The 122,648-nt window shown below is 41.0% G+C and overlaps 2 protein-coding genes and 1 long non-coding RNA gene across 9 annotated transcripts in view; 2 read left to right on the top strand and 1 right to left on the bottom strand.

The window, feature by feature from the left end:
* msc (musculin (activated B-cell factor-1)) overlaps positions 1-1,190 on the top strand; it is a 1,850-nt gene extending 660 nt beyond the window's left edge. Inside the window, exons 1-2 of the mRNA XM_005471797.4 lie at positions 1-260; positions 557-1,190. The exon at positions 1-260 is cut by the window's left edge and continues 660 nt beyond it. Coding sequence (XP_005471854.1) covers positions 1-260; positions 557-634 — 338 coding nt within the window. The 3' untranslated portion in view covers positions 635-1,190. The remainder of the gene's footprint in view (positions 261-556) is intronic.
* A 25,168-nt stretch (positions 1,191-26,358) lies between these two features.
* eya1 (EYA transcriptional coactivator and phosphatase 1) lies at positions 26,359-89,685 on the top strand. Of its 6 annotated transcripts, none has more exons than XM_005471799.4 (18): positions 26,359-26,629; positions 57,132-57,259; positions 57,903-57,968; positions 59,297-59,374; positions 61,871-61,937; positions 62,319-62,464; positions 63,331-63,468; positions 67,707-67,789; positions 69,186-69,372; positions 69,997-70,139; positions 70,869-70,952; positions 74,230-74,319; positions 83,037-83,095; positions 83,205-83,365; positions 83,592-83,706; positions 84,052-84,173; positions 84,985-85,085; positions 87,390-89,685. In XM_005471799.4, the coding sequence occupies exons 2-18, from the start codon at positions 57,136-57,138 to the stop codon at positions 87,468-87,470; spliced, it is 1,845 nt and encodes a 614-aa protein (XP_005471856.1). In that variant the 5' UTR covers positions 26,359-26,629; positions 57,132-57,135; the 3' UTR covers positions 87,471-89,685. The 6 variants fall into 6 exon arrangements, with proteins under 6 accessions (XP_005471856.1, XP_005471855.1, XP_019218785.1 ...); XM_005471798.3 differs by lacking the exon at positions 26,359-26,629 and adding an exon at positions 49,454-49,744; XM_019363240.2 differs by lacking the exon at positions 26,359-26,629 and adding an exon at positions 55,175-55,261 and having other exon boundaries at positions 63,346-63,468.
* On the bottom strand, positions 89,017-99,090 carry LOC102078726 (uncharacterized). Of its 2 annotated transcripts, XR_001223887.2 has the most exons (6): positions 98,598-99,090; positions 98,400-98,469; positions 96,852-97,029; positions 92,738-92,873; positions 91,655-91,725; positions 89,017-89,186 (listed from the first exon to the last, which is right to left on the bottom strand). It is a non-coding gene; the product is annotated as an uncharacterized LOC102078726 (long non-coding RNA). The 2 variants fall into 2 exon arrangements; XR_001223888.2 differs by lacking the exon at positions 98,400-98,469 and having other exon boundaries at positions 98,598-99,088.
* Positions 99,091-122,648: the final 23,558 nt, after the last annotated feature.

Raw genomic sequence — 122,648 nt, 5'->3', positions numbered from 1 at the left:
AGGAGCGCAGACTTTCCAAAGCGCACCAGAGGGAAACGCGACAGTCTCAGAGGAACGCGGCTAACGCCAGGGAGAGGGCGAGGATGAGAGTGCTGAGCAAAGCTTTCTCCAGACTGAAAACCAGCCTGCCCTGGGTCCCAGCGGACACCAAACTTTCCAAACTGGACACCCTTCGTCTCGCTTCTAGCTACATTTCCCACCTTAGGCAGCTTCTGCAGGATGACCGATTCGAGAGCAGATTTGCACACCCAGTCAGTCTGGTATGAATGCCAAACTTTTACAGCCACGACAGAAATCAACTTTTTCTTTTATACTTTTACACATTGCTTCAGCAAATATAAAACTAACTGTCCTCTGCTTTTGACTTTCAGTATGAAACCTAATGACATCTTTGCTGACATGACAGAATGCATGATTTTTCCAAAATGAAAGCAATTCTGAATTAACCATTGTCATTCTGAGCAAATATGTTGGATGTTCTTTTTAAAATGTAATTAATCAATTTATTCAATTTACTAATGAATTTGTATTCTTCTCTATTATTCTTCTCCAACAGACCTGGCCATTTATGATGACAGGAAGGTCAGAGGAAGACATCTCATCCTCTATGAGACTTTGTGGAGCAACAGCTTAGGCGACACGTCTTCACCCACCAAACTCAAGCTCTTCAGCTAAAACCTGAAGACAACAACAACAATAAAAACAAAAAGGAGGGGCATCAGTTTGACCCAATTTTAACCACGTGCCCTAAACAATGACTGTGGATTCAAAACTATTATGTTTTACTGTGTGCATGTTTGCTGAAATCAGTATTATGTCACATTTACACTGAGTGTAACATCTAATCTTCATTTATGCTTGATTTTTTTGTGTAAAATTTGGATTTAGCAAACTTCTTTAATATCTTTCACCCCATCAGTCTGTGCACAGAATCATTAAACTGTTATATGGCTGAACACACTTTTGATACATTAAACAGTTTCTGCAGCTCGGCCTGTGCATGATGTCCAGTTGCAGTTTGATTCTTTCATTCTGCTCTATGAGGGAATTAAAAAAAACAAAAAAACGCCTCACAACTTAAAATCCTTTCTGCTTTTTGCTAGTTTGGCTTGACACTATGACAGTGACCATAATATTTCACCTGTATTGTAGATCTATTTATTGTGTTCGTGTTTTAAAGTCTTTGCATTTGAGACAATGTGAGAGTCTGTCTGCATTTATTGTTTCCATAGAAGTTCACCATTTAGCCATGCGCATGCATTCATGCATTGAGAACTGTCGGATGAATTGGCACATCTGCAGAAGATGAACATCAGAAAGCGCTCACACGATAAAAAGCAAATTATAAATGTCGAATATCTGTGCCACTTGTGCAAACAATACGTGTTTTAGAAAGACATGAAAACTGTGTAATTATCAGTGTGTACACATTCTTGACAGATGCACTGAAACTATAAAGCCAGGGCAAATATTGGACCCGTCACACACATACAGGCTCCGTAATGAACTCTAAATGTGACAAAATCTCCAGCGTTGTCACAAAAGGTCCAAATAAGTGGCTCAACCAAATCAAAATGCTAAATTTGTGGTAGTCACAAGGTTAAAGAAATTCTTCTAAGCCCTCATATCAGCTGCTTGGAGCCGCCACACATGACTTCTCATTTTTGGCAGCAGGAGGTTGGAAATCTTGAACACCACACCACACAGTGATAATATTCACATTCATAAAAGAGTGGTGAAAAGTTCAGTGAAAAAATCAAAGATCACTGGTAGAATTCCTCAGTAACCTTCTGCACCCCTCCATACATTGCATATCCCTCTTGCAGCAGCACACACACTCATCCAACTCCATGCTCAGCTGGCAGAGAGAGAATGGATAACGGTGATCTCTTGATCTGGGAGTCATTTTATCCAGTTAAACCCCCCAAAATGATGTGAGTACAGATGGGCTGAGATCCAAGCCCGGGCAGTCTGGTGGGACAGACTGACAAAACGGTTTAAATGAAAGAGAAAGAGAGAGGGGAGAGGATGAGTTTTCATCAGGTTCATGTAGAGCTGCAGCTGTTGCTGCGTTGGTGAGTTTCCCAGAACTCTGAACTGCTCTCCTGGGAGAAACTGGCCACTCTCTTGGACCCGGACAGCTAATGAGCTGCCTTCTCACACTCACTCCGCCTGTTCTCGTACCATCTACTTAAAAATGTGGCACCGAGGGAGAGCATCTTGTAAATGTCTGATGTGCAACTTGACTGCACTGCAAATGAGGTGCCATTAATCAAAGCGTGGCACGTCAACAGAATGATGATGTTTGGGACAGGTCCACATGCAGTGAGCTGATTCCTTTCCTGAAGTTCCAGAAGGACTGAAGGTTTTTTTTTGTTTGTTTGTTTTTTCACAAACCGAACAATTTGTCTCAGTTTATGGCAACACTGGCCAGAGCAAATGAAGACGCCTAATGAGACATAAGCTGTGTTTTAGAGCTCATGCATTTTGTAAATGTTGCATGAGTGGCATCTAGTGGTGGGGACTGTGAACAAAACACGCGGAGGTTTAAAATAATCGCATTTATGAGAGGAAAAAATATTTAAATGTATATTTTAGATATAGTCAATGTCCATAACTTTGTAGACTGGGTATGACAGACTTTTAGAAAAGAAAATCCACAGTTTCCAGGTAAAAATGCTTCTTTTATGGTTGATTAAAATTTACAACAGTACACGCTCACAGTGACAGTCATTTCTAAGTAAATGGAAAATGTCAGTTTGCTTCTTCTGGTTTGATATTGTTAAAAGAAGTGAAACGATTTCATCTCAGCATACAGGATTTGTACGTATTTTCAGAAAAGCAACTCTTTATTAAAGCCATGTCATCTAGTATTGGATAATAGAATAGAATAGAATAGAACAGAATAATCCTTTAATTGTCCCACAAGGGGAAATTTGGTTGTAACAGCTGCAAGAAAAACACATATACAAACAAACAGGACACAGGACACAGAACAGAAACATACACAATATTTTTACATATTTACATATTTACAGGACAATGGTTACTATAAACAGAGTGCTGTACAGTTATTAAAATTAAATAAAATTAAATACAGATAAGAGGCAAACCCAGGTTGTAGTGTGAATCGGTTGATAAAATAGTGCAAGTTACAGCGCCGATGTAAACATCTATGTTTGTTGGGAGCAGTTTTGATTGTACAGTCTGACAGCTGCAGGAAGGAAGCACCTGCGGAAACGCTCCTTCATGCATCTAGGATGCAGCAGTCTGTCACTGAAGGAGCTCTGCAGTTCAGCAACGTTTACATGCATGGGGTGGGAGACTGTCTATCAGAGATGTTATTTTGGCCAGAGTCCTTCTGTCTCCCACCACCTGCACTGGGTCCAGGTAATAAAAGCAGAGACATCAGGGAACATTTTTTGTATGTCACAGTGTAAAACTAGAACTGTCATTTATAACAATACTGACTGGCTTTAGCTGCCTCTGCGTTCTGTTCATGCTGGCACTTGGGCTTTAAAAAGCCACAGTTAATACTGTACCATTTCTATTCTATTGGAGTCAGAATATATGAAAAAATAGAAGAGGTAGTTTGTATTTGTTAAACTAAATCCAAGTGTGTAGAAGTCAATTAAAAAAAACAACAACAAAAAAAGACCTCAATTTCAATTTAAACCGTAATTTAATAAAACATCCTAGAAACAGTTAAAGTGACAATAATTTCAATCCTAGAGTGTTCTCGGAAGTCATCGCAAGACCTTTGCTTTTATAGTTTTTTCAGTCTTTTGTATTTTTTTCTTGTTGCAAAGCAGGAAAGCCTAAACAGTTCCTCATCTGATAAAGGGTTAAAAATCCAGCTGGAGAGCTGTAAGGTCAGCTGAATCAGAAATGAAATGAGTCTACTGTCAATCAGAGACTTTTAAATGCATTTATTTTAAACAAAGCAATGTTGAATATTTATCACCAGCAGAGGTCAGCACATCTTCACGTAAGTCATCAGGGTAAGGCCAGACTGAAACTCTGACTACCCTTCTAAAATTGTACAGCGTATTTAGTATGATGTTAAATTGACATTACATTGATTTTCAGTGATTTTTCCTTTATTGGTTATTTATTTATTTATTTTTAACAATCATTTGAATGAGAATACACCAGCAGCACATTTCCTCTCTTGGTTCTTGTTTCCATTCCACACTGAAATATGTATTTCTTCTTTGTCTTATACATGTTTTTTATTTAATTTATAATTCTTTTTTAAAAATATCATTAGAATGAACACACTGTTTTGATATAGAATTACCTAATCCGCCATCAAGGCTCAGCACCATCAAGTTTTTTCTTCTTTTTTTTCCTTTTTTTTGTACATCTGAATCTTTTTTTTATTACTTGTAGAAGAATTTCCATGAACAGGAAGGAAGTGTAGCTCCAAAGCCAACATCGGGCGGTTCAGTAAGGCTGCCGTTGTAACTACCCCAAAAACACTGACTTTAGGCCTTGCAGACTGCAGGAATCCAGCCTACATGCTTTGACCTTTTCACAACCATAGTCAGCATGTTTGTTGTTCAGAATCAAGTAAGCCAATACTGCTAATGAGAAAAGGCATATGCTAATCCCCAACTGTTTAAATCATGCTAATGTACATGCTTCTCCATGGGGAGATTAGTTCCTCTCCTGTGTCCAAGCTTAATTTAAAAAACAAAGCTACGATTGATATCCTAACAAAATGAAGTTGAGGGGATTTCTTTAATAAAAAAAATAAAATGCAGTATTTTGTATTATCGGTCATTAGTTCTTAAGATAACTTGCTGTATTCTCATTAGCTTTGATAGTATGTGCCTACATCTCCATGAATACGCGTGTGATCTCAGGAAGCAACTTCCTTTTTTAAGGTAAAAAAAATTATAAAATATCACTGGTGTTTTGTTTGTGAGGACATAACCATGAAAATGTAAGTCTCTAAAGTGAGGGAGAAAAAAAGTGTATCTGTTTTCTCTGGTGCGTGAGTGTGAACTGGAGATAGGGGCAGACGCAGACGAGGCGATCTGTCTGGTTCACAAGACTTCCTGTTACTCTGTGGAGATGACACACTCTTCTGTCAGATGATTGGGTTACAGCGCAGGGCTGGTAGACTCCTCTCAGGAGAGGATTCAGGCTCTTTGTGGCAAGACGAGGTGGACGCGCTGAAAGGGAAGGCAGACGCAAGTGAATAATAAAAGAGCAGAAGAAAACGGCAGAGAAGATGCACAAACAAGGAGGGGTGAAGAAAGCTGAAGGTGAGGCGGATTGACAAAAAATAAAAACGGCATCTACGCAAGCCTCCAGGCCCTTGCTTGGCCTCATTCACCATTGTCTCCCTAACTGGGTGACAGGTAGCAGTATCAGCCTTGCACGGCTGCCTGTTGACTAGGTGAGCTGCTGAGCTTCTTGGGTGGCGTCCTGGTTCCAGTGTTCCTGCAAACAGGAGCCCAGAAGAAACAGATATTTGCGTTTGCTCTCAGGGCATGTGAAGCAGTCCAGGCCATGTTTACAAGGATTGGGCGGTGCCCCTCGGGCTTATTATCTTGTCCTCACCTTTCTTTCTCTCTCACAAAGAGATTCACACCAACAGGTTTGTTCGCCCCCACTATGCTTGCTTTATATTCACACTGGCTGCACATTTTCATCCATTGTCTCTGATTTCCTGCTGGTTTTGGTTCTGCAGATATGTACATTACTGTGTTGCAATAAATAAGCTATGAATCATGTCATTTGTGCCCAGTAGTGGGTGCACATTAAAAAAAAAGAATAAAAGAAATCCCACATGCAAAGTTTTACCTAAATACTCTTTTTAGGTTGAAAAAAACCCCATAAATTCATTATTAAATGGAATATAAATGACACAAAAACATCTTTTAAAAAGATGACTCCTTTGGCATTAACACATAACCCTATTGAGGTCAGAAAATTTTTTATTTAAAACAAGGATTCGCACTAAAATCCTCTCCACTAGACCGAATAGCTTTCACACTTTCTAAGCTGGTTCCATCGTCATTCCAGTTCGCCCTCCGGTGGCATATTCTCCCCGAGTTCATCTTCTGATGTTACAAAGGTGGCCACAACTTGACAATGGAGATAATATTTTCCTTTACAATGGCTCCCACTATCTGCTCAGGGCGAGGGCTCAGTAAGTAGCCTGGGTTTTCCCATCCCTGTCAGACAGCAGCCCAGCCCAGTGGAGAAATGAGTCCCCAGGTTGCTTAAAGGGCTAACCTGTCAGCGGTCCAGAGGGATTAGCCATTCACAGCCTCCATATTGTTCTCGAGGCCACAATAGGCTGCATGGGGCCCGACCCTTTGTCATCAACTCTGTTGTGAACCTTTGCTGGGGCAACAAAAATGTAACACACCTGCAACTGTGGATTAGAACTTTTTCCACATTCTTCTCCTCTTGTTTTCTCTTGTCTTTTCTTTCCTTTTTCTTCTTTCCGGGCACTTTGCCCGTGGCTGTGCTGTCCACATCAAAAGGCATCTTTAAGATGCCAAAAAACAACCTAAAAAATCCTTAATTCACAAAGGAATAGTGGCGAATACAGGCAGAGGTTTTAAATTGCAATTCCAAAATGAAAAAATAAATATTTTGGAAGATATGTATCTATAAAAGTTTTGAAATAATTTATATTGTTTCACAAAATTGCTCTAATGAAACCATTTACGTGCCCTGAGTGTTTTCACAAGATCAAATAAATGTCAGGAAGGCTATCTTTTTCAGGCATCAGTCTTATTTTGACATCCCTGCATCACCTTTAACCTTAAGGAGAAAATATTCTGTCAAGGGTCTCTGACTGCCACATCCCAGCAACTAAATCCCAAATCCAACCTTTTTTCCTAAGAGCCTTGAACTTTCCATGACCACATCAGAAATCAAAACGATTGCACGGTTATCATGTGGAACGTGATGTCTTAAAAAAAAAGTGGAAGAGAGACATTTATTGCAATATTTTCTTCTTTAATGCCTCTGAGGAGGGCTTAGTCTGCACAGGTGCAACACAAAAGTTTTAGTTTTTTTACAGAAAGAGAGATTAATATCTGAATTTTGTGTTACAGTAGAAGTACATTAACACAGAGCAGTAATAAAGTAGTCTCGCTTTGTATTTTAAATGTTGGTCAGATTTTTCCCTTAGTTTATACATCATAAGATAAGATAAGATAAGATGGCCTTTATTAGTCCCACAGGTGGGAAATTTGTTTTGTTACAGCAAAAGTGCAAAGTTATGTAGCAGAAATTAGAAAACACTGGAATGCAATAAAATACAATAAAATAAAATAAAATACTATATACAATAGAATAAAATAGAATAGAATAATATATACAATAGAATAAAATAGAAATACAAATACTATATACAACTGAGTAGGAAAATACAAAAACAACTTCGTCAGAAGAAGAATTGCACGTATAGCAGTCTTATTGCACATGTGTATAGCAGTCTTATTGCACATCATCATCGAGTGTTACTCAGTTTTGAGGGATTTTTTTTTTACTCTCATTTTAATTTTGCTGAAGCTTTTTTTTTTTAAAGCATTTTTTCAAAATAAAAGCGTCTTTTCATTTTTTAACTTGAAAATTGGTTAAAATTGGAAAGTTTTACAAAGGAAACTATGTTTGACTCTGAACTGGAACGTCAAATAGTTCCCTATAACCAAATTATTCACATTGCATAAGTGCCAGAGATCTTCATCATCACCATGCATTTGGGATCATTTTTTATGATACATCCAGAGCCAAATTGCTGGAGTGGGGATTATCATTACTGCACAAAATGATCTCTTTGGGCGAACCCTGGGGTCACCGTCATACATAAGACACAGCTGACAGTGACACTTGGCCAGTTAACACTGTGTGATTGATTACCTGTAGGCTTGCAAGTGCGCATGCAGGGTTGTCTGTGTGTGTATGAGATGTACGTGTGTCTATGTGAATGCGTGCGTGTCTGCAAACCCCCTCCCTCCCCAAGAGAGCCTCTATGGCCGGATGGTGTATCAGATGGCACGTTAATTACTCAGCCTTCAAAAGGGGGCTGTCCTGGGTAGAAGTGAGTAGAGGACTGATGGCTGTGCGGTGGTCAGGAGAGGCTGCCTGTAGGGAAAAGGTGTAGAGATGAGGGGCACATGTGGAGATCTACATGTGTATCCCCCCCCCATCACACAGATGGGTGAGTGCTTGCACAGGTGAGCAGTGAGGTTATCATAATGAGAAGACAGATGTGAAAAACTGCCACTCTTTCTCTCCCCGCTACATTGTGTCTTTTGGAAATTGAATTGAGTGGTGGCAGTTTCAGAAACTGTACTTCCTCTACTACCTGACTAATTTTTGACCAAAAGTGAATTATTCTGCTTCTAAATGTGTTTTGGTCGCCACACTTACCAATAAAGGATACATGCAATGTGTAAATGTTAAACACTCTGCTATATTCACCAGCTAGACTCTGAGTTTGTTTGAGAGTGCTTTAGAGATGGGCTTCTGTGGGTAAATATGATGATAACGGTATAAATTAACACAATTAAAGGCTGGAAAACCAAAGTAGCAATCTGAAAGATGCTGTGGAGAGCTCCTGGAAATAGGTGATCGTTCTTTCTATGGTTTTCAGCATGAATCTAAAAAATTATAAAATTTATTGATCAAAAACACTTGTTTGTCTTTACATATTTGTAAGCATGTGTTTGTCTGTGCGCTTGAGTGTGTGCGAGAGCAGTCCACAGCCAACAAACAGGAGGACAGTGGAGATGGGCACCGGTCTTTGACCCCACCTGACCCTAACCATCCCCCTGGCTTTCAGTCTACTACCCCATCACACACATAGACAGAGCTTATAGTTCCCAAAGCCCTCTCAGACCCCCTTCTTCTGTCGGTCAGATCAAAGACGACGGGAGTTGAGAGGGACCTGACCCGTGGGAGAGGTGGAGGATCCTGCTGTTTGGCTAGTTGGTGGTGTGGAAAGAGGCAAACAGGCAGCTTCAAGGACAGCCACAGAGAGCCCCCCCCCCAACCCGGGCTGATGGAGTCCTAAATCCATAGAGGTTTTTCAAGGCCATGCATGACAGAGGAGCCCGTTTGTTCTGTCGTCATATAGAGACATACTCACAGACTTGAAAAGACACATGATTAGTGTTTCTCTCACTATCTCTTCCTCCCTCGCAACAACGGAAAGGCACCCACTCAGACGCTCACGCACACTCTGTATCTCGGCTTTCTCTTTGCACATGTAGGCGTCTTTCTTTATATTCTGGGCCTGTGACTCTGATTAATTGGTGCTAAATAATGGAGGCACAGCTTATATTAGGGAACCTGTTTTTATCACTTTCTGTTGTGTCATGTTTTAATTCTCTCATCTATATCAAAGCTCAGAGTGTAGATGAGGCTCAGCAATATTAAAACACAGTTCCCCGAAAGTGATTATGCTGTATCTAAACTAATACATTATTATTTATGACTGAATGCTCATATTTTGGAAAGAAAGTCATGCAAAAGGCCTGCTGCCTCAGCCAGTGGCTTTGATTAATCTGTGCGATAATGACGACACGCCACAAACCCTGGTGGGTGTAATCATTTAATAATTATGTTGTATTCATAAGGACTGAATGTTTAATGATGTGTTTACTCACTTCATCCTCACTTGATTAGATCTAATAACACCTCAGTAATAGAGAGTCGTTTTTTGGTTTTTTTTTAATAATAATTACATGCGGCTCTAGTGGATTTGTAATTGGCCTTATTTTATGCATTGAAATGTACAAACAGTGATGGCTCATTTGCATCTATATTGCAAATGAGAAAACTTAATAATATCTAATGTCAACAATCATAGGCTTGAATTTCACAATCTCTCATAGCTGAGGACCATAAAATACAGTTTTGTAGCATGAAATTTCCTTTGAAATCCCAGAGACACCTGATGCTTGTTTGAGCTACTTCATTCGTCTCACACCAGCCTCCTCCACGTTTTTATTAAGCACCCTGCAATTTCAGATCCCCGTGTTCCCCTCCCGGTTTCCTCAGCCTCTGGTGTGCAACAAAAAGACACACCGCAACGCCGCTCGCCGACTCCCTCGCGCTTCTCTGTCTCTCCTCTTTCATTTACAAGGTGACAAAGCTCGCTGCAGTGTCTCTGTGCAGCTGGCATCTCCAGTTAACAGGGAGCTCCCATGCGATCTATCTGCACGGTGCTCATGTTATCTCCAGCGAGGGCATTTAAAGCTCTATGTCTTTTCCACATGGCCCAGACTAGTTTAATTACTCAGCTTTGCCTCAGCTGTAACTGTTGCACGCCCACCCCTCTGTCTGACTGTGTGGGAACTAGAACGGAGGTGGACAGGGTCTGTATATAATACAGTGATATAGTACGTTAACATAAAGGCATATAGTGTACACACTAAAACAGGTGACTAATAAAAGGAAATCCACAGGTTGATCACTGGAATGAAGGAATCCGGTGGCTGTGGCTATGGTGTTTGGGGGGCATTTTTTTCCAGCATTTTTTCCACTTGTCCTGTTTGATGGAACAATAACTGCACAACCAACACAAAAATGTTCAGAGTGATCACATAGGATGATTCCTATCCTCATGGTCACTTGTGGCATGCCAGTGTTGCAATCTGGAGATCACAATGGGGTTACTGGATAATTTGATGAGCTTAAAAATGACGTAGATAATTTACTACGGCCTTCACAGCAAGAGCAGTGAGCAGACTTCCAGAGACTCCAAGAATCAATGTGAAGGTGGCTCAACACTTTACTAAGACACTTTACAGGGTTTTCCCCTCTTTATATCTCTTCCATTGGAGCCTTGATGGACAAGTACTTAGATTTTTATCTTCTAATATAATTATAATTCTAGTATTATTATCACCATGATTTAAACAGTTCTTATACTGAGTTACATTAAATCAGTCTGTGTCTTAGCTATACTTCAAAAGAAGGTCTCGTGTGGCCACATAAATCCAGTTCCCACTCTCATCTTGATTCTTCCACAAAAAAAGAAAAAAGACAGCTATGCCAAACTGCACAATCCATTCATGAATTCTCCCAGCCCCCTAACAAAATCTGACACTCTACAGCCCACTATAATTAGGGGGGGTCACTATGATCTAAATATATAAGTTTTACTGTTGGTATAGATGCACACAGGGTACTTATTCTTTTTTAGATTTTTTCACCCCAACACGAAAACATTTTTTACTTTTTGTTTATCTCTTAATACTCATCTTCAGTGATGTGCAGTAATAAAAAGCTCTGCCTTGTGACCATGTGAAGCAACGAGATATGAAACCAAGCAAATAAATTCTGATTTGACCGAGTTTAAATTTAATCTATTCCAAGAGGTTATTCCAATAATTCAACATTGTATAAAATAATGTCATTTGCCCGTACAAAAACTAGCCAGTGTTGCGTTCATGTGATACTGCGGGCTGACTGGGTCAGGATTCTCTGGCTCTGAGCAGCGCGAGAAGTTGAGACACTCTGATAGGATCAGCTCGAATGACCTTTTCACTCCTCTCCTCTCCTCATCCCCCCCCCCTTCACTCCATTCCCTCTTGGCACCACTGGCGCTGGGTGGCACCCAAGAGCTGCTCGGCCCGAGGGGTAGGATTACAACAACCAGGGCCTTGACTCACATGTTTTAACAATTTCCTCCATTCTCAGAAAATTATGCAAATATTTTAGTCCAGTTTCCTTGAGTCTGGAACACCAATTAAGAGTGTCTGTTTGGTTTTCATGACAGCTGTTGAGGAGACTTGCAGACAGGCAGGCCTTTACGCTGGAGGTGAAGGGCTCCCAGCATGGAGGCCTGGACCCAGATGTAAGACATGCAGATACACAGGCTGCACACAGCGAAGCGCTACTGATGAAGTGAGAGTGGAGCATGAAAAGCAGGAGAGTATTGAGATAAAGAGGCTGAAAATGAAGTCTGAGAGGCGGAAGATTAAAGCTCACAAGGAGGAGAAAACATAGCAAAGACAGAAAGGAAGATATTAAGAAGATATTAAGATAATATAAGTGGGATTTCAAAGACATTAGTATACATGGTAGAGTTATTATTATTTTCCAAAGCCAATATAGATTTTAGAAGAATAGCAGACCTTTGCTTGGTATTTATTTAAAGAAAACATCCTTTCTAACTTCCTTTTGGCTTTCAATGCACCAACATAATTGAGGCTTATCAACCTGTTGTGATGAACTTCCAAAACTGCTCTTCCAAAACTTCCTCTGTGATAGATTTTTTATGCAGTCCCTTATTTTCCTTTTCTATCTCTGGCACATCCACCCTTAACATTCTTAAAAAAGGCTACAAATTCCACTCTAACGCTCTAGAAACCCAGCGTTGCTTTGAAGGAATGATGGCCCAACGAACTCTCCAGCACGGTGAAGGTTTTAATCGAGGGGATTGTGCTGTCTGGATAAAAGTTCCCCGTGCTCTCCAAGGGGGGGATGGATTGAGGTCATGGCATTAAAGTATCTCCCTCAGTTCAAAGGTGCGCATGAACGAGAGTCCAGGAGAGAGATTCATCTTGGTTAGGAGAAAACCTCTTGAAAGCAGGGCATGTAATTGCACTATGGGGCGTGACGGACCATATCGTTATTAAACGGTATTGTTAAAGGAAATAGGAGAAAGGGGTCAATTTTGATGTAAGTCACTTTATTGTGACATTTGATACGAGCCCGTCACAGATGCTGGTGATAGATTTAGGTTTAGCTTTGATGAGCCTATCAATCATTATAAAAAACAACATGAAGGTAGATGTCATTTGGGGGGGAAGGAGGTATTTTATATAATTTATGTGATATTGTTTTCTAAAAGGGTGAGATGAAAGGTCTAAAAACATTTTTTAGGTCAATATTGCTATTTTATTATAGCAGGATTTCCCTAAATACGTTATAAAAATTAAACATTTTGGCACACAACTTTTCTCTTTTTGTCTTTATCTATGATTGTGTGCAATTTACCTGAAAGGAGTTGCTGACAGTTGAATGAGAGAATTAACATCACTCGCACATTTTCTCACAGTCCACCAACTGGTTTATAGCTCAGCACAAAGACTGAAAAGGAGACAAAGAATGTTACTTAGCTCTGGCCAAAGCTGCTTGTTACAGTACTCACTCTGTTTTATTCCATATAAAATGATGTATACAGCTACTATGATTCAAAGAGGTTGTGATACCTCAACAAAACCTATCAGGTTCTAGTAAAACCACATTTTCGTGCATGCACTTGTTTTTGTAAAGATTTGACTAACAGGCTTTAAATAATGTGTTTTAGAGGTGCTTCTAGAAGAATTTGCTGCCTTCAAATAACGTTAGTGGTTTAGCTCTTTCTACTAAGCTTAGCCAACTGGTGGCTACCTGGTTTTATTTCTCTTATCAAGTCTTGAGAGGAAGCTCAAGCAAGTAAATGGTACAAAAATGTGCTGAGAAAAGGTGAAATCATTTAGTGTCACCTGCCAGTTGTGTCTAGTCCTTTTATCTCATTCAGAGTAATGGATTTCTTCATCTTTCACTCTGCAAAGTCTCCCTCTGTATTTTCTCTTCCCCCTGTTTCCACACTCCCCTCTCTGTGGTGTCTCCCAGAGTTCTTAGCGTGGCTGGGCCTTCCTGCTCCAGGTGGTCTGCAGCCAGCCACCTGTGTTGTCTTTGTGGCCCTGTCATCTGTCTCCGGGCAGGCTTTGTGGGCTTGCCAGTGTGAGGACAGGCCTGGTGAGTGCCGATGATGGAGATAGTTCTTTCTGCTGCTGCTTCTCCCAGATTCTCCCAGGACTCCAGTGTTGCTGGACACAAGGAGCTATGTGTACACTCCCAGTCAGGACCAAAGAGAAATCCTGGGAAAGTGTTTGAATTGTCTTCTTCCTTCTAATGTTGTAAGGGACAAGTCTAAATGCTGACGTTCATCCAAAGGATGGATTCACAAGTTTGCACATTTAGATTTTAAATAATGGATTAAAGTTGATTTTGGGTCACCTCAGGCTTTATACAGTAAGTATCATTAGATGGCATTCTATTTTTTTTTAAGATGGCCTAATCTGGTTTCTGTGAGTTTTTCTCCTTTAAGAAATTAAAAAAACAAAAACAAGCTCTGACTCACAAGCTTTCTAAGCCATTGCCTTTCCATAACACTTGTATACAGGTACTAAAATAACACAGCATCAGAAACACAAGCTGTAATGTGCTTTACCAGGATAATGCAATTTTCTTAATTTCCAACTGAGAGAAACATGATTCAGCCATGGCGCCTATTTTTTTCTCTCTCTCTACATAACACCACAGAATAAAAACCCAGGTGAAGAGAAAAGAGCTTTGTAAAGTTTTATATGAAGCAATTCTGGTTTGTCTGGCAATTATTTTGCTCAGTTAACAAATTCATTTATTTATTAATCATTTAATTGCTACTTGACAGGTGAACTAGTCACATTTCAACTACAAAAAATACAAAAAATGTTGTTTGTAAGAAATGTATTGAAATGGGCCCCGGAAAGCCATTAAAACCCAGTCAAATGATTGTTAGTTCACTCATGTACCTCTTTGATCAGGGCTGTCACACAGTATGGGCTCTATTGAAGTGGGAAAAAAATGAAGTTAATTTACCATACAGTCAAAAGTAACCAGGAAGCACGTGATTTAGGAGCAAACACTCAACAAATAAACACAATAAACTGATGACTGCTGTGAGGTCAAAGTTTAGCTACTTCTTTATTTACCATTACACCACTACGTATGCTCAACATCCCGGGTAACCCTCCCCACTTCTTCTTCCCTCCATTTCCCCTCCGTTACATATTCAGAGTTTTATTTACTCCTCATCCGGAGGGGAGAGTGTTGATAAATGACGGCGCTGCGCCCTGGGACTCTCCTGTTTAAGGAGCGCCGAGGCGATTTATGAGCGCGCTCTCGCAGGCTTCACCGTGATTAATCGACGCCGTCCTCCGCGGCCACAGGCGGGGCAGGGGCAGCCGGCCCTCCACTGTTTGGATAGGGAGATAACATCAAAGCAGCCTGCTGCTTGTGTTAAGAAAATACTGCATTCTGGGTCAGCGCAAATGAATCCAGGAGGAGCCTGAAACTGTTTTTAATGGCATTCCCATCGATATATTATCACTCTGCACAATTTGGGCGTATGGGTCCTTAAATGACATGTGCAAATGTCTTTGTACCTTCAACCCCAGATGGTGCTTGAGGCTAGGCTTGACTTTGATGATCTAACTGCTTATGGCATGCTACATTTATGAGTGATGTATGAGTGTGCTTGTCAGTGAGGGTAAACATTACCAATGTGATTTCCCTTAATTACTAAGTAATAATATATTAGTTTTTTCATAGCTAATTAGATTGTGGTCTAATAGTAATAATAATCTTAATAATGATAATAATAATAAGAAGAAGAAGAAAAATTGAAGTGGTAATAAAAACATCAGTTAAATTTGCACACCTGCATCGTTGCTCAAAGATCAGCGTGATGAGCTGGATGCTTCAGGGCTGCTCTTGCTGCAGCTCTTTTGATCTCTTCAAAGTGACCTGCTCACCACAAGGCTAGAAATCCCTCTTGACTCGCGTTGGCCTAAAAATAAGAGTTTGTCCTCGGGAAATGACACTCAGTGCTGAAATCTCTGTTCACTAATTTACCCACACAGAGACCACACATGAATCAAAAATGTTTTTTGTTTTTGAACGCAATGAATACATTAATTAGCCAGGTCTCTTCTACAGTATGCAACAAGGTAAAACAATCCCTGCTAAGTCCTCCTTTATTTCTTATCTCATTTACACATCAAAATAGTTTCTTTCCTTTCCCATTGTGAGAACACCGTACTCCTCAAGTCAGCTGGGAATCGCTGGGCGAATTTCCGCTCTTTATTTTCTACTTCCAACTGCTTCCCCGAGTTCCTAAAAGGATGCCAATTTAGCTGAAATCGGGCTGAATTGAAAGGCGCACTGTTACCTGTCCGCTGGGGTAGAACCTCTGCGGTGGCTGCCCTTTCCCATGCTTCCACCGCAGGACCTCAACCGCAGGCAGACAGAGGGGACACCTGTTTCCTCAGAGAGGTTGGCCGGCATCTGAAATCTTAGTGTCGGCCCTGCCTATTGAGAGTGGGCAGTGTGATAAGGCCCTCGCACTGTGATGGGGTGGAGGAAACCTGAGAAGAGAGCAGGAAAGGGGATGCCTATAGCCAGATGAATCTGGTGCAATTTGCCAAAACACTGTGCCTCCTTCCCCAAGACGATTACCCACACTTGCAATAGAAAAGCCTTTGTCTACTATGAGTCTCCACTTATCTATTCTTTATCGTAATGCAAAGGGAATAATGGCCTACCTGTGCTGCGGTAAAGGACAAAGTTTAGTGCAAAAGGGAGGAGGTGAAATTTAATGTGTCTGTAGCTGCTGGTGTAAATCAGTGCAGTTATAGTCTGGTAGGAAAAAACATTGGCCTCTTCTAGAAATACCTTTGACTCAAAATCATAAATTGTTGGCACAAAAAGCCCATCAAACTTTACGTTCTTTGAACTGTTTGTGTGTTTTTGGCTCCACTCTGCCACCATTCAGCTCCTATAGAAACAAAAGAAGCACAGAGGTTGATTTGAGACCCAAGAACTCGTGCAACGGCCCATTGAACATGATAACTTTTTAAACATGTGGTAAAAACAGTGAAAGACTTAAAGATGAATGTGATCTCTGTCTCTTTTTTCTTTTTTTAATCCCTCATGGTTACAGCATAAACTAAGCCCACTGCTATTTCCTGACTTTGTTCCGACTACAGCTTCTGAGCATCTTTTGTGAGGAAAAGCAACAACATCTTTCTTTCTTGACTGACTGAATGTTGCCGGGAACATATGGGTCACAAGGGCAAACACATTCCAGCGAGAGTTTGTCCAAGATGTTTCCGCATGAGCCCCTCAATGAGGCTCATACTGCCTCTCTTCTCACACCATATATCATCAACCTTTCCCACTGAGCTTGTGTCACCTTCCCCACACCCCTCCCCTTTGATGTCATGAGATACTGGAGTACAATTTGTAATCACTGTTGAACCAAGCTTCAGCGCAGCCTCGGGCAGGCCCCAGTTGATCGCGCTCTATGTTTTTATGTTTTCTTTTTTCCCCCTGCACTTCCGCAATATCTCAGGGTACCCCTGCTGATATGCTTCAATTCCATAAAAATGTCATGCGCCTCAGTCCTCAAATATGTTGAAGATGTACCCTAAAAGACTAGATGGGCAACAAGGGGCTTATAAGAGAGGCCTAGGTCAATGTCTTTCTGCTGCCTTTCGGGGAAGAAGAAAAAAAAAAAACAGCAGGCAGCTCTGCTAAAGGAAGTGAATAGTCTGAGGAGCAAAGATGCAGACTCCTGACATTTTTAAAGATTTATTTTCCCTTTGATTTTCACTTTGAAAAAAGGGTGCAGTGAGAATATTTTACCTTTAAACTACAGTAATGTTTAAATGATGGTTATGTTTGTGCATATATCTCATGGAAAGCACAAGAGGTGATTTTAAAGTAGGGCAGTTTTGTTGTATCTTATCACAATCTCCATAGAAGAAGCTGCTTTTCGTGTACTAATGTTTAAAGAGCTTGAAAAGAAGGTGACCAGACTTCTTCAAGTTTTGTTTTTGTATTTATTTATTTTGATTATGTTTTATCTCTCATTGAAAAAGCTTCTTCAGTTCTAAAACCAAAAAGTGGAGGGTCCCAGGTATTTAAACCCTAGTGGAGGTTGCCTCTTATGAGGTGGTACTGAAGGTCGTTGATCCTCTATTAATCATGTGTGTCATCACAAAATGTGTACTTATAAGCAGAGCTATATAGACAAAGTTCCATAGAGTAGTGGTTTCCATGTTCACCTAATAAATGAAAGAACTCTGCTTCATTTCTAGATGGAGCCACAAATCCCTTTGGGGTTGCGTCAGGAAGGGCAACTAGTGTAAAAACCCTGCCGTGCCATGTGGAGCTACCTGCTGTGGCAGCTTCTTGTGAGTAAGGAAACAGCTGCAAAAGTTATCGCCTCTGCCTGATTGCTTAGTTTTGTTTTGCTTTTTTCATATTTTTCACAATTACATTTTTGTAGATCATCAAATAAATGTTAATATTAGACAAAGTTAACCTGTTTTTTGCAGGTTTTATAAGATAATTTCATTTATTAAGTGAAAAAAGTTATCTAAACCTGCCTGGCTCTGTGGGAAAAAGTGATTGCCACTCTTGATAAATCATGAATTAAGGGTGATTTACCAGATTTTTTGGAGCGCTTTTACAAGCCACACAGGCCTGATTACTGCCAGGCCAGTTGAATCAAGAAATGGCTTAAATAGAACCTGTCTGACAAAGTGAAGTAGGCTAAAAGATCTCAAAAAGCAACACATCATGCTACAATCTAAAGAAACAGCAGAGAATCAAAGTATTTGACATGTTTTAGTCTGGAAAGGATCACAAAGCCATTTCTAAAGCTTTGGGACTCCAGTGAACCACACTGACAGCCATTATCCACAAATAGAGGATATTTAACAGCAGAGAACCTTCCCAGGAATGGCCAGCCTACCAAAAGTTCTCCAAGAGTGCATCAACATCTCATCCAGGAGGTCACAAAAGAACTCAGAGCATTACCTAAAGAACTGCAGACTTCACTTGTCTCAGTTTAGGGTCAGAGTTCATGATTCAACAATACGAAAGAGATTTTATTTGTCACAAAAAAGTCCTGATGATCCCCAGGACTTCTGGAAAAACATTCTGTGGAGCGTTTGAGTCCCATCTGGCATACAACTAACAGAACATTTCATAAAGAGAGCATCATACCAACAATCAAACATGGTGTTGGTAATATGATGGTCTGGGGCTGTTTTGCTGCTTCAGGATTTGGACAACTTGTTGTAATTGATGGTAAAGCTCAAGCACACCCGGGTAATGCAGCAGGACCACGATCTGAAATACACAAGCAAGTCCATCTCTGAATGGCCAATAAAAAACAAAACGAGAGTTTTTGGAGTGGCCTAGTCAAAGAATGGACTTAAACCCAACTGAGATGCTTTGGCATGACCTTAAATAGTCCGTCAATGCTCAAAAACCCTCCAATGTAGCTGAATTAAAACAATTCTGCAAAGAAGAGTGGGCCAAAATTCCTCCACAGTGATGTGAAGGACTCATTGCCATTTACTGGAAATGCTTGATTGCAGTTCTCGCTGCCAAGGGTGGCACAACCAATTATTATGCTTAGGGTGCAATTACTTTTTCCACACAGGACCAGGTAGATTTGGATAACTTGTTACACTTAATAAATAAAATCATCATTTAAAAACAGTTTTTTTTAAAAAAAAAAAATTACATTTTAATGAATTATTTTCTCAGGTCATTAAAGTATTTTTGTTTTTGTACAACAAAAAATCAACATACCTTATTAAAAAATAACCCACATCAGTTTTACTTCAGGCTGTTTATATCTGAGCATGCATTAAAGCTGCACAAATAGCTCACGTCTTTCTGAAAAGTCAGTATGTGTTCAAAGTCTTGGGTAACACCTTAGTATGTCTTCCTAATTTATTTCCCCACCCATCCTGTGACTCAGGAAGAAAGGAAAAGAAAACCTCTTTTGTGGAAACAATAGAAGACGGCATGTTATTGGGGACAGTCCGTTAAGCTGTCCTCACCTCTTCACCTGACCCGAGATTGCCTGAGATGCTTTCTAGCCGAGGCATCCTTCCTGCCGGAGAAGAGCGAGGGGTGATTTATGGACCAACATGTTGAGAGGGAAGTGTAAGGGCACCGGTCGAGAGTTATTGATCCTGGGAATCATGAGCGAGGAAGAAGAGATGAAGAAACAATGAGAGAGACAGAGACTGTTAGACAGGAGGCAGATAAAGAGAGGGAGGAGAGGGCAGCACTGTGTGCAGCTGAGGCCATTAGCCTCTTCCCCTGTGCAGGACAGACCAGGCAGTGATGGGTGCTCTCCTGCAGAAAAGGAGTGGAGCACAGGAGGGGCTCTAATAGGATAACTCCCCCATTAACGCAGGGGAGCTGCCTTTCAGAGATGCTATCACTCCAAGCCTATGTCTCCATCATGCCTGCCAGTGTCGCCATGCAACACAAGAAATGCTGCATATATCTATCTTTCAATCAGGGAACATATGGTGTATGTCACATCTGCCAAGGGGAACACATTATAATGGAGCAAAATTAGCTTCACTGTAAATCTTAGATATTACAAATAAAAAAGCAAAGTAGTGTAGGTGGTAAGTGGCTGCAGACCTTTCTTCATATCTGGGTTCATGCCATTCTAATACTCACTATGTTTACAGTACAAGCATCTGTGCAGAGCTGCTGAGCACTTAAGGAATTGTGCATTTAACAGGCAAAATGTTTTCTTAAAGTAAACATAATTGCCATGGTGACTGTTTTTTTTCTAAGGCAACTGACAGCATTCATAAAACTTCACGCGATGCCATTGTAGCCCCCATTTTAAAAATATGATGTAATGGGTGTCTAATTTGGTGTGTTTACTCTTCACTAGCATTCAGCGAGGATCTGTTTTTGCCAGACGAACCAAACTGCTAAAAAAGGGAGGTGAGGGGGGCTACTTTGATTGTGCAGCGAGAGAGCGAGAGAAAGTAGGAGAGACTGAAACTGTTAAATCCAATTTACCATATCAGCATAACAAATGAAAAATACACCTTTTCTTGCCAGATAATGTGAAGTTGTTTTTCTTAATGTTGCAACGTTGGACAGGTTCTTTGCTTTTTTGAATGTGGTACCCGCTTTGACTGAATAAGGCCGGCACTCAGTGTATGAAGAATGAGTGCCTCCGGACACCTTGAGTGGATAACCATATGCTGTCACAGTAGACCAGACGCGCCTCATATTGAGAGCTCTGTTGAACTGGGAATTGTGTGGGAGGTGGAGAGTGGGGGTGGAGGGGCACGGGGGACTTGTGAGAGTTTTGAGAGGTACAAATCAAGGATTTAACTGCTCCTGCTCTGTCCAACTCAGACTGGTATTGGCCAATGTTCGATTTGGGTTTTTTTTGTGTGTGTTGTTTTCTTTTATTGGGCTGTCAGTGTCTCGCAAATTACTGACATGAACAGTTAGGAGAAGAATCAAGAAATCATAAAGTACAGAGTCATGTTGTGGCTATGATGGTCTTTGAATAAAGAGAAAGAGTGAGAATAAGTCGGAGGGAGAATCTAGGAGGAGACGGAGAATCGGAGGAAGGCAGATTTTGCACCAGCACCACAGCTCTTTATTGGGCCCACTCATTAAATCAAAGGCAGATGTTCATTCCCTTCGACCTAACCACATCAGCTGTCGCTTTCCTTGTTTCCTCCAGCCTCCTCAATTTTTTCTCAAAAGGGACAAACCAAAACCAACTATCAGTAAACATGCAGACTCCTCAGATTCCATGAATGTCAAGCAGCACAGGCAACAAGTCAGTTGGCATCCGTTTGTATATAGCTGGGAAACCCCGCTCTGGTTCTGACGCAGGGGCTGAGTCTAGCACGCTAGTTTGCGGGGGGAGTGTTATTATGGTTTAACATGCCAGAAGTTCTCCCTCATCATGAAACAAACCCACCAGTCTGTCAAACAACTGTTGACTTCCTAGGAAAGCATGTTATCATTTGCTGCTGAAGTCCTGTTTGTGGTCGGTGGAAAAGAATCACTTTTTGTGAATAATCAATGCAACTGAGCAAAATACAAATGCGCCTTTGTAATTCAAAGCGTGCAGGCAGCAGTGTGCTGGAGTTAAGGGTTTGTAACTTGGAAATGTGTCATTCTAAAGTAAAGAAAATAGATCTCACAGGCATTTGACAGCAGAGTGAAGCTGCTCTATTAGAGGTGAACCGAAAAAACACGGCAAAAACTTTCACTGGTCCATTTCTGCTTTAAGTTTCATAGGAGATACAACGCTTTCCCTTCCATTACTTAGACTGTACATGAAAATGAAACATTTCAGAGTGATGCATATTCAGCCCTTGCTTGCCTTAATGGTGCCCAATCAGTTCCACCAGGTCCTTTCCAATGGGGTAGGCGGCCTCTACCCCTGATTACACTGAATTGTGGGTATTTCCTGCCTCTAAGCCTTGCATATGGATTGAGTAAGGCAGTGGCTGAGGGACTACTGTTTCTCTCCACTACATCTTCCTTTCTTTCTCTCTCACTTTTTTTTTCAACGGGAAAAGCAAAACACTTTTGTTTTTTCTGGCTCTGCTGTCAAAATACTGAGCTGGGCCTTGGCTCAGTGTCTGCTTGCATGTAGCCAAGGAAAATCCCATGAGACAAGTGTGGCTAAATGCAGTTTAATCCACATGATCACTATCCGTCTGCAGGACTCAGCCACACCTATTGCTGACCTATTGCTATGAGGCACATTTCTAGCCAGTATTTTTCCCAGTTTCGGATATAGATGTTTTCAGTACACCCAAAGTAAAAAGTAGATATGATTAAGTCAGTCCCACCATATGTCTGTGGTCTTTTTTCGTAAAAAAAGAGAATAGATGCATTTCCCACTCAAAAGAAAATTATAATATAATCATGAAATACAACCTTCTCGCGCAAATGCCATGGTAGGACCAATAAGCGACTATTCTTGGAATTTACCAGTTATTGTATTAGCAGCACACATATGTAAGGCAAACCTGGAGGAAAATGGTGTCTGCCTAAAGGAAAGGAGTGAGATTTAAGAATAGCACATCAGTGGAATCATATTATATCCAAGGAGAGTCAATAAGGTAACCCCTCTCTGGAATTCCTTATGACATTTTTAACCTTCAAGTACATTATTTCTTCCAAATGTGGTTTCTACTAGAAGCCAAAAAGACTCAAGGCAAGGTGATAATTCAAATAGGGTAACATATCTCCTCCCTGAACTGGTGAAGTTTCATCTCTATATGATGAAACTTTGCCAACTTTGGCAAAGTTTAAGAGATCCTTGTTTAATTTAAAAAGGATGTCTCATCAACAATCAAGGAGTAAATGGGGAGGGAGAAGATTTGGCATTTGTTGCTAGTTTACTTTATGACATATTAAAAAGAATCCGCACATACCAAATATTTGTACCGAGCAGTTTTGGAGGATTTCCCCTGACTGCAAGTTTCCCTTACTTTATGTTCTTCTACTGAACCGCTGCTTTGTAAGCTCTTTCTGTGGAAGATTCTGGCATTTGATGCCAGTGCTTGTATGTTTGCCTTGAATGTTTTTTTGGAACGGACAGCTCATTATTTGGCACTGTGCTTTCAAACCCCGGGCACGCGTCTTCTCAAATAACGCCTCTGATAGAAGGCAGATTGAACTGCGCTTTTTTTTTTTCAGCATTTTGCATACTAGCAGGGGTATTTGATTTGGCAAATGAACAGCTTTTACATCGAAGCCATATCAGACACCAGAGCCATGAATCAAAGTATTTGGGTTGTTTATATATTTTTTTTTTATATTTGGAGGCCGATCAAGTCCAACATATACAAATTCACCGATGGCAATTAATTACTCTTTCTGGAGTACTTTCGCATGGGTGGTTGAAAAGCCTCTCCTCTAAAGGCACAATTTATGATCTGAAGCTGGAGCATGCAGGCTCAAAAAGGGAGTTCAGTGATTGGATCTTTAATTTGAATAGTGACCACCATATATTAGCAGTACCCATAGAAACCATGTGCCACATTCCTTAGTTTTAAAGCATAAAAATGCATTGCTGTCCTAAACTGTGCATAAATTGTTACTCTGTTCAGTTATTCATACAAACTGCAGGGTTTGTTTCGTAATCTGATTTTGGGAGACTTCCAAAAAGGCATTTTGTTGTTTCTTCATTCTGTGAACTCACCCTGTCGTCCTGTGGCTAACAAAAGAGATAGTGTGACACCTACTGAATTACTGCTGCGCACGGTGTGATTGATTGACTTGTTGTCGGCCTGCCACGACCACTGGAATGCACCTTGTGTGAAAGGTAGGTGCCTCCAACAAACACACTGGTGCATACCTCCTCAGGTTACCTGGGTGGCACGCGGGGTATTATAAATTTCATTGTGTGCTTAAAGGAAGGATAATGAAGACAGAAAAACAAAAATCAAGAAAATGTGTGCTTTTCTTCAGGTGTAGGTTATTTCACTTTGCCTGTAATCTGATAGGAGAATAATACAAAACACCTGACCTCAAAATGAAATGCTGCATATAATGTAATAAAGTACATTGTCTGATTGGTTATGGTAATTCTTCATTTAGTCACAATAGACCTAACCTCAACTGCCTCGCGTCCAGTGAAATCACTTAAAACAGATGTGGCTGACGTGCAGTTCTAGATGGATCCATGAAAACTGTGTCTCACAAAAATGAGGTTGCACCAAAAAACCCCTCAAAAACGGGTCCTCAAATGCGCAGGAGAGTGTCCCCGTGAAGACAAAGCACGGGTGCGTTGTTATATTTTATAGTCTTCCGTAAATCAAAAATTATAGAGGTGCTGAGAATAAAAAGCATCTGACATTTTTAGCGTGACAGTTCCGCCATTCCTGCGTTTAAGTGGCGGTGGGAGCTTTGTGGCGCTAGGCCGAGATCTCCTCCTGTTAAGTACACATCCTGTAAGCTTTGTCCCATGGCAGTGACCTGATCCAGCAGGAGGAAGCAACCAATCAGGAAGATATTAGATCAGCTCCAGGAAAAATTAATAAAATTCTCTCAAGTCGGCCTCACCTACTGTACTGAGCCCTGAGATCCGTACGCAAGACTAAAGGCGTTCACTTTATATGCTTTCATCAGAGTGACTCCATTAAACTCCCCTCTCTCCAGGTTCTAATGATCTATGGGCATCATGATATGCCTCTGGAAGGTGTTGTGTTCCTTACAGCTGATGTCCAGACAAGGGTGGTCTGTGCAACCGGATCCTTTGACATCACAGAGAACATGAAAACATGAAACATAGTTATTGATCACAGAGTCCACGCTAATCAAATAGCACCCTGGTTTGTTTGAAGTTAAAAATGGTTACAGTGGGTGTTTACCATTGCACTTCAGGACCCTCCAGCCGCACCCCTCTTAAACATACACAGACAGAAGTGTTATTTGTATTGTTAAATTTACATTAAGTCCATTTTAATTGCATCAACCCACTAAACAGATCTTACAATAATGGGCCTGACAGAGAAAATTGCAATCATCTGTGAAGAGCCTGTGGCGGTATAATGGACAAACCTGATTAATTTAATCTTGTTGCACTCCATTATAGCTGCACTTTATCATTTCAACAGATGGAGCACCAAGAAATTAAAAAATGCTCTCAAGGATATGTGGCACTCTCTCATCCACTCGCATCCCTTTATCTGAAGGTGTGTTGGCTGCTGTGCTAAAATGAAGGCCTGGACTGGAACCTTTGGATGAGTGCATTTTCAGACCCAAATGAGATTATGTGAACAGTCAATTGATGCAACAAATCATCAGAATTGTCTTGTGATGTATTGCTGAAGGCTGTTAGAGGCTGTCCATCCAATCATCTAGCTCAATTACTTGATATTATCAAAGTAGCAGAATGACAATCGCTTTACTATATGGAGGCTTTTCACGCAAGAATGAATGCTGCATTCATTCAGCTACTGTTTCAAACTGAAACTGTTTTTATAGTGCAGGAAAAACATATTCCTGATATTGCCAGTGAACTGGAATTTTGTAACACTCAATTAAAAGTGAAAACTGCAGCAACACAAACAGAATAAAGAGCAAATTTATTATTATTAATTTATATTACAGATGTTTCTAGAATTTATCCTAGTAGTTTATACAATAAAGTTTTTGTTGTTTTTTTTACATGTGGCCCCCTTGATATGTATTATTGTTACAGTGTATACATCCTCTATAGATTACTCAGTTTGACTTGTTTTACGACTCTTGAAAGGAACAATGTCAGAAGAAAAGAGCATAAATCAGCTTGAAAAGAAATCCTCATAAACAGAATTTGTTGTTCTTATTTCCTCCTCGTCATCGTCTAACACTATGCTATGCTAAAATGCTAAAAAAGAAAAAAAAAACAGGAAGCATTCATACACAGATTAAATGCCAAAAACCGATGACTGAACAATGGTTCCCGTAGGTGGCGCTCTAATTCATATCCAAAAATTGCGAGACATGAGGATTACTGTAACTACAAATAATCATATTATGACTCACCAGAGCAAATGTCATTTTAAAAAGTGGATTTTTTTTCTAAACGCAATTGAATGATTTTGTTTTCTGACTAATTATAAAACTATGCTATCAAACCAAAATGGTGGGGTGGGCTAATCTTACTGATAATAACTGCGGTTAAAAATAATTTATATTAAATTATATGGCACCGACAAGTAACAGCCTCTTGTTGAAGCCAAAAGTGAAGTGAATTATACCCTGGGTAAGCTTTCCTCGTGCCTGCCACATTTGATACCAGCAGCAGCGCTCGCGCACAGCCACTGGAACCTTCCGACTTCGCTGCCATGAAAACGTTTAGCTTTAATGACGGACAATGATAACCATTTTTACGTGATTGAAACCCCCTCCCTATTTTCCAGCCAGCAAAAGAAAGAAAAAAGAAGTTGACGGGCCAGCCGACTCTGGCGTTAATCTTTATGGACATGGATACTTGTTGCATGTGGTGACAGCGGCGGTACATAACAGTAAGGTAGGCAGCAGTCAAACCACTCGTTTCGCCTTTTTTCTTTGTTCTGTTGGCTATTTCTGCGCAGTTGTTCTGTATTTGTTTGACTTGTGTGGCGAATTTGACAGCGTGATATTGAGCCATTTCCAGAATGGGCGGGGACAGCGGGGTTACTTTCAGCGGGGCAGCCTCACAGTCCTCTGAATCACAGCGCTAGTCTGCGGAAGGATCGGTGCTCAGTGAGAAATTAAAGCTCCCTAAACTGCGGCTTTTTCCTTTAGGGTGACTGTGAATCGGTTTGTTTATTTTAGTTACGTCATTGTAAACATTTTAATTGCAATTCAGTGTTTTGAAGTTTTCTTTTAATTTATTTTATTTCAAGCGGTTTATTCTTCTGTAAAATTGACAATGCTTCAAAGAGTATGAACACTTTTGAACTTTTTTTTTAATTGAATTTATAAAAAAGCAGCACCAAGCCACATTTTGCAATAAAGAAGACCTATGCCTGCCCCTGCACTACACTGTGATTCATTACATGTGTCGACTCACCTCAATAACATGTATAAAAACGTGTTTTTACCCCCAGAAATGTAGTGATCTACGTACCAGTTGCGTAAGAGACATTTGTCAAAATATCATTTGCTCAAGTTGACAGGAGCTGTACCTGAGTTTCGCTCTCATCCATTCTGCCCCAGACTGCAGTCATTTTTCTGCTTAATTATTTCCCCCTTTTTTTAACCGTGCACCGCATTTGACAGTGATGGATAACAGGTTAAAAATGGACATTTTCTCCTCACTTAGTGTATGTTGGATTGGCTCAAGCATGCATGGTGTTCTTCCCTCAGACCAAAAGTCCTTGGAAAGATTGTGTTCCCCCTCTGTTTTCCCCATTCCTGTATGATACAGTTTGTCTTCATTTTCTTCTGCTTCAGAGTTTTTGTGATGTATGGCTGAATCACATCAGCAAGACAGAAGTGTAGGTTATGTCAAAGTTATGCCATCACGATTCCAGTTTTGCACTGGTAGGCCCTCTGCTAGCCCTGCACTGCTAATTAAGCAGCTCTCTGGACCTACTGTGTAAAAGCGGTGGTTCCCTGATTCCCACCAATCAGTGTCATGCGTGCAGGCTCTTGATGTTCATAATCAAGCTGAAATTCTTCACCAGCATCCTGAATTTTAGTTGTTTTGTTGTATTTTAGCCTTCAGTGCACAGACATTCGAGCATCCATTTATTTCCAAACTTGGTTTTATCTTTTTTTTTTAATGGTTAAACATTAAACATTGTTAAACAGCATTAACATCATTTACAATGTGATAAAAATGTTTGAAATAACAGACAGTTAAACACTCAATATTTAGTTGAAGAAAAGCAGCAAATCCTCACCTATGAAATAGTAAACAAGTAGCAGCATTTGATATTTTTTGCTTCAAAATATCCTAAATAATTAAAACAATCAACCTGTTATCAAAGAAGCTGCCATTCATTTTGATTAATTGAGTCATTGTTATAACATTATTCTGTAACAGTCTTCTGATTCTGATTACATCATTTGACAAAGCCACAGTTTAATGTTCCTTTCCGTGGACTGCCCTTCAGAAATATCATCTATTATAAGAGGGGTCTGGAACATGGTCAAAATCCACAACATTGTAAATGACATATTTATTGTGACTTGTGGTCAATACTTTTTATAGCTTTTTATATTTCATAGGGTGATCTCACATCCTCTGAATACCGTATTTTATGGACACATTTATTGAAATTGTGGAATATCTTGTTTTGTTTTGACCCAATTTCTTTTCTTTTCTTCTTTGTGTGTGTGTGTGTGTGTGTGTGTGTGTGTGTGTGTGTGTGTATCCTCAGTGGCCTGAGGTGGAACAGCTGCAACCCAATGATCTGAGTTCAGAAATCCATCACTTTTTTAAAGTGTGGCTGTGCAGTAGAAATACTGCAATGTATCATGTCTGCAGCAATGAGGAGAACAATTTTCATTCACACATGTACTAGATTTCCTACTGTACTGTACATATGCTTCACGTTTTCTTTAAGACTTGACTTCAGAGGAAAGTTCTCCAGTCTGTTCTCCTTACTTTTGAAGTTACATGCTCCTCCTATTACTGGGGCCATGCAGTCTCCCCCATGGTGTCCTTGGACAGCTCTTTGAGTGCCTGAAAATGTTGCGGACCATTAATTCTGGATTGTCTTCATCTGTTTGCATAATTTTTCCTCCGTAACCGTTTTCCTCCCCCATTTTCACAGTCTGTGCTCTCAGGTTTATATTATTCTCTTTTACAAATGTTTGAGGCTTCGGCGGATTTCAGTTTTATATCATTTTCTTTCAATACCACTGACAGTTGTTAAAGTTTTACATGAGTCTGTTTTATGGTATACAGCCTGTCAGCTGTGTACTGTACACAGTATGCTTTACAGCCTCTGTGCTGATGCTGACTGTTGAAACTCTTCACCTGCCAGCAGATAGGTTTACAGATATCTTCAACAATATTTTTTGTTCTTTTATTAAAAATTTCCAGAAACATGTAAAAGCATGAGCGCAACAGAGCTGTCAGTAAACACACAAAAAAAGAAAAAAAAAGTGGGTGTTCTCTTTAACCTTATATATTTTCTAGTTTTTTCTGTTAGACTAATTTGCTGTCAGGCGGGAGGTTGTTTTTGCAACTCAGGCAGACTCCAGAAATTAATTTATCCAAATAACCAAGTCCTCCTGGGCCGTGGAGGTTGGGACACTGAAATGGCCCTGGTAGGCAAAGCCGTCTTTTGAAGTCTGGAATGTTTTGGCTGACTTAGAGCAGGCGACTGGAGTGGAGGGATCATTTTCACTGACCCATGGGATTTTTAACCATTTTCATATACCGAGAACAAAACAAAGTGAGGAAAAATGCCTGAGCTGATTTGCATTGACTTTGCTATCAAAAACCAAGGGGAAAAAATTAAGTGAGACTGATTTAGCAGGGCAGTAGATTTTCCGTTTTTGTTTTTTTTAAAAAGTCATTTCTGGAATATGCTGGCGATGGTGTATGTTACTTCATGGCTTAAAAAGTTTGACATATATTAAAAAAAAGAAAATGTAACTTAATGTGAGATGCCTGGTTGTCATGTTTCCATTCGTTCCATTCCTTTTCAAGACTACAGACTTTTTGCTGGTGGGATTGTTCTGTGATTTATTAAAAAAAACAAAAAACAGATCTAATAACAATCACCCTTATTAATGCATTGCATTAGTGCTAATTAGGTGGTCATTTGGACCGAGGGCAGAACAAATACAGGGCACATCCTAATAATCCAAACACTTTAATTGTAAATAAATGTTCTCATTAAGAGCATGCACTGGCAGTAATTTATTATATCCATTATATAAAATCAGCAAAATAGTCACATTAATAAAATTAATTTCTGTTTTTATACTCGATCCTATTAAAGACTTTAATAACAGCACCTAAATGGTATGCTTTTATTTAACAAGCCCAAGAAAAGGGAAGTGCAGTAAACCAGGCGGCGTGGAGTAAAGGGGCACTTGAGTTTCCAGAGTAATAAATAATTCACAGGTCCTGTGTGATGAGCTGCTGAGGACAGAAATCCCTAATGACAGCTTTTTATAACCTATGACTCAGCTCCCCATTATGCTTCTGACATCCCTACATAGACCACATCCCCTCTGCTTGCCCAGTGCTCACTCTTCTCTCGCCCTCCGCTGCTTCGTCTACTGCACTGACTAAAAGGAGTTATATTACACACTACTATGTGCAGTCACCTAATGAAAGAAACTGAAATGGGAAATAAAATTTTTAGAGGCTAAATGTATGTAATTCATATAGCACATCCTAATGAAATTGTAAGCATTTATTTTATTTTACTTTATGTTGAAAAAGTTTTTTGTTTGTGTGTTTTGGGGTTTTTTCTTTCCCCTATGCGCTGGTGTCACTTGCTAACTTCTTGAAGTGTAATGTAACCCGTATTAGTCAACCTGCCTAATTAAATCTGTATGTGTATATTTTAATGTTGTAACAGTTATTTGTTTGTGCTCACAGGATATCTGCCTGTCTTGCTAGCTTTTTACTGAAATAGTGTGTCAAAGGACTTTAGTAAAAAGAGCAGTTTTACTTAGAAATGTGTCCAAGTTCACGCATGGTTATTCATTTCTTTCTTGTACTTTGCTGCCTCAGGTGAATGCTGGAAGAACTAAGCTAAACTCAATACCCGTTGCTACTGCTTTGTATGTGTGAGGTAAGAACCTGAATAATTGAGTTTCTCCAGTCCAACTTAGGTCTGTGACTTAAAGTGCTGCAGTGTGTGATTGGCATAATGGCACCATACCCCCCCAGGTAAGGTCAGTGCGAGCAACATCTGGCTCTATTGTGCATAATGCAGCTCCCAGTATGAAAGGCAAGGCCTCATATGGTTTTGGTTGATATCATTATTGTTATCATTTCCAAACCCCAGTTCTCACTAAGAATAGGTGGTTAATTTTAGATGCAAAAAAATATATATATATCCAATTACTCAGACCTGCTTGCAGTTGTCCCCAGAGTTAGTGCATGGAAATAAATCTGGTGGCCTTGATTAAGTACCTGACAATAGAGTTAGCACAGTGCTAGTAGTTTATAGTAACACAGCGGACATGGGCAATTAGGCCCACCAAGTAATTTACAGTACTGCTTGCAGGTGGTGACCAGGTACGAGCTGGGGACCACCTCAGTAACAAATTAGATCATATAGGCAAGGAGAGTAGAGGCTCTGTAGGACTGCCAAATAAAGTAAAGCAATCAAAGATTTTAAAAAGCTTGGCACGTATTTCAAATTTGTTATGATTTTGGTTTCTTTTTTTAAAGGAACAACATAGGGCACTGGGGTTTTTTGTCTGTGATTTTCTGGAGAATGAATGATCACTTTTATACGTTGTTGATCTTTTTACGTCAACGTGGACTGTTCTCCTCTCACTGCTGCCTATTAATTATGAAATACTGTAGGCCTTTCCCATTTAATTTTACTGCTTCTTCCTGCTGAACTTGGTGTGAAAGGCTGCTGTTCTTAAATAGGTGTATAAAAGTAGGAGCGGAGCGTTTCCCGAGTACCAGCTCTCCCCACAGCATTATGTCATCAGAGTCAAAAAGGCACAGCTAAAGAAAAGTAGCTTGTTTCACACATACTAGACACCTTAACACGTGGAGCAAATGGAGCGCGTCACAGGGCTACTTTTCTTTATGGTCACAGGACAGACAGTGGCTGCCTTGATAAGAAAAGCATGTTTGAATGCATCAAATTTAACACTGCAGGCAGATGTGAATTTTTGAAAAAATTATATAAATTAAAAAACTTTTTATCCTCTAGGTGAATTTATTCAGTGATGCCTTTATCATTGTACTGTACTCTGTGTACTCCATGTAACAGTGTTGAAAACAGTGCCCTCTTCTGCCTGCTTGCCAGTGTCTGTACTGTTTGTCCACAAACTGAATGACTTGCTGTATTCCACAGTGCTGAGATGCACTCTGTGTGGCACCTTATCTGTCGCTTATCAACCTTTTGTAGAGGTAATGACTAGGCTGTCCAGCCTTGGAATAACTTCGACTACCTTGAGCTCTACTGCCAGCATGCTGGCCTTAGTGTGGGGGGATTTCATCAAGGCCAACACAGTATGATGGCCCTGCTCCCTGTAAGTGTCCACTGCTGGGCTGGTTTCCTCAGTAAGGCTATTTCACTTAACAGTCCTGTGTGGCTAATCCAGTTCCCCCATGGCACCTCTTATACTGTAGGTGTTTCATAAAACCCTCATAGTTGTATTTTTGTAGTATGTTGTGTTGTATTTTCGCAGCAGGAATAAAGTAGTAATAAAAAAAACGTAGCTTCTTTTAAAAAAACTGTAAGTGATTTGCCTCTATTTTTATTTATATCTTTTAAACCTTTATAAATAAATGTACATGTTTATTGCCGGTCATACCAAGCACAGTGGTTGGTGAGTAGCTTTGGAGGATGGACCATCTATTTTCATTTATGACCAACACCCTGCAAATAGTCTTAACAGCTAATTGGCATAAACTCCAATGATGTGAGCAGAACCCCAGCACCAGCAGCTGTGTGTGGTCCACAAATGCTTGCACAGCTATTTTAGAACCCCAGTCCAAAAGAAATATACAGTGTGTTTATGCTTCGCTTGCAGTGCAACTCAGAACATTTAGCCTTTTCTCCTAGCAGAGAAATTAGTCTTATTTCTGTAATCTTCTTTAATATTGAAATTTAAAGCATTCATCATGCAAGTAAGCATCAGATATATTTTTTAATGTGCATGTTCTCTTTGTAAATAAAAAAACAAATCCTGAATAGTCTTATAATAATAATTGATACTTTTAATGGAACGTTTCCAAAGGTATGGGTTTGTTGGATATGTTGCTGGGCTACTGAACAATAATTAGCATTTTGGCTGCTGATGTTTAATCTCTTATTAGCCTTCAGGTGACATGAAACAGCATCGGCCTCATTCTAGTGTTTGCCATTCAGACGCAGGTTGAGTGACAGCCACAGAACAGCACATCTCTTATGTAAACCTTCCCTCTGCTGCCACGAAATTAGAGTGCCTGTTGCTACACACTGCTGCCTCCTGCTTCTGCACAAATGAGAAGTAAGCACTGTGGTTCAGAAGTTCACATTTTGGATGCATGCCGGAACTACTTAAAACCAGTGACGTTTTCAGGGAACAGGTGGTCCGGGTGACATAATTCTGGCTTACTGTTATGATCCCTAGAAATTAGGCCCTGATACGCTGCCAGAAGGGTTATTACGCTGTCATTTTCTATAAGTTTTAGTGTATCTGTCTTGTTATTGATGGAAAAATATATGAATGCAAAGATATTGATACAAAATACTTCTTTGCAACTGCTTATATGCTTAAAGATATTAAATATCGCTACAGATAATTTGCGTACATGTCAGACATTAACACCCATCTTTGACATGTCTCAAGCCTTGGCTAAGAAAGCTATTTATTCTCATCCACTGTTAACTACTGGCACATATGCATTAGAGTGGAATGCCATTCAGAATGCAGAAAATATATTTAGTTCTTGCCAACAGACAGCAAAAGGCACCAGTGGGTCTAGCCCCTGTGTGAGAACAGTTATTTCTGTCACAGTATGGACTTTCAATTACTGTAATCCGCTCCTTAAAGAACATTGATATGATTGATAAGACATGAATTTCAGCACATATTGTAAGTCAAAAAAGTTAAGATCATAAAGTAATGATTTGCAAATCATTTAAACTCTAGTATATTTAATTAATAGAATAAAGGCTATGTGTCATATACTGAAACTGAGATTTTTTTTAAATACATGTGCTATTGTTGCAAAACAGCGCATTTAGGTGCAGCCCTCGCCACTTTTATGCAGACATCGTGGGTGCAAGAGAGAGAGAAAGAAAGAGGGAAATTGAGAAGTTTATTTCCCACTTTCATCATGAAGAGAGAGCGGGAGAGCAGCAAATGACATTAATGTAACTCATATAAAGCGATGAACTATTTAAGCTACTACAATTAGCCCCTGAACAGGTAAAAACAGTATTAAGCTAAAACAGTGACCTGGTCATTCATTTTTAAAATTATTTATATTCTTGAGCTATTATATGTGTAATTAACAGGAATCTCCCTGAGCTCGACAGGTGGGTTGCTGGGCCTGCATTTCAGAAAAACTTGGAAAAGAGGCATGTTTAACATTGTTTTGCATCGCTGCGTCTCTCAGCATTGTCTATTAACTACACCTACGCGTTCAGAAGCTGTAGTTGCTGTAGTTTTGAAAGCTATGGCCTTTCTTGCTTCGTTTTTTACAGGATTCCAGCTGCTTTACATTTCAAAGGATCATTTGTTGTAGTTTTTTATTTTTTCATCTGCCTGATGTTTTCTCTGGATTACACGTCTAATCTTCAGGCAGGTCAATTTTGACTTAACCCAGACAATTTTACAATGGAGCCATGCAAATTTAATATTGAATGGGTTTGGCAGTGTCTTGCTATAATGCGCAAGGTCTTGCAAAAAATATTGTCTGGTTAACACTAAACCACTCTTTATTGCTTTAATGGTGCCTTCACAGATATGTGGTTACCCATGTGCACTAATGCACTACCATATTATCACAGTTACTTTGCATTTATTACAAAACAGATGTTCCCTGTTTGTTTTGTCTCAGTCCATCTTAAAGAAGCTCAGACCCACAGAAGGCAGCAAGATTTCTTTATCTTATTTCTGTGTTGTTCTTTTTTAATTTGCCTCACACAGTTTTAACTTTGAATGAACTGTGTTCACTGGCAATGCTTTTTAGATGTCTTCCTGAGTTGTTTCTGTCATTTCCGTAATATACTGATGTCTTCTTTAAAGCAGTGCAGCATGAGAGCTTAAACATAATGCCCACTGAATACTGGCTTAAGGCCTTGATTTTTAAGCACAAAGATTTTTCTGGTTTCCACGCCATAGATACACTAGTAAGTGCTCAAATTCTTCCCAATTGTGCATTGCAGAATGTCATTCATAAATTTTTAATTATTTGCTGTTTATTTCATTTTATTTAATGAGCTGAAACTTTTTTTTGAAGTGTTTTGGCAATGTTTTTACTTATGACATTTATCACCGGTTGGAATTTTTATGTTCTGTTTTTCATTTTTATTTATATATTTATTTTTTATTAAATAGAGGATTTAATTTGGTAGTGTTTATTTATTTTTGGATGCAAGGTTGGCAAACTTTTATTTTTACATGATAGTTATCTGTTACACTGGCTTCTTGGGTGTTAGTCTAGGATATTGTGGAGTGAATATTTTGGGATATTAGAGTGTATTGTACCCTTTGGCTTTGTTGCTATCTGCACTTGCTAAGTGCCTGCTTTTGGTTTGATACAAAATGACTGCATTAGAGAGATTTTAACAGTCTGACAGATCTAAGTTATTATTTTGAGTTTCTGTAAGCCCATTAATAGGTAGGCACTTATGGACGGTGGAAATACCCCACAGCTGCAGTCTGGCTGTTGCTCCATATGTTTCCCCCAGAAGAGCCTCAAACTTCAGTGCTGCACAGACATGTGTCCAGCAAACAGTAATACAAAGAGAAACAGATGTCTTGTTTTTAGTCACAATCAAATTAATAGAAGACATAGTTAGAAATCAGCTAGTATTTTCCATGCAGATATGTAGTAATCCTTAATGTTTAATTTATTATTGATATGCATGTTCACATGTAACTCCATGGTGTTACATGTAAACATTTTATTTCAGGACACACTGTGAGGTCTGATAATTGGAGGTTTTATCTAAAACCAAGTCTACCAACAAAGTCAGGTGATTCAACAAGGGTTAAATGAGAACAATGCCCTGATGAGTGAATTACTTTCCTGGTATGAACACACGACAGTGATGTCCAAAAGCCCTCTGTTTATATTAGGAAACTATTGACCAGCTCAGGCAAACACTACCTATCCTGTTTAATTGGTAAGTAATTCCTGCAAAGTTGTCTTATACAAACAGTACAGAGCAGTGTGAATGGTCGCTGAGTGGTAAAGTGCTGCCTTCGTTAGAAAGGCAAATAACTGTTGGTTTGAGTTGTGTAAATATTTTAGAACCGAGCTGCACGACTGACTATGGCCCATCAGTACAGTTGTGTAAGCAACACCAAACCCTATGGCCACTCATGTATAAAAATACTGTTTTATGGATGATTAAGCATGTTAAAGACAACACTGCTGTGTAGTACTACAAAATACACTGTTTTTCCTTATGAAATTTTCCAGAGTTGCCGATTGTAAAGTCACACGAGTTTGTAAACCTTTTTGATCAGGGAAATAATAAAAACAATTTTGTTTTTCTCCAGGTTTTCACAGGCTCATCAATAAGTATTTTCAAGCATAACCTCATTAATGTACCTCATTAATGCCCAAATGACTGCAAAGTGATGATTCATTCATTTGGACATTGTTTGTTTAATTAATTCTCATGTTAGCTTTAAGCATGAGATAATTCTGATATTAAAAAGCAAATTTATGCCTTCCTTGTACAGACCTTTAAGACCACTTTGCAATCATCTGGATATTAATAGTAGTAGGAAACAACGTCCTTGCTGCAAGTCAGACTGAATATTGGATTAAGTTTATTATGATTAAGAAAACAATCTTGCATGATGGCAAATGAAAAAAGCTTAAAATAAACATGCAGCTAATAGCTGACATTGCCACCATGGAGCCATTTATTTAATAAACTGTAATGAATAACTTGAGCAGACACTTCATTGGTGTCCGTGGTTCTGCGTTATTGAAGTAATTCACTAACGATAATCCATGTGCAAATGAGGATTATATAGATGAAAACTTAGATATGCTGTATTTGTTTCTCATAGCAGATAACTGTGTCCTCATCTCTGAAAAATAATCCATGAGGTTTGACTAAAATAATCAAAAATAAGTTCTTTGGTCATTATTCTGATTTGCTACCATGAGTGAACAATACCTTTACCTTCTTTCAGTACTCAAACTTTTTAAATGTCCTAGAGGAGTTCTTGTTCGAGTCCCAAACCTACTGAGATCTCTAATGAAGGCTTTACCTTCCAGGCAAGCATATTTCTCCAAATGACAGTAATTTACATATGATGTATTTAGAGAAGAAGAGGGCAGGCTAATTCCATTTGGAGAGTTTCCTTTGTTTTAGGAGTCATTAGCAGCTAGCTCAAATCTAATTTTTACAATTTCATCAGGCCATCTTGGAAAGCCTCTGTGAGCTCATCAGAGAGGAGCATTTATTGCTAAGTGTTCTCTATTGCATTAGCACACAATAAAGCGGCCAGGGACTGCTACAGACGTTTATGGGGAATCCAGTTAACACTCTGGCAATTCGTTTTTTATTGGGACACAATCAATTTTTATTCATTTTAAAGCCAGAATGCTTTCTTTCATTGTGTGCCTACCCCAGCTTATTATCCCCTAAACTAATTACTCAGTTGTTTTCACAAAATGCTAATATTTATGTTAAAGATTTCCTCTTTTAAATTCAGACATGGCGTGCATATACATGCACTTCCCGCTAAGCTTTAAGCATAGTAATTGCATTCATTTAATTTGTGTAAGTCCTATTTTAAAGTATTACAGTATTAATCATTGAATCTGGCCCCTGGGTCAAATCTGGCACTCTGAATCATTTGGTACATCTTGAAATTTGAATTTTAGCATTGTTAAACTGCAACAAAACTTGTACTAGCAGAAACGTGTGCATGTAGTGGACATACCAGGGGGGTTCAAACAAGTTTTACCAGTATTACATATTCCATAATTATTATTAAACCAGAAGGAATTTCAGATTATTTGCTAGGAAGACACTCTGCCCTGGCATTGGCAAAAGCAAATCAAAATCATATTTTCACCACTCCTTACTAAAACTTCAGGTTTCAATATCCGGCGTTATTTAGCCAAACTCAGAGTGACTCTGTACGGTTTCTTTTAAAGGGACTCTTTAGCTTTAGCTGTACCTTTTAAGAGTTGCTATTTCTATCCTAGATTTATGTTGATTTTCCACCATGACTTCAAATGGTATCCTTAATCACAGACAAGTCCTGCCCTGTCAGATAGACATGAATGTGACTCTACCATACATATTTATGCAGTATATTGTATTTAAAATTAAAGGTACTATTTGCTTTACTGGTTGTGGGATTGCTGTTTGGGGTGTGAGCTAGATGAGTACGTCATCATTGATAATGTATTGTGATCAGTGTAGTGTAATAATTAGACTGCCTGAGTGTTCCAGAAGTCAAGACGAGCATGGATACCCTCTTCCTCTGCAGTAGTCTTTTCTCTTGTTTACCAAGATGGTTTTTAAAGGCTCCCATTTGATGCTGATATTGTTTGTATCAGGTGTATATCTTGCACCTTTCAACTTTTTGTACCGAAGCAATCTTACCTTGTCGTCCTTGATCCACCACTGCTTTCCCATCAGTAAAATGCACAGACACAACTAGAGAATATCCATAGCTGCTATGTGTATGTGTTTGCAACTGTGTTACTTTCTATGTGTGTGCACGGATATGCTTTTCTTCCAGTTTTGGGATTTGTTCCGCAGTGGCCTCTGGAATGCTTTCAACACATTGATGAGATGACAAGTTATCATTGATCTGTCCTTACTTAGTGGGATCTATTAAATAATGTATGGGCTCCCGTGCATTACCAGGACACTCTCCTGTCCTCGACCCATTAGAGGAGTAGGGCATGGGGCCCTAGTGGCTCAGGGCCCTCAGAGGTCCTTGGGCTTTCATTTAATTAAATTATCCTATAATGAAAACTCCCATAAGGAGATTAATTTTAATTATTTATCAGTGGCCGATTTGAGGCAGAGGCTGCATTAATAATGCATGAAAGGGCTAAACATTTTTCAATTCATCACCTTTTCCTTTTGTTAAAGGTGCAATTTATTAAGTGCTCTGCAGCTGCTAGAGATATTGGTGGTGGAGATGTGGACAGCCAGTCCCAGAGGTCAGTCAAAGGGGCTGCTCAAGTGCTCAAATGTCATTTGATAATGTTCATATTTATTGGTCAATTATTATCCCTAAAATTCTTCTGTAGTGTTAAGTATTGTACTAGTGTCTTTGCATGCATTTTTACGTGTTTTGAAAGATTTATCCACACTGCAAAAAAGAAAGTAACACTTTTCCTTTCCTCAAATATACAGTAATGTTTTCCTCTGTTTCTCAAAGCTTGATGGATTTTATATTAATACCTAAGGCAAGGAAGTAATCAAAATTATGCCGGTAGTTCTCTGTTGATGTTTGTATATCTCCATCAGATTGGCATGTTGATTCCCCTTGTGTGAGCACATTAGAACGCTTTGGTGTCTGGCCAACAGAATAGGGGAAGATTGTCGACTGTCGCACTGTGTGAAACTGTAATTAGCTGGCTTGGTAATGTACTTATTTGGGTCCCCCGGCTGCAGAGATAGCAGCACAGTTGAGAGCTGTAAGATGATACATTGCTGAAAACAGCTGCCTTTTTGTGTTATAAATGAACAAAATCCACATTTTGCTAAGTTTTGTATCACGGGAACATACAGGCAGACAAAGTGGCAGAAGTGGCTCAAGGCAGGAGACAAGAATGTCATTGGGATGGTGTGCGGGGTGCATTTATCAGCCTTCATCAATAGTTAATAAATAATTCAGGCAGAGTCTGGGGCTTCTTTAGGGCAGGGTTTCAGCTAGCTTGTAATTTTGTAAATTGCATAGTCATCATGCAATGGATGGGCCAGGCTCCTCTGAGAGCCACAGCTGTGAATCTAGAGCTGTATTTATACATGCACTGCAGCCCCAAACTTTTCTAGAATCACAGAGCTGTATGTCAAAATGCTAATGTCCAAATCTTGTAGAGTATGTGCTTCAGGTAATTGTCCATGTCTGCCCAGATACAACCTAAACCACATAGAGTGATTTCATTGGGGAGAATGCAAATGATGAGGGATATCTTCCATTGTTTGCTACATGTGAGAAAGTGCAAACTTGGATGATGTGCAGATTGGATTCTCCTGAAATGGTCAAGAGTTCATGCCTTTCAAAGATGTAAGAGAAAGATGGTGTTAACCAACTTTGTGTCAAAAATACCTACATTTTAAAGGTTTTGTTTCCCTTAATATATCTAAACTAGAATGAATTTCTAGATGTAACTATAGATAAAAGTTTGACACTCAGTACTTCGGGTTGAAATTTTCCCAAAGCAGATATACAGCTTGCCACATAAGCTTGGCTACAGCATGAACAATATAAATCAATATTCAGAAATTGGCTTTTTGTTAAACCATTCTCCCATCTTCAGACAAACTTCCACCAGATACTTGCACCAGCTCACACCAGAATAAACAGGCATTTCTTCCCATTGTGAGTTGTTCAAATTGTCTTAGCCCAGGTGCGGCCTTAACAGAACAGTCCATGGCCATTGAATGACCAAAGCCTTCAATTACTCAAAGTCAGCCTTCTGATACTCCTCTTTTAACAAAATAGGCCTTCTAATTGCCCCGACCAGTATTACCAGTTCTGCAACCAATAGCACACTGTTCTTCCACATTGTTTCCTAGGCAACTGGAAGTTTTGTGACCTATAAAAAGTTGCTACTCCTGTAACTGATCCGAGCCTTTGCGGTTGTTTGTTTCCATGGTAGGCTGCTGAGCTATTTATATGTCTGTTTAGTTGGTAGTAGTAGGCAGAGAAAGTATTGCTAACAGTTTTATTCATTTATTTATTTTAGGTAAAGTTTATGTTGGTGTTGATACTCTGAGAGTTGACATGTGTTTAAGAACAAAAAACCACCTGGGGATTCAGCAACTGAGTCACAAAGTTGAGAGGAAGAAGGCTTAACACTCTCATCCCAGTTTTCCCTCTGTCTGCTCCTTATAACAAACAGTGTTTATTTTGGAGTCAGAGGCAAAGTCCCGGTCGGCCAGAATTTCTTTGTTGTGGCTTTGTTAGCAAAGACATGCAGATCTGCTGGTATTGATGAATCATGTGTTCATCATCAGAGGTTACTAGCAGTTCATCACACTTTCCCCTTGTGATGTTTGACTATCAAAAGGTTTATCAGGGATTCCTCATTATTAAAGTGATAATTTATCTCTGATTCACAGGGTTGAAAAGGTATATTATTTTTCAAAGGTGCCATGTACAGAGTTCAAGGAGAGATCTCCCTGAAGGTATTTGGCAGCTGTAGCAAGCTGAACTCCAGTTTTACTCTTGTCTCTTTCACTGCCTTTACACACAGCATGCAACAAACACTATAATATCACTTGTGCAGTATTAGAGGAGTATACCACCATTTTTCTTAGTTTTGTTTCAACTCACAGAGACATGTACACCGATCAGCCACAAAATGTACTGTCCCAGAAATTTGCAGACCAGCACGCATCGCCAATGGCAGCAGGCTCCCTCTGTGCTACAGTACGCCCAGCATATCTCAAGGAGTACAAAGGAGAGCTCAAGCTTCAAACTGTACTGATCCCATTCTGTTCAAGCATTGTTTCAGAACAAGCACGATCCACCAAGGCCCCCCCACCTCCACTTTTCTCCCACTGCAGCTCACAGTACCCAAAAGATTTGGTGCCAGTGTCCTTGTGTCAGACACAACAATACAATTGCAGAGGTCCTTTGTTTATGTCCGGAACGGGTCAAGAACTTTTGATGGCACAAAGGAGACCTAAACAATAGTAGACAAGTCCTGTTAATGCTGTGGCTGTGAATATTGTACAGTTGTTTGCTTTATATGCATGTTGCTGCAAATGTTTTTTATGTCCGTGACAGCATTTCTTTTTTTAAAATCAGTTCATCATCTGTAGGATTGCCATTTAGATTACATATCGTTAGCTTCATAGCATAAGTGCCTAAGTCATTGTCTGGTCAAAGTGACTTAGGCAATTATGCTATGAAGCTAACGATATATGCAATGCAAAAATAAGACTGCTACTTGGTCACTTATTTTGAGATCCCAAAAGAGTGGGAGGATATTTGCTAGATGGACGTTTACACCAGGTGAAATATCAATAGGAATTTATGTAGGTTATAGTCTCAATACATTAATTCAACTAACAATCAACCACTGCCATCTTTAAAGCCTTTTACACTGTGTTAATCTCACCTGGCAATACATTTCCAAGTACTGCACACTTTTAATGCTATTCTTTTGGTTACATGTCTGCCATAGCTGGTTTGTTGCTTTCCCTTTTAAATCCAGCTTTTACTGCACAGTCTGAGTCATTTGCATAAGAGAAAACTTGGCACAGGCAAACAGGCAGACACCAAATCTATTCTGTTCTGCAAGAAGTATCTTTTTACCCTCACCTTCTGCCTGTTAGCAACAATGTATTTTTTTTTTAATTAAAGACTGGCAATAGGATTGCGGTGTTACTGTACAGTTGATACTAAAATACACTGCACACTAACACGAGCCATATAGACAGAGAAAAGTGTAAATTCTGAGATTGTTTTTCTTCGAATCAGTTATACCAAAAAAAAAGAGAGAGAGAGAACATATTTTCTCACAAGCACAAAGGGAGAGTGTTCTGCGTGGCGTGCATTGCAAATTCCATTTCCTCATAAGGGAAGTCACCTTTTAGAGGGGCCACTGCTGCTCTGAACACATCAAGAGGAAACAAACATGGCATATCATTGACTTTTAATGATTTCATTCACAGTGTCTGTAGAAAATGAACTGCATCTCAACTCTTTACTGACCTTTCAGTAAATTATGTATTCGTTGATTCCTCTTGGTTTAAACTGTTAGTGCTTCTCTTGGCGGTGCCATCTTTGTTTTTTCATATGTAAAGTAACTTAGACAGCTCTTCCTGTCTACTGGATATTGATAGTGCAGCAGTAGTGCTCTAAGAAAAACAATAAATGAAAGGCTGTCTCCCTTACTCGTGATGGCTGCAGCAACAAGTACCAGACACATGCACAGAAGTCACCTAAAAGTACTTTGAGGTGATATATTAGTAGACGAGTCAGTGCTCCTCTTGCATTGTCTGAAACTACAATTAATGCATTGCTTATTTTGAAAATCTGGAAATATTTAACTAGCTAGCTGCTGTCTGTTAACTTTATTCACAACTTTATTGTGGAGCTCAGTGTGTTTCTTGCTCTTGTATAAAATAAGTAAATAATCTACGCATCAGCCGACCGAAGTGCAGAGTATGCAGATAAACCCAGCTGTTAAATCTGTCGAGGAGTTAAAAATTACTGAAAGCTGGTGTCCAGTGGCGGTGCTCATTCATCACTGGAAATACCCGAGCTATGTTTGCGTGCACTTGTTTCTTTGAGAACAAATGTGGATGTAGGTTAAATATAAGTTATTTTCCGGTCTGTGCTATTTCTGTTTATTTATGTAGGACAAATAGCTGATTGATAATGCCCCTGGCTTAAATCCTCATCTGTGCTCTTGTATCATCCCTTGGCAAATATGGCACTGCAACTTGAATGTGGAAGCATTTTCTGTTAGTAAGACAAACCGCTGGCTTGCACAGCCGTGCCTCTTTTGTAACTGTATTTAGTCACTGAGGAGAATGGCACAGACCCAATCCAAGTGTCTTTCATCTGGCCAATTCAAACAGACGTTTGACCCCAGACATTTGCCTAATGTGTTTTTGTTATGTGGACTCCTGGCTTCACAAATGTCACAGTGGTTGGACTAGTGGGGGTTTGGTAAGTGAGTCAGAGAGGAGGACAGAGAGTTTGCCTGGAGGGGTGGGTTTGAGAGGCAGCAGTTATGTCTATAATGTCTGCATTTTGCACTCTAACCAATTGGGAGTTGGTTGGTGGTGAACATAAGTTCCACTGATGACCTGCCCCCCCGCCTCCTTGCGGGCCAGACCCACTGCAAGCCTGTTGATCAGTGGCCTGGCCTCTAGTGCTTTGCTGACCTGGGCAGCTGGGGAAGAGACGGGGAGTGCCACATTTCTGGCCGCCTGGGTTGCACAAGTCAGAAGTCTGTCTGAGACAATTGGGGAAACCCTGACAAATGCTGCCATTAAAGGGATGCTGAAAATTTATTACCAAACATATTGGTATTTTAGGGTGCAGTTAATTTAGATTTAGTAGTGTTGCTGTGAGGCTGTATAGTTAAACCAGAATGCTAGAGAAATTCTGAAGTCTTACTCATTCATTACCACAACAGTTATTAATATCTGCTAAACCTACTGAGGAAGAGACCTCTTTACACTCAGATTTGTTTCTGTGCTTGATTGCGAATTTTAAAATGATGTGACAGCTATAAGCAGATCCCACAATTTGTATATCGGGTGAAAATGTGCTTTTGTATGCATTGCCAAAAAATTGTTGCTGAATGACAAAAATGTGCCACTTCAAGATGTTTTGATTCCTTTTTCTGATTGTTATTGCATTTGTGGGGAAGGCATCTGAAAGCAGTTATCCACTGTGTAACTTTTTTACATTAAATTATGAAACTTTTTTAGGTTTTGGTAAAAGCTGATGGCAAACGAGGGCCTTCTATTTTAAGTCGATTTCAGACTACTGAGGCTTGGCAAAATAGTATCGATAAAAAAGAGAAGCGACTGTAGAGGGTGAAATTGTTTTTCCCTGCTTTCAGAATGGAGCCGTTTATGAGTAACATGAGCACAATAAATAAACAAATACAAAAATAGCTGTTTCATAATTTTTTAAAATTATATTTCAATGCTATTATCAAGGACAAGTCCATGGCATAAAGAATGCTGTTATATTAACTCTGGTATAACGTTTGCCTTATTAATGCAGTTCTGGTATAAACAGCTTAGATAAAATGTACCTGTTTGGTGGTTAATAATTTCTCCGTAAAGCCATGCAAGATCAGCTTTCACTGCATACTTTGTTTCTAATAGGGACAGCAACATATAGATCACATTCATGACTAGAATCAGCAGTTTAGATTATATCCATCTCTAAAATTTTATAGCCTTATATTTGAATGTTTTTAGCTTTAGAGATTGTGATAAGAGCAAACTATAGATCACATTGTCATAGCATACCATTGGGTTGCACGAGCGTTAAAGCTGGAGAACATGTTGATGTTCCTACTCATAGATTCGTAATTACATAAGTTCCCAGTATTCATAGGTTGGACTATACTCTTCTTTAATTTAGTTTTTGTTCTTGTACAGACATCTATAAAATGTTTCACTGAATTTTGCAAAATATGTCCACCGACAGATGAAAACAACATTAATTACACAATTAGGTATGGTAAAGCTTTTTCTTGCATGTTCAGATATGTTAATGTCAGCTGTAAAATGTGTGTCTATATTTGCAAGGAAAGTTAGGTCATTGTTAAGCCAAATTCCAAGAGAGATAAATCAAAAATCCACATTTCACTTACTTATTAGAACAAATGTTCTATTAAAAATTTCTTTATCTTTCAGCAGGACGTATATTATGTATGTAATGCCCACAGTGATAGCTTACTTCCAGCCCTAGCAATGTCTTATTCTGAGTAATAGGTCTCTGAAGTGTGCTTGTTTGGCTTTTTGGGGCCATTGGAGACCAATAAAGTATCTGTCTGAGGATTTTCAGGGTTCCTTATAGACTTTCCCCAGGTGTGCTTCACTGGTCATAAACTACTCTTGTCTCTTATGGCATATTCATGGACAAATGTGTCCATGGAGAGTTTTTAACTACATACTAGTTAGCAAGCACTGGGGCAACTACAAAATATAGTAATTGCTTTTGTAAATTCTTAAATCTCTATAAGATTGAGTTAAGTATATATATATTGTTTTTTTCTTAAATGGCATTTTCTCATAATTCAAAACATGTTTCTCGTGTTTTATTTGGAATCAAGATGGCTGCAACACTAAGGTCACTCTGTTCATTTAACTTTGTGACGTCCACTGAGGTTAACCATTTCCTTTGTTCCTTGCTTTCTGGAGAAAAGTGCTAGTGTATTTTCATGTCGAGGTATGCTGTGTTTACTTTTATCACTGCTCCTCAGCGAGCCAATCCAACCTGATGTTTGTTTATGAGGAATTCAGGCTTCACTAAGAACTTTCATTCACCACTTGAAAGCACTTGACTTGCTACTAATTTACCTTGAGGGATTTCAAAATTATCTGTCTGCACTGTCAAAATCTTTTTTGTGGTGGCAGCTTATCATCATCAAAGATTCTCTTTGGATTTAATGAAAGCCTGTTAGATAGGCAAATGTTATATTCTGTTTACTTGAATACTGGATGCAGAAAGACATTTTGAAATGTGTTAACATGTTTTTGGTCTTCAAAATGACATTGGTTGCTTTTTGTTTTTGCTTCGAGTGCTGGAGTTGTCATTGTTGCTAGGAAAGTTGCTTTTAAGTCTACTATTACAGAGTTCAGAAGAAAATGCATGCACTGGAAGAGAGGAGTGGAATAGTATTGAAAGTGATCTTGTATTTCCCTTGGTCATCAGAGTACTCTTGCTTTATCAAGAAAATGTCGCTCTGTGTTGCTTTGTTTTGAACAGGAAACTTTGCACATTGAACAACTCTGGAATATCCAGAAACTAGCACTTACCAAACTCCTTGACAAATTGCGATCCAGCAAACTTCACGTCACACTTGGGTCAGGGGCAAAGTTAGGAGTGGGAGGTTTGTATAGTTAAGGTTTTGTATTTTCTCCATAGTTAAAAGGTGAACACTTCACCCGGTAATGCCTGTATAAATATATAAAACTGTTATTTTATCCAAAGTTATCCCAAGTTCAGATTTCTCTTCTTGGGGGAACGTTTTGAATGTAATGCTTTGCTGAGACGTATGTCAAAAAAGGAACTTGATCCCCCAACGTGTGACATTGTGCAAACACTCTAGTAGTTCTACCCAAACAAGTTTGCAGCATATGCATATGAAAATATTGCAACTGTGTCACCGGGGTGTTAGCATTTTGTTTCATCTGAACCACTTGATCCCTTGTCACACCGTTCCTACTCCCTTCACACTGTTTATATATTCTTTGTCAAGTTAGGTAAACTCACTTTACTGAGATGTTCTCCTTTGTGGAACAACAGAGTAAAAAAATTGCCACAATTACTTGAGTTAGATCTATGTTAACTCTTAATTCTTTATCTCAAAAACTGCATCAGCCAGTTGGAATTGATGTCTCTTTCCATGTGTGCAAGAAGCTGAGTGGATAACCTATTGGCAGTGGAGGACAGTGCAGATCTCTCCTCACTCTAAATTGCAGTTAGGCATCCCTGCAGCCCCTCATGAAGACCAGTGAGTCCCATCAAGATAATCCTTAATAAAGAACGGCTTCGCATTTAATCTTAGCTCTCTTCTCAAATTTCTTACTTGATATAGTTTTTGGCAAGTGGTGTTTTAGCGCTGATGTCAGTCGAACAGTATCAGTGCATCTTTTGTTAAGCTTCCATCTGGCAGATGTAGAGGCACTCTTAGTTTTTACAGTTCCACAAACGATTATTTTATTGCTCTAATCTGCAAGTTGTTTTTTTACTTTGAATATGTTGAGTCCCCCTAACTGCGATAGTATATCGTTGCTCTTTTTGATTGTGTGCAAAACTTCAGTTTTCAAACTCTCAAGCTCATAATATTGACAATTCAATTCAAAGTTTAATCTGCCATTTTCCGTAAGATAATTTTCATTTATTGACCTTAAATTTAATACTCCGTGACATGAAAATAGTAGTTTAGCAGTAAAACTGCTAGATTGATTGGAACTTTGATTCACAACATTCAGATGCAGGATGCATGCAAGAGGAAAATCTGAGTTTACTCAATGAGACATAAACAACTCTGGATAATTATACTGTACAATTTGAAAATAACTCACTTGCAAAATTACATCTCAATCTAATTTTACACAGCCACTTAAAACGGAGAGTCACTGAATGAATGTAGTAACTTAATTGGCATGTGTACTCGTCTGCTATTAGAACTAGTTGCTTGAGAGCCCCCAAGCATCTATTAGTCAATTTAGCTATTAAGAATCTGTTCAATGTGCAATATATTTCATGATCTGATATTGCAATGTGATCCTGTGGATTTACCTGTGGGCTGAGGGTTTGGAAAGGCAGGCAGCGCTTGCATTTCAGGCACGTCCACATTATTACCGCTCTGTGTTTAAATCAGGAGTAGTGCAGCCCGGATCTATTTCTGTCAGCTCCTCGTTGACTACTGCTACACAGAGGCCGGTTGGTGTCAACCTGCTTTCAGTGTGGGCCTTGAACACTACAGCTGATCAAGTGCAAACTGATGAACTCATTTTCATTAATATTAAATAAATACTATCATAATCATAAAGATTTGAACGTGCTCTTTCGGTGACATGTGTGACTGACTGGGAGTTAACAAGATATTCAAGTAGCACACAAAAAGCCCAGCCACTAACACAGCACGCTATTCTTCTGGCCGTGGGTGTTCTTTTTCTCTCACCACCTCTTTACCATAGTAAATGTATGGTTTCCTCTTTCTTGGTAATCATTTGTCAGTATTACAGTTGGTATTTAACCCACAGCTTTATTTTGTGGAAATTAAACATATTTTAAACGGTTCATTGATATCTCAACCATTATTTACACAGAGTTGATATTCTTGAAAAAAAAAATGTCATGACATGTTGAAGCAAAATCTGTACACGCCTCATCACCAGCCTGAATAAATCACCAGTTCAAGCTCATCAGTAGCAGCGTGGCCTTGTGTTGCAGCTTTGCGCAGTTGAAATAATAACCTGGAGCAGACAGAAGGCAGTCATTACCTTGCACACAGATGCCGTGTGTATGTGTTGACGGAGGACTTCCACTAGAGCGCTGTGGAGATGAACAGAGCCGAGTTTCTCGGCCGCTTTTAAAACCTCTGGCTTCCCATCACCTTAGCTAATGACCTAGCCCCTTGTTTACTCTCTGAAGTCCTTCTGTGACAGAAAGAAATCCAGCAATGACCCAAGGCTCACAGGAGAAAGAAAAAAATGTGGTTTGTGGTGAAAAAAGAGCATAACAAAAACAACAGAGAAAGGGGGGAGAAGAAAAGTGTGAGCCCTGAGGGTGTGTGAGCAGAGCCTGGTGTTCCAGTGGACAGACAGGGCAGTGGAGAGATCAGCCTTTTCATTGTCTTAGTCTCCACTGATACAATCTGGAGAGGACTCTATTGCTTAAAGCTTTGAGTTAATGACATATGGGAAGCTGGTGTGAGGCACAACTCCCCCGTGCCTCCTCCAGACCCAAAGTCTTCCTGTGAGAGCACCGAGCAACTTTTCTGCTTTTTCAAACGGCAGCAGCCTCCCTCTCCCTCCCTCATTCACTGCCTTTTTTTCCTCCCTCCCTCCCTCTCCCTTGCTCTCGCTCACTCTCTCTCTTTTTTTCCCTCTTCCTCAGACACTCACTAGTCACTGCCTGAAGCAGTAATCGGACAACTCTCTTTCTCAATGGGACTGAGTCTCCTGAGATAGCGCGTGGGGCTCAATGGGTTCCAACACCTAAAATGAAAAAGAAAAAAGTAGTTTTGTAGTTTACATTTATCGTGCTACAGGTTCTACGGATAGCTGAGAAGTGTTTTAGAAAGTTTGCCACCCGCTCTGCTGGACTGAACGATCTTTCTCAAGAAGATTTTTTTTTTTAAGGAAGATATAAGAAGGGATAAACACACAGGGATTCAACCATAATTCTAGTGAGTATGACTTTAATTTCTGTGCGATATTTATTTGACATTCTGGTTTACTAACTGTCTTGACATGATCAGTATTTCTTGAGTCTTATAGTGTGTGTGAGAGTTTCTCTTATTTCATACATTTCTGTCAGTGTTTAAGCAAGCATATAATACTCAATTAAAGCATTAATGTCAGCAGAAAGTGTGACAATTATGACTGACATTATCTTTTAAAACAGCACCTATGACAACCCTTATTTTTACAATTTAAGAAATGTAATACTTGAGTGCATCTTACAAAAATAATGGTAACACAAACTCAAAAGGAAGGCTTTAAATTTCACGCGGTAGTTGCAGTTTATTAATGATAACAGATAAATAGCAAAAGTATTTAATTACATTTCACATTAGTAAATGCAGCTAATATAAAACAATTTAAAAAATTACACAAAATCATACACTAAGCTCTGTTTTTATACTACATGCAGTCAGACGGAGTTTTACAAGTTTCCAGTCAAATTTGTCTACAAAAATAATAATTTATAGATGTAAATTACCAGTGTAAAACAGATATAATTTTTTTATAGTCATTAAAAAATCTCTTTTTTTGGCCTAAGTTAATTTTTTGACCTTCGAGTCAAAATATATTTGATTTTTTGAAAAAGCCCAATGTCTTTAGTGGCATTCAAAATAATACAAAGACCATAAATACATCAAAATTCGCATTTGAAATATGGGAGCCTCTTTTTTTTTTCTTCTTTAACACACTACATTTTGTTGAAGTGTGGAAAAGATGCTGCACTGTCGTAGTTCCTTTTTTTGTTACTGGCAGAACAAACAAAATGAGCATAGTCAAAGCAGCTGACATCTAATGCCATCTGCTGAAGCGAGGAATGTTGCAAGACCTGAGAGGCTCACAGCCTCTAAACAAGACAACAGGCCTCGCTTCTCGGCCGTGCTGCCTCTCTGCTCGCCAGTGTTTCACGTGTAGCGAAGATGACTCACCCGCTGTAATCACTAGCCTCTCTAATTGAAGGATGTTCTGGTTTAATGTTCTGCGTATGATCACAGGCTTACATCTCAAGTCGAGGAATTATTGTATGGTGTGTGTGTGTGTGTGTGTGTGTGTGTGTGTGTGTGTCCGTGTGAAGCGCATTTCATCTTTCTGAAATTTTTTTCCTTTTTCATCCTCTAATTCCTGCCATTTTCAAACGCCTGCCCTTTTTTTGGAGTTTAGAAAAGGTGTGTGCTGATGAAAGAGAGGAAATAGAGAGGTTAGGATCGCCTAGTGAGCCTCCGCTCTATGTAGACAAACATGACAGTGTGTTTGACTGCCTGCTGCAGCCATTCATTCACACAATAACCGTATTTATCCAATTAACAGATAATGAGCAGGCTGATTTGGGGCTGTTTACACTGTGTATTTGCTTTACACAGAGAGAGATCAGGGTCTCTCTGCCTGGCTGCAGTGCTTCATGCATGTGTAGCAGCAGTGTTTATAAGCAGGAGTGGTCGGCGGTGATGGTGGCATTGTTTGCCCAAGGACTGATGCCTTCCGTATGGATGTGTCTAGCCGGCCAAGCTCTCATCCTCTTCTCTCAGAGAGGAGATTGAAAATGGTGAAAGACACAGACGGCTAATTGATCGAGCCTCACTCAACTGTTAGGGAGGAAGATGGAGGGGAAGAGAGCTCGAGAGAAGGAAGAAGGTAATAGGGAAGCACCTATTAAGTAGCCCATGCTGGGCATTTAGTGGAAAGGGGTTGTTTACTAAATACTGTGGGGTGTTGTTTTGTTAACACACCCCTGTTTAGATCTGAAATATGTGGTTGAAAGAGCAGGAAATGAGTGCTCCGAGCCTTTTCTAAGCTTTCCTGATGATTGCTATTGCAGGTCCTCAATCACTAATACCCACTATTGTGCCTTTTGTGTGTAAAGGGCAATATGTTTACGCCGAGTCAGAATAAAAAGCAAGGCGCTGAGAAAATGTATTTCATTGCAACTGCATTGCACAGAATTAATTTAATTTATTTATGTTTTATGTTTTTGTTTTTATAAAAACGATATTGCTAAAACTACTTTGCAACCTTTGGCGTTGTCAATTTGAAGTCTGCAATTTAAAATGTGTGTTCTGTGCAAGTACTGATTTTTCTCAATATAACAAATTGCTTTTTCAGGATTGAGAAAATTAAAACGACGAGTATTAAAGCTTCATAATCATTCCGATTTGTCTCTGGACTTTCTTTCACCTTTTTCTCGTAAAGCCTCTCTCATTCTGCAGCGGTCACGGTGGTAGGCAGGTTGTGATAAAATGTCCACCTTAAATCTTGTTTGATGGCCCCTCAAAGGCAAAGTGGCCTTCTGGAAATAATTTTGAGGGTTGAAGAGCACAGTATTAACAGATTTAATGTAGCCATTGAGCGAATTGCTGGAGCACAATGTCATATTGAACCAAATGAGAGAGACAAATTGCACATCAACAAACAGCACATCTGTTAATAATTGTGCTTTTAATTGTAGACAAGTACAAAATTTTAAATTGCATGTGAAGCACCATGCGCTTTCAATTGTCACTGCACGATGCACGTAGTGCTAAAATATATTGAATACTCCTCCATTATATGTATGCATTAAAAAAAAAAAGTCATACATTATATTTTAAGTAAAAATAATTATGTTTAGATTTGTTTTTTAATAAGATATACAGGCCATGATGAAGTCGTAATAAATAAAATAACAGAAATTGTTTTTCATGTAAACAAAAAAAAAGGATATTAAAAATACACCAGTATTGAACTTCACCTGTCACTTCATTTTATCAGAAATGTGCAGTGCTTGTGTAAAATTAATAACACTGACAGGGTGAAAAAGCACCAGTGTATTTAATGTTGCATTTGTTGGCAGCCGTCATTTTTTTTTGGCCACGTATGGAGACACAAGTGAAGTGTAGCATTTTGTAAACTGTGCCTAATTCCACTCACATCTGTGTCCAATTGTTGTCCGCATCTACATTCTTTGCGAGTGGATTTATTTTTCCTGGGCCACCATGTGGATTCAGCTGACCAGCTTAAGTGGGGATTAGTTGTTTTAAAGTTAGATTTTGATTAAAGCATTGTTTTGCAAAAGTTGTAACGCACAACACATGGCTTATATAGTCTGTAAAATACAAAAGACTGTGTGTAGATTATAAGATAAATATGTATTAGAAATGACAAAGGGGGTATTGACTGAAAAATGCCACTTTTACTTGTCTTGTGCATTTTTAAAATGTGCATTAAGATCTTAAAATACTAAACAAATCACAATTTTTACGACAGTGTGTACATGAAAATAAGCAACCCTTGCTTGTATAATAACAGGTATATGCAGCAAAGAAGAAGAAACAGTGTGTGCTTGGTCAGGCACCCTGCATGCTCAGATGATCTTGCTAAAAGCTTGGCTGTAGCTATATTTATCTTTGGAAATGCAGGTCTTGAAATAAGTAAAGCGTAGCAAAAAAAAAAAAGCCTGCTAACGGCTCTGAATGAAGCATGTTGTGGCACTTCTTTTTTTTTTCTTCTTTCTTTTGATGACACTTCCAACGCTTCATCTAGTCAGGCTTTGTTCTTGTTAGCTTCAAAGACCTGGCAGTTCAGGTTGAAGTAAAGAAGCACATCAAAGATGCTAAATGCAGACCTTTTTTAAAGAAAAAACTAAATATTTAGCGATGATGAAGAAAGGCATGTTTTTGCTTTTAAATCCAAGCCCCCTCCCTTCTCCTCTCCCATCTTCCCCGCTCTCCCTCACTCCCTTCACCTGGCTGGTTTCACCTGCTGGCAAAGGCTGACACACCACTATGGTAATGGCTTTATTGGCATGAACTGTTGAAGAGAGAAGCCAGCCACCACACACACCATACCACATCAGCCCACCACAACACTCTCGCTTCACAGCTTCCCCCAACTCTGTGATCTCTCTTAATGTGCTGTGGCAAAATGTGTTTCTCTTTCGTCTCCGTTGCTTTTGCCTCTTCTTTATATTCTATAAATATAGATTTTACTCATGTTGTAATTTTTTTTCATCCTTTTTGTGTATTTCAGTATTAAGAAATTAATGGAGGAAGAAATGCTGTTGTCTGTGGTTTGTGAAAGTAAAAGTGAGGTGTGAGCATAAAATATACCGGTTATTTTTGCTAAGATGGATGTATCGTAAGCGGTGGGAGAGAAGGCAAATTGTAAAGCTGGAATGGTGTTCATGAAGGCTTTGCCTTGGTGTGAAGAGCAAAGCCTGTTGGGAAAAAAAAGAAGAAAAAAAACCTTAGACCATGGAGCTCAGGTTACCCTGGCTCATGTAAACAGTCAGCCATTAAAAAATCATGGCAGGATTTTTGAAAAAAGACTTTATACATCTTTCGCTCCGTCTTGCTCTCTCTCTTTCTTTTTTTTTTTACCTGACCATATGAATACCTTTGACCTTTTTTGGACCCTGTATTCCCATGGTGGGCTGGAGTCAGGTCTAATATAGTGTTATAGCCATGCAAGTATATGGCTCTGCTTGATGTTTGCAGAGAGACAAGCAGAGTGGGAGTGGACAGCAAAATGTAACTGTCAGCTAAAGGAGAGTAATAGAGGCATTCGTAGCGTCATAGGAAACATATGTGGCTCCATATGCTCTCCATGTTCTCGTTTCCAGTCTTTTTCATTGTCTGAGATGCACCACTGATCTGAGGGCCTCTAAAGTGCCCTGTCTGTGTGTGTGTGTGTGTGTGTGTGTGTGTGTGTGTGTGTGTGTGTGTGTGTGTGTGTGTGTGTGTGTGTACGCCACTCATCTGGGGGCCTCTGTAGTGCCCTGTGCATGAGTGTGTGTGTGTGTACACATGCAGACATACAGGAATGAGTTATGTGTCTTTGTGTGCTAAAAAAAAAGCCATAAGCATGAACCTTTGTGTTACCGCAGAGAAAGTGTGTGTGTATTTCTCCCGTTCTTTATTTCATGGCCATTGTGAGTCGGCTGTGAAGTTGTGCATTTTTCTATTGTGCCCCAGGCACAGGCAGGCCTAGGGAAGGCAGCCCTGATGGTCATTAGGACCTGTCAGTATGCCTAGAGGAGGAGTGCTGATAAATTTCAGATAGTGTCAATTGCAGATGAAAGATCTGCTGAAGATGCTAGGGGTGTCACGCTTGACTTGCCACTGCTCAACAAGTCCCATCTTCCTTCCAGCAGCAGCAGGCTACCTCAAGCAGGAAAGTAGGCAGGCTCTCCCACCCTTTACTGGCCCTCAGCCCCCTTCTATCCACAACCCCTCACCCCTTTGCCTACCTTCACTCCCTCACCCCCTTCCCAACACCCCCTCACCCCCTCCACCCCACCCCTTCCTGCTTACCTTGGCTAAGCCGCTTTGCATGTTGATTGGGGGAGGGCTAATCCAGTTTGCAGCTGTCGTAGACCAATGATGAATCACCTTTCCGTCATTTGGCCATGCTCCCCTTGCTCAGGGAGGAGGGAGGACCTGGAGGAGGAAACAACAGTGGAGCGGGGCTGCGGCTCAGAGCGAGACAATGTGAGCCTCTGTTCCCCTGCTAGCCCTCTCTTCCCATTCTGCTCCAGAATAACAATAATGTTTTCTCAGACAAGCCTTTTTGTGTCATGGATGGCTCCGGACTGTGACATCGAGCTGCAATAACAAGGAGTGACATTGTTTCTGCTGGGGCAGGTGGAGGCAGAATAAAGAAAGGGAGTGTGGTTTGAGAGGACTCAAAGCCATCTAGGTCCAGGTAAGAGCACAGTTGTGCCAGTGCCAGGAGCATCAGAGACATGTAGCTCTCTGTGTTGCATCAGAGATTGCTTTAGAAAGTCTGCTAAAGAACTGTCGGCATTTCTCGGCTTGACTGATTAGCGAGATAGGAGGCTTTTTAGCCGTCAGTTAATGACAAAAAAGTTTGGCAAAAGGAAAAGAAAACAGGATTAAGCCGTGTGTGCAAGAAATAGGGTCAGTTTATTCTGGATCATCCTTAAGAGTATGCTTAGCGGGTGTGATATTTTTAGGGGAGGAGTAAATTAATATACCTTTGGGAAAAAGGCAATGCAGCTTCCATTACTGGAGCACGCGTGAAGAAGACTGACTTGGACTTTTGTGTTGCTGTTTTTTGTTAATTATAATTACCTTTTTGGTGTGTACTGTCTTGCTTAAATATATATATTTTTTCCCATAAATAATTGATTTGGATTTAAACCCCAAGAAATGACTGCATCTGCCAAAATCTACTGGAAAGTATTACAACATAATATCATTGCAATGTTATTTTAAACCCAGTGAATGCATATCATAATTTAATGTTTTTATCTCATAATTCTGTTTCTTGGTGGCATCTGATATCACTCAGACTACTCAGAGTTGCTTGAGCATTTATCTTTGTGGCCTTTTGTAAAGGCCGATGTTTATCGATAGCAGAGATACCCCGAACCCTGCAATATAATTAAAAATGACAGTATAATGTACAAAACATTTTATCCTAATTTCATTAACTCACTGTTGCAACGGGAGCAGCGGCAGAAACAAATGGGGTGTAGAGTTTGTGGCCATACTTTTTCAAATCACTCGTGCCTTCTTTCAGCTCCATTGTCTGTGCTCGATCAGATCCTTTGAGCGCACAAATGAGACGAGAGAATAATGTTTTCAGTGGCGTGGTCTTTTGTATAAACACAGAAACAATTAAGGAGCTTGCCAGAGCAAACACATGCCTCATGAGCTTCTCATCTGCCCATCACTGAGGCATAGACTCTTATAATCAAGCAGAGTGCTGCGTTTTTAACAGGCATGCTGAGCGTTGCTTCTAACCAGCAAACATCTGTTAACAGTCTCCATTATCACACAAAACGATATATACTTAAGGCCATTTTTGTTTCAAGAAGCATCAGACTAAATTAAGAGTAAACATTTTGCGTTCACATCACGTTAAATTGTGACTACCAGTCTCAAACTGTGCTGTCAAAATGCTTACCAGTCATTTTATCACTCTCAGTTCCACACAGTTTTTTTTATGTGTGTCTAACTTTTTTGTCTTGTGTACTTCTTTCATTTTAATCTGATATTTTTTTTTGCTGGTCATTTAGCACAGCATAAAAATTGCTTTATTTAAAGCAATTTGAAAAATATCACATGCAAGATAGAAAATAGTAAACTTGCATTAAATTGTGTATTTTTTCTACTGTAAGTGCAGTGGAATACATATTTTTTTTAGCTTATCTTCTGTACTTTTTACTCTCTCATGTTCACCGTTTTATACCGTGCACACTGTGTACACAGAATTCTGCATGAGAGCTCTGCGCCTTCCCTGAAACCAGACTATCTAATTTGATTTGATGTGTGCCTGCGTGTGTGTGTGTGTGTGTGTGTGTGTGTGTGCGTGTGTGCGTGTGTGTCTCGTCAGGTCTATGGAAATGCAGGATCTAGCCAGTCCGCACAGCCGAGTAAGTGGAAGCAGTGAATCTCCTAATGGTCCCAACCTTGACAACTCACACATCGGTAACAATTCCATGACACCCAATGGCACTGAAGGTATGTGTGCAGTGCTGTTGTGCGTACATTTAGCTTTCTCTCTTTTGATGCTTGCTAAAGTTCCTAAAATAACTGAAAATTGTGACAGTAAACCTAAAAGGATTTTATCACAGTATCGATGCTTTACAGCAATTAAGCCAGCGTGAGTGTTGAACTGATATTTAGATGTTTTTTAGGATATATTATCAAAACTTTTGCTGTAATATAGTATTAACCAGATCCTAAAATGGGGCGTGGATTCATTTGACATTTGCTGGTTCTCAGCCTTAACACAGTTCAGTACCTGTGTTGGTCGTTTTCTCGTGACTATTAGCTGTTTATTTAAGCACCCATGTAATTATTCAAAGCCCACAAATGGAAATGATGGCACTTTGCATGTGGTTTCTACTCTACATAGTTATAGTCACTCAGGCGATTCACCTGTGCTTCAAATCTGAGCCTTTGTTTAGTGAAGAAGTCATGCCCAAATCATAAAACATCAATTTATTAAAAGCACCACATTGTCAGATAAGCTTTAGAATGGACTTTGCTTCAAGTATATTTTTTTTATTTATTATTTTTGTTTGTTTCTTCATGACACACAGGACCCGTAGTCGTGATGTAGACTGTCATGTGTCCCTTTGCCATTCTGTCTTTCCCATAGGTGATAACATCACAATGCTTACCACTGCAGACTGGTTGTTAGGTTCAAACTCACAGTCCGCTGCAGGTTTGTCTACTGTTGGTGACAATGAAAGGACAATACTTGGTGTTTTGTTTTTTTTGTTTGTTTGTTTCAACTCAACCGAAAGCATTCATTGTAATTTTGAACCATCTGCTTGACTGGTGAAGAAATTTGTTTTCTTTAAAATCTCCCCTTAAAATTATATTACTATTTACCAGCTGCAAAGTTATAAAATCGCCTCAACTATTGTGCCTTTCATTCAGAAACTCTGGTATTTGTTGTTATTTTTTGTGGTATTCTGTTTCAAGCATGGTTTGACACAGACTTGAGTTCATTGTTAGTGATTGGTCGTACTGTGAACTTGCATATAAGCATTATAATTTTTAATTTTTTAATTTGGTTGTTCCATGCTGATTTCCTGAATACAGTGGTTATTGTGTGCTCTGTGACCTGAGTGCTAGTTTATGCATGCATTTACCACTATTTTTCATCAGTGTGCTGTTGAAAAGAACTACCCTTTGTCAGCATATGTTCCTGCACTGAGCAAGCATAGTGGAAACATGTAAAACATGACAGCAAATGGCTTCTTCAACCATGAGGGATTCCACTGAGCATGACTCCTTTGCCCACATTGTCAATTTGTTTTGCCAAAAAAGGAAGAAAAAAATCCTTCAGCCCGCCTGAAGTGAAATGGATAGATTTCAAAGATTCCTGAGCTGTCAGATAGCTGTGAAATTGTCTTTGCAAATCTATTGCTGAGCTGTATAATAGCGGCAAGGTCGAACAGCGTTCCCCACCCTCTTAAAAAGATTTTATACACCATATATTTCCTTGACATTTCAGTCGTACTTGCGTATCGCTTTTTATCAGCGAATTTAATGCACATCTACTGCACTTATTTCCATTCATCCCACATCTAAGTACTGATATGTCAGGTTATTTTCTTTAAATTAATAATAGAAAGCTTTAGTATTTTACATTTACTAGAATCCATTCTCATATGAAAGTTTAATTCATGGTTCTTTTTTAAGTAGATAAAAAACTTTCCTCTTTTAGTTTTGATCTTTTCTATTTTGTCACTCTGAAAGATAAATAACAAGAGATCAAAAGAAAATCTAGCTTAGGAGATTCGCTACCAAAAATATTTAGACAATTCAGTAATACATGTACATAAGACTACTGCAAATGTATTGTGCATTTAAATTAGCTGATCTTATTTTACATGCAATACACATATTACATGTTATTTTTTTTCCAAAAAGTTATTTTTTGTTTGTAAAAATGTGGAAGCCTAATGTAGTGAGACAAGATTTTCCTTTTTTCCTGACATTGATTTGGTGCTCTTGCTGAGAATGTGTCTTCTTTGTTTGCAGTTAAAACAGAACCAATGAGCAGCACCGAAATCGCCACCTCAGTAGCAGACACCTCTCTAGATAGCTTCTCAGGATCAGGTGAGACGTTTTGGTGTGTGTGTGTGAATGTGTGTCCGACTGCCTCTCTCTCATACACACAGCAGATGAGCATAGAGATGACTGACTGATAAGCCGGAACCCGGGAAGTGTCCCTTCAGCTAAAGCTGCATTACAATGTGTGTTTTTGTGTGGTAGTGTGTTTAAGAACAAGGGGATCTACCTCAACTGTCAGCATATATATATGCTGTGCTTGCTTTCACCTGTGTGTGTGTGTGTGTGTGTGTCCTGACTCCACTGGTTCCCATGTCAGTGAGGACTGAATTATGACCTGTAATGCACTGAGCTTGTCTGTCCGGTGGAGTGACACGCTGTCCCAGTGGCCCTCGATCTCCACGGGCTGTTACCCAATCGGCCTATCAGAGCCAGGCTTTTCACACCTTCCTTTCAGCAAGGAAGCATCTCACTCTCACACACACACTCTTTCTAACATAAACACATTGTTAAATAAAACAAAGGCCACAGAGTATGATAAGCATTGTTGGAATTATAATAGGAATTATAACTATTTAAAATTTGGGGGGTTTATTTTTCCACCATCTGCAGGAAATCTTTGCTGTAAACATTTGTTAATAGGACTATGTGCAGCTGTACATGGTATTAACCTGCTGCTAATTTGCCTTTATTTCCTAAGCTGTTTGACTAAATGCTTGATACTATACGCTCGGAGCACATAAATCACGGCATGACTTTTGTCTCTGACAGTATTAATGAAATTTAGTAATCTTATACCCCATATCCTCCGTGGGGGAAACCCAAAGCGCTCTTCAGAAGAGCAAGTTTTGTCCAGTGGCAGGTGCTACTGATGTGGGAAAAGTGTTCAATATTAATAACGTGTGTGAGGGGTTTGGGCATACAGTTACATACAGTTAGCGCCCCCCGCAACCAAATCCCTTATTTTACATGTCACGACCGATTAGACAGATGTTTTAAAACTGCGTCTCCGGTACAGTTAAATGCCGAGACTGAGATTGTTGCTTCCCTGAATTGTTGTGGTTTTAAACTAACTGTGAATTATTTTGTCAAGCTTAATAGATTTTAATTTATACAGCCATCTCTTGCATTTTATTAGCTTATTTTGATTTCATTCAATATGACTAATTTGGGTTTTTTTTAACATTTAAAGTTTAAATTTGCAAAACAGCATTCAAGGTAGCTCTTCCACTCTCAAATTTAATTTCTTTTTAAAGATTTTCTTTCTATTTAGAATTATTTACCAGAGTCCTGTAAGTAAATTTATATTTTCCTGTTAACGTACACGTGCTCTGTGGGTTGACATGTGTGCACATGCACACACGCATCAGCAACAGTAACCGGGAAGATTTTCTACAAATAATCAAATTATAGATATTAAACGTACTTTTGTGACTGTTGTCATTTGACAAGCTGGAAAAATGAACCCTGTGCTGTGAATGTGTCAGAATGCAAAGCAGCCAAGTACATTTTGAGTTGTTCGACTTAAAACCGCACTAGCTAGTTTAATTCTCAGTTTAATCTGAGCTTGCTAGCAGCTTTGTGTTAAAGTTGCCTGTCTTAGCTAAAGTAGGGCTTTGTGTTGATCAAAAGTCATATTTAAAAATCAGTATTTCTGTGATTTACCATGAATAGCAGGCGGATGCTTAAAAAAATGTTTCCGTCTCAGTTTATTTCCCAACTTTGCACCTATCTACCTATCACCTAGCCTCACCTGCACAGTTTGACTGAAGATAGGGTTGATCTGTGAGGCGGCTTTGGGAGAAACCCTCTAACACTATATAGGAAAATGGAGTGAGACAGCTGATATTGCGCAATTTTACATACCCCACAGCTATAATTAGTGTAGTAATTTTAGAACTAATTTTACAAGTGAAGGCATATTATAGTTATTCTGATGAAGGCAGGGAATTGTACAAATATATACATTGTTGAAGATGGATGGAGTGAGTTTGAGCGTCCCCTGATTATTGCACAGAGAGGCCAGAGCCTCATACAGTATGACTGACAAAGGCAATCTTGTGTTAAATAATTTTTTCTGCACTCAAAATAAAAAAACTTGTAGATTTGTTTGTATTTCAACCTTAAGAGCCCCGGTGAAGCATATACTCATCACTGATGAAACGAGTAGCACTCCTTAGCTCCAATCAGTGACGTCACTTCAGATATGGCTGTGGCTAGAAAGACCCAAAGCATCTAAAGCCACAAGCCGAGACTGATTCAGGCCATCGTGTGTGTGTTTATACCAGTGGTTGTCATAGCGGCTCAGAAGTAGCTCAGAGATACATGGGTCAGCAGGAGGACCTGATGTTTTTACCTGATTATTTTGCTTCATTCTTGCTCTCCGGTTTTCAACCTTAAATAAGGTTACCAAAATAAATAGAGTAATGCAATGTAATTACTGTTTCCTTGGAATCCAGAAGTTCTGTTGGCAAAAGATAATATTTACCTTATTTCTTAATGTTTAAATATGTGCTTGCCTCTTTTCTTTTTAACTCTCCTCAGCTATTGGAACCAGTGGCTTCAGCCCAAGACAAACGCACCAGTTCTCTCCACAGATTTACCCTTCCAAGTAAGGTTTCTTTTATTTTTCTGTAAAAAAAATAAGCAGCATCCAACTTCATTTCGTTCTTTAATTAGATCCTTCTGCTAGATGGGGGTTTTCTGACTGGCTTTGTTTGCATGGGTGTCTGTAGCCAGCGCACTCTGAAATCTGTTGTAATTATTATCTTGCAAAAATTTCCTTTGCCATTTATTGTTCTTTCACTATGTATATGAGCTTTGCTATGCTGTCTATCTTACAGCTTGGCTGGGTGTTTAGAACGAAGTAGCTCAATCACAAAGAATTTGTCAGTTAGCAAAGTTTGTGTTATGGTTTTGGGGGTAAAACACGGGCCTCACTTTTCCTGCCTTCCTTTTCTCACTCTAGTTTCTTGTTTCTTTTCCCAAATAGCAGAACATATCCGCATATTCTTCCTACCCCTTCATCCCAAAATATGGCTGCGTATGGACAGGCGCAGTACACCACAGGAATGCAGCAGGCCGCAGCTTATGCTAGCTACCCCCAGCCTGGCCAGCCCTATGGCATACCAGCTTATGGTAAGATTAACACAAATGATTGCCTCCTCTTGCTAGAAAGAGTCTGTTAATAATGTCAGAGTTCTTGAAACTGTATTAACCCAAAGACTTGGAAATGCACGACTAATTTTTTTTTCTTCATGAAGTTTAGGAAAAGTACCTTGCTCATGTTCCCAGAATTCCTCCTGTACACCAAAACCAAGAGAGATGCTGAGTTGTTGTTTAGTGCCTGCATATTCTCTTGCAGTGCAATAGAAGAGAATTTGCTTATGAAGCTGTTCAGATAGATCAGAAAGATTACTGATATAAATCTGAAAACAAGAACTGGTTTCCTCTGGCATTGCAAGAGAAGCATAGAGTACATCGCTTACTGTAGACTTTATTTGTCCTAAGTCTTTGGAGTGTTTTGACCCCAGAAGACTCTCCAATATGTGGAGGAATTTACACTGTTTATTTGAATGAAGTCCTGCAATCTGCCATCGCTTAGAGACTACATTGTGACTGACTCAGCCAAAACAGTGGTCAGGGTAGCTCGCAAACACGGGCATAATGTTTTGTTACTTGTGCATCTTTTCATGTGACCTATGCTAAATGATAATAACAGTTATTAATAATATCATAAAATAAAACAAGCCTAATCCAAACATGCGTTCTGGTTTTCGAGCAAAGTAGTGTGCTGTTGTGCGGAGTGATGGAACTCAGCGCAAGATAAAATTTCCAAACAACAAATGATGAAAATCAGTAACAGATAATCACCAGTCATCCACTGTGATTAGTGTGTTATGCTAACAGACAGAGGTGGTGTCCCTTTGCTGTCCAGTGTAATTTAAAACTGTGTTGACTGTTGTCTGTGCATCAAACCGATCTGGTGTCACTAACTGATTTAGGTCCATTGTGGGCAGGCATAAAGACGGAGGGGGGTCTGAGTCAGTCCCAATCCCCGGGACAGACAGGCTTCCTAAGCTACAGCTCTGGCTTCACAACACCACAGACAGGACAGGCCCCCTACAGCTACCAGATGCAGGGTGAGGACATCATTGTGAATTCTTTGCTTTTTCTCCCAATTTTTCAGAAGTTTGACTTTGTGCGTTAGAAAACACGCCACAAGATGAAATACATTTTACTTAAACCCAACGGCATATGAAATAGATGGCAAACAATTTTTTTTTTTGCTGTTTCTTTAGTGAGTCTCTTTTTGGATGTAATGCACAAAATCCTGTCTTTATTTTCAGCCCTTCCAAATAAGGAATAAATTAGAAAAATAGCTCTCTGATGATGATTTATCTACATGCAGAGGAAGACTTATTCACAGCACAGCCCTCGCCCTCACCCTTGATAGTGGTTGCAACCCAGCGGTGTTATGTGCAGCCACAACGGCCGCCTTCCTTTCCTCTCCTCTCTTAAAAGAATCAACACAGATGGAAAAATGGCAAGCACTTAGGAGGCACCAGCCATGTCGCTCCCCAGCCTTTGTTTTTTCTCTCCCTGTGATCATATTTTCATTTGTTTAAGAACTGAGAACACAGAGATTTATGCCCTTGAAACCGATTAAGATGAGTTGTGCACCCTACACTCCCCCTTTTTGTGCTCTTTCTCTCCAGTCATACAGTTTAAATGTAGATCAGGCCTAATGCCCAGTGGAGTGTATCTGTTACACTCTTTCTGCTTCTCTCTGGTTCAGAAAGCCTCTGCACTGGGCAAGCTAGCTGCTAGTGCAGTCTTTGTATTCTCTCCTGTAATATCTAAAGTGTGACAGTTGAAATATCTCCACATGTTGCTGAAAAGCCCCCAGAGCATCTCACAATAAATAACACCAGCTCAGCAGCAGATGTGGCAGGGGAAGCCTCTCTTCCACGCCTCTTAACCAAATACAGTTGGCCACATTCAGAGATTTTGGAGCACACTTCACACCTGAAAAAAGGAGAGGCAGAGAGAAAAAGACGGGAACAAAAGTCAGAGCATGTGCGGCAGAGTGCACAAGCTGCTATCCTGCCCTTAGTGGTTTAACTCATGATGACAGTATTATGTTCCCATTCATCTTCTAAGTATTATGCTCTTACTCTGTCTTTCTTTTAACCTCCGTCTATCTCAGCCTCTCCCTCACTCTCTTCAGCTATCTCTGCCTATCTTTTCCCCCCATGTTAGCGTTAAGTGCGTTAGTAATTGACAGCCATGTAAGATGACAGATTGACCACTATTCTGGCCCTGGGTTCTCTAACTGTGGCTCTGGCCCTCCGCCACACCATCATCATTACTCTCTCCGGCCTATTGATCTGCCTGGGCAATGTGCCTCAGGCCCGGGTGTCCCAACCAAAGACTCCTTTTCCACATCTGATACTCCCCTTTCTTTCAGTGTCGCTGCCACCAGCCTGTGGCCAGCTGTCAAGGCAGAGGACGATTAGATTAATGTTTTTTGCTATTTGCTTTCATCTCTGATGCGATGGAGCTTTGTGTGGTTGCTAAAGTCAAGGCACCAAATCGTAAAGTGGACACTTGGGGCACTTTTTATGTAGGGCATTTCAGGGAGTATGGCGAAAAATATTAGAGAAGCGTAAACAGACAGAGACATTGTTTTTATTGTGGCGCTGAGCAGATGCTAATTAGGTGAATAATTGGGTTCCAGCATTCTGTCCCAATGGTAGTGCAAGCTGGAGAAGCTGAAGCCTTGGTTGCCTTTTAAAAGGAGAGCCCCATCTGGACTTGATAGGCTATTCCCAAGTGGGGCATACAAACTTCTGCTACAAATATTGTGCACTGATGATAGACATAGCCCATGGCAAGGGGACTGATCAAGCAAAGCAAATGGACTTCCAATTGTGGAGCCAGAAGGCAGGAGGGAAGGAGGAGAGGAGGGAGGGATGATGTCTGGTCCTGAGTGAGTGAACTAACTGGAGCAGGACAGGGGGAGGGAGAGAAAACATGCCCCCCGGGGAACCACAAGGCCCTTTCTTTCTCCCCCTGCTATAACCAGCACCACCACTCCAAACAGCATGGGCTCATTCTCACCGGGCTAGCGGGGGGTCCCCTCAGCTTTTATGTGGCTCCTTGTTCTCCACAGAGCAACCCTCAAACCTGCCAGCGAGAGCTTTTATGACTGTTTGAACTGTGCATTAGGCTAATTTGTTGTTCTTTGCGGCCCTTGCTCCTTATTTTTGTCTTATTGTTCAATTGAACCTTCGCAGTATGTTGAACTTTCTTCAGCGAATACAGGAAAGTTTTACGTATCTCCTTCCCCTTAAAATATTAAACAAGAAAAGAAAGAGCAGCGCTGATAATTACCAGGATGTAAAACATGCTGGAGGTAAAAACTGCACAAGCTGCACAAATAATTATTCAATTCTGGTAATTTAAAGGTATTTCTTTTATCTTTTAGCCACTATGCTGCAAGTGTAGCTTACTGACAAGTCAAAACTCAATGTCTTCATGCTGCTTTCGATGCACTGCCTTATCACCCCCGCACCCAACAAAAAAGACACACGCACAAAACACACATACACACTCCCCTCCACCCACACAGAAAAACTTCCCTAATCATTCCCCCCTTTCTGAAAGCTGCTTCATGTTTGTCACGGTGTGGGAGGGCCCTCCTGATGGGGCCAATGACCATAGGATGAAAGGAACTCCCTCTGTTTGTGTCTGACAACAAAGGTGTAATTACGTCCTCATTTAGGAACAGTAAATCTATCTCCTGCCTCGTTTTCACTGAAGCTGTGGGATACTTTCTAGGCCATGGTAGGATGACTACGGTTATAAGTAAAGAAGTTGTTTAAAGAATACGATGGCGGCACCCTTTTTATGTCCCCTACGGCTATGTGGACAAACAAGCTGCTTTTGTATGGACAGAAATGAGTAACTAAGCCCACTGTTTTTTGGGCTCAGTGTTTTTTAACAATTTATTTGGAATGAAATAATTAAAATTGAATCATCTGTCACTGAGTAGAGAGAGTGACCAGAACTGACCAAAAACCCTTGATTTTTAGTTTTGTTTATTTTAATGTGTGCATTACACTATTGGCAGAATAATTTGCTTATACTAAACTCCACAAGTAATCATTTCTTAATTGCAGTCATTATTTTGGATCACAATTAATTACACTTGAGTTGATGAGAAATCTGCACATAAAAGTCACATCAACACATCGTGGCCCCTACTCACAGCTTTTCCAATGAGTATTTTGCAATTAAACTTCTTTATAAACACGAATATTGCTCATTTGCTCAAATGGGAATCCCCTTCACTACATCTTTGTAATGGATAAACTAGTTTTATTTAGTTGACCAGTTTGCAGTCATTGTTTGCGATTATATAAATATTTGAGTTCAGTTTAATGCCGTTAAGCCTTGGGCAATAAAATCTGGGAAATTCTCTTTCTTTCTTTTTTTCTTTCTTTTTTTTACGGTTTGAAGTAACATTTATATATTAATTCGTGGATCGAAGTATACAAATGAAGACAGATTTTTATGTAAATTATTCAGTTCTTTGAAACTCCACAATAACTGTTATCTCAAGAATTAGGATCTGGTTTCTCTACCAGTGTATGACCCCTTTAAGCTGTCCCTCCTGCTGTTCTCTGACTTGACATGACAGTACAGGTGGATGGCCACTGAGGAGAGATGTTGTGTCCCAGAGGGCAGCTGCTGCTGTCCTATGCTACAAATCATAGCATGTATGATATTAGAGCATTAGATACTATCGACCCTTTTGAGTGATTTAATTACCCAGAAGAACCATACTTTGAACGAGTGGAAAGGAGAAGCATACATATTCATCAGGGCTGGATTTCAGTAGCACACCATGCCAGAGCTGCTCACCCTAACTTCAACCCTCTTTTCATATACGTCTCTGTCACTATACCCCCCCACCTCCTACTCATGTCCCGTCCAGAGTGCATCCACCGTTTCCACCCCCTTTACTCAACACCACCCTTCGGTAACTCGCACACAACAGTCTCTTGTGTTCTTCACATTGTGCGGGCTTGGAAGCAGGTTTTGCCCCCCCAGCTCTGCACTGTCATTCATCAGGCCTGATCCAATCACAGATAAGGGAGGAAGAGCAGAAAGATAAGGCCACTGTTTGGAGCTCTCCCTGAGGCCTCCCTCTGTTCACCTACTCAAATAGTTGTTTCAAGATGAATCTTTTTTCCCCCCTCCTAACAATGCACCATTTTATTTCTGTCGCTGCATCGAGTTTTACACTACTGCAGATTCAATTTTGTCTTTTGATGTACCATAACTTAAAGTTCCAATGTTTTTCTCCCCATAGGTGGGACTTTCACAACAACGTCAGGATTATACACAGGAAATAACTCCCTGACAAACTCAACTGGCTTCAACAGCACGCAACAGGTAGCTGCGGATTTCCCCCTTATCTCCTTATTCCTCTAATCTGGTATCAATTTGCAGCTATCATTTTATACTTGAGGTTTGAACTGCAAGCTCAGATCTTGGAAATCTTCATGAAACATGCGTACTCAATATGCTACATTTCACCCATGACACATTCAGACATAAATCATTCACAATGTCAAAAGCTTTGTACACAGGCTTATCTACCGTACCTCCTCCAACACATGTATATTATGCCACAGAGGAAAGGAGGAGGGGAAAAAACAAGACAGATCGTTGTCCAGATGTAGGACAGAACAGAACATGTGTTTGCATTTATTTTTTGGAATCTGCACTGTAAAGTAGCAACACTGGTGCAGGGCATTTCTCAGATTACCCTGCCAAACCACCTAGTTATTTTCTTCAATTCTGCTACCTTTTGTCTTTCTGTCTGCCTCTGTGTTTTGATCTAAATCTTCCCTCTAACATCCCATTGAACTTATCATTCCATTTGACTCTTTTTTATGTATCCCTGCTCAGACATGCACTTCTTCTCTGAACATGTTGACTTTATGTCTGAGTGAGCACCCTGGTAATACTTATGTAAAAGTCACAATGGCAGTATTATGACGTTGGTCCTAGTAAGGCTAATATATCTTCATTTGCATTTGCAGACAAGCAACCATAGGATCGTGACCCATTGTCTGGAAAGCAGCTTAGAAATAAGTCCAGCCTTTTGCACGCTTGGAGCTGGGCAGGCTTTTGGACAGAAACATAAGAAAAGGGAATTTAAGAAAAGGATTCCCTAAAAGTCATGAACTAGCCATGGAGATGATAATGTTAAACGAGATGCAGTGAACTTAGAACAAATTCTTCAAAGAAATTTTGAAGCTGATGTCTCTTTTAACTCTGTCATCTCCATTACCACAGCACCATCGCCACAAACCATGAACAGACACCCCAGTGCTGTCCAGTTTTGAGTGTATGACATCATGTGTGTAACGTCTCTTTTCATCACTATCAGGAAGATGTCTGAATGAAACCTTGAGGGACACTGACACACAAGTGACCTACAGAGTTGTGTCAAATTAAAGGAAAAAGCTGAACACTTACCCCTTACAATGCTCTTAGAGGGAAAAGTACAATAGGGGTTACTAAAAAGTTGTTCTAAGTGATCATCTGTATCCTGAAATGAAAATCATGAGTGTTCTTCCCCAGAAAGAAAAATCTTTTAGCTGAATGTTGATCTCTTCCGCCAGTAAAGTTTAGACTCTTGTAGAATTAATATTAAGGTGTATTCAAGCTGTTTTGGCTGCAATTTATTCCCTTACATGTGTTTGACTAAATGAAATGCCATCACTTTAATCAACTAATTAAAATTGATCAACTTCTTCAATTTACCCTACTTACTCCACAGGACTACCCAAGTTATCCAGCCTTCGGCCAGGGCCAGTATGCTCAGTATTATAACAGCTCACCCTACACTTCACCCTACATGACAAGTAACAACACCAGCCCCAGCACGCCCTCAACCACCACTACCTACACCCTCCAGGAACCACCCGCTGGCATCACCAGCCAAGCCCTCACAGACAACCCTGCAGGTAGGAATTAAACCTCAGCTAGACCTGCCTTGTATAACCTGAATATCACGAGTTTGATTCTGGTAAGAGGCCTCTTGGAATTTGCTCTCCATAGCAGAGAAAATGTTCACTTCTACCACATAAGAACAGGACAGTTTGAGCCACTACATCTAGTGGTGAGATAAAACAGAAATCAGATGTAAGATTTTCCATAATTTCATGTGACATTAATGCATCATCTTGCAACTGAGATTGTATATATTATAAGCCACTCAGAATTTTATGACTGCATTTGAAATTGTCATCATTCACACTGAAGACAGCTGGCTTTAACTAAATATAATTTCATACTTCCATCATTCAATTTAGATAAATGACATTTTAGCTATTTCCAGTTGACATGCACTCCATTACCTCTTGTTTATTAAATCAGTATGGCGCACAGTAGCTTTTATTATTTGTTCTGCATCTGATTTATGACATGCTTGTTACCTGCAGTCTTATAAGTTATGTCTCCTGCAGGATGCTGTCTGTCCTCCATCAAGACAAATGGTCCCTTTAAACATCTTTTCTAAAAGCAAATAGAAGCTCGTCTTCGGTGCGCTCTTTTAATACTCCCCTTCCTCCTTCTTTCCTTCCTTTCAGGAGAGTACAGTACCATCCACAGTCCATCAACCCCCATTAAAGATTCAGATTCAGATCGATTGCGCCGAGCCTCGGATGGAAAGTCACGTGGCCGTGGAAGAAGGAACAACAACCCATCACCGCCGCCCGACTCTGACCTTGAGGTAGGGTGAACCCGCTACCTTGGCGACAGACAGCCTCGCCCTGTCTGAGACACATGGACACTAATCCACTTACCATATGGCTGCCATACCAACTTTAACACTTGATGGGCATTAATACTTAAAGACGTGATTCCTTAACTATAAATGCATTATTAATGCATTGTGGAATATATGAGTCATCACTAAACGCATATCATCTATAAAGGGCTTTGTATATCGTGTAAATAAACAATAAGGCATGTGATTAAGTGAGTCATCACTGATGAGATACGTACTACATATATACCACTCACTGAAGGCTGCTCACTAGCTGTTGCTTAAAGTGGTGTTATTGCCCACTTTGATAGTGACCATGTGTCAAAACAAACTTGCTGTAATTTCGAGGACTCTTCATTAATATGTTATTCATTTGACTGAGGATAATAGCAGCCATTAAAGACACTGACATCATGGCATGTTAACATATCTAGTTAATTAGTTTGTCACTATTGATTACTCTAATGTAAAGGGCATGGGGTGGAAAGTGTGTAGTGGGGTGATGAGAGAAGTGTTGCGGTGACCAACCCAAGCAAATGGATCCTGGTCCCTGTGGCACACGAATACGCTCCTGGCCTATTGACCAGGAGGATCACCTTGCAGCCCTACAGAGTGCACCATTGATTTTGCCTCTTTTTTTTCTCTGTTTTTCTTTGTTTCTTTCTCCCCCACCTCTGCCCCCCATCTCTCCAGCGAGTTTTCATCTGGGACCTAGATGAAACAATCATCATTTTCCATTCCTTGCTTACGGGTTCTTATGCCAACAGATACGGACGGGTGAGTGACATCAGACTCTGGCAGTAGCCATTCACTTTATCAGCAAAATGCATAAATATTAAAAGGAGGGGGGAGAGGATAGATTTCACTTTGCTCTAACCCCACAGTGAGACGATAGAGCAGAACTCAATGTATAGATAATTGCTTCTTCTTCTTTTTTGAAATGAGTCCAATCGGATCTGACAAAAACCCGACTACTCTTTGCAGCTGTTGGGGCTCTGCATGGCCCGTCCAGGCCCGGCTGTAGGGGCTCACAACAGTTGCACTCTGGATGTCTATTGACACATCTTGAGTGTTCCTTTCTCCTTAAGAAATGCCACATTGTTAGTTTAATTAAGTGCTTCTCAATCCATCCTTTTCAGGCAGGGATCTCCCTGGAGACCCTGGCAGGAGAGTGAGTCCACTAAATACAGCCCAGCCAGAACTCAAACTAGAGCTTAGAAATTCTGCCAAACCTGGCTTAATTAAGACTCAACAAATATGTATGTATTAACAAACATATATTTTTATTATTATATTTTTATTATTATAGCAATAGGTCGTTTCTATCCCATGTAACTTTGTGCGCTCGTGAAATGGAGAGTTTACTTTTCCAGGCTTTTCTATTTGTTGTTTCATGTAAATTGCTTCTCTAAATTTAAACCTTCAAAACAAATAATTTGGGAAATAAGCCAGAATGCTTTTCTCATGGTTATATTGAGGTCATAGGTTCCTTTAAAGCACATCATCCTGTCTGTTTTTCCCCTTCTAGATATAAAAACTTACTTCAATATGAAATTCATAAACTAATATGCATTTTATTTTATTTGTTTTAGAGCAGTGGGTGTTTTTTTTTAAATCACCACATGTTTTGGCAAGTTGAAAATGACATATTACTCCTCCTATGTCAGAGAGCTTAGCGTCTGCGGCCCATGCTCTGTGCCTTTGTTCTGGTATGAGGGGGTGTTTGATGGGGGTAGTGTTTTGTTTTGGGGGTGAAAGAGGGCTGCCCCACGACCCTTTACTGTTTATTTACTTTATTCCCAGCCCTGCCTGCTGCGTAAAGAGAGAGCTAAAGCTTAGGGAGCTGTGGCTCCGTCATGAGGGTCTCTTGCACCATGCACACACATAATCACACATAGGGTCTCCAGTGTGCTCCTCTGAAACTCCATAATGGCCCGTTCCATCAGAGCTCGTATAGGATGCGACAGCTAACTAGAGCCACTCACTCTGGATTTTTTCATTTGTTCTCTGTTTTTCTTCCTCTCTGCCCATTTTACTCACTTTGTAACCCATTTTTTTGTCCCTCTGCCATGCCCTTATCTGAAATACAGATCTATAAACTCCCTTAGAAAAGAAAGTTAAGACTAACAACCAACACAACCATTCCACCCCCTTCTCCTCCTTTCTGGCTTTCATTGATGCCAGGCATAAACAAAAAAGATACAAAACAGTTTTCCCTCCTAGCTGCTCTAAACTTGCTATAAATAGATGTGTATCTGAGTGAGTGCACATCCACACTTTCGCTCACTCACTGTGACCTCCCACCCGCGCTCTCTCTGACTTTTTTTTCTCTCCCTCTCTCTCTCTCTCCCTCATACACATAAACACACTGCTGTTCTTATCAGCTCTTTTAATTGGCATCAAGGCAGCTCACCCCCATAAAGCTGATGGCTAAGGCCAGCTGTGCTGGTACTGGGCTGGCCAGAGCTAGAGCTTAAAGTGGGTGGGGATGGGGGTTGTTATTGGTAAGGGGCTTGAGGGTGGAGGGGGAGGCTTGGCGTCCCCCTAAAGGCACTGACATCTCAGGACAGGTGGTGCTGGAGCAGTGACAGCAGCAGCACTTTGGCCTTCTGGCCTGCTTGTATTCTTAACTCCCTCACTGACTGATTGTTTAGATTTAATTGGAAAGGATTCACTTGTGCAGAAAAGGCAGCCTTTTCCCACCAAACCAGTCCATAAGAGTGCATCACCTAACAGTGCCAGAGGTTGGGAAGAGGGAGCTGGTAGCCATTTTCATGTGGGAGGCTAATTATTTTTGATGAATTCTTACTGAAAGATTGATTCAAACTGGGAGGTTGAGAGGAAGGAGAAAGCCTCTAGAAGTGGGGATTGAGCTCTACTTGTGTGGTTTGTACTCTGTCATTTTAGAGAAAACATAAGCATTGTGGGGTGTGACAGCTAATCACTGGAAAGCTCAGGTGTGTCTTTAGGTGGTTTAACTCTGTAATCCCTGCTTCTGGTCCTGCCTGGCTTGTCTCTAATACAGGTCTCACCCAGCTGCAGGAAAACCTCCTCCTCCACAGGAAGCTTTTGTCTTGACTTCGTCCTTTGCTTGCTGAGGACATTTTGCTGATTTGAGACTTAAAATAAAAGGCATTCAATATCTATGAAAACAAACAAGCACAAAAAAAGAATGTAAACATATCTCTCAAGTTAGTTAATTAATAGTAATATTAATATATATGAAACCCCAAAACTAAAACAACAACAAACAATGGACAATTTTATAATCATAAGAAGTGTCATTACAATTACAGTCATTAGGGTTTATAATTTTTTAGATGTTCATGTGAGAATCCACTGATGACATTTTGCCTATACGTTAACTTTTTAAAAGGAAAACTGCACACATTGTCACAGGCTCATTAACTATTTACAGTGTTGTTCACTCCTCTCTTGGTATTATCTTACAGACAGTGCAGCCATATCACCATTGCAGCACGTGTCACATTGCTGACAGAGATCACGATTTAAGGAGGAATTTGTAGTTGTGCCCGATATAGGGATTGATATAATGGTTGTATTATTTTGCAGTTTTAATTTTGAACACACAGAGTGACTGTCAGATAACTAAAGAAACTTTACAGGGAATCGTATTTTATCATGTAGAGAGCAATCAGATGATGCATCAGGACAACTATGTGGAGAATGGGCTATTTACGATGAGGCTGTGACCCCGGCTCTTCCATTTAACTGCCCCTCCCAAGAAGAGGCATGGTTTTACTCCGTTCATTCTGTCTGTCTGTGGCATTTCTGATGACTATTCTGGTCCCTTTCAGAGGGTCGTAAACAGAGGCTGAAACTTTCAGGTGCGCCTAATGTCTTCTTTTATGGGAATACCTTGCTGTAGAATTTAAAGGGATTTCTGTGTTAATTGACAGATTTGCAGGGAACTTCATTATTTACTGTTCTGCATTGCTTCATCTGCTTCTTCAAACATACAGTATACACACACACACACTTGCGATTCAGAATGATGTGGTTTGATTTAATTAGTTTTGTCTGTTTTCTTTAGGACCCGCCAACATCTGTATCGTTAGGCCTTAGGATGGAAGAAATGATCTTCAACTTGGCCGACACGCACTTATTCTTTAACGACTTAGAGGTGAGTCCGTTTGTGTGTGTTTTACTCTGGTATGTTTTGTTTCTGCACAATTGCCTTCTGTTTACGTTCTGATGATTTTAGTGGCCAGAGGAGTGGATGTGCTGGGGTGTGAGAATTTTTTAGTAAAAGGAGCAACTGCTACGTAGCGTAGAGCCTCTTTTGCTAATCTCTTAGTAATCTATCCCATAAGCGATGGCATGAATTTTACATGCGCTGTCAGTCTCCTGGGTCACCAGCCCTGCCCCCCACCTCCACTGTCTTCCCACTCCCGTGGCAGCTAGTCCAATTTGTCAGGCTCTAGTGTTTCTGTGGCTGCTCTGTCTGTGTGTCATGCTGTGTGCTTGGTGTCGCTGTCCACCTACACCACACCACAGACCCCTCCGTCACAGCATGAAATCCCCGCCACCTCCCCTCCCTTGCCCCCCTGATTCATGTACAGTTAGTGTAAAATCTTCCCCTGGGGCACAGGAATAGAAGGATCAGGCGTGGAGAAAAATGTGTGTCACATTTGTTTCGACAAATGTGACACACACTTCATGCATGGGTATGAAGCATACCCTCTGTGCAGATTCAAATGTCAAACCCAACTTACTAGCAACTGTCCACAAATTTATCACATTTTTGATATCCACAGTTTTTTTGTCCACGCCTCAACGTTTTTCTCCCGGTGAATCTGATCCCACCGGCCCTGCTCTTTTCCTCAGAGTCCTGCTTTATGCTGACCTCACAGGAGAGGAAATGTTTTGTTTGATACTTAAGTGTGAAGAGATCTGTGGCCGGCCTGCCAAGTCTCATTACTCACCACCATGTTCGGCTGTGCTACATGAAGCAAGCCCAAGAACGAGCAAAAAACATGGGAGACAGAGAAAGAAAATATGCATACTCCCCCAAACAGACAAGCGACTGAGATTCCAAGTGCAGTCATCGTGATCAAAGTTAATTGGCTACAATTGGCTGGTTAAATATTTCCTTATGCCCTGGCCATGTAGAAGCTGTTCTAGCTGCACTTTATTTAATAGATGTGCCCCAATCATTTGAAAAAAATGGCACTTTGTGACAATGCTTAAATGTGGTTTTGCTCAACATCTGTCCCGTGTTTTGATCCTTTCATGTGCTTTGAAAGTGTTCACAGCTGAATTGGCAGCTCAGTCTACTTCAAAACTCCAGCACACACATTTCTTCTGCTCTGTCTCAGCAACAGTATTATTTGATTTTGTGTTTAGGCTTTAAGGACTCAATTTTTTCAGCTTTAACTGGTGTAGTATGCTTATGTAGGGATGCTTTTTACAGTGTCCAGTGTAAAGATGTCTCTGCAGATTCTGCAGTGATTGTCACTAACAATCATACCAGAGGAGGATTGACATTCTCTTGAAGGCATATTGATCTCTCCTCTTAAGCTGAGCAGGGCCAGTGTGAGTGTTAAGTGCCAGGTCTCAGCAATGCCTAACCAGTTGTATTTCCTCTTTGCTGATTTACGGTCCTGCATCTCAGATAGAGCCAAGTAGAGTCCAACTATAAATACCACAGCCAGCAGCAGTTATGTATTTAAGCATGTGCAGAAATGCATATGGTCCATCTAATTTGGTCTAAGCCATAAAGGGAGACCCCAGAGGCTGTGCAGAAACACAGGTGCAGAGTTAGTGGCCTGACGGTGTGTGAGTGGTCCATCTAAGTCTTAACACTGTCGTTCTGACAGCCACTGCAGGAGGATATTAAATAGGAGCTCAATAAAATTTCAGTGTGTATAATTCCTAATTGCTTTAATTTAAATATGGTTTCTTTTTTTAAAATTAGATTCAACATTTTTTAAACATTAGGCTGCTTTATAGGACATCTAAAAACCACAATTAAGCATAATATTGTACTGAGTCTGCAGAGGCCACATGCCACAGGCCACAGCGTATAATGCGTGTTAGTGTGTGTGTATATCTGTGTGTGAATAGAGGCTGGACTGTGTTGATAGAGCTGGTGAGTGACGATTCAGGGGAAAGTCATAAAAAGAAAGAGGGCATGCCGAAGGGGTCAACAGGGATCAGTTTCCCCCTTATGTCTCTCTCTCTCTCCCTCGCCCTTTTTCCTCCAACCATTTTTTTCTGGATCAGCACTCTCATGTTTTTGTTCACTGTTTTTTTAGATGAGTCCCAGAAATACTGAAGTTTCACTAAAAGACCTCCCTTCCCAACTTGCACGCGCAATTCTCTCAATCGATTGTCCCACACAAGCCATTTGTTATTAAGCTCTATTATAAAGGAAGGGTGCATGATTGTATTAACAGTACGATCTGTTTTCTATCATCAAAAATGCTCAGTATAGAATAATCCATACTGAGGCGATCTCAGCTCTATTCATTTTTTTTCTTCTGGTTAGAAAAATTGTATTTCAGTATTTACAGAAATAAGCAAATGCTTACTTTATTACAATTTGTAAAACAAAACAAATACTGGTTGTAATCAGTAACAATATCTCTAATACAATGTAATGGTGAGGGGTTTTTTTGTTTTTTTTCAGTATCATACTCTGACAATACAAAACCTGTTATGATTTTTGTTCATATACCCCATTTTTGAAATATAGCAGATTTGCTCACTGAATGCCTTTGTGGCAGGGGATTGCATGTGGAGTTAATTGATGGTCTGAAGTGATGTGTATAATGAAGTCCACTGAGGCTGAGCGCATAGAGAAGACTGACAGCTCTGCTGTGGCTCGGGGTGTGAGTTTACTGTAGGTGTGCTGCTCTAGGCCGAACTCTAATGCTGAGCAGTATGTGGGAACCAGGGGCCTCTTTCTCGCTGGCCGAGCCCCCTGTGTTCCCCTCTCAGTGGGGTACGGGGGCTGCCGTCTCCCGCCTCCTTGGGTGAGAAAACAACCCTCCCTGTCTGGAGAATAAAGGCCATGGGGGCAAACCACTCACAGGGCAAGAGAGGGGGAGAGGTCTCTAAAGGTGGGAACATTTTAAATTAGTCCACTGATGCCTCTGTGCTGTGTGCAGCGCACACTCAGACACTCTAAACACATGGAGCTATACCCACACACATATGGAAACGCATGCATACTGTACGTAAGTGTATAATCAAATGCTGACATTCACACACACATGCCTGTGTAACAATCCTGTAACACTGTAAGCTGACTACCTTTTATAGCTCCCAGCCTGCAGTCACAGGGTTGAAAACTCCTCTGTCACTTTCACCCAGGGGCTGCCTGTTAATGAGAGATGCTGTGAAACACACGGTTACCTTTTCCTACTGGCTGAAATGGCCCTCCAGAGCCTCTTATTGTGGAGCCTTTCTGTTGGTTTTATGTCCCACTTTAGAAATACAGTCCTGTACTTGCAATTCTATATGACTGGTAGCTTTATTGTGTTTTTAGTGATAGTTTATTTCTTGGTGATTTTATTCCTGGGAAAGCAGGGCTGTGATGCTAGCTGTGATTTTCATTGAATCACAAAATTAAGTCATGCACTTGATCAGTTACCAATTAGCACTACAGCAGAATTAGTGATTATTTGTATATTCATGGGAAATCAAAAACACAACACTATCATAAAGTATTTCGAAAATTATTCATGTTTTAAATTTCATGAGTTTATGTCAGTTAGACACCATTATAATAGCACATAAATCTGTGAAGATCTGCACCAGTAAAAAGCTTGGAAACCAGAAATTACAACTTTACATTTACATTTATTAACTTTCACCATGCTGCCGAAACCAAACTACAACATTTTTATATGTGGTATATTTTGTCAGATGGGCTTCTTTGGGTCTGCGCACAGTGATGTGGTTATTTTAATCATTTGCTTGGCCACTGATCCTGCACTCAGACATAACTCCATCAGGTTTCAAGGCGGGGTTGATGGTGTGTTTTGGGAGGACTACAAACAGAAAGTGGTGGTTTCAAAGCCATCCTGTCAATCTATGCTCCACAGAAGTCCACATCAACCCAATCCTCCACTATCCTCAAACAGCTGATTCATACCCCACTAAGGGTTGAGGGTTCATGGAAAATATAACATTACTGTCTTGTGACAAATGAGGAAATTTTACAGGAGATTTCTGGTCTTGCGTTAAAAAGAAAGATGCAACACCTGCACAACGTGATTTGTGTAGGAAGAGATAGGAACGTGCACAGATTTGTCCAAACAACAGACCACTCGGCAGGGATAAACTCCTCCACTCCGGATTTGTTCATTGCTGGGGGAAAATGCTGAAATGACTGAGATTTGATATGGCATTTAATGTTGCTCTCCTTGAGGTGCGGTTTGGATGTGAAGTGCCAAAAATAAGAAATAATGAGGAGCAGCTCATCTATCACACAGAACTAATTTATACTTTTTGTTGCCTACCTGTGGGGTGTGCTTTTTTTTTTCTTTCTTTCTTTTCTAACTTTAAGATACAGAGCTCTAGAAAACATTTTGTTAAAATGCAGTTTGCTTCCCTCTGTGCCCCCTTTCCTGGTTGTTGGATTTTTTTTAAAACCAGCATAGACTTACCTGTGCTTTGTTTGGCACTGCTGTTTGAATTCCATGACTGTTCAAGCACAGATTGTGGATTGGAATGAAGTGGGTTTGAAGAACTCTCCCTTTGTTACCCACATCCTGTGTTTGACCCCCAGATAATCACAGGCCCCCCTCCCATCTGCACCCTCCTCACCCCCCTAGACAGGGGTGCCTTTGGTGGGAACAGAGAAGGAAGTTGCTGGGGGTCACAGACCACTGGGGGTGGGGGGGTGACAGCCTCTACCGGCAGAGTGGCAGCATTGAGAACCTGCGAACCATGGATGAGCCTTTTTCACATGGCATTAGCCTGTAGGGTCACAGGGAATTTCGCGATGATGGCTGTTATCGCTCACACTGTGGTGTGGGGTGGGGTGGGTGGCCAAAACACACAGCTCACCTGAGAGAGAAGATGAGATAGGGGGAGAGAGGGGGCGGCTTGGATCTAAAAAGTGGACACTATTGTGTGGCAGTGACCTAGACCTTCATCGGGGGGGGTAATGGTCAAAGAGGGAGTAAACATGGACCTTTCTGTGTTTTGGTAGCATGCATTGCAGAGTTACCCCGTCTTTCTTCTCCCTACCTCTGACTGCTGCAGTCACCACTCTGAGCTCGATCCAGGGCTACAGGAAGACTCATGCCGTCATCGCTGATTGCTTAATGACAGATGCCAAGGGAACAAAGAGGGCTCTGATAACTTCCTCCCCAGTGAAAGGTTTTCAGCAGACTAGTGGAAAGACAGACAGAAAAAGGAAGAGAGAGTGAATGATGCCGAGATGGAAGCATCCTGTCTTCAATTCTTTTCTTTTTTTTAGTTTGTGTTTTTCTCTTTCCTGTACAGATAAAAACTGCTCGGTAGCTGAATGAACTCTGATAAAAGAAAAGAACGCCGCTGATGAATTTCACAGAAAGTCTTGGTGTTTGCATAAGGAGCAATTGCAATTGCTTCTGGTGGAGGGTCTTCACTTCTTAGTACAGTAGGAACATCTGGTGTAAGTTAGCAGTGATTGTAGGTTTTAGAAAGACCACTGTTTGCTTGGTGAGGGAAGAACGGGGGATTCAGTGGAAAAGAGGTGTTCAAAAAGTTCTAAGAAATTCTGACTGCCCCTCAATGTGCCACCGTCATGAAAGCCTGTCAGTCTATAGTTAGGATTATACAAACAAAATAACTTCAAGACCCTATAATTTATTATCTTTATGAAGTCCTGCACGACTGCAAATAAACTGCTCCTTCATAATGTGGCAATATATAAGTCATAAATTATTATGGTCGTGTGATTAAATACATTTTTTATTTGCCCTCTTTTGACTGAATTTCCACAAACTATTGTAAAATCCACAGCCTGCTAGTGTTTCCTTCGTTCTGTCCTCTTCGACCTGCTCTGTTCATGGCCCTGTGGTGTTTATGAGGCCTTCAGAAGTGGCTCCTAATGAGTATGTGTAAGAGTTACTGTACGACATTACCCACAGCAACCTCCTCTATTAGCTTTCCCAGGGAGCCAGTGCAGAGGTTTATGCCAGCCCCAGCTGGGAAACGTAATTGTTGAGTTGAGTCTTCTCATTCATCCAGCAACCCACAATGCACACACACACACACCAAAAAATTCTATCTGGATTTCCAAAAGCCTTTTCATCTATTAATAAAGCATTGTAACATAATCAAAAAACTATGTAAACATTTCAGAAACAATGAAGTTGAAACGGTGCAGACATTTAAACTCCAAAACCCTGTCTTTTTCTTGGCCCCTTCGAATATTTAACACTTTACATTTGTTGGGGTTTGATGTGTTTATTAGGTTTAAATATTTGGACCCATCCATGAAAAATCATTCGTAATCAGGCAGCAGGTATAATGGCTCCAGTTAGGCCTAATTACAGAGACATATTAATGTGCTTCATGCCATAGTGAAGTATCGCTTGTACGACCTAAAATAGCTCCATTATTAACGTGCTAACAATGCTCTCAGATATGCTTTGATACACGCTCGCTGTCATACTCTGAAAGAAAACATTACGAGTGAAGAATATGGGGAGCTGTTTTAAACAAGGCTCAATAAAGTGGGATATAATTTGGGATATAATTTTGTAACCAAATCAGAGAAATTAGTGGGAGAAGCTGCTCGTCAGCCTATTGTGTCTGCTTCTAAGCAGATCATTACTAGACAACAGAGCATTCCAGTCACTTATGTCAAAATGGGAGGTCTTTAAAAGGAAGCTTAATGAGGTGCTTAACCCAGGATGCTGTTTTTGTTTTCTGAAACAAGCACACACGCCTCTACTACTTAAGGAATTACGTGCAACAATATGCCTGGGTTGAGAGCTATTCTCAGGAAAATTTGGGGATTATTTGTGAACACAAATTATCTACAAGTTTGTTGGCAACAGACCCTCAAGCTGGGACAAATTGTCGAGTTCTTCAACTATTAAAGATCTGCCAGCGAGTGTCTGGAAACAGATTAGGCCGACAGAGCAACAAGTCCCCACTTGCACCCCATGTCAGTTGGCAGTTCATCTTCTGAAACACATTGCTTCAAACTCACTCCATGTGAGGTCACTTTGGGCTCTATCCCCCAGCCTTTACCCGTTTCTCTTCTCCATCTCCACCTCTCTACCCTTCCACCCCCTTATCGGGGTGCCAGAGCCCCAGAGAGGAGGGGAGAGGGGTCACGGGGTCAAAGTCTTTTCCTCTTTGGATCTCGGGGCTTGCTGGGAGAGGCTTGGCGAGAGAATGGCTGCATTAGAGCTGGGGTTGGGGGTCAAGATTTTAATTCTGTTAAAGAACAGCTGGTTTGAGTTTTTCTTCACGTCGTTCTTCCCTCCCTCTCTCCACAAATCCAGGGAGATGAAAAATTTGTTCAGATGGGAACCAGTAAAATAAAAAAGGTTTACGGTCCAAAGCCCTTATCCTTACCCTGCTCTAGCATTAGGGAGGAATGTAATAACGTCAGCATTTGGCCTCAGTTAGACTGACTTAAAACAAGGAAGTCCTTTCTGTGTTTTGGTGTCTTAACAGCCGGATGAAACTTAATTAAAAAGCTCAAAAATTTTTGAGGGATTTTTCATATTTGAAACCAGAGGAATTCACCTCCTCCTGTTTCAGTTTTCTTGAGAAATTATTAACATAACTTTAAACAGGTGAGACAAACTTTTTTGGCAGTTGCGTAACCACTTTAAAATCTTTAGCCTTCCTAAAAAAATGAGAAGACAAACTAAATCATGGAGAGATCAAGTGCGCTCTCTGTTATTCACACTGGATTAAAACTGACTGAAACAAATTTAGAAGTAACATAACATGAATTTCAAACCTTTTTCCTCTTATCTAGGCTAATGCTGAACCTCTTTATGGCAAAATTGCTAACCACACAACATTAAAGAAAAAAAATAGCAGCTGAGCTACTTTGTTTTTCTTTTCCTCACATGTCATATGCTTATCTAGATGCCAAGCCAGGACTCCCTCACCTTTCGCCACTGATGGGGTGGAAAGACAGCAGGAAGGGGGAGGCACTAGAGGGCTCCCGTAAATGGAAAACTAATAACAGATTTTTTTTATTTTAGTCTGCTTTCTCCTGCGCTCTTTTACCGGTTGGCTGGCTCACTAGCCCCGGGGCTGTGTTGGTGTGTGGCGCAGCAGCAATCAGAGGTCATAATTTCATTGGCGGTTAGCATCAGGTTCAATTTTTCTAGTAGGTTACATTTACCAGAAAGTCTGGATTGTGTTACTGTGTACTGGTAGAATCAGTGCAGAGCTGCAGAATCCCGCTACCTTTCCAAGAGGAGCCAGGCACCCCCAAAGGGGAACAGGAGTGTGTGCATATGTTTGGAGATGGACGCACACAGAGACACATACACATGCACAATCCATTAGTGCCAAGATGCTTGTATTAGCTAGCTCTAGTCCTTCTGCTATGTAGAGTGTATATATATATGTGTTCAACTGTAATATTATACATAGAGGAGGAAACCTGGCGAGTGTTTACAGTTTCTTGATTGAGGCTTATTGGTTATGTGCAGGAGTGTCCACATCTTTAGATGTCTTTGAGACTGATGGTACAGTTTATTTTTATTTAGACCTTTGAGCTGCTGCATAGTAAATCAAAAAGGGGAAGAGCTGATTCAAAAGGAAATGGGGAGGCTGAATGTGTACAGGGAGCGCAAAAAATACTGGGAATATACAGGAAGTGTCCCGCATTACACAGTTAAGTGATTGTTTTGTGTATTTTAGGAATGTGACCAGGTGCACATCGACGATGTGTCCTCTGACGACAACGGCCAGGATCTAAGGTACAGCAGTGATTCATAGTTAGTCAACAAGAAATGCATCATATGCTCGGCCTCCACGAACAATGAAACAGGCTTGTGCTAACACATTCTTTCTCTGCGCTTATTTTAGCACGTATAACTTCAGCGCTGATGGTTTCCATGCAGCAGCTACCAGTGCCAACCTATGTCTGGCCACAGGCGTACGGGGAGGCGTGGACTGGATGAGAAAGCTGGCCTTCCGCTACAGACGAGTAAAAGAAATTTACACCACCTACAAAAATAACGTTGGAGGTAATCCCCGGCAAGCAGCGCTGCCCTGTACTGATTTTTTGGGTAGAAATGACTTTGCAGATGTACGTTCCCTCATTATGTGCGTGTTTGTGTGAGGGCACGCTCATGTTGGTGCGTGCGTTCTAAAAGCACACATGCCCCCACCACTTGGTCAGGGTAAATTTTGAAAACTTCGCTGGTATTCGGGGGGCCCGTCCAACCTAAACAATGTTACCCTGCATTTCAGGTCTGCTGGGCCCGGCCAAAAGGGAAGCCTGGTTGCAATTGCGAGCAGAAATTGAAGCCTTGACGGACTCCTGGTTAACACTGGCACTGAAAGCACTAACATTAATCCACTCAAGGTAGGACTCCAGTGAGGAAAATTTTACACGGTCCCATACCGCACATATATAAATTTGTATGTGGTGTGGAGTAGCCCATACTCCCACATTATTAGAAAAACAGCAACGTTGTGCATTTGTCTTTTTTAGACAGTCTTTATCTGCTCGTTTAGAAAAATACGTGTGCTAAGAGATCCGACTTGAAAAAGGAGCTGAAACGCAATCCTTCATCGCAGGACACTATTTAAAGAACTGATTCATTGCAGTGTCTTTATTTTCTGCACACTGTGTTTTCTTTTGTCCTCCCACGGAGTGATTTTGAATGATGTCACCTCTTTTTCTGCTCCTCTGTCTTTGTTACTGCAGGTCAAACTGTGTGAATATCTTGGTGACCACCACGCAGCTCATCCCTGCCCTGGCTAAGGTCCTGCTCTACGGATTGGGAATTGTCTTTCCTATCGAGAATATTTATAGTGCAACCAAAATAGGTAAAGACTGCATTTGATGTGTAATTTCTGAATTAGCTTGTTTGTTTTATGTTTTATGTGTCTTTGAGACACAAATGTCTATTTATTTATTCATTTATTTTAACCCCGATGAGATAAAACCAGTTAAAACATACATGCTACTAAAGTGACAGGACTGAGGCACGGACGGCGTGGGAGATTGAGTCACCGGAGAGGGTTGATGTTCTTGCGTGAAGGAGTAGTCCCAATCAGCCTAGGATTATTTTCTTGGAGCTTGGCCTGCGCTGGGCCTCTTCAGGCCTCTCCTGCTCAATCTCTGCATATGAAACCACTTCTGCACATTTATGTCATTCCAGCGCAACAGGGCCCCGTCCTCTTCCTCCTCCTCCTGCTTTTACCTCCTCACTTTCCCCTTTTTCTTTCTTTCTTTTTTTTTTTACTGTTTTAAATGCAAAATAAACATCAAGTTTCACTCTTGCGTCAATATCAGACCCATCAGTGAAGAGTTCAGGGAGAGAAAGAGTCACAGTGGAGCACAGTGGTCTTCAAAACAAGACCCTGTAGCAGGACTGATTTGCCTGTTTGTTCTAGATTTAAAGAGGAGAGGGGCAAAGTTAATGCTTTTAAGATTGTCTTTATCTGGGGGACAATCTTATCACATCTCCTTCCTGAACCCACTGTTTGCACTCTTCCCTTCTTTGTAAATTTGGTGTTTTAAAGAGGATCTTGTCACCCTCGGCTTCTAAATCAACTTTGAGCATGTGTGTGCCTGCATATCTTTTTTGCATCCACGTAATGCTTTACTAAGAAACTGCCCTCGACTTCTTCACAGGGAAGGAGAGCTGCTTTGAGAGAGTAATTCAACGGTTCGGGAGGAAAGTTGTTTACATTGTTGTTGGAGATGGGGTAGAAGAGGAGCAAGGCTCAAAAAAGGTAAGAGGCTTTAGAATAATAGATAAAGTAAACAACATGCACACTTGTATGTCTTTAGGGTATATTTACATGGTGAAAACATCCATGAGAACCACATAAAGTGTGGAGCAAAGAACTCCTGATTAGTTTTCATAGGGTCAGGAGTTCATTGTGAGGGAACACCGAACATACCTGCCATACTTTTCCAAAGAAAGGAATCAACGCTCCGGCTTTCCTTCTCAAGAGTCTTTGCTTTGCTTTCATTTGTTTATCCTCTTATACGGCATCCAAGCACAAGAGAGAAAGTCTGTAGTGTGTAATCAGCCCTCTTCCTCCACCATCTCAGGTTTACAGAGCAGGGGAGGGGAGAGATGGCATAATTATATATTCCTGCTTGGTGCTCTGAGCAGTGTGAATGCTGTATGTGTAACGCTAGACAAGCCCTTTCAGGCATGTTGAAGGCGCATCGTAAATAGAGCGCACATAAAGGCGACTTAAATCATTGTTGATGAAATTAGAATATTTACTGCAATGACAAGCCTGTTAGCACGAGATGGATCAAGGAGGGCTCGCTGCCGACCTCCGCCCACGCTCTTGCAGGAAGCATGACAGTATCTGTTCAGATGAATTTGATGTCTCGCTGTTTTTTTTTTTTCTCTTCCCCATTTTTTTATGTTACTTGTTGGCTCTTGCTCCAGATCTTGTGCATTCAGCATTCCTGTCAGGTTTGGATGTAAAGCAAATGCTGCATGTGAGACTCGCTCTTTAGCAAATTAATCAGCGGCTCAGGAGAATACTTCCCTGACAGTTACGGTGAGCCGCCCGTGTCACGCTGAAGACATTGAGTTTCCCTTTGAAAGTCCTCCAACTCCTTCTTCACCTGTTTCTCCATAAACAGAGCAGAAGCACGAGGACCGACGCCGAGCGATTAGGCAGCTATTAGAGAGAAGTAAGAACCTTTACCCTGGATAAAAGCGTAAAGCAATAGCTCTGTGTTATGAAAAGCGAACACGCCCTGGGAATGTGGTCTTGAGGGATGATTGTGGAAAAAGATGCAAATATTTTTACTCAGCTTTGAGTTGTTGGAGAGTGACATTGATGGAAGAATAAGGTGTTTTTTTTCCCTCCATTTGAGTGGTTCGAGTCCCGCGACATGCCATGCGGTAAAAGGTTTCTGTGTCAACATCAGAGAGAAGGTGAAATAGCACAACAATTTCACCCGTCAGGAGGCGCATATCAGACGTGACACATCGTGGAACTACAAAAGCAAAAGTCTGAAACTTCTCCTGGTCTTCATTCCTTCACTTACAAAAAAAAGAAAGAAAGAAAGAAAAAATTCACAATCCCTGTCTTCAGTTATTGCCTTCGCTTGGGAGAGACAGCAGAGATAACATCGCCAGCTTTTAAACTTGAAAGCAAAGACAATTTACAAAACAAAAAGCAAAAGAGCTTTTTAAGGGTCAGTGCAGGCTCTCCTAAGCGGAACATACGCCTGGGAGAGGCCATACCTTTGATAAGGGGAGGGTAATGGGCTCCACACACTGAGGAGCTGAGGACTCTACCTGACAAGCTCCTTTCATTCTCTGCGACTCAGGTTTCTCCCCCCATCCTTTGCCTGGGAACAACAGCTCATTTGCACTGTCCTAAACACACACTGGCAGGCAGGAGGTTCATTCAAAAGACACTGTGGGGAGTTCATTTCTGTTCAAGTTAAAGACAGTCAGTGCATTAGTCTGGTGGTATAAAACTCCACTTTGATGCAGCAAAGAAATTAGTTACAGGTACAGATATACGATTTGGCTGCGCGGACTTATGCACAAGGGAGCAAGAGGAGTAGGTGGGGTGCGTTAATGATATGATTGCTTTTCCTGGTGAGTGGACCAGGCTTGCTTCATTCACTAAACATATTACCGCAGTATAAAGAATAAGAAATCAGTTTAGAAGGCCTGCAAGTATTCGTCTATCCAATTCTAATAGTGTGTTCTTTGTTAAAGGCTGACTGAAAAGTATATAATTTTGTCCATAACATATTCCAAAATGAATTGATATGATTTGCAATCATGAAAAGAAACAAATGCACTCATCTTTTAATAAATAACTAAAAGGATTGATAAATATTTTGCTCATTAACATCTCTTTTTTAGCAATTTTACTCTTTCATCTAAGGTGCATTCTCCTGATTGGAATAGAAGTCATTTTTATTCATGTAAATGGCTAAAAAGATAAATTTTTTAAAAAACGGTTTAGTTCGTTTTTTAATTAGTTTGAGAATTTTGAGTTTTGTGTTTAATAAAACTAAAAAGATGCTTTTTTTTCCACCCACAGCACAACATGCCCTTCTGGAGGATCTCCAGCCATTCAGACCTCATGGCCCTCCACCATGCTCTAGACCTGGAGTACTTGTAGCACCGCACCACCAACGTGTACCCCCTGCTCCGCTTCGGCACACCACACAACCTTTCACCTTCGCCCTCCAGCCCCATCCCACGCTTGCCACGGACCCCACAGCTCAGAAAAAAAGACAAAAAACAACAAAAAAAACAGCCGTGCTGCCGTGCTGCTGTGCTGCCTGGCGTCTGTCTGTCACTACATAGGAAGAAAAGAAGAGGAGAACGGAAAAAAGAAGACTGAGCACACGGTTAACGTGCTGACATACGGTCACACATCGTCTTAACCCTAAACTCTTTCTTTCTTTCTTTTTTCCGGCGAAGCGAAGGAGAGAGAGAGAAAGAGAGAGAGAGAGAGCGAGGTGAATTTACGGCGCTGCAGCTGCTTGCCCTGGTTACTGTGAATTGGCCGCTTTCTGGAGCTGTCAAAGTGTTTTACGGCCCCCTGTTTGTGCCGGGACTCTGTCAGGGTTCACACCTGTGAGGAGAGCAGAGCTACTGATGGCCTCGCCTGCCTCGCCTCGCTTCGCCTCACCTCGCCCCAGAACTCAGTTACAGCGAACCGCAGGGCCCACAGCTACTGGTGGTGACTTTTCTGCGTCCCTCTGGCTCGCCCCACGTCTGCTCTTCGCCTCCACTTTATTTCTGTTCCTCTGTTCGTAGCCTCCCCTTCGCTGTGGGGCAGAAAGACCAAAGCAAGTGCTCCTCTGTAAAGCGGCGGCCTGGGAGCTCTGTGCTTCTTATTTATGAACAGACACTTTGTGAGTGGCACCGCGCCACTGAGAAGGTACCTCGATGATAAAAGACTCGTGCCTTTTACAAAGTACTATTGATTTCCACCGCAGCGAGAGGAAGACTTTTATGGAAGAGACAAGAAAAGGGGGTTTTCTAATAATTTAAGAAAATTACAAAAAACTTTATTTACAATGCTGAGACAATCATGTACAGAGGAAATCTTTTTTTTTTTGTGTGTGTGTGTGTGTGTGTCTAAGTTTGTAATCACTGGACTATTCCTTCCTATATTCATTTTAGGTACATGCTCTTGAAAGATGGCAATGCTTTTTCATTGAAGTTTTAAAAAAAGGCATCCCATCGCACATAAGCTTGTGCGACGACGCCTGAAAGTGTTGATGTGTTAAAGTTATGTTCGATAAACAAAATATGTAGATATTGGGATTTTGTGATAAATTGTTTTGTCAAGACCAAAAGCATGGATGTCAAGTGTCAAGGACCTTTCTTTTCACTCTGTGATGTTTTCTCGTCCTTACAGGAAACTTCAGTCACACACTTTATATAGAACAACAGGTCTCTTCTTACTATACGTCCTTCTCGGACACATATATCAAAGGGAAAATATACTTTGTTTTTTTCTTTAGTTATTCAGGAAGGTAGCTCACAACCTTGTGTCCTTACGGCATTTCACCAGCTTGCAGCCCTGACCCCATATATTCAAAGGCAAACACAATTCTGACGAGGGTTTTGGATACGGCAGACGGGAATTTCTGAGAGCCATTTTAATGTCAAATTTAAATAAATCTGATGTTTGAAAAAAACAAACAAAAAAGCAGGCTTGAATAGGTTTTATTATCTTTTATACAAGCACTATAACAACTCTTGTACAGCAAGCGTAATTTTGTATACTGTAGTGTTTTTATTTCGACTCTGAGAATACATTCTGTGTCCCTCTTTGAAGTAGCTGAAGTACACGAAGCCCTTTTTCGTAGCGCTTCTGCATCTGTGGACGGGGAAACCATAATTAGCATTGAGAGAAAAGCCACTAACTTCGAGAGGTTTGTGAACATACAGGACATGTGCTATCGACTGTGAATTTCTTAAACAGAAACCGACTTGTTCTGTTTCTAATTTCTTTCCCTCCTTTGCACATGATCACTGTTGTCCTTTTACATTTCAATTCAAATCCTTCTCTCTTCTGACGTACCCCTTCTCCCCCACCCTGCCCCCCCGGCAATCACACGGGGTATCTACATATTGCTGCTAGATCAAGGTAATGGTAGGTAAATAGAGGAAATGTTTTATAGATTCATACAGCACGCTTTTTTTTAATTATGTTGCAATCATAAATGCAAACTGGAAATACTTTACACTACATGGGCCTCATTGTGGGAAAAAAAAAAACGCAAAAGATTGTCGTGTCTGCAAATTATGTGTACAGATGTTTTTGACATTATTATTTGATTGTGTTTAAATTAATAAAACTGATTTGTGAACTGTTACACGTTGCTGACATTTTGTCCCCTTTTCCTTAAAACTACAACATAAAATTTAACTTTTTTTTTTTTGAAGAGCAACATTATTGCCCCCCACAACCACCATGACTAACCACCAGTGTCCAGATTGACACAGATGCCATAGGGTTCAGACACTAATCCTACCAGGAAGTAAACAGAAACTGGAGCTCTTACAAGTCTAGACCAAACAACAGCCCATACCCTTTACCCACACACATGCTAATCACATCCCTTTATTAATCTTCCCAATGACTACAACTTTAAAGCATTCTTTACACTGTTTTTGGTTGCATTTCTGTTAAAGGCACAGTTCAACCCCAAATCCAAGTTATATATTTTTCTGCTGAGAAGAAGAAAACCTGTATAAACTGTCTTACTTGCATGCTTGGTATGTTATTAGCACCTTAATGTGGGAACTATTGTCTGTATTCTGTCTAAAATCCACCGTAGTGAAGGAGGATAGCAGAGGGTTGGTGTGACAGAGGAGGATGCCAGAGATAAGATAGATGGATGCAGATGATCTGCTGTGGCGACCCCTAAAGGGACCAGCCGAAGGAAGAAGTCCACATCCACGATCCAGGCGAGCTAGCATTACATCTCAGTCAAGGAGGATCCCATTAATTTGTCTTTCCTCTCATGCTATCAGAGCATCTGGTCACTGGTTCCACGCTTCCTTTAGCAAAGTTCTTTGGTAGAAAGAAAATAGTTCCTAATATGTAAAGATTAAGGGTGTCCCTTTCATCTGAGCTGAAGGTAGCTAGCTGACTTCTTGTTTTAGGGAGGCGACAAAAAAGTTTGCAGCTTTTTTTGGTGCTTCCAACACCACAAGAAAAGAGTCAAAGATTTCTATTGCTCCAAAACTGGGCAAGCCACAAAAACACTCTAGATGGCTAGCATACATGGCAGGTCAGCAGAAAAAATGCACATTTGATATGGGGGTGAATTTCTCCTTAATTTGATTTTTTTCATTCCTGTGAGAAAGTTTACTTGATAGCTTCAACAATATATAACATACATGATGCATGTTTGAGTCTCCGGAACCTGAGCCAAAATATAACCTAATATTTGGAATGCTGTAGTTCTATCCTAATAGTCTAATGGAGCCTCCATGCATAATTTACGCTTATCAAACCACTCCAATTCAAAGAGAGCTGAGTTAGTTTAAATAACATATGAAAAATATTTATGAGCCTCATTTTATGAGGTGGTCACAGCTAAGACAGTCCAGCGTGTAACACTAGCCTGGACAGGGAAGAAAGTGTCCGGCCTCCAAAACCACGTTGGGAGAATTAAGCATGCATGGAATTTTATTTAGAGCCACATGGCCCGTTTAATATCCAGATCAATTATGTTTTCAGATGGAGAGGGAGTGATGGCCAGGGAGAGGCATGTGCGTCTGCCAGGCTGGACAAAGCGAGTCGGGGCGCTGCCATCGGAATGCACCAGCACAATGACCTCTAATGTGCTTTTCCCACTTCTGAACAGCTGAAAGACTAAGTGGTGTCTGAGGTCCCGACTGGCTTTCTCTTTCGAGGAGCGGAGCGCTGCTCTCTCACAGAATAGAGGTCTGTTCTCTTTGATAAGTTTTCCCGATGTTCTGAGACCTGGCAGAAATAGTCAGACACAACCAGACCAGACATTTTGAGAAAGAAAAAGTGGGTGTCGAGAGTGTCGGCCAGCCATTCTGGCTGCTCGGACAAAACAGACGGGAATAAAAACAAGAGCCAGATTGTGTCTGTTTGGCTCGTGTCACTCATCTGGTTTAAAGTCCTCTATCAGGTCTTTAATTTCTGGCGAGTTCTACCAACCTTTGCAGGGCGATGTATGGCCCGGCTGTTACGTGTAGGTTTCACAGTACTTTAATCAGTCTTAACAGTAACCACGTAGTTCTCAAGAGGTCTGATCTTCACTGAACTCCCACCCACATCCTTGTAGAAATAAAAGGCACCACTACCTTGCAGGTCTCGTGTTGGGCATTCCTCTGCGGGACGTCCCAGCAAAGTGCCCGCCCTCCATAAAACTGTACTGCAATAATAAACAACATCATTGGTGATTTACGACCTTGCCCAGACAGTGATTTCATGCAGATTTTCATAGAGTGGGGCCTCTGACGGTGCATCACAATTGAACTAATATTGTATTACATGCATATCAAACTCCCCTCCAAAAAACCTGATCCACATCCACATGAGCCACATCTCTTTTACGAGCAGGAAGCCTATTAATAGTCCCGTGTTCTCTTGGTGGCTAGTGTGTCTCAACTTTAGGGGAATTTGTGTCTGTAGCGAGCAGATGTCCACAGGCTGAGACAATAAGAAAGAGGGGGGAACTGGAGACATTTTGACACAAAGCTTTTACCCTCAGCAGTGCTGTGAGGAGTTTCTGCTCAATCTAAGAAGCAGAAGCTCATGCTGTTGGGACATTAAATCATGCTTTTCTTCATTCTTGGTTTGCCTGTTTGTCTTGGGGCTGGATATCAAACCCATTGACACTGATTACAACGCCTCCGTGAGTGCTTTGAAGACAGGGAAAAGCTTCCAACTCATTTTCCTCAAGTGCATGGCTCTGTTAGCACTGGCAGGCAGCGAGAGTGGCAAACCTGTTGTCATGCTGTGGTGGGCAATGGTGCTAAACTAGGCCCTTTTGTTTACTGTTTGTTTATTTCTCAGTTACTGGGATTTGACAGACAGAGTAGGACAAGGACAGCTGGCAATCAGGAAGCTGTGGATGCCAGGGATCTCGGCCAGGAGTGTCAATGCCGAAGGGGCCGGGTGTCCACAGCTATGCCTGTCCAATGCAGACGAGGCATTCTCAAGTAAATCAAGACTGTGACACGCCATTAGTGTATGTTGGTGGAGGGTCTGATTGGGCCAAAATACTTTGGTCATGGGTGTAAATGAACTTGCTGAGTGGATTGTGCCGCGTAGAGGTCAGCCACGGTTAATTTGCGTACACACATTCAGACGCCTGCTAGATGAGCCATGTATTGTATTAGGATTTTCCAGCTTCTAGTGTTGCAAATTGTGTGAAATCTTACCAGAAGTGGTTGTTTTGACAGAGCCCAGACTGTTTTAATAAAACATTGAGGTACAGTGGTAGTCACTGTGGATGGAGCCACTCATCGCGCGTCCCACATCGAGGTCGGAACCATACTCGCTTGCGGACACGGAAAGCTGTGGACACAATGGATAAGAAGTCTTTCCTGTTATATTTTGTTTCTAAGTACACTTGGAGTACAGCTGAAGGACAAATGCATGGTTCCAGCGATCATAAAAGAATGACGTAAACAGATGTGCAATCGTTACCCCACTCGGACTTGAGCCGACTCGCATAGTTGCACATAACTCAGCAGTAGTTGCTGCAGCTTATGTTTAATTAATATGACACACAGCAGTGTGGCACTGCTGTTTCTGGGTAGTCGGCTTTTCTTTGTTGAATTTGGATGTTCTCCCTGTGCCTGCATGGGTTCTCTCTGGATAAAGCATGCATGTTAGGTCAGTAGGTGATTCTAAATTGATCCTATGTGTGAATGTGAGCATGAATGGTTGGGATAGTTGGGATAGGCAACAGTCCCCCTGCGATCCTGAATTGGATAAGCTCCTGAGAAAAGAGATGGATGAAGTAGAAACATGTTATAATGTAGCTTTCAGGTTCTCTTGTGATCGCAGTGATGTCCGTTTGGTACCCTAAGCCCTAACTCACCGCTGTGTACCACCTACAAAAATACTTCTACAACAACTGATGTAGTTTGGCAGGTATTGAAACTCATTCTCTAAGCAAATTCAGCAGCACCAGGCATACTTTCAAATAACCTCACACCACAGCTCATAACCTCTGCGAGGTTGCAGTGTTTGAGTAGCTATGAGAGCAAGCAGCGTTGCCAGGCCCAGAGTTGGACCTGTGCTCACTTTCTGCCCAACCACACGTCAGCTCCACCTGCATCTGTGGTCAAACACACACACACACTCCCTCGTATTTACTGGGCCCACTGCACCATTCCATTTGAAGGTGAGTGCCACAATTTTATATGGCTAAAGCCACCCCCACAACCGTGAGCATGCTTGCGTGTAAGTGTGCAAGTGCAACACTTCTAAGCTAACTCAAGAGCTATGAGCTACCAGGTCCCTGAGGGTTTATTTAACAGCCCCTCTAGACCTCCCTGTTTGCTGTCTGTGTGTGTGTGTGTGTGTGAACATGTGCAGCATATTTACGTGAATGTGCATTTGTGTGAGTTTTTGTAGTGCTAAGTGTGTGTTTGCATGGACCTCCCTCGCGGGTGTTAATTGGGCCAGCTCCCTCCAGTTAGGTCTCGGACTGAGGCCAAGCTCCCTCTCGTCTGGCAGGAGAAACAGCCTCTGAGCCATTTTAATAAACTCGATGTCATCTGTTAATAAAACAGCCTCGAGTCCCACCTTGGCTTGTTTTTGCTCAATAAGTCATGGGTGATGTTTCCGTTCTCCCCACATATTTCTTCTTTAAGAAGAAATGAAGGAAAGGTGAAACCTGTTCATTTTATTTTATGTCCTCAAACACTAAACACTGCAAAGGTAACTAGTTTTCTCTGGTTTTCCATGTGTGTGTGTGTGTGTGTCTTTATTCAAAGCGTGATTTGTTCTAGATTTTTAAGGGGTCAGTTATAGTTAAATGTACCCTGAAACTTGTTAGGTGTGCAAATAAAATCCACTGTATTCACTACAACAAACTTAAAAAATAAGGGTGTTTTACAGTAAAATACTGTTGTTTGAGAATACAGTTGAATACTATTACCAAATGGTAATAATGATAATAATGTATTAACAACAAGCTACTGTACAATCATGTTATATATGAGTTTAAATCATGTTGGATCAGGGCAGACTCAGGTAGCCATAAAATATTGTAGTAACCTAAAGAGACGGATTATGGACACCCCAAAGACTCATGGAGTTTCAGTTTCAGTTGTTTGGACAACAAACAGTTTTAACTTTTATCTAGCAGTAGGTAGCATGATGAGCTTGAATTAAATACACTATGCAGAACTTGAGGTTGTGCAGCACATATGGTAAGGACAAGTGTTCCCAAGACTGGCATCTTGTCATAGTTTAAGAAATAAATAAAGTGCATTTAGAGTACATTCATAATGGGAAATAATACTCTGTTTTGGGACACAGTTCTTCAGGTTAAATATTTGTTGGGATTAAGGTGGTGTCTACAAGAACATTGGTATTTTAGTAACCATAGTGTTTTCTATGTGCTTTGGCCCTCCGTACAACCGTACACGACATTTTAGGTGGGAAACAAGAAACTCCAGTTCTGTGTTTGTACGTTGACGAGGCAAAATAAGAGTCTCAAAGAATCCCTGTTTTCAAAAGAAATGCCAGTGTAGGTGTGGACATAGTCCAGTTCACAAACTGGTTACTTGCATGATAACATGAAGGTTGTTCCAAGTATCTCCACTGCACACTCGTGTACAGCTCCAGCACAATGCCGATGGCGACCACTCCAAACAATGCTTGTGATTCCATCAAAAAGGCTGCAGAGCATTTCATCGTATTATATATTATACAGTAAGCTTGTATACTATATAGTGCAATACTATAATATTGTTACAAGAGGAACCTTGCCTAATTTAGCACGCAAGTTTTTTTAATCATTATAATTTTTACAGTGTTGGAATAGTAATAGTAACCTCAGATAAGGATAACCAAAAAGCTTCCAATAATTCCATATTTAGAGTCTAATAGGAGTAAGAATGAAAAAAATCTTACAATTTTGATATCAACTGAAAATACAGAGGGACATTATGTCTAAAAAGAAGGCGCACAATAGTTGTTTTATGCCACATTTTTTTCTCTAATGGTATCTTCACTTTAGTCTGCTGGGTTTTTTTTTTCTTTCTTGGGGCCGTGGTGGCCCAGTAGGAATGTTAATGTCCTGTTCCAGTTGGCTGGAAATGTTTCTGCCTCTATCTGGGCCCGGGACTCAGAGATGTTAGGTAGCACAGTGTGACGAGCCGCCGGGACAGGAGAAAAATTTTCTATATCCTGGGTGACTCCACTCTTCTTGGGGATTACAAAGGGTTTAACTGGGGGATGAAGGAGAGTAAAGTGGTAAGTGACATTTCTGGTCTGGGAATATGGCAATCAGCAGCATGGAGTCCAGCCAAGTCTACCGGCCTGGCCAGAAAATGCTAAAAAGGCTTGGGAGAGTGTAAACAAACGCAGCACTGGCTAGCAGTGCGGGACGGAGGGGAAAGGAGGGAAGGGAGGAGGAGGGAGTCCAGGGGGACAGATCTGTTAACCATCAGTGGCTGCGTTTCATCCCGCCGCCCGTCTCCAAAACCTTCAAGGGAGGCTTTGTGTACCTGCTCTGCAGACAGGAGCTGGGAATTTGGGGAACAGGAAACCAAGGCTTGCCTCCATCCCTCCTTCCCCACAGCCTAAACCCGTTCTCTTTCCCTGTGCCCCCGGCTGCCCTGCAACACACACCCTGCATTCACCACATGCGATGCCCTCTCTCTTTCGTCACCCCCCGCTAACTCTTATAACTCTACCCTGAATGAGCATGTTGTACAGTAGGCCATTCAAAACACCCACACTCACACGCTGACAGGTAGGCTGATAAGGGGACACTGGCTTGTCCTACTACTTCTTGATGTATCAAAGAATAAATGTTTTTTCATGAGCTTACTTTTAAATCCAAAAGAATACTTCAGGTTAACATTTCTATCAGCAGTAGTAATTTCTCAGCTTTGACTTGAATGCACAAAGCTTGTCCTGCATGAAGGCCTACATCCTTCAGGCTGAATAAACCAGAGGTGGAGGTATTTTAACCTTAATGCATAATTCATGATTCTTCCTCTGAACCACCAAACAAGCATACAACACTGACAGAGTTCACGATGTTAATCTTATGAGGTTCATCACAACTGGTGCGCAACTTGAACGATGATGACAAAAAGCTGCTAGGCCTGTTACTTAGGCCTAAGATTAGTTGGGTAGAGTGAGAGTTCAGAAAAATAATCCATGACAAACAGTGACTGTATTCACTATCTGCTACAAGGTACAGCAATGCCGTCAAGCTTTCGATTTCTCCGTACTATTACGATGTCCAAGATGATACGTAAGAGGTCAGAAAAACAAGCCAAAGCAGAAGGCCAGCCATTTTCTTACCTGCTTATCCAAATCAAGGTTGAGTGGGGGTTGAAAGCTATACCAGCTGTCATAGGCCAAGAGGTAGGGTACACCCAGGATGGATCATTGAGTCTATTGCAGAGGGAAGTCAGAAGTTTCACAAACTGACTCTTGAGGCAGACTCAGTCCCAATACATCCTGATGTTATGCTGTCAACCTTTAAGGACAAAACTAAACATCAGGGCTGCAAAGCAAAGGCAATTTTGGCTTTTACATCTCAATTTTATATCTAATTTACCCCATCTATTTTTTATCACTTGTGTAATTTGTGTATTCAAGTTGTGTCTTAAAGTTGTACATTACTGGTGATTTCCCTTGTTCAGCTTCCAGTTCTACTAAAGACTCTCCAAGTAGTTGGCTGTTCACGCTGTAAGTCTAAATGGCTAACTAAAGATGTAAAAATAATATGAATGTCACAACTAAGCCCTGGTGGCCAGTAGTTTGCATGGAAAATGCATAATAAAGATACCACATTTGCATTTCTTGATTCCAGGACCTTTGCTTTCGATTTGTTTTCAGTACGTTTACCATGTAGAATCTGTAGTAAAGCAAGGAGGCTTTGATTTAACATGAAAATACAAATGTAGTTTTCCTCATTTCTAGCCATATTAGGTCGCAATCACACAGGGCAAGAGACTGCTCTTGAAAACCACCAACAACCGTTGATCACAAGGGAAACATTTGTAATCCGGGTCACAAAGAGGTATTCGGTGCTTCTCTGAAAACCTTGTTGCGATTACTTTGGTTGCTAGCAGATTGCCATGGTTGGACATGGTTTGCATGGAAGGTGCCAGCTTGTCTTCAAACACTCGCCAACTACTCTCCAGGTGGAAGGAAATCTTAAAAATCTGTGTTCAAATTAAACGTTGTGCCTCAGTACTGCAACCAACACATTTCAAAAGACTCAGCTTTACTTTACAGGGTGTCCCTTCCAGATTGTTTAGAAACCTTTCAGTTTTAGTATAGTTTGGAGAGCAGTAATGGCGAGTGTAATGAAAACTATGGTTGACAGCAGCAAACTGCTAGCAACCAAAGTAATCGCAAGAAGGGTTTTTCGGTGGAGCACCTTATGCCTCTTTGCATGAGTTTCCCCTTTCATAAATTAAGCATCTTCCCTTTACGATCGGTGGTTGTCAGCTGGTTTCTGAAAGGTCTCTAGGCCTGTTTGAATGTGGCTAGCAATGTGAAGTCTACATTTGTATTTTTATGTCCAACCAAAGCCTACTAGCAAAGGTGTAGCAAGTTGTCCTGGAATCAAGAAATGCAAATATGGTATTTTCATTATGGAGCCCATTACTGAGCCTACTGTCACGTTCAAATTTTAAAATTAGCAGCTTCAGAAGTAATATCTTTTTAACTATATTTTTAGTGCCTGCTCTTCTGAAGGAAAGGTGTGGCTTATTGTCTGTTAATACTAGTGACGAAGAGCAATACTCATCCCTGGCACCGAGTTGAAGCAGATCATAAAGGCTTCATTGTGAATGTTGACTTGTCTCCCAGAATGCTAAATTAAAAAATGGATGTAACCTAATACGGGATGGTAGCGGCGATAAGATCTGGAGTCAGCCCATGTCCCTGCAGGCCCTTCTGCTCCTCGCTACACCACAAGGGAAGGCAGTGACAAGAGGTGTTCAGGAAGCAGTGAACACCCAACAGATCAGGAGATTTTTTTTGTTTTGTTTTTAAGGTGAATAAATTCATTCCAGAACCTTAAATTACAATCACCTTTCAAAAAAAATGTCTGCTCTCGAAGCCCGAGGCACTGTTTGTCTAGGACGCGGGGAGGGGAGGGAAAGAGGAAGTGCAAGGTGTTAGCTGACGGCAGTTGCAGTCAGCGAGACGTATCGGTGCGCGCGCATTCTCGTGTGAATGTGCGTCTGTGCTGACATTCATAGCATTAGGTGTGTTTGTGTGTAATTAAAGAAAATTTGAGTCACTCTTAAATAGCTCTCAGAAGGGGGATTTTCATTATCGCTAGACTCGGTGGTGCACATGTGAGCGTATGCATGCAGAGCAGGAGAGTCGCCATGCAGTGCCATGACAACAGTGGAGCTGTCTGATCCTCTCTCTCTCTAATTGTCTGTGACCTCGTAACTGGAGAAGTGCTCTCAAGGCAGGAGGAGGGCCTTTCACACGGCAATCACTTTTGGATTTGTCCTCTATGCAACTCCTGAATACCACTTGCCAAAAAGAGGTGTGTATATGTGTGTGCGCACGTCAGTGTGCGTACGTGCAGGTGCGGCCACTTCCTTAACTCCCACCTCACATGTATTTGTCTTTTCTCAATTGGCTGCGGATTAAACGTAAGGCATGTCTGGATTAGACACCCAGGTCACATCAGGGGTTGATCTTTTTTTTTGGCCTTATTGTGAAGTTAATGAGAAATTTTAGATTTGTGAAAATATTCACAAAGCTAACTTCTCTGACTTGCAGCAAGGGAGATGATGAAATTCCTGTTAGAAGAATTTGTGCTAATTAAAAACAAGTTGCTATCAAATCTTTAAGGTGCTTTTTATTACTTTTAAATGGTTTTGTAAATTTACATTTTTTTCCATATTTGGATTTCAGTATTCCAGTTTTGTGTACTAAGTGATAGCGAAAGTAATTCCAGGGGAATGCACTTTCCTCTATCTCTACACAGATCCCCCCATCTGTCCTCAGAGATCGGGCTTTTTTGATGTCTCTGTTGTCTTCTGCCATAAAGGGGCCTCAGTAATGGCCCCTGTCACACACAAAGGTATTAAGGCCTAAAGCCTCTCTCTCTCTGACGCCACTGGCAGCTGGACCAGGGGAATAATTTGATTTGGTATTTTATGCTGGAAAAGAGCCTTTCTTCCCAAGCCACATTTGCGCTTGGCTCCGCCTCAGCCCAACAGCCCTCTGAAAGACTTTACATGACATTAACACATTTCAGAGAGCATTACGGCTTGAAAAGAGATTTGTCTAGACAAAGACATGGTTTATTTGTAGTTAAAGCTTCATTTCCTGCCTGTTCCTTCCTTGCACTCTTTCCCTGCACCTTTGCTCACCCCTCCCCAGCCCCCACCGTTGCCGACTCCTGCCGAGTGCACAATGGTTGGCGCCCTGACAGGTAAGAGGATTTCAATTAGTTTACCTCGGAATGGGCCCAGCAAAACGTGATTAATGAAAGCAATTAGTCTCTGTCATGTCTTCAGCACACTCCTGCTAAATCACCGGACTGCTCCTCACTGACGCTAAGAGCAAATTACATCACCCGGGCCCTCTCTTCTCCCTCTCTCCCTTCCTCTTTATGAGCTCCCTGTGTCTCAATGAAGAGAGCAACCGAAAGCAGAAAAAAGAGAGGTATGAAACCCAGCTGATACCCATGTGTGAGGGTTTTTTTCTTCTTTTTACACTTTAAAAGCCTACCCTATAAACATCTACACTTTCTAAGGACTGGCAATAAAAATGAATAATCCTCACCTTTTTTTTCTAAATACCATTTAAAAAGATTTAGGACACTGCTGCTTAAAAAAATAACAGTTGTGATGCAGCGAGGAAACATTTCTAAATCATGCTGAATGCTGTATGTGTGTATGCGTCATGGACTGAGTGATAATATTCAGGCAATGAACAGCATTGTGTGTGTGTGTCTTACTTAATGAGGGGTAAATTAATCAGGAGCTTGGCTTTTGCTCCCCTCATTATAGCACGGATGATCTAAAGCATCATACATCATCATACACCTCATAAATGTACTTTTCCCTCTATAGCATCATACTATACACACCAGCGTGTAAACTATAGTGGAATTTAGGAGGACACGGTTCAAACTTTTAAGCTTCAAAGTGCATTATGGGGTTTCTGCCACGACAGCTCACAACCTGCAAAAAAAAGATCAAATCCAATCAAAGGGAATTGACTGAGCCATAGATAATGTTTTGCTAGCTGCAGGCTGAGTGGAGCACAGCCAACAGTAATCACTGCACACTATGAGGGAAACAGCCCCACCTGCTCCAAAACAATTGCATGCACGCTTCTTCTTCTCACAGTATTTGCTTCTGTTGTTTATTTATGCCGCTATCCGTCTGCTTCCACCCATCTATCTTTCTCTCAACAAGCCGAGAACAGGACACAGAGGCTAGCTAAGGCGCCGCGCACTGTGAATTTTTGCAAAAATGTGTCAGGCTGTTGTAGGTTTGCAAATGATGGGGCTATTTTAGCCTTAAACACTCCAGTGTACCAACAATTTGCATACTGGCTAAACTATACAGCAATGTTCTTCTCAGTATGGCTGCAAACACACAGTTCTCTACCCCTCATCAGAGTCGGTCAGGCACGTTACTAAAACGACCAAGAAACAGTTATTGTTGTTTGTTCTTCTCTGGTTTCGATTGTTTGATCCACATTTCATAATCCCCCCTTTTTTAAGGGAAGTTTTGTATTAGTTGGCAAGTCTGCTAGACGGCTGCTAGACGTTTGGTTTATTTTACTGTCGTCACCGGTGCATTTTTTTGTTCATGGTTAAAACACGTCTCTTAATAAACTCCATAAAATTATTTCATCTGGCTAAAGGTTAATCTCCTAAACTCTACGCTGGCTTGTCTGTGGTCTTTGGAAAGGTGTGCTCGGGATGATAGGGCTTGCATATTTTGATGTGATCCGATTTCTTCATTTCCTGCATTGGCTGGGAACCTGGGAGCAGCGCAGGTTTTAGCTAGACCAGACGCTCCTTTTTTCGTTCTCTTCCGCTGCCATTCCTTCTCTTCCTCTCATGCCCTGCCTGTCAAATCTTGGGCTAATTTGACAGTCTTGTTCTGATTGAAAATAGGATGACTGAAAATCTTTGGCATCCTGGCCCGTCTGTGCTCTTTGCGGTTCAAGAAGTCATATTTAAGGACAGCAATATCTGCATCTCCCCTCTCCACACCTTGCCCTATATGTCAGATATTGGAAAAACCAAAATGATTGCACACCCACACCCGTCTTTCTCTCTCCATCTGTCAGTCTCTTTCACTCTGTCTCTCTCTCTGCTGTTGTCTAAGGTTTTCCTGTCACAGAGCCAAAATCTAATTGTTCGAGCTCTGTCAGCCTCCGACACTTTGATATTTTTCCCAGGCTTCAAAAGAGCATGACAACAATAGGCTTGTGCCTGCAGGGCATACCGAGGTAGCCAAGACTATATTAGTTATCACGTCTTTATGTCACTGGCACGGCTCAGAGACTTTTACTGGGTGGAGGCGGGTGCTTCGGAAGGAAGGAGACTTGTTAGTGGTTTCTCAGGCGGCTTTTTCTATGCCTCGGGATATTTTTTTGGTTTGCAACTTACTTTTCGATACCAGCTCAGGTAAATATCAGGGGGTGTATGGTGTCAAAGACTCAAACGGGGCAGTGTCTTTTCTATGTTAATAACAATGTTGAGGTTTCTGTAAATGACACTGTCTTACTGTGTGAAATTTTTTACACATTGTTATTCACCCAACCACAAGGCAAAGTCAGTGTTTAAGGGTCTGGGATTAAGGATAGACACGCTCAGATAATTTGTTACAGATTTAAACTTGGCAGCACTTCAGAAACCCTGTGGGATAATTTCAGAGGCAAAGTTTTAACAAACTTTCAGTTGAACCCAGATCTTTAAAGAAAGATGTGACCTTTTGGCATATTACACCATTTGGTATATTATTGAAATAATACAGAAAAAGAAAGCAACCAGAGTTAGATACCATGCTCAAACTGTGATTAAGCTAAGAGGATTTCTTCAGCCTTTATTACCAAATACAAATGTTAATTGGTGTTCATTTGATTTATACATACCTGTTTAAGAGTGTTATGAAAATTGCAGTGCATAAGGAACATTTACCTTGGGATTACAAGCAGAAGAACATCTCTGAAACAACAGAAGACCACACTGGGTTCCACTCCTGTCAGCTAAGACCTGGAAACTTAGGTTACAATTCACACAGGTACACCAAAATTGGATAATACTGGGAAAAATGTCAGCTGGTCTAAAGAGTCTCAATTTTTGCTTAGACATTTACATTGTAGGGTGAGAATTTGAGGTAAACACCATGAAGCTATCAATCTGTCCTGCCTTATGTCAGTGGTGTAATGCATGGGGATATTTTCTTGGCAAATGTTGCCATCGTGGCAATACAGACCAGAACCTGGAAGTTGACCAAGTTGAATCCATGCCACTAATAATTAAGGCAGTTCTGAGGGCATAAGACGTCCAACACAGTACTAGGAAGGTGTGAGTATAACTATCCCACTCATGAATCTGTAAGCATTTATATGTCCCAGATCTGCAGAGTTGCTAGGAAGAAGCTAATTTAAGCTGTGAACGCTTAGTGGTGGTAACTTTAAACATATTTAGTTTGTTTATAAAGCCTAATGTTGCTTCTTTATGTCTTGTAACTACAAAAATGATGAAAGGGGTGTCAATTTGTAGCTGAAATTGTCTAAGTGTCAAAAAATTATATTTTGTGCAGTGATTATTTTCTGAGAGGAGGGCAATGCTAACATCTTAGCTAGCTCTTAAAATATCTCTGTAGCACTCTGTTATAATTGTGTTTGCTGATTTAATTCACTAAAATGAGTCTTCTCTGCATGTGCTATTGTTATTGTAGCATTTATGCTAAATCTTTTGTGTTCAACTATTAAAATGCTTTGGGCTACACAGTAAATTAGCATTTAGCCGTTAACTAGCAAACTGTGTAACTATTACAGCATCAAATCTGACCTCGTTTAGTGTGTTGTGTTCGCTTGCCTTCACACCTTTACTCTATGTCTAACTTTCCGAGATAGATGAAAATGAAAACAGGAAACACTCAAAATAAGATAACATTTTAAATTTGATTTCTTCTTTATTCAGGTTGAGCATTTTCGCTAATTTTCAATCAGACGTAGCCCGGTATGCAACCTAAAGACATCCCTGTTGTTATTCAATTACTTGTAATATAATTCTGTCAAGGGAACCAGCACTTGACAACAATAAGCGTTAGATTGCGTTACACTTTCTTGTGTTTTACTCCACATAACATTAGTTCACTTTTCACACAACAGTGATCCAATTTCTGTGTTTCTCTGTAACAAGTATTGTTTAGTGTGGAGGTTGCCAGCAGCAGGTTAGCACCTACTCAGCCCTGCTAACATGATATGCATTCACCTCCATTGGGATATGCGCTGCACGTTCTATTTATGGATGCTGAGTAAAATGACACTTCACCCTCAAACTCTACTGTCTGAAAGGAAAAAAACAGACAGAGGCCATACTCATATGTTGCGTGCAGGACAAGAGGTGGACAACCAGGAGTCATGCATCCTGAAGGTATGCCTCAGGTGGTAGTACTGCTGCAGAACACTGGTTTCATTCAGATTCTCCTAACCTCCTAACCAGACAAGAATATTATGGGTTAGTCAAAACCTCAATGATCAGACCACCAAACCCAAATAAATGGGATTAATTTAGTTCCCTCTCCTCCCATCTATGTAATCAATTAAACTACTGCAAAGACTTTTACCAGCTTGAACAGTGTGTGAAAATGGTTTTCACTGAGTCTCTTTTCAGCTCTGTGGGATTTCCTCTTGTGTCCCAGCGCTCCTGTTGAACAAGGAGTGGGTGAAGACAGAGCTGCCTAACAAGCTCCCTTCTCCGTCTGAGACCAGACTTTAACTCACTGTTGCAGAAAATGGCACTTTCCGCTGGGACAAGCGAGGTTTGGCCCGCGCTTCAGACGCAGATCGCGGCGAGCCTGCTGGCAGTAGCAGTCACTCAATCTCCAGCTCCTCTTCTCCCAGCAGCTGGGAACAGTGGGAGTTGCAGGCCTGTGATTACTGGCCAGGACACCGAGGTGAGGTGAGCTCAGACTCGCTGGTTTTCACTCACTCACCGGGAGCTCTGTTTTTACAAGCCTCCAAATGTGACAGGAAATGGGTAGCAAATGAGCTATGATGTCCTTCGTCAAAACACACCGCGTTACAATTCGCTTTTTCCCAGGCTAAATATATCATACAATATCTATAATTAAATTCCAAGCTATATCAAGCAGACGTATAATAGAGATGGATAAAGTACAGAGAAACTGTCTGTGTGCATCAAAATGGAAATCTATCTGAAAATAGCAGAGACAGTGTTTACACAATAACCGGCCTTAACACATATCCATAAAATCAGACGCACAGCCCGCAGGAAGCAGTCTGCGTCCTGATCTTCAGATATCTGATTCCCTCTTTTTCAGTCTGCTTTCTGCTTTTTGTCAGGCATTTGCTGGTGTAGAAAACCCAGTGTGTTATCATGTCTGATATATTTATGCTTTCCCTTTTATTGCTTTTCTTCCTTTTCTGTCTCCCTGCATGTGCAGCATCACTGCTCCCCCCTTCATGCTGATGTGTTTGCTTTGAAAAGGCAACAGTGTCGAGCATTTGTGTTCCTGAGCTGCTTTGGGGCAGATATCGCGCATTTCTCCCTTAAAGTCAGAAAAAGACGCCTATGATTTGTTGAGACAGATGCACATGGTTCAGTTTTAAACAGTCTAGATTTAGACTGGGAGAAATTATTTATAATTCCCGAGGCTTCTCATTTCTCCTATGTTTGCACAAGCTGCAAAAAAGCCAAAAGAAACTGAAAATCCGAAGGCATTCTTGTCATTCCACCTGTCTTTATGAAATGGCATTAACTATACTGTAAAATGTATTAAAATAACACTTTAAACCTTAAACCAACATTAAACCAACGGCCTCTTTAACAGAGAAAATTCTTTTGTTATCACTTTGATAGAAAGCCGTCCTTATGCCATGCTCTCGCCGGGCCATTTCCTCCCATTTTCTTCCTCCGGTGACAGCGAGTGGATTTATGTGTATGCGGTTGCCCAGAAGACCCTGTACTGTACCCTCCCTGCAGAGCCTGTCACGCGGGCTGATGTATTCCCCTCCACCCCCTCTCCCTGGCCGAGCTTTATGATGGAAACTGATACAAACACTGTGATAGGGTTTCGGGATAAATTATTCACGCTTCCAATGCTCTCTGCTGCTGTTTCAGTTCTTAGAGGACGTCCATTTTACAAATGGCCCTTTTTTTAGCCCTCATCCTTTTAATTGATCCGTGGCAAAGACAATACATGTGTGATTGAGAGAGGGGGACGATCGCACGGTAAAAAGTTCAGGCGTAACACTTCGGTCGGGTTGGTGCGCGTCGTCGGTTGCTGGCTGCCTGTGAAGCGGGGCAATAGGTGCCTTAAGATTTACTGCCTGGTAAATGAAATGGCTGTCCATCGGTTGCAGGGGCGGCACATCAGCAGAGTCCTGCCCTAATGTCTCTACCATCTGGTAGGATAGGCCTTTAATTGAAAAGAATTTCTGGACTGAAAGGGAAGAGCTGGACCAAGTCTCTCAGTCCCCCAAGAGAGAGAAGTAATGAAAAGAAAATAACTTCTCTCCTCTTTAGTGCCTATGGAACCCATAAAGAATAACAGGACATGGTGATATAACAGACGCACGGCCGTAGTGAGTGGGTGAATAACTTTCATATTACAGCCTACCATCTGCTAAGACGGTTTTGGAGCTAGGAAGCCAATTGGATTAAACGTTATGGCCACTTTGCTCACCGCGGCTTTTAGGGCTACCTTCAGGTGGCAGTTCATAAAGCATTTCTTTGTCAGATTTATTTAGACATGAAAGATGTGTTTTTGCTTTTGTGTCAGACGCACTCAGTCCGTACTCCCACTTTGAGAGCGGGATTTTTCTTAAAACAAACAGGGGAGTGAGAGGAGGGGATGGCAGACATCCTGGAGGCCATAGAGGATAACTGATGAGTCTAGCAGGACTGAAGGGAGAATAACAACGCTCACCTTTAATGTGGCTTTTACCATTGGGATCCACCGAGTCCCAGACACAGCCGCTGTTGTGTGCGTTTGTATGCGAATCGCACGTGAATCGGAATCACGCGGGATCACTTCGTGCTTTGCGCAAATCACGAATCTGAATGACTTTTAGGCTTTCGTCAGTCGTGAAGAAGATCGAGGCACGTCAGGGCTTCGGTATGCTCCCGCGCCACTTTGAAACCCTTCCACCTGACAATATTAGCTTCTGTGATGAGCGCACTGGCAGTGTGCATGTCTGCAAGGGCAGCCGTGAGCTGTGCTGGCTACGTCTGTGACAACCCTCCAGGTTTCCAGACAATTGGGCTATGTGAGAAAATATATCATTTCCATCCACTTAAAAAAGAAGAAAAAGAAAAAAAGAATCCTGCACCAAAATGTGCTGTATGAACCTATTCCATGCTTACTTTGGTTGACAAGTGTGCATACTGAATGAGGTCATCGTCTAAATCATTTTCAGCACCCAAAGGAATCACCCACACCCAAGGTAAACAGATATAGATACTAAAGGTAAACAAGAGGGGCCGTTTAAAGCAGGCAACATCAATGGGAGATACTGTACTGCAGCAGATGAAATAAAAACAAGCCGTAATAATGATGATTTTCTACATGTATTTTTCCACGTCTTTGTAAACATCAGCAGTGTTGAAATCAGGCAGACAGACCCTCTTTGAGCCCACATCCAATGCCTCTTGTGTGTTTTGGCATTTGCTGCCTTCTACCGGCATCGCGGCGAGGTTCGCGCACGCATGTGCGCAGCTGAAAACGTACACACTGCTTTCCAGGGCGTGAACGCAGCAGCAACAGAGAGATACTCATTTTCCAGTTTTTGTCTAGAGGCGGTGGGGTCCAAGACGGCTAGCTGCATTACATGTTGCACGCACAGAGACAGGCAGGGGACTGTTTTCACTCTCTGGCCTTGTTTTTTTCTAACTTATATTTTTTGAGTCAACAGAATAGGAACGCCGTCAAATCCAAATCAGCAAATAAAGAAGGAAAACGCTCCTGTCAACAGAGTGCGAATGCACAAGCAAGCCATGAACTTATGGCAGGAAAAATGTAATCAGTTATATCTACCATTACAAATACAGCACTCGACAAATTGCACAAGGGTAAAGCGCTCTGTTAAAACAATAGCCAAGAATAGGCGGCGTGACATGGGCCCCGGTGTGTGTGTGTCTGTGTATGTGTGTGTGTGTGTGTGTGTGTGTGAGTGCGCAGACATGGGTCACAGCTTGTCCACTGACACGGACCCCATTAGATCAGATGACAGCACTTCATAATATTGACACATTCACAGCATGAGGTGCGCTATTCAAGAGGTCACAGCGCTGATGATATACTGTACGCACCTGACGTGTCACAGGCTAATTCTGATTCGGTAAACCGCCTCAGTCACGACACTAAACAAGAGAAAGCTGAGCTACATGGAAATATAAGATCCTGCGAGATGGCATACACATATGTGCACACATACAGGTAGTGCATGCTGTAGTCGTGCATACATATAGTTGTATAAAAGCACAAGTTAAACATATAGAGTGTAGCGCATTTACAGAGGTATTTGCGTGTGCTCCAATAAAACTGTATATATGTATTGTATTTGTCTCTAGGCAGATTTATGAGAATTTTCTTTGGAGATTAGAAATGTTTGTTATTGGGAAAGTGAGGCAGTTACAAATGCATTTGCGGCTGACAGATTTTCATCCAAGCCACATGTTTTTAGGGTAAACCAAATGTGCTCATGTTTTTTATTTTACCTCCGCTGAAAGCTCTTGCGCATGTGCAGATTCGCCATTAAGTTTATAGCCACATCCTAAAAAAAGTGCCTGTAACAAAGATCTTTGTGTCATTTGAGTTGTGCCGATTTTTAAACTTACACACTTGGGCGACAAAAATGCGATGGTCAATGAGTAGCTCTTAAAAGAAACAGGTGTTTCTAAACTTTTAGGAGGGTTTAAGCTGATTTTTTGTGCTTATTTAGGGTTATTATTTTATGCCTATGCACTTATTTAAAAAGAAAAAACAATCAGGGAATCAACCCTGTCCACTTTCAGAGCTGGTCAGATTACCTCAGAATAATTTGTCAGTGTTTGGAGGGCAAATGGGATAATTATGATGCTGACGGCCAGGAGATGATTCAAACTCATGCTGAAGCCTCCCCAATTATGTGTGTGAGGTAAAGTGGCCTCCGCCAAAGCCAATGAGAGCCGCTGTGGCTCTCCTCGCCTCCTTGCTCTTGAACAAACACGCCAGTCAGACATCAATAGGAAGTCTCTCTGTTTTAGCATGCCTGACCTTTAGCCGCTGTCTCAGTCTGTGCCCACCAAGAGAAGGCCTGCACGTCCCACACATTCAGCGGTAATCACTAATGCCCGCATGAATAACATCATAAACCTGGTGTGACCCTCCTGTGGCTACCCAGCACCAAGCTGATCATCAAAGCATGATGGACAGATTGCTGCAGAAGACTAAAATAAATAAAACGGGCCTGCTGGGTGACAGCGAGGGGCTTTAAACGGTTGGTGATTGAGCATGGGAAAGAGGAGGAGAGAAGAGGGGAAAAGAGTGAGAAGACATGATGGAGTGTGTGTCAGAGAGCGGGAGAGAGAATAGCAAAGGCGGGGCCCCTTGTGGGGCTAGCATAGTCTGTGTTGTGCCATGCCACGGGGCCAGCTGGCAGGGCCCAAAGCTGGCATGACAGAATGTGACAGAGGATCCGGAGAGCAGGGACTCGGGGAATCCCGGCACAATAATGCGGATGGCAGAGGCTAAAGCCCAGATTTAATCACAGCCATCACACACCTGCCAATAGAAAATTACACAACAGATATCAATGGCGGCCTCTCCAAAGCGTCGAGCCCCCAGCAGTGTTTCCAGGCAGGGCTAAGCTGTCGGTCACTGTGATTCACATTCAGATCAACTTTATTAATCCCAAAAGAAGGACGATTTGTTCACAGCCTACTCCCACAGTCAAACTCACACAACCACTAATCACAAACACTGTTACATGTCAAGGCAGAGCTCAACAACAATGAGGTCAAAAAATAAATACATTAAAAGTATGAAAAAAAATAGAATAGCAAGGAGAAATGTCTAAAAATGAACAAAAGAAGGAAGATTAATCTAAGTGAGCCCATTAAGTGATCGAATAGCTGAGGGAATGAAGGATTTTAAGGATCTGTTTGTTCTACGCTGGGGTACAAGGCAACGGTGACCTGATAGTCAAAAACTATACCGAGAATAACACTGTCTTCATCCTCAGTGTTACAGCATCACCTTAATAGCAAACGACTAAAAGTTATAAAACTTCTCCAAGCAGTGAGAAGTGGCGCTCTTAACAGTCAAACAACATGATGATCGTTTACCAGTTGTCCTGCAGATTCACCGTCTCAGCGGTTTATCAGTGTGTACATTTCCAGAAACATAATTAAGGTTTTTATCATCGATCCTTACACATTAAACATACACGTTTTCATTCAGAAAATATACAGTTTATGGACGTTTCAACACGATCTTTGTGGTTATGTTTTATAGTATGCTTATATTTTCAGTTTCAAATGTAGCTTCCAAGTTTTGAATATCCTACAGTCTTACAAAAAGAAAGAAACTCACACACACACCCACACACACATTTGTTGGGTTCATCAAGGCTCGGTTTCGCTGCAAATTGACTTTTTTTCTGCGTTGTCAGAAATCAAATCACAGAGAATTTAGATTATATAATGACGATGTCGGCCTAGAGCGGCGCAAACACTCTGATTCTAACCAGAGCTTTTTCAGTGTCCCAGGCAGGCCTCATTTTCAATCATATATAATCATATACATACACACTAATCTACACACACACACGCACACATTCATCAAGTCAGTACGGAGTGCTCAGACTTGACAGGTAACGGTCCTGTGGTTTGGATACTAATCAGTCTCCAAAAATGTTTACATTTTTCAACCGCGCCGCATGCTTTGACTCTCAGGTGCCCCTGTATGGATTGCTCGGCCACAATTAAGATCCACCAAAATTGGAGCAATTTTACATGCATAACACACACACACGTGCACACACACACATATATAATCCCTCATGTGATGCCTTATATCTTTAGCTTTCTGTTAGATTAAGTTTGGGTGTTATTGTTGTTTCTTTGTGTCCAAAAATGTGCCAGGGATTCTAATTTTTCACATTTTCAGTCCTGTAAATTTCCTTCAAATAAAGTGACATCGTTCTCCACTTCCCGCCGTTCATAACATCAGATCAGGCTCAACTCGAATCTCTCACATGCTCTCGATTTCAGCCTTTCTTTTATGTCCTTTTGCTTGGACTGCGTGTGTTTATGTGTGTGCGTGCGTGTTTATGCTTCTGTGTGTCAGACCCTGACAGCTATCGCATCTGACACAAAGTGGTTGTTTTCTGAAGGCTTTGCCCCGTTTCATGTTCTAATAGCTTCCCTGTGATGGCAGGGAGGACCTCTGCTCCGCGCTGCTCTCAGCCATGACTCCTGCAATATTTACATGTTTACGCTCACAATTTCCATCTGTTGTTTCTGGAACAATCAGCAGCAGAGGCCTGGAGAGAAACACGGGGAACGGCTGTAAGTCGCGCTCAACTTGGGTTTCATGATTGGGAGGCTGGGCCTGATTATGCTCGGCTTGGGTGGAGGGGAGTAGTAGGCGGGGAGGGGGGGGGGGGGGGTGGATTTGGTTTTCTTTTCTTCAAGGCCTTCCCAAGGTTTTTGATGGCGGGCTGGAAGTAAGCGAGGGGCTCTGGGGATCTGTTCGAGCTTGCCCTCGGAGAGATGCTTCACTAGGGTGAGATCAGTCGTTGCGGCCCGCTCGTGAGCCAACTGGCTCGGGCCGAGCTCACTAATAGATTTCAGATATGACACAAAAATCAATTGCAAGAGTTCATATTTGGTCAAAAACCATTTTTAATGTGGCTGATTATAAACTGGTATGTTTACAACAACCATTTCAAAAGGAGTGGAAAGAAAATACAGTCATGGTTAATAAGTGGCTTGAGCTTAAGGACGATTTCCAACTTTTACCCTTTCTTTTTTTTCACTTTTATGATGTTGATTTTCAAAAAAAGACATTTCTTGACTTTAGGAAGAACATTTTGCACGTGTTACTTAGTTAGCAGTTAAAGAGCAAACCCAAATCTTGTATACTCTGCAGACCAGGAAAAATAAGGAAGGTTATTCCTAGAGGCTAGTTAGATATTATCAAAGTATCAGCAACATTGTTATGGGCTACAAATGGAACACTAAATAATCATTTAGAAGTCAAAAGAAAACTATTACTACTGAGAAGTAAAGTTAAAACCCCCCAGGGACAAGTGGGAGCTCTCAGAGAAAGGGTGATACTGATGACTGTGTGGATAGAGGGAGAAAGAAAGCAAAGAAACACAGGCAGGATGAAAGGGTGTGTTGGTCCCTTGTGATGTGGCTGCAGACGCACCGGGTCTCAGCGTCAGCCTGGCCCAGCGTCGGGTTTCCCCATGCCGGAAGTGGCGCGTTTCCCCCTGGCGACAAGCTCTTCCTGCAAAATAAAGAAATCATTAGAAAGATGACAGCTGGGCCAGCCGACAGAAAGCCCAGGGGGCTCAGCCTCAGAGAGCTGCCACCCAGCATTAGCTGGCTACATTTGGCTTCGCCATCGTTTCCTTTAGAGAAGGTAAAGCACCCCACTCCAAAGCGATTCCCATCGAGAGCAGTGCTCACTATGTCGTCCTCTGTCTCACTCCTAATTTTTCTTTTTTTCCATCTCTGATCTCGGTAGGCCTATTTGACATGCTTCTCTCACTCGCTCACATCCTTCAGCTTCGTACAGTCCCTGAGGATGACGAGTTAAAGAACAATGTCGGGGTTGGCCATCAAGCGGTGAAATATTCTGACCCTTTGACCCCGAATCATATGAAGCTGAAGGGTCCGGGCTCAGGCACTGACCCCTGGCAATCATGGCGTGTGGCAGCCACACTGGGGCCTCCATAGGATGACTGTCTGGGAGCACAACACGGCACATTCCAACTCAAAGTCCTCCCAAAGCATTTCCTCCACAAACCATTGCTTACTTCTGTCTGCCAGATGAACACAGAGCCAGGCGACTTAAGAGTGCATTAAGAGAGCTCTTCCAAAAACCATCAGTACTTGACCTCAGCTGAAATGATTACACTGTAAGGAAGATATTTGAAGTTAATCCCAAAAGATAGGCTCATCATGAGCTTAAAGGCCTACAGAGGATCAATTGATGCGGCCTTACAGAAATTATGCTGTACTTGAATTTAGTTTTTTGTTAATTTAGGAGATGTCTCAGTCATTCTTTTTCCTTTTTTTTTACATTGTGAATAAACAAATCATTAAAGACTTGGGGAAATAATTGTTGCAGAGACAGCTAGCTTTGATTTGCATTATGTCTGGGACATCATGTCTGGAACATAGACTGAATATTAAAGAAGGACAGCCTCTGGATCTGAAAAGAAAAACCAGTGCCTTAAAATCCACACTTTTAATGGCCAGCACGGGGCAACTCCTCTGAGTGCAAAAGGAAATCTGGGTATATAAAAGTCAATGAGAAAGTGATCTTATTGATTACTAGACCTATAGCCTACAAAGACAACAACACATTTCTAGAGATCAGTCGGAGACCATCTGACTACCACTTTGTCAAGAGAGAAAACTGTGCAACTCGGGGGTTGCTGCCAGTTACAAGGTAAAAACAGTCACAAAAAAGGGATGCAATGCTGCACTGAAAACCTTGCAAGTGCTTTGGTCATTAGCACGGAACCACAGTTATCTCTAGTTTGCATGGAAGACACCAATTTATCTGCAAATACTCTCCAATTGGTAATGAAAATGTGTGACACAAACTGGAAAAAGAGACCATTTACCTTTAAAGTAAAAGTTGCACCTTTTGAAGTGGTAAAGCACAACTTTTACTTACCTATTTCTAGCTTGCGTTGGACCTTTTCAGGTTTCAAGCATTTGGAAAGTGTCTCTCCATGCAATGTCCATACACCTACTGGCAACCATGGCAATCTGCTAGCAACCAAAGGAATTGCAAAGAGGCTTTTGAAGCAACACCATCATTGTTACTGCCAGCACCCACCAGGAACCAAGTGGTTGGTAAATCCAGATTTCTCTGTATCGACCAGATGTACAAGTTGACCAGCGTAGCCACTGGGCAACTGGTTCTTTGAAGGTCTTTAATAAATTTAATGAAGTAGGATGCACATTTTGTAAGATATTGATCTATTCAGAGTACATCAGATGATGTAGGGTATGGTTTAGGGGATAGTTACCCTTGTAATCGAGAAATCACATTTGAGCGTGCATCATCCTCACTCCTTGCTCAAGCTAGAAAATGCTCAAGTTGAGATGGGTCCTCACCGGTAGCCTCAAAAGTCTGTAGTCTTGATAAGTTAACAAACAAAAGTCAGTTTGATTTTTTAAAAACTAAATACCTAGTTACTTTAATTCATATACAAACAAAAAAATCACTCCTTCGGGCTAAAAAATAGGCTGGTAGACAGTGGTTTGTGAAAATTTTGGACTTTTGTAGGGAAACAGAAGTTTAAGCCCATTTGTCTGTTAGAGGTGACAGCAGCTGTTTATGATAGTTGTCAAGTTTTTTTAAGCTAAGCTAACAAGTGGCTGCTAGCTGCAGTATATTTGCCGAATCTAGAGTAATCAGCACTTCTATTAAAACACTTTTTTTTTTTTTTTTTTTAAAGAAAAGAAAAAAAAGTTAATTTGAATCATTGGGCTTAGGTGATGATCAAACCATGACACAACCTCACAAACACCTCCAGGTGCCATGACTCTGTTGCCATGGCGATTAGGAGTGACATAGGTTAACACCTGCTAGCGCTCACTCATGGAGATTAATGTGGCTGCTCGAGCAAGACACACATACAAAGGCACACACACTCGCATACTCACGCTAGACTCCTGTCCCCTCTAATGGGGACTGATAAAAGACAGGCTCCATCTCTCACAAACAGGACTGACTGGGCTGCTGGAGGTCAGCTCCACTACAACCATTTCCATGTGCTGCTGCATTTAGACATTCAGACTCATGACTAGAAACCAGTGCGCAGTTTCTCTGGATGCGCTACACTTCCCGCGACACTGTGACAGAAGGCCGGTGGTTGCACGAGGCCACTGTGATACTAACTTACAAAATTACATGTCAGCCAATCAGCGCTTTATATGTTGGTTAATCTTTATTGTTTGTCCAAGGCATGCTTTACATAACCAAAATAAGAAAGACACTCTCCCCAACCCTCACAGAAAAAGAAAAATCAACTTTTCTCTGACAAATAAATGGCATGGTAAAACCTAAATGAAGCTGGATGAGCAAGTTGATATAAGCTGCTTTGAGGCTGTTGACACACTGGGGCTCATTTCCATTGTTGATGTCTGAGCCAGAGGCCATTGTGGTCATGGTTCAGGCTTATTTACACACACAAATGAGGCTGACAGCAGAGGCAGACGTTACACTGATGGGTAGATTGCCAGAATCAGCACTTGTCAGGATAGTTCTGTTGGATGAACCTAGAAGAGCTTCTGAACTTTAAAAGCATGCTAATCTAAATTCTAGAATGCAGTGCATATCTTCTCATGTATCTTATCCAAACACGATGATAGTCAGGGATAAAGTTTGTATATATAGTTTATATTGTTGTATATAGTTTGCACATAGACAACTATCGGCTTTACGTCACATGACCATACGTCCAGGATAGTGTCAAACTGGTGCACGTATATGTGTGATTGGTTCTTTTGTTTTTACAGTTAACCTATTTGTGGTCCGATTTTTTTATGACAGCTCAGCAAAAGGATGATAATAAAGGATCAGACAATAAAGTTGCTCTATATAACACTATTAATGAAATAAAGTTTGCCAGCCAGAAGACTGAGGTTCATTTCTTGATCAGGACTTTGTTTTCCTTTGTTTGCTGATCACTTGCTGCTTATTTTCTCATGTGCAACACATTATTTCTTCATTTGCACTGTTAGGAAAGATAAAAATGTATAAGCTACAAGCCATCAGCAGGGCTGATATCAGTCAGTCGAATGTTTGTTTTCCTATTTGTCAAGCCTGAGCACCCATACAAGTGATATTTAGTTTAGTTTCTGGCTTTTTACTTTCAATTTGACTTGCTGGGCAGGTTTAGGCACCAAAACGGCTTGATTGGGTTGAGGAAAAGATACATATCTTCACAACTCTGCATATTGAAAAGTAACACATACCCAGTGGATTTCAATTTGATGGCAAAGGGCTTTTTTTTAAGTGTCTGTACTTTATGTGACAAGCTGGGAACGAAAGACTCGTCTCATTGTCGCCATCAAAGCGCTGATATCTAAAGGCAAGCTGTGCATGTCTGTTAGACGCCAGCAGCTTTTTACAGAATGGCAGTGTGTCATGCCTGCAATGAAAACTGAAATCAGTCCATTAAGTACTACATGGAGATGTACTACTAAGTGAGGAAAATAGATTTTTTAGTAGATGAACCTTTTAAACTGGTATTGCCCACATTTTCAAAAATAATGATGTAATTCTCTTTGATCACTGTCCTGCAATTAAAGACTTCCCCTTATTCAAGAGTTCATCACTGACTCCACAAGTGGTTTTCATTGGGCTGAGCCGCCTAGAGCAGCTACTAGCCTCCATGTCGGCCGGCGTGTGTCCCGGAGCAGTGACTGTAAAATCCATTTGGGACACTAAGCCCTTAATGACGACGGGATGCTGAGGTAAGGCAGGTACTCTGCCTAGCCTCCTAAACTCTGATGATTTTTGGGCAATTCTAACTCCCCTGGACTTGGATGTCCATCTCAGCCAAATCACTCACATGGTACTATTTACTTGGCCTGTTAGCGGGATAATCGGACCCCCCTGCTTTTTTTCCTCCTCCTTTTTTCTTCTCTTTCCCTCCCCCTGGTTCTAATAGGAATTGATATGCGCTATTAGAGGGTATTCACTGTGTAGTTTTTCCCCACATGAAAGCGGTGGTCTGTTTACAGAGTTCTAAATAATTGGGATTTGGAAAGCATTGTCGTCACAGTTAAAACCAGGGGAAGGATACAAGGCACTTAATAACAACAAAGAAAGAGATCCACAGGCATGCCGCACAGACAGGGCAGAATGTTCAATCCATACACTGATATGTAACCAGTAAACTGTGGGTTGGCATGTTTTTATGGAGCACATATTTCCTGGAGAATTTAAGGAAGTACAATATTTTCTAATGACTTGGAACAATCTGTTAGGCAGAGGATTCCTGGTTCACTGTGACATTGTTTTGTTTTTTCAGGAAACTGATTTGATATCAAATATAAAAGACCTTCCAAAACTGCTTCTAACAAAACAAGCCCAATCAAAATGAGCAGCAATATTTCACTTTTTGGAGGGTTTTCCCCATCAGCTAAATCAAATGCTGCAGAATGCAGTTATAGAAATAACAAGATTACTAATAGCAAGACTTTTTCTTTCCCACATACTTCATATGCCAACTGCAGCACTCTTAATTCATGGAACACTGACGATCTCAATCTGTTCGTGATTATCAACAATGCGTCACTCAGCACTGAATCTAAAAGGAGCTGCTGTCACAGTGCTGTCACGCTATGGTTGCCACCATAATGGCACACAACAATAATAAGGCCTTTTGTGGAACAGCCCTATAGGCCACACTGACCTATTCCAGTGTTCCTTAAATTCTTATTCTTTCTTTTTCTTTTTTTTTGCAGTTGATCTGCCCTGTCATTTTGTGCATTTCTGAAGAAGACAGAGGAGGGAGTACAACAAAGCTTGGAGGTGCAAAAATAGCCTTGAGGCTTTAGGATGCATTGTTTAGTGTCTCAATACAATAGGGAGGCGTGAGACGAGCCAAGGCTGGGAAACACCCCAAGGGACGAGAGTGGTGAGGTGGAGGCAAACTAAGAAACAAAGTCCCAGGTGACATTCTAGTGTCAGTGTCACCCATTTAGGGCACGGCACAGCGGTATCGGTGACAAGAACCGCCGCGGGCTCCGGGGCTCTGTCAGTGCTGCTGTGATCCTGACAGGGAGGAGAGGTTTTCAACACAGACCTTAAAGAACACAGCGTAGATGTTATATAAGGCCCCGCTGATTGTACATGTTAAATGCTGTCCCTTTTCATGTGGTGATGGGTGTCACTGTGTCGTACAGCGTATGCATAGGTGAAGTGAATTATTCTTGCTTATCTCTTCAGTGCTGTGGAATCCCGCAGAGCTTAACCAATTGTGCACTGCAGTTCATTTTAATAATACATAACACCAACTTTTTTTTATTAGTTGCACTCCTTAGTCAAACCATCCTGGTGCGCAATAGATTCATGGTCAAGTTAGCTTAAGCAAAGATAAATATGGTGCCTTTTAAGATAAAATTACAAGGAAAAAACAGCAGAACAGGAAATAGAAAATAACACAGTAACACACATTAAATGCTACTTGAATACCAGCTTAAAAGATAAGTCTTCAGCTGCTTTTTGAGCTCATAGATCATACAGACCTAAGCCAACACACTGGACACTCTGCTACACAGCTGAGCATAGCTGCTGCTCCCCAGTGTTAAAAAAAAGCCAGATGAAGTGATTTAAACCTACCAGTTGCCTAAAGCCACAGTCACACAAGGGAAAACAAGTGATAATTTTGGTTGCAAATAAATTATGGCTGGATTAATTTTATTTTTTGTCGCGCTGCAGTTGGAGATCACAGCACGACCAATGAAATAGTTGCTTTGAACAAAGGGAACAGATCTGTTACCCTCCGTAAAAGCACATTTGGTACAAGAAAGTCAAGACAGCAATAAAGTGACAATAAGATGGACTCAGCCTGGAATCAGTTTGCTATTGAATTTGGTGGAGTTGGTAATTATATGCAATCCATTTTTAATAACACCTAAACACGGTGATAAATTTGTTGCCCAGTGCAAAGAGATTCATCGCAAACTAGTCGAGCTCGTCGGCACAGATCGATTGCTCCGATTGATTGCAATGTGTCGGCAATCTGTCTGCGTTTATAAATTAGAAGGCAACTGTTTGCAAACCTTGGCCAGTCTCTTTGAGAATAATCGAAGTCAGTCTGAGTCAAACTGTGATTGTTTGGAGACAGGTTGCCTCCCACGAGGTGACCTGTGCAATCACGATCGAAAGTAGTCGTCCAGAGGTTGAGGGTGTTGCCTGGGCGACCAGCTGGTCTCTGACAGCAAAAAAAATGAAACGCAATCACCGGGCAACCGCTGATTTTTCCTGGTTGCAGTGAGGTCCTATTTTTACTCTGGTGTGAGTGAACCCTAACTACAGTGATTGCCTCCCACTTGGAGGGCAAGTGCAACACACCCTGGAGGTATCAGCTGGTCCAGTAATGATTAAGGATTCCTGCAGGAGTCGGAGGACATTCTCAGGAAGGACATCACATCTATTTTGTCGGGACCCAGATAAGCAGCATAAATGGATTCAGATTACATTTCAGAGCTCCGGTTTTGCGTCTGTCTCTTTCAGGTGTGAGTCTTTTCTGTTTTGAGATCCAGGCTGGGCCTCCTTCCAGTCACTGTGGTGGTCGAGCATTTTCCTATGACGAAGCAGGGCCTAGAGTAATGGATCCATTTAGCAGTAATATTCCTTAATGGAAACAGCCTAATTACAACCGCAAATAACCACAAGCCTTCACAAAGGATTAAATATACAATAGCAGAAAAAAGGCAGGTATACATTTTCCAAATGATGAAAAAGTGAAACATCTGCAGTTCTTAGCAGGTTCAAAAAAAAAAGAAAAGAAACGTCTGGCCACAGGCTTGGAAGGAGAGAAAAAAATGCTTTGTCACTTTAGATTTCACAGCGCCGGTTTGAGCTACAATGCAGCCGGTTTGGATTTCAAAGTGCTCTAGTTCCAGAGAGAAAACAAAAACAAATGTTTGTTTTGTGGTTTATTGTGTTTTAATATGGCAGCAAGATGAGACACAAATTGAATGCAGGAAGAAGTAAGATGCAGCTGCTGAAATCAACGAAAAGGATCTCTCTGTCCAACAATCACGAGTAAGCCATGACCTAATCTCCCTTTGAGGAATATTTGTGATTTTGATTACCGACCAGTTTGATTATTTGACTTTTAATCTTTTGATTGTATTGCCCAGATACAGATTTCTTGTTTTTTTGTTTTGTTTTGTTGTGTTTTTTCACTATCTCAAAGGATTTGCTTGTTTTAGTTTGTTCTGACGGTCTAATCCACAGTTCCTAGCTCCATGATCTCAGAAATGAGTTTCATTAGAACTTCAAGGGGCGAAAGGGCAGAAAACTGAAATGACCACTTCAAAAACAAGCAATATCAAAACTGTTCATGTCAAAAAAGGCCTGAATAGAAAATCCAAATGTCCAGGCTTATTAATAGCAGGCCACAGTAAATGACAGGTATAGTGAAACAAGGCCACCAGGGACTTTAGATTGTGAGTGAAGGCCTACGAGCATCACTCATCGCCGGTCGTTACACCCGTCGTTCCTTTGGTTAGCCCCACTGGCTGCTAAAATTGAATCTCAAGTTGTGTCCTATTTTGGTTGCAGGAACAGGTGATGTGCTTGGCCCAGCTTGTTCCCTTGCCTCTGCACCACCCCCTTGGGGCTGTTAGTGAATGCAATGACAACATAGTTTGCCAAGAAAAGGAGCAGAGGCGAAATGGGCCCTCTAATCCTACGGCGTGGATCGATACCTGATTAGCACAGCCTGCGTGTGCACTGCTGTGCTTAAAATTGGGAATAGACATATTTCCTAATGAGCATCTTGATAAAAGACACCCATCCCCCGATTTTGTTTGGTACAATAAATCCACCTTGGACAGATAGTGGTAATTAGTCCAGTACTGTTTAATATTACTGTCAACTCGTGTGGCACGGAGCTTTCAGTCTCGCTTTGTTGCCCTTTGTTGACAAATGCTCGACTGACTTGAAAATATCTATCCAAATGAGGCAAATCTTTCATCCCCTGTGCCCTCTAACAGAGTCGCACACCATAAAGCGACTTAAAGCAATAATTTAACCAAGTCGCTTTTTCAGTACATTCTATTATATATTGCTCTGGTCTCTAAATAGAAGTCGACACAGAGCAGATTTTTTATCATTGTCAGCACACCTGGACTTTCCCTTGCGCCACACCTGCCTGTCTGCTTGCTTTCAGTGTAAACTTCTCCCGACGCACTATTTACATGGCGGCCAAATCCTATTCAAATGCCTCCATCCAAACAGAGGAGCGTTTCAAAACAGACACCCTCAGTTGACTTGCGATCATGCATCAATTTGTATAAGGTCTCCTCGGATGCAAAAGCCAGAATAATCAAATCGGAGCTGCAGACATAATCCTTTATTGTTAATAATGCCACGATAGGCCTTTACATATCAAATCTTCAATCTGAATCTGGCAGAACATAAATATCTTTCCTGTTACTCCGAGCGGGGCCCGGATTGAGGGGAATAATGCAAGAGTGCTGTGACAGAATAGTTGTTATTTGCCTGGCACACTAACTAAAACTTTCCAGCAATCTTTCAGTTATTTATACCATGTGCATGATTACAAGGACAGCAATAGATATGCACAAGCAAATTATACTACAATCTGGGATGCTTAGATTCGAATACCAGCATGCTTAACTCCAAAGGCCACACTAGAGAAGCGCATGAATCATGTGAGAAGGAGGAAATAAGAGAAATACAACATGCAGCCAAGAGTTCCACATCCCTGGTTTCAGAGGTACGGAAAGGAATATTAGTGTAGATTTATATATTTTGTGTAATTATGAGAGTATATGTGAGAGAAAAAAGTTCTGAGAGATGTTGAGAAACTACATCCCGGGGAGCCCTGGTGCTGTAACTTCAATTTGAAGAAATGAACCATTCATATTAACTACAACGAAAGACAAACTAGTACAGTGGTTGCCCTTTCCTGTGAAAGTGATCACATCTTTATGGCTCCCGTCGCTGCTCTTTACAGATCTGTTTCCCAGAGGTATTTGATGGGGAGAGCCAAAGCAGGAGGAAGTGTGGGTCTGCAGCCGGCATGTTAACAATGGCTCCCCTCAGACCCCCAGCCCGGGCCCAGCCAGTCATGAAACACCGTGGAGATGTTATTGACCTCAAGGTTAACTCTCCTCAGGTAAGCCTGGGAGATAATGGACAAAGAGCAGTTCTTTTACAGGTGGAGTGACACGGCATATCCGCGCCGCGCAACTCCTCTCGCATTGACAGATTTTCTAATTCACTGCAGATTCCCATAAAACTGGGTGGCCAGGGTCAGCTCTACCCAACAGAGGGCCCATTCATGCTGGGTGGGATAGGGGGCCTGGCCAAATTAACCTGGATTAATTTAAAAGAGCAAAGGGCCCTTACATCCGAATAAAATGAAGATCAATAAATTAAATGTCCAGGTCAGGATGTCAAGTTGTGGCGATGATCGACTTGCATACGGAAAGCTACGTTCTTTGGCTCAGGCTGGTTTCTTCCTCCCCACCCCAACAAAAAAAAAAAAATGAGAGAGAGAACCTTAATTACTTTATTCCAAGGAAGAGAAGTGCTTCCATGCGTCTCTCTTTACATGCTAGAGTTGTGCTCCTATAAACACACTCATGTCAGAAAAGAATGCTCATTACTTCTCTCATTTGGCCCGGGATTAGTTACTGCAACAGAAAAGTCATCAAAGAAACCACTCAGAGGTTTTTAAACATGTTTGTATTTCACAGTAAGAATTATTATTTAAATGTGTGATTAATTTCTCTTATGGTTTTTCCAGATTTTTTTTCTATTTACAGCTAGATTGTTTTCCACTATATATATAGTGTCTGTGAATTTTTTTTTTTTTAAATCAAGTCTCAATGCGTACATCTTTAATTTGCCAACCTGAGAGGAATGTAAACTTATTCTTGAAGAATACATGGGC

The sequence above is a fragment of the Oreochromis niloticus genome, linkage group LG9 (genome assembly GCF_001858045.2).
Source record: "Oreochromis niloticus isolate F11D_XX linkage group LG9, O_niloticus_UMD_NMBU, whole genome shotgun sequence".
Classification (NCBI taxonomy): Eukaryota; Metazoa; Chordata; class Actinopteri; order Cichliformes; family Cichlidae; genus Oreochromis; species Oreochromis niloticus.
The sequence above is the reverse complement of the archived record's forward strand: the minus strand, read 5'-3'. Positions and strand labels throughout refer to the sequence as shown.

Excerpts from the sequence above, each read along its gene's own strand:
- eya1 (XM_005471799.4), top strand. The coding sequence starts at position 57,136 with ATGGAAATGCAGGATCTAGCCAGTCCGCACAGCCGAGTAAGTGGAAGC. Across the intron at positions 63,469-67,706 it reads CTACAGCTACCAGATGCAGG|GTGGGACTTTCACAACAACG; the intron begins GTGAGGACATCA and ends TTCTCCCCATAG. Across the intron at positions 83,366-83,591 it reads CTACAAAAATAACGTTGGAG|GTCTGCTGGGCCCGGCCAAA; the intron begins GTAATCCCCGGC and ends CCTGCATTTCAG.